At 47.8% G+C, this 136,653-nt stretch overlaps 2 protein-coding genes and 1 long non-coding RNA gene across 7 annotated transcripts in view; 1 reads left to right on the top strand and 2 right to left on the bottom strand.

Moving 5' to 3' along the window:
- Nucleotides 1-15,006: 15,006 nt before the first annotated feature.
- LOC100495827 (alpha-2-macroglobulin) lies at nucleotides 15,007-67,109 on the bottom strand. The gene is made up of 37 exons (XM_018090079.2): nucleotides 66,860-67,109; nucleotides 65,469-65,652; nucleotides 63,024-63,183; nucleotides 62,309-62,361; nucleotides 59,856-59,876; nucleotides 58,160-58,313; nucleotides 57,993-58,077; nucleotides 52,142-52,265; nucleotides 50,881-50,995; nucleotides 49,519-49,628; nucleotides 49,268-49,429; nucleotides 47,386-47,619; nucleotides 46,756-46,822; nucleotides 46,385-46,539; nucleotides 46,153-46,293; nucleotides 45,360-45,473; nucleotides 44,198-44,318; nucleotides 42,218-42,304; nucleotides 41,779-41,899; nucleotides 40,703-40,928; nucleotides 39,770-39,896; nucleotides 36,032-36,153; nucleotides 34,253-34,313; nucleotides 33,337-33,420; nucleotides 32,884-33,060; nucleotides 29,669-29,750; nucleotides 28,043-28,202; nucleotides 27,882-27,959; nucleotides 27,425-27,587; nucleotides 25,414-25,622; nucleotides 24,031-24,240; nucleotides 23,360-23,484; nucleotides 21,911-22,001; nucleotides 17,230-17,298; nucleotides 17,031-17,133; nucleotides 15,596-15,637; nucleotides 15,007-15,141 (listed from the first exon to the last, which is right to left on the bottom strand). The coding sequence occupies exons 1-37, from the start codon at nucleotides 66,928-66,930 to the stop codon at nucleotides 15,122-15,124; spliced, it is 4,428 nt and encodes a 1,475-aa protein (XP_017945568.2). The 5' UTR covers nucleotides 66,931-67,109; the 3' UTR covers nucleotides 15,007-15,121.
- Nucleotides 67,110-75,748: 8,639 nt separating this feature from the next.
- On the top strand, nucleotides 75,749-102,636 carry LOC100495497. Of its 3 annotated transcripts, none has more exons than XR_001170169.2 (4): nucleotides 75,749-75,857; nucleotides 76,220-76,307; nucleotides 102,269-102,355; nucleotides 102,513-102,636. It is a non-coding gene; the product is annotated as an uncharacterized LOC100495497 (long non-coding RNA). The 3 variants fall into 3 exon arrangements; XR_001923520.2 differs by lacking the exon at nucleotides 75,749-75,857 and adding an exon at nucleotides 75,915-75,938; XR_001923519.2 differs by lacking the exon at nucleotides 75,749-75,857 and adding an exon at nucleotides 76,002-76,025.
- Nucleotides 102,637-122,393: 19,757 nt separating this feature from the next.
- xpnpep1 (X-prolyl aminopeptidase (aminopeptidase P) 1, soluble) overlaps nucleotides 122,394-136,653 on the bottom strand; it is a 21,861-nt gene continuing 7,601 nt past the window's right edge. For all 3 annotated transcript variants that reach the window (XM_031904836.1, XM_031904835.1, NM_001127157.1), the window contains 12 exon segments: nucleotides 135,301-135,511; nucleotides 135,114-135,203; nucleotides 132,225-132,275; nucleotides 131,839-131,897; nucleotides 129,886-129,963; nucleotides 128,653-128,724; nucleotides 127,593-127,653; nucleotides 126,746-126,815; nucleotides 126,495-126,668; nucleotides 125,202-125,278; nucleotides 122,939-123,037; nucleotides 122,394-122,847 (listed from right to left, as the gene is read on the bottom strand). In XM_031904836.1, coding sequence (XP_031760696.1) covers nucleotides 122,719-122,847; nucleotides 122,939-123,037; nucleotides 125,202-125,278; nucleotides 126,495-126,668; nucleotides 126,746-126,815; nucleotides 127,593-127,653; nucleotides 128,653-128,724; nucleotides 129,886-129,963; nucleotides 131,839-131,897; nucleotides 132,225-132,275; nucleotides 135,114-135,203; nucleotides 135,301-135,511 — 1,171 coding nt within the window. In that variant the 3' untranslated portion in view covers nucleotides 122,394-122,718.

The following is a 136,653-nucleotide window of genomic DNA, read 5'->3' as shown; positions in this document are numbered from 1 at the left end:
TCTCCATCTTGTCCTACTGTCTCCATCTTGCCCTACTGTCTCCATCTTGTCCTACTGTCTCCATCTTGTCCTACTGTCTCCATCTTGTCCTACTGTCTCCATCTTGCCCTACTGTCTCCATCTTGCCCTACTGTCTCCATCTTGCCCTACTGTCTCCATCTTGTCCTACTGTCTCCATCTTGCCCTACTGTCTCCATCTTGTCCTACTGTCTCCATCTTGTCCTACTGTCTCCATCTTGTCCTACTGTCTCCATCTTGCCCTACTGTCTCCATCTTGTACTGTCTCCATCTTGCCCTACTGTCTCCATCTTGTCCTACTGTCTCCATCTTGTCCTACTGTCTCCATCTTGTCCTACTGTCTCCATCTTGCCCTACTGTCTCCATCTTGCCCTACTGTCTCCATCTTGCCCTAACTGTCTCCATCTTGTCTACTGTCTCCATCTTGCCCTACTGTCTCTATCTTGCCCTACTGTCTCCATCTTGCCCTACTGTCTCCATCTTGTCCTACTGTCTCCATCTTGCCCTACTGTCTCCATCTTGCCTACTGTCTCCATCTTGCCCTACTGTCTCTATCTTGTCCTACTGTCTCTATCTTGCCCTACTGTCTCTATCTGCCCTACTGTCTCCATCTTGCCCTACTGTCTCCATCTTGCCCTACTTTCTCCATCTTGCCCTACTGTCTCCATCTTGCCCTACTGTCTCCATCTTGTCCTACTGTCTCCATCTTGCCCTACTGTCACCATCTTGTCCTACTGTCTCCATCTTGTCCTACTGTCTCCATCTTGTCCTACTGTCTCCATCTTGCCTACTGTCTCCATCTTGTCCTACTGTCTCCATCTTGCCCTACTGTCTCCATCTTGCCCTACTGACTCCATCTTGCCCTGCTCCTGCTTTATCTTAGTCTCATTTGCTCTCATCACCATCTTGCCCTTCTTGCTGCCTTTGCCTCTCCTGAGTGTCTCCATCTTTCCCTACGACTTCCATCTTGCCCTACTGACTCCATCTTGCCCTACTCTCTCCATCTTGTCCTACTGTCTCCATCTTGTCCTAACTACTTGCCTACTTTCTCCATCTTGCCCTACTGTCACCATCTTGCCCTACTGTCACCATCTTGCCCTACTGTCACCATCTTGTCCTACTGTCTCCATCTTGCCCTACTGTCACCATCTTGTCCTACTGTCTCCATCTTGTCCTCTCCATCTTCCCTACTGTCTCCATCTTGTCCCTACTGTCTCCATCTTGCCCTACTGTCTCCATCTTGTCCTACTGTCTCCATCTTGCCCTACTGTCTCCATCTTGCCCTACTCTCTCCATCTTGCCCTACTGACTCCATCTTGCCCTCTGACTCCATCTTGCCCTACTGAACTCCATGGTTGTCCTACTGTCTCCATCTTGTCCTACTGTCTCCATCTTGCCCTACTGTCCCCATCTTGCCCTACTGTCTCCATTTTGTCCTACTGACTCCATCTTGCCCTACTGTCACCATCTTGTCCTACTGTCTCCATCTTGTCCTACTGTCTCCATCTTGCCCTACTGTCTCCATCTCTATCTTGTCCTACTGTCTCTATCTTGCCCTACTGTCTCTATCTTGTCCTACTGTCTCCATCTTGCCCTACTGACTCCATCTTGCCCTCTGCTTATCTTAGTCTCTATTGCTCTTCAATCACCATCTTGCCCTACTGTCACCATCTTGCCCTACTGTCACCATCTTGTCCTACTGTCTCCATCTTGCCCTACTGTCACCATCTTGTCCTACTGTCCCCATCTTGTCCTACTGTCTCCATCTTGCCCTACTGTCTCCATCTTGCCCTACTGACTCCATCTTGCCCTGCTTATCTTAGTCTTCATTTGCTCTCATCACCATCTTGCCCTCTTGCTGCCTTTGCCTCTCCTGAGTGTCTCCATCTTGCCCTACTGACTCCATCTTGCCCTACTGACTCCATCTTGCCCTACTCTCTCCATCTTGTCCTACTGTCTCCATCTTGTCCTATAGTCTCCATCTTGCCCTACTGTCTCCATCTTGCCCTACTGTCTCCATCTTGCCCTACTGTCTCCATCTTGCCCTACTGTCTCCATCTTGCCCTACTCTCTCCATCTTGCCCTACTGTCTCCATCTTGTCCTACTGTCTCTATCTTGCCCTACTGTCTCCATCTTGCCTACTGTCTCCATCTTGCCCTACTCTCTCCATCTTGCCCTACTCTCTCCATCTTGCCCTACTGTCCCGCCATCTTGCCCTACTGTCCCATCTTGCCCTACTGTCTCCATCTTGCCCTACTGTCTCCATCTTGCCATACTGTCTCCATCTTGCCCTACTGTCTCCATCTTGCCCTACTGTCTCCATCTTGCCCTACTGTCTCCATCTTGTCCTACTGTCTCTATCTTGTCCTACTGTCTCTATCTTGCCCTACTGTCTCTATCTTGTCCTACTGTCTCCATCTTGCCCTGCTTATCTTAGTCTTCATTTGCTCTCATCACCATCTTGCCCTCTTGCTGCCTTTGCCTCTCCTGAGTGTCTCCATCTTGCCCTACTGTCTCTATCTTGCCCTACTGTCTCCATCTTGTCCTACTGTCTCCATTTTGTCCTACTGTCTCCACCTTGCCCTACTGTCTCCATCTTGTCCTACTGACTCCATCTTGCCTTACTGTCACCATCTTGTCCTACTGTCTCCATCTTGTCCTACTGTCTCCATCTTGCCCTACTTTCTCCATCTTGCCCTACTGTCTCCATCTTGCCCTACTGTCACCATCTTGCCCTACTGTACCATCTTGTCCTACTGTCTCCATCTTGCCCTACTGTCACCATCTTGTCCTACTGTCCCCATCTTGTCCTACTGTCTCCATCTTGCCCTACTGTCTCCATCTTGTCCTACTGTCTCCATCTTGCCCTACTGACTCCATCTTGCCCTGCTTATCTTAGTCTTCATTTGCTCTCATCACCATCTTGCCCTCTTGCTGCCTTTGCCTCTCCTGAGTGTCTCCATCTTGCCCTACTGACTCCATCTTGCCCTACTGACTCCATCTTTGCCCTACTCTCTCCATCTTGCCTACTGTCTCCATCTTTGTCTAGTCTCCATCTTGCCCTACTGTCTCTAATCTTGCCCTACTGTCTCCATCTTGCCCTACTGTCTCCATCTTGCCCTACTCTCTCCATCTTGCCCTACTCTCTCCATCTTGCCCTACTGTCCCCATCTTGCCCTACTGTCCCCATCTTGCCCTTCTGTCTCCATCTTGCCCTACTGTCTCCATCTTGCCCTACTGTCTCCATCTTGCCCTACTGTCTCCATCTTGCCCTACTGTCTCCATCTTGTCCTACTGTCCCCATCTTGCCCTACTGTCTCCATCATTGCCCCTATTAGTAGCCCCAGCCCAGGAGGCAACAGGACTCTCTGCTCATTATGTTTCCTTGATTTGATCTTTATGATGACGTTTCAGGCAGAGGGGGGGGGCTCAGCTTTGCTCCCCATGTGAGGGTGGGATATGGGGGGGCAGAGGGCATGGGGCACCCCTGAGGGGCAGTTACAGCTGAGCTCCCAGAGTTATCAGGGAAGAGAGAGACTTGCTGTCGGCCCCAGAGTTGCCCCCCCTATTAGCCCCGGGGGGGGGTTGGTTCAGTAAATAATGTCAGGACATGACCCCATTCTCTCCGACACTGGCAGAGGGGCAGATACTCCCCCCCGGGGCAATATCTCAGTGGGGCTAATGTTTCTGTGTGCCGGTGATTTAGTTCTCTCATTAGCCGGGTTCGGGCCGGTTCCGTCTCCCCAGGACTCGGGATATGGAGCTCGTTAAAATACATTTTTGTGATTAAACATTGAAGGGCTAATTGGCTCCTAAGATTGGAATCGGGGGGATTTATTTCATTCACAAACGGGTTTTATCTGTGATTATTCCCATTCATTCCGCTGCCACGGAAACCATTTACCCCGAGCAACAGCGGCGCCGAGATTGGATCTGCCAGAACCTTCCCTCATCCATTTACTGCCTTCTGCCGGGGGATCGGGCTTTCAGCTCCCATCACTCATTGCCTAATAGGGGGGCTATGGGCGTATGCTGCATGCTGCAATGCATTCAAAGGAGCCATGCGCGGGGGGGGGGCTAAGGGCGTAGGCTGCATGCTGCAATGCATTCAAAGGAGTCATGCGTGGGGGGCTAAGGGCATAGGCTGCATGCTGCAATGCATTCAAAGGAGTCATGTGTGGGGGGCTAAGGGCGTAGGCTGCATGCTGTAATGCATTCAAAGGAGCCATGCGCGGGGGGGGGGGCTAAGGGCGTAGGCTGCATGCTGCAATGCATTCAAAGGAGTCATGTGTGGGGGGCTAAGGGCGTAGGCTGCATGCTGTAATGCATTCAAAGGAGCCATGTAGGGGGGGGCTAAGGGCGTATGCTGTATGCTGCAATGCATTCAAAGGAGCCATGCGGGGTGGAAAGGGGGCAACCTACATTGGTTTCATATACTGCCCTGTCACATGTATGGGATATATAATATGTATATAATAATAATAATAAACAGATTATTGCCCTGTCCCGGGGCAACCCAAGGCCCAATGGTGGTTCCATTAATACTTCAGAGCAATTTAGCAGTTTATCTGCCCGAGTTTGGGGCCCCCAATCAGTCCCTGGCCGACGGTAATCCAGGTGTTGATCGGGAGGTTTGATTTCCCTGTCGGGATAGGGACTACAATGTGACCCACCGGAGATACAGTCGGACCCACCGAAGATACAGTCGGACCCACCGAAGATACAGTCGGACCCACCGAAGATACAGTAGGACCCACCGGAGATACAGCAGGACCCACCGGAGATACAGCAGGACCCACCGAAGATACAGTAGGACCCACCAGAGATACAGTAGGACCCACCGAAGATACAGTAGGACCCACCGGAGATACAGTAGGACCCACCGGAGATACAGCAGGACCCACCGGAGATACAGTAGGACCCACTGGAGATACAGCAGGACCCACCGGAGATACAGTAGGACCCACTGGAGATACAGCAGGACCCACCAGGATACAGTAGGACCCACCGGAGATACAGTAGAACCCACCAGGATACAGAAGGACCCACCGGAGATACAGCAGGACCCACCAGAGATACAGCAGGACCCACCGGAGATACAGCAGGACCCACCGGAGATACAGTAGGACCCACCGGAGATACAGTAGGACCCACAGAGATACAGTCGGACCCACCGGAGATACAGTAGGACCCACCGGAGATACAGTAGGACCCACCGGAGATACAGTAGGACCCACAGAGATACAGTCGGACCCACCGGAGATACAGTAGGACCCACCGGAGATACAGTAGGACCCACCGGAGATACAGTCGGACCCACCGGAGATACAGTAGGACCCACCGGACCCACCAGAGATACAGTAGGACCCACTGGAGATACGGCATCATTACTATAGAAAAGTGGGCCCCCTCGTGTATCTCTCGAGGTCCTGCGAGGGCCCCTTGTGGTCTGTAGGAGAAGCACAGTTTATACTAATTGCCCAATTCCATCAAAGTAAGAAACAATGTGCGACGTTGTGTAGAGATTTGGGGGAAATATATGAAAAACCTCATTTTCTGGTCTCTGCAGCACAAGCCTTCTGCCTCGGGGGCCTGTGATTGGTTTAGATAGGAGAATGGGGGGGGGGGCAGGTTCCCACTGAATAATACAGAGAATCAAATGTATTCGTTTCCCGTCCTTCACATGACAAGGGGGTTAACCCATTGGTGCCCAGTGCCATGCAAAGAACAAGGAAATATCCAGTTCCAGCCACACAGTCTGTATGGGGGGGTACTGGGACCTGAATGGGACAGAACCAGTGAATAAAGACAGTAATTGCTAGCCCCCAGGACAAGGGGAAGAGCTGAAACCTTTAGTGCAACTCCCAGAGAGACCACTGAAGGGTAATGGGAAATGGAATTAAAGGGGAACTATACCCGGATTAAAGGAACAGTCATGGGAAACATGTTTGTTACAAATCCATCAGTTAATAAAGCTGCATTGTAATCTGTTTGTCCCATGGGGCTAGCCATATTCTTCATTTCCCAGGGTGCCACAGCCATGTGACCTGTGCTCTGATAAACTTCAGTCTCACTTTACTGCTGCGCTGCAAGTTGGAGTGATATCCCCCCCTCACCCCCAGCAGCCGATCAGCAGAACAATGGGAGGGGAGCAAGATAGCAGCTCCCAGTAGGTATCAGAATAGCACTCAATAGTAAGAAATCCAAGTCCGGCTTGGGACTCCTCCAGTTACATGGGAGTAGGAGAAACAATAGGTTAGCTGAAAGCAGTTCTAATGTGTAGCGCTGGCTGAAAGCTCAGATTCAGATTCAGTATTTCATTACTGCCCCCCCCCTTATATATTTATATATAGTGACCCCCCCTTAACTGCCCCTTCCCCAGTGTAACCAATCCCAACTGGGCCAGCCTTTTCCCATAACTGAGCCCATTCCCTTTATCAGCTTAGTCGCTCTTCCCTGTACTTTCTCTATTTCATTACTGCCCCCCCTTATATATTTATATATAGTGACCCCCCCTTAACTGCCCCCCCCCCCCCCCCCAGTGTAACCAATCCCAACTGGGCCAGCCTTTCCCCATAACTGAGCCCATTCCCTTTATCAGCTTAGTCGCTCTTCCCTGTACTTTCTCTATTTCATTACTGCCCCCCCCTTATATATTTATATATAGTGACCCCCCCTTAACTGCCCCTTCCCCAGTGTAACCAATCCCAACTGGGCCAGCCTTTTCCCATAACTGAGCCCATTCCCTTTATCAGCTTAGTCGCTCTTCCCTGTACTTTCTCTATTTCATTACTGCCCCCCCTTATATATTTATATATAGTGACCCCCCCTTAACTGCCCCCCCCCCCCCCAGTGTAACCAATCCCAACTGGGCCAGCCTTTCCCCATAACTGAGCCCATTCCCTTTATCAGCTTAGTCGCTCTTCCCTGTACTTTCTCTATTTCATTACTGCCCCCCCTTATATATTTATATATAGTGACCCCCCCTTAACTGCCCCCCCCCCAGTGTAACCAATCCCAACTGGGCCAGCCTTTCCCCATAACTGAGCCCATTCCCTTTATCAGCTTAGTCGCTCTTCCCTGTACTTTCTCTATTTCATTACTGCCCCCCCTTATATATTTATATATAGTGACCCCCCCCTTAACTGCCCCCCCCAGTGTAACCAATCCCAACTGGGCCAGCCTTTCCCCATAACTGAGCCCATTCCCTTTATCAGCTTAGTCGCTCTTCCCTGTACTTTCTCTATTTCATTACTGCCCCCCCTTATATATTTATATATAGTGACCCCCCTTAACTGCCCCCCCCCCCAGTGTAACCAATCCCAACTGGGCCAGCCTTTCCCCATAACTGAGCCCATTCCCTTTATCAGATTAGTCGCTCTTCCCTGTACTTTCTCTATTTCATTACTGCCCCCCTTATATATTTATATATAGTGACCCCCCTTAACTGCCCCTTCCCCAGTGTAACCAATCCCAACTGGGCCAGCCTTTCCCCATAACTGAGCCCATTCCCTTTATCAGCTTAGTCGCTCTTCCCTGTACTTTCTCTATTTCATTACTGCCCCCCCTTATATATTTATATATAGTGACCCCCCCCCTTAACTGCCCCCCCCCCCCCCAGTGTAACCAATCCCAACTGGGCCAGCCTTTCCCCATAACTGAGCCCATTCCCTTTATCAGCTTAGTCGCTCTTCCCTGTACTTTCCCCCCTATTTGCTAATTGGGCCCCGGGGCCCAGACCTGCTCAGATACTGGGGGGGGCAGTTGTTTCTCTCTATAGTAGTTGAAAGTATCTCGGTGCTGCTGGGAGACATCAAAGCCCAACCTTTAGAATTCTGCCCCAGTGAAGCTCAGTAAAGCCCCCCCCCCGCAGTGTTGGGGCGCTAAAGCACAATGAGAGTTGGGGGGCAGCGGCTGCTGAGTGTCGGGGGCCTTTCTGCCTTTGATGTGGGTTCTGCAGTCAGTTCTGGAATCCCAGTCCCTATTGGGGGGCACAGTGGCCGAGCTGCTGTCAGTCTGATGTAACAAGCGGCCGACCCCCCAATATCAGGGGCCCCTGTGCCGGGGGCGGAATCTCTGTATGAAAAGACCTTTAACATCCCAACGTGTTCTTTGCTTTTAACGTATAAAAAAACCATGTTAACCCTCGCAATGCTGATAGCGCTGAGCTTCTATCTTGGTTTTCATAATGGCAAATACCATATGGACTTGTAATAACCTGAAATAATTAACTCAATGCTTGCTGGTTCCAGTGAAGTTACCACTACGCACCTAAGGGGTAATAGGGCAGATGCCTTTACACCCCAAGAAGTGGGGTCTCCAAGCCAAAAATCTCTCTACAGAGGGGCACGTGTATAAACAAACCCCTCCCTTCTCCCAGTGGCAGGTTATCAGATAAGGAGGAGTTCATTGTACACTGGGGGCAAACACTTGGGCTTGTGGCAACCTGCAGGGATCGGCTATTGGCCATAAGCCCCTTTCTCATTTCCTTTCAGAGCGGTAAGGGTTAATCAGCGGTAATTAAGTCGCCAGTGAGTTAGAGGCCTAAATGCCGGGTCAGTTCTTCGTCCGGTTCCTAAATCAGTAACAAAACCAAATCAATCAATGGGCAATTAATTTACAGATGAATCAATGGGAGTCGCTTTCCCGCCGCCAATTAAGAGCCGACACTCTATGAATCCCAATTCCAATTAATGCTCCTAACGAGACTCCGTGTAACGACTGAATCATCGATTCCCCCTGTTGGACTTAATCAAATGACTCCCCCACGTCTTGTGCCCCTCCCCCCATAGCCCCCCGTGCCCTTTGCTTCTTATTTCTCTAATGGGAAAGGGGGGGCCCCGGACTTTTCCACAGTCAGTTTATGACTTTCCCACTACTGCCCCCCACTGTCTGACTACTGCCCCTCCACTGTCTGACTACTGCCCCCCCACTGTCTGACTACTGCGCCCCCCCGCCGTCCCACTACTGTCCCCCCTCTGTCTGACTACTGCCCCCCCCGCCGTCCCACTACTGTCCCCCCTCTGTCTGACTACTGCCCCCCCCGCCGTCCCACTACTGCCCCCCACTGTCTGACTACTGCCCTCCACTGTCCCACTACTGTCCCCCCTCTGTCTGACTACTGCCCCCCCCGCCGTCCCACTACTGCCCCCCCACTGTCTGACTACTGCGCCCCCCCCACCGTCCCACTACTGCCTCCCCCACTGACTACTGCGCCTCCACTGTCCCATTACTGCCCCCCCACTGTCTGACTACTGCCCCTCCACTGTCCCACTACTGCCCCCCACTGTCTGACTACTGCACCCCCCCCGCCGTCCCACTACTGTCCCCCCACTGTCTGACTACTCACTTCTCTTTCTCCCCATTAACTCTTTCATTGCGCCCCCGGAGGTGCCTCTCTGCCCCTGCATCACCCTCTGCCCAATTGGATCCTGGCGTCACGGCCAATAAAACTCCAACATTAATACCGAGATGCTCTGAACTCCGCCCCCCCCCCCGTCCAATTTATATGGAAATGGTACCAACCGGCGACTCAATATTTATATTATTTCCCCTGATTTTACGGCTTCTTCTTGCGCCGAGAAACGCCCCCCCCCCGACTGCAGCCATTTCCCTTTGTCTTTCTTACTGTTATCATCTCCGCTGATTATGTTACAAATTATGGCACAGTGTAACCCCCATATCCTATACACACAGTAACTGTATAATATATAGGTGTAACCCCCATATCCTATACACACAGTAACTGTATAATATATAGGCACAGTGTAACCCCATATCCTATACACACAGTAACTGTATAATATATAGGCAACAGTGTAAACCCCCATATCCTATACACACAGTAACTGTATAATATATAGGCACAGTGTAACCCCCATATCCTATACACACAGTAACTGTATAATATATAGGCACAGTGTAACCCCCATATCCTATACACACAGTAACTGTATAATATATAGGCACAGTGTAACCCCCATATCCTATACACACAGTAACTGTATAATATATAGGCACAGTGTAACCCCCATATCCTATACACACAGTAACTGTATAATATATAGGCACAGCGTAACCCCCATATCCTATACACACAGTAACTGTATAATATATAGGCACAGCGTAACCCCATATCCTATACACACAGTAACTGTATAATATATAGGCACAGCGTAACCCCCATATCCTATACACACAGTAACTGTATAATATATAGGCACAGTGTAACCCCCATATCCTATACACACAGTAACTGTATAATATATAGGCACAGTTGTAACCCCCATATCCTATACACACAGTAACTGTATAATATATAGGCGTAACCCCCATATCCTATACACACAGTAACTGTATAATATATAGGCACAGTGTAACCCCCATATCCTATACACACAGTAACTGTATAATATATAGGTGTAACCCCCATATCCTATACACACAGTAACTGTATAATATATAGGCACAGTGTAACCCCCATATCCTATACACACAGTAACTGTATAATATATAGGCACAGTGTAACCCCCATATCCTATACACACAGTAACTGTATAATATATAGGCGTAACCACCATATCCTATACACACAGTAACTGTATAATATATAGGCACAGTGTAACCCCCATATCCTATACACACAGTAACTGTATAATATATAGGCGTAACCCCCATATCCTATACACACAGTAACTGTATAATATATAGGTGTAACCCCCATATCCTATACACACAGTAACTGTATAATATATAGCACAGTTGTAACCCCATATCCTATACACACAGTAACTGTATAATATATAGGCACAGTGTAACCCCCATATCCTATTACACACAGTAACTGTATAATATATAGGCACAGTGTAACCCCATATCCTATACACACAGTAACTGTATAATATATAGGCGTACCCCATATCCTATACACACAGTAACTGTATAATATATAGGTGTAACCCCCATATCCTATACACATAGTAACTGTATAATATATAGGCGTAACCCCCATACCCTATACACACAGTAACTGTATAATATATAGGCACGGTGTAACCCCCATATCCTATACACACAGTAACTGTATAATATATAGGCACGGTGTAACCCCCATATCCTATACACACAGTAACTGTATAATATATAGGCACGGTGTAACCCCCATATCCTATACACACAGTAACTGTATAATATATAGGCAACGGTGTAAACCCCCATATCCTATACACACAGTAACTGTATAATATATAGGTGGTAACCCCCATATCCTATACACACAGTAACTGTATAATATATAGGCACAGTGTAACCCCCATATCCTATACACACAGTAACTGTATAATATATAGGCACAGTGTAAACCCCCATATCCTATACACACAGTAACTGTATAATATATAGGCACAGTGTAACCCCCATATCCTATACCACACAGTAACTGTTATAAATATATAGGCACAGTGTAACCCCCATATCCTATACACACAGTAACTGTATAATATATAGGCAGTGTAACCCCCATATCTATACACACAGTAACTGTATAATATATAGGCACAGTGTAACCCCATATCCTATACACACAGTAACTGTATAATATATAGGCACAGTGTAACCCCCATATCCTATACACACAGTAACTGTATAATATATAGGCGTAACCCCCATATCCTATACACAACAGTAACTGTATAATATATAGGTGTAACCCCCATATCCTATACACACAGTAACTGTATAATATATAGGCACGGTGTAACCCCCATATCCTATACACACAGTAACTGTATAATATATAGGTGTAACCCCCATATCCTATACACACAGTAACTGTATAATATATAGGCACAGTGTAACCCCCATATCCTATACACACAGTAACTGTATAATATATAGGCACAGTGTAACCCCCATATCCTATACACACAGTAACTGTATAATATATAGGCGTAACCCCCATATCCTATACACACAGTAACTGTATAATATATAGGTGTAACCCCCATATCCTATACACACAGTAACTGTATAATATATAGGCACGGTGTAACCCCCATATCCTATACACACAGTAACTGTATAATATATAGGTGTAACCCCATATCCTATACACACAGTAACTGTATAATATATAGGCACAGTGTAACCCCCATATCCTATACACACAGTAACTGTATAATATATAGGCACAGTGTAACCCCCATATCCTATACACACAGTAACTGTATAATATATAGGCACAGTGTAACCCCCATATCCTATACACACAGTAACTGTATAATATATAGGTGTAACCCCCATATCCTATACACACAGTAACTGTATAATATATAGGCACAGTGTAACCCCCATATCCTATACACACAGTAACTGTATAATATATAGGCACAGTGTAACCCCCATATCCTATACACACAGTAACTGTATAATATATAGGTGTAACCCCCATATCCTATACACACAGTAACTGTATAATATATAGGCACAGTGTAACCCCCATATCCTATACACACAGTAACTGTATAATATATAGGCACGGTGTAACCCCCATATCCTATACACACAGTAACTGTATAATATATAGGCACAGTGTAACCCCCATATCCTATACACACAGTAACTGTATAATATATAGGTGTAACCCCCATATCCTATACACACAGTAACTGTATAATATATAGGCACAGTGTAACCCCCATATCCTATACACACAGTAACTGTATAATATATAGGCACAGTGTAACCCCCATACCCTATACACACAGTAACTGTATAATATATAGGTGTAACCCCCATATCCTATACACACAGTAACTGTATAATATATAGGCACAGTGTGTTAAAGTTAAGGAAAGAGTAACCAGTCTGTATGGGGGTAACAGCCAGTTCTATGTTTGGGTACGGGGTAAGTAAGCAGGATGTACCTACCCCATAGGCAGATGATTCTTTATTAGGAACAAAAAGCATTTGCTACAAGGGGCCACACTCTCCCACTCATTGGCTGACAGAGGGAACGAAGGGGCCCGAAGAGGCGCAAATCTCAAGAAATTGTTCTGTTTTAGGGGCACTTGGATTAGAGATCCAGCTCTGCTCATTGGCTCATTCCGACCCCCGGCTGACTTGGTACAATCCAGATACACAGGTATAAAGGCTGAGAGGGATATGGCCGGTGCAATGCTGCCCCCTTGTGGTTTAATGGCAAACTGACCTGTTGTTATCAATGAATTTCTCAATAGAACCAGTTATAAACAGCAACTCCTCTCAGGCCGGACTTGTACCCCAATTCCTCAGGCAGTGAGGGGGTCGGTGGGTAACACACCCTTAGGCAGGGAGACCCCTGGGTACAGCAGGTCCCTTAACATTCTGACTTTAGCTGCCGCCGACTCTCAACTTTGATTCTTTCTCCGGACTTTTACATTTGCCAAAGTAATTCAATTTTTTTCAACCAAATCCCCTGCGGCCTCACCATTCAGCCCATTGCAGTGAGTGTGAGTGTGAGTGTGAGTGCGCCTGTGTATGCTACTGTATGTGCAGTTTTGGTCCCACTCGTTACAATATACTGCCATCATTAACTCGGCTCCAGCCTTCTCCCCCTCCTTTACTGTAATCCCCTAGGTGCTATTCCCAGTGCACTCCCACAGCCCGCAGCCAATTAGATCCTCGGCTGGTGGATCCCAGTCCCTGGTCTAAATTAGCGTCTAATTAAATGATGGAACTCAGATAGATCTTGTGCAGGATTAGTGTGTGAGGGGCGCACTAGGGCCCCCGCTGTTGGACCCAGATCTTGTGTCATTATCAGACTCTCTAAGGGGACCTTTTTAATCGCCCCAACGCCCCCAGTGCCCCCTACCATTCATACCTCAGCACCTACAGTCCCCAGGCTGAGATCAGTAACCCCTGACTGAGATAGGAAAGAAGCCAATACTGCAAACATATATAGGGGACCAACCCAGTGTAACCTATAGATGGACCAGGAACACATCACTGTTTGCGTCATGTATAATCTGTAGCGATGAGCGAATCTGTTCCGTTTCGCTTCGCCGGAAAATTCGCAAATCTTTCAAAATATCCGTGAAACGGCGAAAAATTCGGAAAACGGCGAAAATGTTGCGCGACAAAAAAAATTGTCGCCCGTGGCTATTATTTTGTCGCGCGGCTATTGTTTCGTCGCCCGTGGCTATTATTTTGTCGCGCGGCTATTGTTTCGTCGCCCGCAGCAAATATTTTGTCGCTTGCGGCTATTATTTCATCACCCGCGGCTATTATTTCATCACCCGCGGCTATTATATCGTCGCGCGGCTATTGTTTCGTCGCCCGCGGCTATTATTTTGTCACACGGCTATTGTTTCGTCGCCCGCGGCTATTATTTCGTCGCGCGGCTATTGTTTCGTCGCCCGCGGCTATTATTTCGTCGCCTGCAGCTATTATTTAGTCGCCTGCAGCTATTATTTCGTCGCCCGCAGCTATTATTTCGTCACCGGCAGCTATTATTTCGTCGCCTGCGGTTATTATTTCGTCACCTGCAGCTATTATTTCGTCGCCCGCAGCTATTATTTCGTCGCCTGCGGTTATTATTTTGTCGCTTGCGGCTATTATTTCGTCGCCCGCAGCTATTATTTCGTCACCGGCAGCTATTATTTCGTCGCCTGCGGTTATTATTTCGTCACCTGCAGCTATTATTTCGTCGCCCGCAGCTATTATTTCGTCGCCTGCGGTTATTATTTCGTCACCTGCAGCTATTATTTCGTCGCCCGCAGCTATTATTTCGTTGCGCGGCTATTCTTTTGACGCTCGTGACCATTCTTTTTTGACGCCGGCGACAATTTTTGGACATGTGGCGAATTTGACTGCGGCGAATTTTTTCATCCGTTTCGCAAAACAATCCGCCAATGGCGAAACGCGGAAATTCACCGCAAATCCATGCCTAATAATCACTAATAATCTGTACCATTCTACCCAACATCAGAAAGAACGGAAAAAAGACAATGTTAAAGAATGTTCCAACACTTATTTTATTGTGAAATATCTCTGCGCTGGTTTGGGTTTGGCTGTAGAAACCGGTTATGGATCTCTGGTATAGGGAGGCGCATCTACTCCTTATCTTCAGTTGCCGGGCTCTTCATCTTGGAAACACAATGCAGGTCAATGTCATTAATAAAAAAGAACCCAACAGTATTCATTTAGCAACAAAGTCTTTCCTAGTCTAGGAGCTAGTGACGTGTGGGTATATCTGATACCAGAACTTAACCCATGGGTTGGGGGGATTTGAGTAAGAAAATGGGATTGCTGGTGTGGGGGGGGTGGCAAGTCCAGCTTTTTCCAGCAGGTCCCGCCCCCATGTTGATGATGTCAGTGGAAAGCCTCTACCCTTCCGTGACATCATCAGGGATTCTGGAACGCTACATGGTTAACCTCACGAGATCCAACTTTGACTGTGGGATCAGGTGACAAGATTTTTTTAGTAAATGAAATTTGGCCCAAATGGGCCGATATCATGGAATAGCCAAGAGGGGCGCTGAGCTGTTGGGGGGTACGTATGAAGCATGTATGTGTATCGGATCAGTACCGGGTTCTTACCAGAGCTGCAGGGGGAGTTGTACTCGGTAACTGCATGTTCCGCTGGAAGCAGAATAAGAACAGAGCAGGGATTAGTTTAGCCCCCAGTCCCCCAGTCACGCCCAATGGGTAATATAGTGAGAAATGAGTACATGGTTAGTGTTGTAGTTATACTCCTACAATCCTCCTAAAACTCTAATATCTACAGTTAGAATATAGTTAAGGTTTACGTTGATCAGGGTCAGGCTATAATTATAGTAAGCCACCCATTCTGATTCATTATCAGCCTTTAGCGCAACAATGTCAGGTCTTGGGCAAGTGATCCAGTGGCAAAAGGCCTTGGGTCGATCCTCAGCGCCAATGCGAATCCCTTTCGACCCATAATGCTTCCTGTCATGTGACGCTGGTTTGGGATGTGGAAATGCCAACCGTTTGCATGAAAAAACAAAGTATGGGAGCTAAATATTAAGTTACTCTGCCCATTATTTTATAAATGGCCTATTGTAAGCAACTTTTCGATTGGTCTTCATTATTTATTTTTTATAGGTTTTGAACTATTTCCCTTCTTCGTCTAACTCTTTGCAGCTTTCAGATGGGGGTCACTGAAGACCAGTTGCAAATTGTCTCAAAATATGACCCTCTACATCAGGGACCCCCAACCAGTAGCTTGGGGGGCAACATGTTGCTCACTAACCCCTTTGATGTTGGCCTCACAGCAGGTCTTCATTCTTGTATTTCTAACTGGGAGGAAAGTTTTGGAGGCATAAAGGCCATGGGTTCTACCAAACAGAGCCCCCTGTAGTCTGCCAATCCACATAGAGGCTACAAAATAACCAATTACAGCCTTTTTTTGGTCACCTCCACCTTCTCCACCTTCTTACAGTATACTTAAATGTTGCTTGTAGGTTAAAAAGGTTGGGGACCCCTGCTCTACATCATACTGAAAGTTAACTCAAAGGCGAATAAACCCTTTAATGGTCAGAAATATATCAGGCCAACTATGTGGGCTCTTTCTCTAGGGAGTGTGTGTTCTGTTGGGGAGTACGTTTTGCTTCTGTGCCCTGAAGTTCGCCCCCAAGGAAGTCATTTTATTGAGGAAACATATTGTGCCGAAAAATTTGTGAATTGGCTATTCTTATGTCAGCCACGACTATTCTTTTGACGTGGGCGACAATTTTTGGACACGCAGCAAATTTTTCCGCGGCTATTTTTTTCATGAAACAATCCGCCAATGGCGAAACACGGAAATTCGGCGCAAATCTATGCCTGGCGAAACATTTCGCCCATCACTAATGAGCAACTTAATCACTTCAATCTTTTTTATATGGAGTAAACATTTTGTAAACGTATCTACTTAAAACAATGTCCATTTTTAAAAAAAATGCAGGAAAGATATTATTTAGCCCAAAATGGCTCAAGTCACACTGGATTTTCTACCTAAAGAGAAGCCCCTTACCTGGCTCATAATAATCATAGACCTTGACCATGGCCGGCTTTAGGTTCTTCACCTCAATGTCTTGTTCCACCGTGAATGAGAGATGAACTGGATCATGTCCTAACTAGTATGGGAGAGAGAGAGAAACCTCAGAGCCCAGTTCTATCTTCTCTACAAATATAATGAAAGATGCTGAGAAATCAGAGACTCAAGTTCCCACCTCATTCAGGTATAAAGCCAGAACATCATTTTGGGTCTCACTGTGCTTTATCGTATTGCTGCTCACTAGCTGTGAAAAAGAAAACCAAACCTGAGATCAAAGTCCAAAACACATACAAAAGTTTCCCCAAACATATCTGGCTCTCAGTCCATACAAAGCGCTATTCTGCCTGGGATCCATAGCAACAGTATCTAGCAGGGCTGTGGAGTCGGAGTTGAGGAGTCGGAGTCGGAGGCAATTTTGGGTACCTGGAGTCGGAGTTGGCAAAAAATGAACCGACTCCGACTCCTACTAAATTTAAATGGGAATAAAAATAAATAAATAAAGCAAGTTTAAATGTCCCAATTCACAAACAGTCATAATTAATTACTTCTCTGCTATAAGAATAAAGCCCAATGCGCGCAGTGCAACGAACACGTTGAGCGACCATGAAGCTTTGCACTGACTGTATGTATAAAATACATTAGCATATTAAAAACAGAGGAGTCGGAGTCGGAAGTATCAGAAACTGAGGAGTCGGAGTCGTGGAGTCGGAGTCGGAAGTATCAGAAACTGAGGAGTCGGAAGTATCAGAAACTGAGGAGTCGGAAGTATCAGAAACTGAGGAGTCGGAAGTATCAGAAACTGAGGAGTCGGAGTCGGAAGTATCAGAAACTGAGGAGTCGGAGTCGGACGAGGTCGGAAGTATCAGAAACTGAGGAGTCGGAAGTATCAGAAACTGAGGGAGTCGGAAGTATCAGAAACTGAGGAGTCGGAGTCGGAAGTATCAGAAACTGAGGAGTCGGAGTCGGAAGTATCAGAAACTGAGGAGTCGGAAGTCAGCTCATCAGAAACTGAGGAGTCGGAGTCGGAAGTATCAGAAACTGAGGAGTCGGAGTCGCGGAAGTATCAGAAACTGAGGAGTCGGAGTCGGAAGTATCAGAAACTGAGGAGTCGGAAGTATCAGAAACTGAGGAGTCGGAAGTATCAGAAACTGAGGAGTCGGAGTCGGAAGTATCAGAAACTGAGGAGTCGGAGTCGTGGAGTCAGAAGTATCAGAAACTGAGGAGTCGGAGTCGGAAGTATCAGAAACTGAGGAGTCGGAGTCGGAAGTATCAGAAACTGAGGAGTCGGAGTCGGAAGTATCAGAAACTGAGGAGTCGGAGTCGGAAGTATCAGAAACTGAGGAGTCGGAGTCGGAAGTATCAGAAACTGAGGAGTCGGAGTATCAGAAACTGAGGAGTCGGAGTCGGAAGTATCAGAAACTGAGGAGTCGGAGTCGGAAGTATCAGAAACTGAGGAGTCGGAGTTGAAGTATCAGAAAATGAGAGTAGTCGGAAGAAACTGAGGAGTCGGAGTCGGAAGTATCAGAAACTGAGGAGTCGGAGTCGGAAGTATCAGAAACTGAGGAGTCGGAGTCGGAAGTATCAGAAACTGAGGAGTCGGAGTCGGAAGTATCAGAAACTGAGGAGTCGGAGTCGGAAGTATCAGAAACTGAGGAGTCGGAGTCGGAAGTATCAGAAACTGAGGAGTCGGAAGTATCAGAAACTGAGGAGTCGGAGTCGGAAGTATCAGAAACTGAGGAGTCGGAGTCGGAAGTATCAGAAACTGAGGAGTCGGAGTCGTAGAGTCGGAAGTATCAGAAACTGAGGAGTCGGAGTCGGAAGTATCAGAAACTGAGGAGTCGGAGTCGGAAGTATCAGAAACTGAGGAGTCGGAAGTATCAGAAACTGAGGAGTCGGAGTCGGAAGTATCAGAAACTGAGGAGTCGGAGTCGAGTATCAGAAACTGAGGAGTCGGAGTCGGAAGTATCAGAAACTGAGGAGTCGGAGTCAGAAGTATCAGAAACTGAGGAGTCGGAGTCGGAAGTATCAGAAACTGAGGAGTCGGAAGTATCAGAAACTGAGGAGTCGGAGTTGTGGAGTCAGAAGTATCAGAAACTGAGGAGTCGGAGTCGGAAGTATCAGAAACTGAGGAGTCGGAGTCGGAAGTATCAGAAACTGAGGAGTCGGAGTCGGAAGTATCAGAAACTGAGGAGTCGGCAGTCGGAAGTATCAGAAACTGAGGAGTCGGAGTCGGAAGTATCAGAAACAGAGGAGTCGGAGTTGTGGAGTCGGAGTCGGAAGTATCAGAAACTGAGGAGTCGGAGTCGGAAGTATCAGAAACTGAGGAGTCGGAAGTATCAGAAACTGAGGAGTCGGAGTCGGAAGTATCAGAAACTGAGGAGTCGGAGTTGTGGAGTCGGAAGTATCAGAAACTGAGGAGTCGGAGTCGTGGAGTCGGAAGTATCAGAAACTGAGGAGTCGGAGTCGGAAGTATCAGAAACTGAGGAGTCGGAAGTATCAGAAACTGAGGAGTCGGAAGTATCAGAAACTGAGGAGTCGGAGTCGGAAGTATCAGAAACTGAGGAGTCGGAGTCGGAAGTATCAGAAAACTGAGGAGTCGGAGTCGGAAAGTATCAGAAACTGAGGAGTCAGAAGTATCAGAAACTGAGGAGTCGGAAGTATCAGAAACTGAGGAGTCGGAGTCGGAAGTATCAGAAACAGAGGAGTCGGAGTTGTGGAGTCAGAAGTATCAGAAATTGAGGAGTCGGAGTCGGAAGTATCAGAAACTGAGGAGTCGGAGTTGGAAGTATCAGAAACTGAGGAGTCGGAGTCGGAAGTATCAGAAACTGAGGAGTCGGAGTCGTAGAGTCGGAAGTATCAGAAACTGAGGAGTCGGAGTCGGAAGTATCAGAAACTGAGGAGTCGGAGTCGGAAGTATCAGAAACTGAGGAGTCGGAGTCGGAGTCGGAAGTATCAGAAACTGAGGAGTCGGAGTCGGAAGTCGGAAGTATCAGAAACTGAGGAGTCGGAGTCGGAGTATCAGAAACTGAAGGAGTCGGAGTCGGAAGTATCAGAAACTGAGGAGTCGGAGTCGGGAAGGAAGTGAGGAGTCGAGTCGGAGTCGGAAGTATCAGAAACTGAGGAGTCGGAGTCGGAAGTATCAGAAACTGAGGAGTCGGAGTCGGAAGTATCAGAAAACTGAGGAGTCGGAGTCGGAAGTATCAGAAACTGAGGAGTCGGAGTCGTAAGAAACTCGGAAGTATCAGAAACTGAGGAGTCGGAGTCGTAGAGTCGGAAGTATCAGAAACTGAGGAGTCGGAGTCGGAAGTATCAGAAACTGAGGAGTCGGAGTCGGAAGTATCAGAAACTGAGGAGTCGGAGTTGGAAGTATCAGAAACTGAGGAGTCGGAGTCGGAAGTATCAGAAACTGAGGAGTCGGAGTCGGAAGTACAGAAACTGAGGAGTCGGAGTCGGAAGTATCAGAAACTGAGGAGTCGGAGTCGGAAGTATCAGAAACTGAGGAGTCGGAGTCGGAAGTATCAGAAACTGAGGAGTCGGAGTCGGAAGTATCAGAAACTGAGGAGTCGGAGTCGGAAGTATCAGAAACTGAGGAGTCGGAGTCGGAAGTATCAGAAACTGAGGAGTCGGAGTCGGAAGTATCAGAAACTGAGGAGTCGGAGTCGGAAGTATCAGAAACTGAGGAGTCGGAGTCGGAAGTATCAGAAACTGAGGAGTCGGAGTCGGAAGTATCAGAAACTGAGGAGTCGGAGTCGGAAGTATCAGAAACTGAGGAGTCGGAGTCGGAAGTATCAGAAACTGAGGAGTCGGAGTCGGAAGTATCAGAAACTGAGGGGAGTCGGAAGTATCAGAAACTGAGGAGTCGGAGTCGGAAGTATCAGAAACTGAGGAGTCGGAGTCGGAAGTATCAGAAACTGAGGAGTCGGAGTCGGAAGTATCAGAAACTGAGGAGTCGGAGTCGGAAGTATCAGAAACTGAGGAGTCGGAGTCGGAAGTATCAGAAACTGAGGAGTCGGAGTCGGAAGTATCAGAAACTGAGGAGTCGGAGTCGGAAGTATCAGAAACTGAGGAGTCGGAGTCGGAAGTATCAGAAACTGAGGAGTCGGAGTGGGAGAATTTATCTACCGACTCCACAGCCCTGGTATCTAGGCTGCAGCACCCCCTCAATCACTTGGGATTCTTTCTCCTCCTCTAACCCACTCGGCCTCCTCTCTTAGGAATTTAATTTGGCTGTTAGCTACTGAGCATGCTCAGTTCCTCTTAACTCAGGTTACCAGACACGCCCTCCAGTCTAGCAGCCAATAAAGAGAGGGCAATGCTGCTTCCCATACAAACTCTGCTCTAGCTGTGCACTCCTCCTTTCCTGAGCTCAGTTTAACCATTTCAGGGCACAATCCAAGTGGGACTTTTAATCAAAGTAAGTTCTGCCTGTGTAAGCCTGCATTTTTCATTACATGAACTTTACATCACTGATGATGTCAAAGAGAAAATGGCCGCTGGGTGAAAGCTGCTATTTATTCACAGAAAAATGTGATGGTGCTGGCGAACGGAGGGGATATATGCAGTACAAATGGTGGGGTTTGGGTGGGGGATATGGGCCCAACTTATATACATGGTAGGAAAATGTAGGGTTTACATGTCCTTTAATGATGTCATTTGTATCACATAATATGATAGAATATTAGACGTTCCATGGCTCATATCATGCCATGGGGACTAATATCCTTATATTATACAATCATTCTCAGTATTCCTGGTAATTCACTGCAGCTACTTTCAAAGCTGGCACTCCTGGACCCCATTGTTGAGTGTCAGTTATTATCTATAAACCCGCGTTCTACAGAATATTTACTACTTACCTGATGCGTTGTGCTCCGCACTGGGAAAAAGCCTGAGAGCATCTTGACCTCAACCAGAGCCAAGTTGGATTCCCCCCGAGACCCTGTGTATCTGCAGGAAGAGAAGCACAGAAGAGTCAGTGGCTGTGGGACTCTGCCCAAGGGAAGGGACTGTAGGGGAATATACAGTCGATGCAGACTTCATTCCTAGGAATACACCCCCAGAGAAAACTATCTTGGGCAGTCTGAGGTTTCTTGACATGTTTCTTGATTGTGTCAATAAGTAGTGATGAGCGAATCTATCCCGTTTCACTTCACTTGAAAATTCGCAAATCTACAAAAGATGGCGAAAAATTTGCAAAACGGCTATTCTTTTGTCGCACGGTTATTCTTTTGTCGCCTACGGCTATTCTTTTGTCGCCTGCGGCTATTCTTTTGTCACCCACGGCTATTCTTTTGTCGCGCGGTTATTCTTTTGTCGCCTGCGGCTATTCTTTTGTCACCCACGGCTATTCTTTTGTCGCGCGTTTATTCTTTTGTTGCCTGCAGCTATTCTTTTGTCGCCTGCGGCTATTCTTTTGTCACCCACGGCTATTCTTTTGTCGCCTGCAGCTATTCTTTTGTCACCCACAGCTATTCTTTTGTCGCCCAAGGCTATTTTTTTGTCACGTGGCTATTCTTTTGTCGCCTGCAGTTATTCTTTTGTCACCCACGGCTATTCGTTTGTCACGCGGCTATTCTTTTGACACCCGCAACTATTCTTTTGACACCCGCGACTATTCTTTTGACACCCTAGACTATTCTTTTCTCGGCCGCAGCTATTCTTTTGACGCCCGCGACTATTCTTTTCTCGCCCACAGCTATTCTTTTGTTGTGCAGCTATTTTTTTGTCGGCCGCAGCTATTCTTTTGTCGAGTGGCTATTATTTTGTCGCCCGCGGCTATTTTTTTGTCGGCCGCGGCTAATCTTTTGTCAACCGCGGCTATTCTTTTGACGCGTGGCTATTGTTTTGTTGGCCACGGCTATTCTTTTGTCGCCCGTGGCTATTCTTTTGTCGCCCGTGGCTATTCTTTTGTCGCCCGCGACTATTCTTTTTACGCAGGTGACAATTTTCAGACATGCTGCGAATTTTTCTGCTGCAAATTTTTTCATCCATTTCGCGAAACAATCCGCCAATGGCAAAACGCGGAAATTTGCCATGAATCCATGCCTGGCGAAACATTTCGCCCATCACTATTAATATGCAATGTAAGAAGAATTAGATCACAGGGTGTGTATGTGTCTAATTACACCAGCTGTGCAGCAGTATATCATGTCGCATATGTATCTTACTGGAAAAGTAGAGGCAAAGAGTCAGTAGTTGCCCATAAGTCAGACAATAAGAGAAGAGGAGACAATGCGTGAGCTTCTGTATTAGAGCAGTAGAGAGACACAATGGGGGAATATATTGGAATAAAAGAGAATACTCACTGAATGTAAATGTCTATGCGCATCTGTTTCATTGGCTCCTGGGGACATTGCTTTGGTTGGGTCTCCACTCGTACTGAGAAGGTGGCATTACTTCTAGGTGGGGGAATGTTGTATCTCAGGACAGTCTGTGGGATGAGAACAAGGGATTGACAGACCCAGATGGTGAATCTAGCATGTAAGGAGGTGTAAGTAGTTAGACTATACTTAGTTAGGCCACTAATCGGCACCAACTAATATGGTTTGCTTGCAGGGAGAAAGTCCCTGGCAGGAGCATGTAAAAGCTCCTGAAAACTGAGCCACCCGTACCTCACTAGGGTAGACAAAGCGGCAGAAGGCGATAACTAGATCGTTCTAGGAACAAGAGCTAGACGTGTTAGCTAGTAAGGACACCAGGAGTGGTTGGAGTAGAGCTCCAGTGGTGATTGTTCACCAGATAGGGATTGAGAGGAAATTCTGTGTGTGTGTGTGGTTGGTTTACTCCAGTCTGTCCTGTTCTGCATGTTGAGAAACTTGAAATAAAGTTAGTTTTGGTTCAACACATCATGGTCGTGTGGTCATGACTATTGTTCTCAGCAAAGGCCTATACTGGTCCCAGGGGCAAAAGGTGGCAGTCCCGGGTACCAACTTTACAAGCAGATTGAGGAAGAGTAAGAGAGTGAGTGTCCCCTCACCTGTACATAGACACAGCCGCTCCCAGTGGCTGACAGAGAGTACTCCCCAGGGATATCTGGCAGTGAGGCTTTCTGTAGCAGGAGCCGGTTAGTCTGATCCACATGGAACTGTTGATGGAACCCAATCTTGGAAGTGACTGTGACATCTCCCTTGTCAGTGAATGTGGCCTCGGCATACTTAGCAAGGGCCTGTAGCGCTACAACCGTGTCCTGTGAGATGAAGGAGAAGGGAATAGCAAGCTCACATATATCCAGATACATCACAATAGAGTTTTCAGACGCTAAACTTCGAGCTTTTCTAATTAAATTGCATCTCAAATTGAATCTTGCCCATGAGTTTTCACATGATAAATCTTTCTCTCACTGAACTGCATCTGGCCCATATTTTGAACATTACTAAAAGAAATGCCAAACATCGGTAGTTAGACTTTTTGTGAACTGTAATAATGGATCCCCCTCATATCTACATGTTCTAGGCTTTGGCAAAGTAGCTCCTGGCTCAAGAGGAGGCCATAGACCCTCTGACTTATTAGAAAGAGAAGCCAGATGGGTCTTCTATTTAGACATTAGAGAAGCTAATGGTTTAAATTTAGAATTTGACATATCATCTTATGTATAATACATGTAGCTATGGGTGTCATAATATAGCTTTTTGTATACTTAGATATCCACCTATAAATAAGTATGAGATTGTAATGCGATGCCCCCCCTGTATGACTGGACTACGTTCCATTACATATAGCAAGGTGAACTCATTGGATTTAGCCTATGATTCCGTGCCCTTTGGAGGTATAAAATGCGTCAGGCTACTAATATGATTCCATAACATCAAAACAGGGTTATCCCAGCATTTAGGCAATGAATGTAGAATTCTTACCCTTTGTTTAGGTGGGTCCGGGTGCTCATGCCCCAGACCTTCAGCTTAGGGAGCCATCATGGAGAAAATCACAAGGAAAGTAGTTGTTGGCAGGCACTCCGATAGTAAAAAATATAGTTTATTTAATCCATATAAAAAACAAAGAGAAGCTTTACGCGTTTCGTACCAATAGGGTACTTAATCATAGGCTAGATTTCATTTACAACAAACGCAGTATTTAAAGGCAAAGTAGCCAATAGGATTAAATAAACTATATTTTTTACTTTTTTGGGGTTATCGGAATGCCAACAACTACTTTCCTTGTGATTTTCTACTAATATGTATGTAAATGAAAATGAACTCTTTTAAAGTGAACAACTGCTTCAAATCTTCTACCTCTGGGGGTCAGGAATAGTGCCAGCCTAATAATTACCACTGGTTTTATTTGCCACCCTTGCTGGAGGTCCAGGGCACTATCACAGTCCCTACAATACTTGACTCCCTTATATTGTCTTCCTTCCAGTTACCTGAGTAGAGTAGAACCCCCCATATGGATTTTGCTGCTTGCTCAGCCAGTTGACTATCTCAGAAGCTTTTCTCTGGTCCTTCTTAGTTTGTGAGGGAAGAGCCAGCAGCACATAGGAGGCTAACTCCACCTCGGCCGAGGGAGTGCGGTGCCAGGATGAGAGGTTGAAGGCCTCGGAGGCAGGTATCTGCTCCCAGTGTAACTGTCCATCTAGGGATACAAAGAATAATGATTGTTTCTTTACTGCTATTAACATCAATTGTTATTTCTGTGTCCACTTCATAGAGTGGAGGGAACATCAAAAGGCCCCAAAATAGCATTCTTTCCAGTGGATAAAGGAGTGAGAGTGATCTGTTTGAGTGACACGGGGAGTCGTCTGAACCAGAAGTCTAGATACATCGTTACAGTGCATAACTAGTTAGTTTTGGTGGTTAGTACAATTTTAAATGTAAAAGAAGAAAAATGCTTGATAAAAAATGAATAATGACTAAACTATGAAATATAATAAGAATAGTCAAATAGGCACTTTGTGCTCACAGTTTCATCACCTTATCCCACCAGTGACTGAAATACAGACCATATTATCCATCTGTTATATCTTGTCCCTGACTATGCCCTGGGAATATCATTCAGTTGTTAAACCTATTCTCTGTAACATAGTGATTGCTTTCCAAGTTCTTCTATGATGTGGAACTGTTGTCCTCTATTTATGTGTTTAGTGGCCAAATTAATGTAGAACAATAATGTCATACAAAGAGTTGAATGGAAAGCTTGGGCAAGCCAGGGGGCCATAATATTTCCTTGGAAGGACACGTTCAGCCCTCGGACCTCTAGCTGGACAGACATGACCTAACTAATTACAGCCAGAAGGTGGAAAACAAAGTTATACTAGCAAAAAAGTTCTTTGCTTCCAAGACAGTGAAACTTTGGGAGCAGAGAAAGAGAGCACTTTGGGAGCAGAGGAAGAGAGCACTTTGGGAGCAGAGGAAGAGAGCACTTTGGGAGCAGAGGAAGAGCGCACTTTGGGAGCAGAGGAAGAGCGCACTTTGGGAGCAGAGGAAGAGAGCACTTTGGGAGCAGAGGAAGAGAGCACTTTGGGAGCAGAGGAAGAGCGCACGTTGGGAGCAGAGGAAGAGCGCACTTTGGGAGCAGAGGAAGAGAGCACTTTGGGAGCAGAGGAAGAGAGCACTTTGGGAGCAGAGGAAGAGCGCACGTTGGGAGCAGAGGAAGAGAGCACTTTGGGAGCAGAGGAAGAGAGCACTTTGGGAGCAGAGGAAGAGAGCACGTTGGGAGCAGAGGAAGAGAGCACTTTGGGAGCAGAGGAAGAGAGCACTTTGGGAGCAGAGGAAGAGAGCACTTGGGAGCAGAGGAAGAGCGCCACTTGGGAGCAGAGGAAGAGAGCACTTTTGGAGCAGAGGAAGAGCGCACTTTGGGAGCAGAGGAAGAGAGCACTTTGGGAGCAGAGGAAGAGAGCGCTTTGGGAGCAGAGGAAGAGCGCGCTTTGGGAGCAGAGGAAGAGCGCACTTTGGGAGCAGAGGAAGAGCGCACTTTGGGAGCAGAGGAAGAGAGCACTTTGGGAGCAGAGGAAGAGAGCACTTTGGGAGCAGAGGAAGAGAGCACTTTGGGAGCAGAGGAAGAGAGCACTTTGGGAGCAGAGGAAGAGAGCACTTTGGGAGCAGAGGAAGAGCGCACTTTGGGAGCAGAGGAAGAGCGCACTTTGGGAGCAGAGGAAGAGAGCACTTTGGGAGCAGAGGAAGAGAGCACTTTGGGAGCAGAGGAAGAGAGCACTTTGGGAGCAGAGGAAGAGAGCACTTTGGGAGCAGAGGAAGAGAGCACTTTGGGAGCAGAGGAAGAGAGCACTTTGGGAGCAGAGGAAGAGAGCACTTTGGGAGCAGAGGAAGAGCGCGCTTTGGGAGTAGAGGAAGAGCGCACTTCCCCAGTTGGACCTGCACCCAACCATAACATGGAGGAACATGTGCAATAAGATAACATACGTACACTCAATCCCATACCTTTCCTTATGGCCTTCTCCTCCAGTTTAGCCAGCAGCATCTCCCTGAGTTTATTATCTCCGCTCAGAGTGAAGGTGTAGGCCAGTAGAGCCTGGGTGTAGGCACTGCTCACGTTCTCGGCAGCCTCCCTGAGACAGTACAGAGCGTGACTAAGTAGAGTGTCCTACAGAAAGAGACAGGGTCAAAGAGATTCTGATTAATGCTTTTAAAGTTGTAACTGAATTGTAAGCAGTGTTTATGTTACAGTGTCCTATTTCCTAGATAATTCATTCATGTTGGCAGTGACTTGGCCAATAGGGCAGTGGGGCAGCTTCTCAGCCTGTAGTTCTTTGGTTTGTATATTATATTAGTATATTAATAACACCCCGGCTATGGAGTCACTACACATTTATCCCTACAGTGATGAGCTCCTGTCATTATTAGCACATTCATACTTACACAACACCATTGTGCTCACCGTTTTCGGCAGACCGGCGTCCATTAGAGCTATGGTGATGTAAGCAGAGAGTGATAGTTCATCATCATGCATTCCCCCCTATAGGACAAAAAGTGATTATCTAAGTTCTTCTGCTGAGGGAATGTCTCATTAGGGTCACAGGAGCTAATAATGTACCATACCTTCAGAGCATTATTGAAGCGTTTTCCCACCCTTCGGAAATAGTTGCCTGTTTTTCTTTTATAATACGATAGCCACGAGACAGATTGGCCAATGTGAGCTTCATCTATGGAGATGTAGGGACGAGCCTTGTTGTACGACTTTGTTACATACGCAGTCAGCCTACACGGGGGGGAGAGAACTCAGGTACCAGCTCTGCTCTCCGGTGCTCAAACGGGGATATGATTGGCTTACAGAGGGTCCCGAAAACGGCAACTAAGCTGGTAAAGGGTATGGGCTCAGTTATGGGGAAAGGCTGGCCCAGTTGGGATTGGTTACACTGGGGAAGGGGCAGTTAAGGGGGGGGCACTATATATAAATATATAAGGGGGGGCAGTAATGAAATAGAGAAAGTACAGGGAAGAGCGACTAAGCTGATAAAGGGAATGGGCTCAGTTATGGGAAAGGCTGGCCCAGTTGGGATTGGTTACACTGGGGAAGGGGCAGTTAAGGGGGGTCACTATATATAAATATATAAGGGGGGGCAGTAATGAAATAGAGAAAGTACAGGGAAGAGCGACTAAGCTGATAAAGGGAATGGGCTCAGTTATGGGGAAAGGCTGGCCCAGTTGGGATTGGTTACACTGGGGGGCGGGGGCAGTTAAGGGGGGGTCACTATATATAAATATATAAGGGGGGGCAGTAATGAATAGAGAAAGTACAGGGAAGAGCGACTAAGCTGATAAAGGGAATGGGCTCAGTTATGGGGAAAGGCTGGCCCAGTTGGGATTGGTTACACTGGGGGAAGGGGCAGTTAAGGGGGGGTCACTATATATAAATATATAAGGGGGGGCAGTAATGAAATAGAGAAAGTACAGGGAAGAGCGACTAAGCTGATAAAGGGAATGGGCTCAGTAATGGGGAAAGGCTGGCCCAGTTGGGATTGGTTACACTGCGGGGGGCAGTTAAGGGGGGGGGTCACTATATATAAATATATAAGGGGGGGCAGTAATGAAATAGAGAAAGTACAGGGAAGAGCGACTAAGCTGATAAAGGGAATGGGCTCAGTTATGGGGAAAGGCTGGCCCAGTTGGGATTGGTTACACTGGGGGGGGGGGCAGTTAAGGGGGGGGGGTCACTATATATAAATATATAAGGGGGGCAGTAATGAAATAGAGAAAGTACAGGGAAGAGCGACTAAGCTGATAAAGGGAATGGGCTCAGTTATGGGGAAAGGCTGGCCCAGTTGGGATTGGTTACACTGGGGGGGGGGCAGTTAAGGGGGGGGGGTCACTATATATAAATATATAAGGGGGGGGGGCAGTAATGAAATAGAGAAAGTACAGGGAAGAGCGACTAAGCTGATAAAGGGAATGGGCTCAGTTATGGGGAAAGGCTGGCCCAGTTGGGATTGGTTACACTGGGGGGGGCAGTATCCCCTCTTGTTCAATGTAAGTGCATCAAATAGGGCTTGTGCTGAATATACATTTTGTCTACTGTTTTAATCACGAGGTAGAATTTCCAGGTCACCTGTTTAAAAGCCAATATTCCATTGGTTGCTGTGGGTTACTACTCCTGGGCAAACTTAGTGCCTTTTGTTATATATAGGGGTAAAATCCCTCACAAATAATTATACGGTAATTACTCACCATGAGTTTCCCTTTGGGTTCCGTGACCTAAATAGAATGTAGGATCCATCATAATGTTTGTATGTCAGTTGTATTTGGTACCCTGCAGAAGAGGACACAATATCAAACATCCCATAATACACATCTATATTATAGCGACTGAACCAGTACCTCATCTTCTAAAAATTAGATCCTATGAGCTCAAAGGACAAAGAAAATCAAATTTACTGGGTGAGTCGCCCCCTGCTTGGGTTTGTACATGCACAGTAGGGTGGTCAATGTGTTATGCACCCATTCAAGGTGGCAGTAGTTCAAGGGTTCCCCTGTGTCAATACTTGTGCTCCGTTGGGAGGTGGCACTGAGTGCAACTATATAGAAGTGCAAAGAGCGGATTAAGACCCTGTAGCAATAACCATTTTTCATGCTACCACAACTGCAGTTTAGTGAATAAATGAACCCTAAGGTGTTGCCCAATCAACGGCCAGAGTGCCGGCCTTTTCAGGGTGCACTTGTGAGGCCCCCAATTCCTCGCACATTGCTGGCTTAAACTCACCGTTGTGTTTGACATGTAACAGAGATATCCATGGGATCAAGGCAACTTAAGAAAACACAGTAAGAGCAACCATCATGCTGGTATCTGTATCTTAGTTGCATTTAGCTAATAAAGTACTATGCGGAATAATAACACACATGCATGGATCTACTCCCATTAGTTATGATATGAAGCATATTTCCTCCCATTAAAGGCTTGATCAATGGGCAGTCCTAGAAGGTATGAAGCATAGTTCCTAGATCTCTATTGTATCTCTAACACCGGCCACTGGTGTGTTTGTATGTGAGCGTTAAGCCTTGATGAAGGAAATATCAGAGGTGGAGGTTTGTGGGCTTAGTAGTTCATAAAGTTTGAAGTCATTTTGCATCGTAGAGTCATGGAAAACATGAGAAATTGGATCTACTTGGGTTTGTGGCTTCCCCAGGTGCAGTCGGACCTTCCCTATTGGGTTTCCCTTGTCTAAGATATGGTTCATCTGGAGTTTACATTCTATGAGCCATTTCGAGAAATAGTTCACATTTAGACCTGTTGGGAAAGTGTGGATGTTGATAAGGGGCAACAGTGGGGAAGGGGGTGTTTGAGTTTGAATTTAAGGCAAGATTTATCCCAGATGAACAAGGAGGTCCTAAAATCAAAAGTGTCTGTGGGCTTGGTCTATCCACGGTAAGTGCAGAGGGTATGAGTATGTGGATTGCTGTGCCCGTGTTTTTTACTCCTCATTCATTCTATTAAGGACAGAAGCTTGATAATAAGTATAACAGTTGGGCAAATTAATAATTGGCCAGTCTGGGTCATCTTTTGTCATTTGGATCCCAAGATAAGTTCGAGAATCTGAGGCCCACTTTTATGGGAAATTGTCGGTTAGTCTGATAGTAAAAGTTCTAGAGTGAGAAGGAATAGGGTAGGGACACCCCGGGCTTGTACCACTGAGTAATGAGAAGTAATCAAACATTACGGTGGCACAGGAGACTGGGTTGGTAGAGAAGATCCACATTAACAGATCAAGCACTCAAGGCAGGTAAACATATATGTCCAGTTAACTCTGTTGAAAGCTTTTTCTATGACGGTTGAGAGAAGCATGAAATTAACGATCTCTTTTTTTTGACCCAAAACAGTTTGCCAGGAGTTTCATGTCTGTATTGATTAAGGGTATTGGGTGGTAGATTATGCACAACATCTGTGGGCACAGCTCATAAATTGGTAGTCATTTAATTGAGCTGTCTGAGGTGAAATTGGCCGGCCCCCTCTCCTGTGTGGGCGCGCACTTATCAACGCACTTATGAATGCACATGGGGGTTACTGGGCCACTGAAGGGGGGTGATGCGGTGCGCACTAGGCAGGTGCCTCTTCTGCCTACCCCTAGTTCTGGCCCTGGTAGTCAGGTAATTAATGCAATGTGGAAACCGAGTCTCTCTGCAGATAATATTTGGTCTGGTTGGTGTAGGAAGAAGGCAGCAACTTGGTTGGTAATGTCCCTATCTGTCATGGTTTTAGTCTGCCAGTTAACATAAAGGCCCATGGAATAGTCCTTGTATATTCTCCAGGGGAAATAGAATTATAGAAATGTGGGATAAGAATATCTAGGAAACATAAGTTAGCATAGTGGAAATTTGGTCTTAAGGACGACGTGTTTTTAAAGAGGGTTAGTTAGCTGTGTAATGGGCAGAAGATGCAGAGAGATCCTCGTCGTGTTGAACTCAGTGGGTGACAGGGAGGAAGGGTGGGAGAACAAGAAAGAGGAGTAAGGATTATAACTTCTCATGTCTTGAGGGTAGAAAGAAGAGGCTCCAGTTCAGTTTTTTAAGAATGGCTCCTCCTTCCCTCTTGTAGATCCACTCGTGGTGTACCTAGGTGCTCAAAGAAGGTTGGGGCTTCCATGGTTCTCATAGAGCATATGTCTTGCCATTTTTAAAGGCTAGTAGGGCGAGTGGAAAAGCCCATTTATACGAGATGGGCAGCCTCAAGTTTAACAGCTTTGCTCTCACAAGCTTGACGGAAGATCTGCTCTTTGGTATCAAAACTATGAAATCAGCAGAGAACGTTTCATGGCCTGTCGGTTCTGCCTCCCACTACTCTATGCAAGTGATCAGTGATAACTGGAATAGTCTTGTCTTGCTCTAGAGTTGACTTTTTTTGCTGGAGCTCAAGGTCTCTTTTGGGTTGCCATGTATGTGTAGATTATTCCTGCATCTCCTATTTTCTATGTCTTCTAGTAGATGCCGTAGGGTGTACATGTGGTACACCTGTTTAGTTATTCTAGAAACAATCTAGATCTAGCAAGCCCTTTTTATATCTTCTAGGGCGGTGACTGGCCAACAGTTTGCCGAGATCAGACTTTTGCCGGAGGGCTGCGATGAGCGAGAGAATGTTGGCCACAGATGGGAGAGGGACATTTGTCAAAATAACAAATGCCCTTTATACTTGATATCCATCTATTTACCAATGAAACAATCACTCATGTCCACTTTCCTTGGAAGGGAATTTCCTAATCTGATTGGCTTTACAGTAAAGAGCTTTGATATGGGTGAAATCTCCTTGCCTCAGCAAATGCCCTTTTCAGGGGTACTTTATCTGTATATATTTCCTTTAGTCATATTATAGTAGTAAATGGTTACTCAGTTTTATAAAAACCAAGGAACAAAAATAAAGCCTTTCAACAAAAACTGAAATTAGAACATCTCACCATTCGTAAGCAATCTTTTGGCTTTGCTTTGGATCTCAGGGCTCAGTTGGTGAGTGTTTTCCAGATACTGTAGAATGTAGATACTGGGGGCAAAAAGAATCATTTTCTGCTCTCCATTTCCAAATGGCATGGCCAGTAGACGGTCCAGGTTCTGCATGGCTGTTCCCATCAAGTCTCCTGCAGAAAATAATGTAGAATGGAGCAGAGATGTGGAAATACACTTGAGTGTATATATTTATATCAATATCTAAAACCCTATTGAAATCTCTAAAGACAGGGGGCATTTCCGTATCCACATATCAATTCCCTTTGCCTTTAAAAGTTGATCCCCAGGCACAGACAGTGCCCAAGGGAAGTTACGCCAACTAAATACGAGAGTCTAAATATTTGCCAGTGCTTTAAGTGCCTGTAGACTTTTAGACTTAAGAAGAAATAAAACAAGGTTCTCCTTACCCAGCACTGTTATATAAGCTCTCTCCGAACCCTTCAGAATATTTTCAGGAACTTTCAGGGATATCTCCTCTTTTTTAGAATGGGCTAGAACAGAAGAAAACAGAACTCTCAAGTCTACACAATGCGCTGCTTATATGTGGTTCAGTTTGGCACATCAAAAGTCCTGAACATGACTTTGCCTTGAGTACTTGGGGATGATGGTCGAAAACAAGCTAATGGAAAGACAGACATTGACCACTCTTAATGTATTTGATTAAGGCTTGTTTGGATATTGGACAGGTTGGAAAATCTAACTGGCCCAGTTGGCAATGGATGCAGTCTAGGGTATGAGGCGTTGGGCTTAAGTCACCATTGGGTATGGCTTATGATTTTGCCTGGTTTGGCTCAACAATTGGATGGTCAGATCAGGTTAGTATTTAATCATCTGGCAAGAGAATCCTGTTTTTGGTTGACAGTTTAGTTTATTGTTCTACAAAAAAATTATATTCCAAGTTTCTGCTCGAGACTTTACATTTAAGTACATTTTCTTATGAAAATTTCAATTTCAGAATTAAATCTATTTAGGCTCAAGAATGAAAGTTGCTAAGCACAATAGCGACGCCTTGAAGGTATATACAAAAGTCAACGTAAAAGAAACTGTTCAATATTATATGGTTTGCCCTCTGAAACAGTCAAATGGTACAAAGTTGTGAGGTTTGAAAGAGACCTGGGCAAATTTCTGTTTGCAGGACGGTCAGAATGAACGCCTCCCACCTACCCAGTTGCCCCGCATACTCAGATGGTGGAGTGGTTTGACTGAATTTGACTGAGCTGCCATGCCAAATCTGCCCATGTATAGACAAGTAAACTTGAAGAAAAGTCAATTCAACAGGTTGTTAAGATATTTCTAACCCTCCGTAGCCCAACCACATCTTACCTTTTGCATTTTGTCTGCAGATCAGAGAGTTGTGAGACTTTTCTACTAGAATTCCCCCTGGCTGATATAAATCAGATGAAGGCATTAGCAATGAATAAAATGACCCCACGTCTATTATAATCTACACATACACTATTCTATCATCTGTCTGTCTGTCTGTCTAGCGTTGCCTATTTGGATCTATCCATTTCTTAAAAATAATCCTCTTTGCTGCTGCTAAAATAAGATTGAAATAATTTATGGAGTAGGAAATGTTCCCAAATTTAGGTTGAAGTAGGCGAGACACTTGCGTTGAGTCTTCTGAGAAATTTAATAAAGCGGATTTTGGCGTCAGGTTGTATTTAGAGTTAGACCAACCTTTTATGTGGTTGTAGCCACTTTAAATGGAGGGTTTGGTGGTGCTGCAACCACGTGAGAATATGTTGTATCTTTCTGCAGAATAACTGCTCAAATACAATTATACCAGTGGGTGATGGGAGCACTCCAAGGCTAAATATAATATGGTTTCTATGGAAGTGCTGCTGATCTGGCAAACACTGGAACCAGGCAGGAAGGTGCCAGCCTAGGAAAATGATGACCAGTGATAAATAGTTAGGCCACCGTATGGGGTGTTCTTTAATGCTTTAATGTAGTGTAGGGATCCCCAGATTTGGGCCTCTTAGGTGGGTTCACATTTAGACACCTAAAGGTGGTCCTAGATATATCCCTGCAGTTCAGACAGCAGCCACTGGGGGGGGTGTTGGGATATAAAAGGGGATGACTCCCATGTTCAGCAGGGTTTTAGTCCTGAAACCACCCCTTTGTGAAGAGGAGTTCTAGCTTAGGAGTTTCTATAATAGGTCTCTCTAGGAGTGACATGTAGGCAATTAAGTTAGAAAGGGCAGACATAGCCCCTCCAGGAGTGATAAAGGGGTTAAGACCCCCCATCAATCCATCAGCTGGAGATCAGGGCCCACAGTGTCTAGTCAGGTGGAGTAAACCACTGCTAGAGGGAGATTCCTAATCAGAGGGTGCTCAGGCGAGAGTACCGGGGTGAGTCCTTGTGGTGGGTCAGCCTGGCGAGAGTACCGGGGAGAGCCATAAGAGAGGGTCTTCTGGCGAGAGTACCGGGGGAGCACCTAGATAGGATCACTTGGCGGAAGTACCATGGGTAACCCAACAGGGGAGAGGTTCTCTAAGAGGGAGTAAAGGAGACGGTGCCCTGATGAATGTATTCCACTCCTGGAGAGGTCTGCCCTGAATAAAGAGATCCATCTGGTTCACTATACCCACGTGTGTCTGACTCTTTCCTACCAAGGGATCCCCTGCTGGCTGGTAAGCAAATACCCCAAGGGAGGGCAAGGTACCGGGAGTTGCAGGGAGTCCCTGACCAAGGATTACAGTACAGTATCAAGTTCCCAGGGAGGGGAGTTATAGTTTCACCTATACCTACCCTGGGTGGAGGCAGGCCATTAAGTAAAGTAACACCAGTTCCCCCAAGTAAGCGGGGGGCTCGGGGCTCCTGTTAGCGCCAACAGCACAGCGAGTAGCAGCACTGTCACTAAAGTGGGCTACACTTCTATGGTGACTTTGCAATTCTATGATTTACTGTATATCTCAATATAAACATGGTTTGTGAGGATGTGCACTGATCAGTGTGTTAGTATCACTTTCAACACATGCTACTAAGCTGAGTAATAGAAAGTCCAATACAATTTGGACCACTGCCTACCAAGAAGCCAGAGATTATTTAGCGGGGGCTGAACCCCATTTGGTGATGAGGGTTCCCCTGAGACGTACCTGCACCAGCAGTGGCTTAGTCACAGTGTTGGAGTGACCCTCCTTGGGCACAATAGGGATCTCATTATTGCACATGTCCTGAGTGTTCAGAGCCTCCGTCCTCACCGTGACGTTCACCTCTCCTGGGGGGTGGGACAGACACACGAGCAGTTACATAGTGCTATGGTACTTAGTACATATTTGACTTAGAATCCGAGTTTCATTAGTTACATCTGTATGTTGCCAAGGTGGTGGTAGCTCCAGGGTCCCTCAGATTGAATAGACTTGAGCTCCATTCATAAGAAAAGGCAGAATAAAGGTGTTGGTTACCATGAGAAGGGCAGGAGGATGCTTGGACTCAAATATGTATCCAAATGACTGCGCCAGTAATGAGCCCCGAGTTTCACGCCTGCCTGTTTGGTGGCAGCACAATAAATCTACTTCAGTCTCAGGCCTAGAGCATCAAGTCCTCCAATGATCCTGGTGAATTTCACTGGCTTTGTATCTTCGCATTTACAAAAGACATTTTGTATCTATCTATAATCTGTAATCCAGTCGCATATGGGAGGCATGTACTTGTGTGTAGTTTTTCTACACGTGTGAGAGCTCCTGAGCCATGTCTCACCCAAGTTGGAGGCTTTAAGGTTCTATATATGTGTGTGTGTGAGAGCCCCTGAGCCATATCTCACCCAAGTTGGAGGCTTTAAGGTTCTATATATGTGTGTGTGAGCCCCTGAGCCATGTCTCACCCAAGTTGGAGGCTTTAAGATTCTATATATGTGTGTGTGAGAACCCCTGAGCCATATCTCACCCAGGTTGGAGGCTTTAAGGTTCTATATATGTGTGTGTGAGAACCCCTGAGCCATATCTCACCCAAGTTGGAGGCTTTAAGGTTCTATATATGTGTGTGTGAGCCCCTGAGCCATATCTCACCCAAGTTGGAGGCTTTAAGGTTCTATATATGTGTGTGTGTGAGCCCCTGAGCCATATCTCGCCCAAGTTGGAGGCTTTAAGGTTCTATATATGTGTGTGTGAGAACCCCTGAGCCATATCTCACCCAGGTTGGAGGCTTTAAGGTTCTATATATGTGTGTGTGAGCCCCTGAGCCATATCTCGCCCAAGTTGGAGGCTTAAGGTTCTATATATGTGTGTGTGAGCCCCTGAGCCATATCTCGCCCAAGTTGGAGGCTTTAAGGTTCTATATATGTGTGTGTGAGAACCCCTGAGCCATATCTCACCCAGGTTGGAGGCTTTAAGGTTCTATATATGTGTGTGTGAGCCCCTGAGCCATATCTCGCCCAAGTTGGAGGCTTTAAGGTTCTATATATGTGTGTGTGAGCCCCTGAGCCATATCTCACCCAAGTTGGAGGCTTTAAGGTTCAATATATATGTGTGTGTGAGCCCCTGAGCCATATCTCGCCCAAGTTGGAGGCTTTAAGGTTCTATATATATGTGTGTGAGTCCCTGAGCCATATCTCACCCAAGTTGGAGGCTTTAAGGTTCTATATATATGTGTGTGAGTCCCTGAGCCATATCTCACCCAAGTTGGAGGCTTTAAGGTTCTATATATATGTGTGTGTGAGAGCCCCTGAGCCATGTCTCACCCAAGTTGGAGGCTTTAAGATTCTATATATGTGTGTGTGAGAACCCCTGAGCCATATCTCACCCAGGTTGGAGGCTTTAAGGTTCTATATATGTGTGTGTGAGAACCCCTGAGCCATATCTCACCCAAGTTGGAGGCTTTAAGGTTCTATATATGTGTGTGTGAGCCCCTGAGCCATATCTCGCCCAAGTTGGAGGCTTTAAGGTTCTATATATGTGTGTGTGTGAGCCCCTGAGCCATATCTCGCCCAAGTTGGAGGCTTTAAGGTTCTATATATGTGTGTGTGAGAACCCCTGAGCCATATCTCACCCAAGTTGGAGGCTTTAAAGGAGACATATCCTATAAAAATTAACAATGTACCAGGGAATTATACTCCCCTAGATATAGAAGGATTGTGCTAAAAAAGTTGTGTATTGGACTGATTTATTGAGAAATTTGCACAAAACCCCACTAGCCCCGCCCATCTGTTCCACTTCCTGCTGGCTGAATTCTCTGGATGAGCTGGGGAGCCGGCGGCCCTCCGTACCCTGCACTGTAGGATAGGAACCAATCAGCAGCTAGGCTGACCTGATAGGGAACTGAAGCCTGTCTGTGCTTGTGTGACTGCAGGGCTGTGATTGGCTCTCCCCCTCCTACTGTGCTTCTGGCAGGGACCGTTAGGACACGCCCACCCCTCATTTGAAACACAGACAGCCAAATGATGGGAGCTCCAATAAAGGGGCCATTGTTACAGATAGGATTAATGTTTAGCCCAAAGGGAAACCAGCACCGGATATTATTCATAATTGCCTACAAAACTAGGGTTTTCCCATTTATCCAATATGTCTCCTTTAAGGTTCTATATATGTGTGTGTGAGAACCCCTGAGCCATATCTCACCCAGGTTGGAGGCTTTAAGGTTCTATATATGTGTGTGTGAGCCCCTGAGCCATATCTCGCCCAAGTTGGAGGCTTTAAGGTTCTATATATGTGTGTGTGAGCCCCTGAGCCATATCTCACCCAAGTTGGAGGCTTTAAGGTTCAATATATATGTGTGTGTGAGCCCCTGAGCCATATCTCGCCCAAGTTGGAGGCTTTAAGGTTCTATATATATGTGTGTGAGTCCCTGAGCCATATCTCACCCAAGTTGGAGGCTTTAAGGTTCTATATATATGTGTGTGAGTCCCTGAGCCATATCTCACCCAAGTTGGAGGCTTTAAGGTTCTATATATATGTGTGTGAGAGCCCCTGAGCCATATCTCACCCAGGTTGGAGGCTTTAAGGTTCTATATATATGTGTGTGTGAGCCCCTGAGCCATATCTCACCCAGGTTGGAGGCTTTAAGGTTCTATATATGTGTGTGTGAGCCCCTGAGCCATATCTCACCCAGGTTGGAGGCTTTAAGGTTCTATATATGTGTGTGAGAGCCCCTGAGCCATATCTCACCCAGGTTGGAGGCTTTAAGGTTCTATATATGTGTGTGAGAGCCCCTGAGCCATATCTCACCCAAGTTGGAGTCTTTAAGGTTCTATATATGTGTGTGTGAGAGCTCCTGAGCCATATCTCACCCAGGTTGGAGGCTTTAAGGTTCTATATGTGTGTGTGAGAGCTCCTGAGCCATATCTCACCCAGGTTGGAGGCTTTAAGGTTCTATATATGTGTGTGAGAGCCCCAGAGCCATATCTCACCCAGGTTGGAGGCTTTAAGGTTCTATATATATGTGTGAGAGCCCCTGAGCCATATCTCACCCAGGTTGGAGGCTTTAAGGTTCTATATATGTGTGTGAGAGCCCCTGAGCCATATCTCACCCAGGTTGGAGGCTTTAAGGTTCTATATATATGTGTGAGAGCCCCTGAGCCATATCTCACCCAGGTTGGAGGCTTTAAGGTTCTATATATATGTGTGTGTGAGAGCCCCTGAGCCATATCTCACCCAGGTTGGAGGCTTTAAGGTTCTATATATGTGTGTGTGAGAGCCCCTGAGCCATATCTCACCCAGGTTGGAAGCTTTAAGGTTCTATATATGTGTGTGTGAGCCCCAGAGCCATATCTCACCCAGGTTGGAGGCTTTAAGGTTCTATATATGTGTGTGTGAGAGCCCCTGAGCCATACCTCACCCAGGTTGGAGGCTTTAAGGTTCTATATATGTGTGTGTGAGAGCCCCTGAGCCATATCTCACCCAGGTTGGAGGCTTTAAGGTTCCAGTAGAAGGTCTTGCGTTCCTCTGCACAGAGACAGCTGCTATACTGACAGTCAGCACATGGTTCCAGCTCTAACTCTTGTGAAGGCAGCAGGGTGGTCTGAACCTGTTATTGAAAGGAAGAGATCAGCTGAAATTTCCAGGCAAATAATGTCTGTTTAGCAGCAGGTACTTTATCCACTTTGTGTACAATACAAACTAAAATTCTTACTTTATTGTCTACTGTGAAAAATCATTGTGTGTTTCATTCAATTTCTTTAAGTAGATTGCCCTTGCATTTGGCAGTGCCCCATACCCATTTCTTTAACTTGCCCATCATTCAGGATGGATTAGCTCCATCTGCCAATCATGCTCTCTGCCAATCATGCCGGAATTGTTATCTGGAGCAAGGTACAGAGCACAGGTATTCCCTCAGCAGAAGGGCTCATGTATGGACACTAACAACTATACTCTTGTGACCCTTTATGTTCTTGTACTTCTGCCCTGGGGAACAGTAAGGCTACAAAGGGAATCACCAGCAGAAAGGCCTATGCATCCTGCAGGCAACTTGGCATGATTTCAGAAAACCAAAGCGAAGCGCAGGCCTTTCTGTCGATTATTCCCTTTGTTGCCGGTGGAAAGGTATTTGGGAGAGATTAGTCACATATCTATCACAGATGACTAAATCTCTCCGTCAGACATGAACCTAAATGCTCTCCATCATCTTCTGTATCAGATTAGTGATTAAAGTCATTGGAGGTGCCTAACAAAGTGGTGCCACCAAAAGACTTTAGATTCTTTGTTCTTTCAAAATAATGGCAAACAGAAAGAAAAGAAGTTCTAAAGAGAAAAATCCAATTTATACAACTTGTTTTGGGTCAATTAGGGGGATAGGCATGGACATCATTAAGTAAAAAGAAAAATATCAGTCACCTTTATACAGTGCTTGAGGTATTTAAACACAGAGGCCTTGAGAGAGAATGACTCCCCTCGCACCACAGAGTACGGCAGAGTGAGCTCCACAAAGAAGGGCGGGAAGGCTCGAAGGGAGGTTGGTGGGGAGATGCCAAACCCACTGGGTCCCATACAGAAAGCTCCTGCATTCCACTCGGTGATGGTGTCTGGGGCTGAGCCATGGACCTCGGCTCTACCCGACTCACTGAGAAATGACAAAAAAATCAGTGAAAAACAATCAAATATGTTTTTTATGTACCTCCTATAGTCCTGTGGGACTCTGCCCTAAGGGCAGGCCCGGATTTGTGGAGAGGCCACAAAGGCCCGGGCCTAGGGTGGCAGAAGTTTAGGGGCGGCATGCCGCCCCGCCGCAAGAAAAATTTTAAATTTGGCTCCCATATGGAGCAGTCCGGACCTCTCCCCACTGCTCCGTATGGGAGTTTAAAGTAGCGCATGCGCACTCGCGGGGAGTTATCGCGCGTTTGCGCATGCACACTGGGGGGCGCGTTTGCGCATGCGCATGGGTGGAGGGGGGGGGGGGCGACAAACAGGGGCGGCCTCGGGGCGCCCAGAACAGAAATCCGGCCCTGCCTAAGGGGATCCTATTCAGGACCAGTAGTTGAGGAGACTATACAAACAACATGAAATTGCCTTACAGATTCCTTTATCTGTCAAGGAACAAGAAGATATTAGACCTCCAATGGTCAATACAAGGGGAGGAGGAACATTGAGAAGCAAATGGAGAGCACAATGTTCAAACGTAACCTGACAGCCCTCCAGATTAGTGGAACATCTAACCCACACTCCTGATAAATATTTCTGCAGGCGTGGAATTGCAGCGAATTTCCGCTTGATTATTTAACAAAACGGGCACCAAAACTCGCTGTGGAAAAATTCATTTGTAACTGGACAGGGAGGTTGTCCTTAACTTTTGCTCATATTGAGTAAATGGAGCCAAATTATCTTTTTCATTAATAACTGACTTCAGTTTTGTTTCCCACACTTACTGTCTATCAGCTTTTGGTCATGGATTTATCTGCTCCCCGGACACTTACCCCACGGCCGCTAGCTCCCAGATCCAGGTCTCTGGCAAAGACACCGGGATTATTTCAGCAGCTCCTTTAGTGATTTCATCTTTGTCTCGGAAATTGTTTGGTATTGAAATTACTGAAAGATCTAGAAAAACAAAATCAATAATATTTTTGTGATTGTATAGATTGTTTTCTTAGTTGCCTACTCAAGACTGAGATACAAGCTACTGGCCTCCATTGATACCTCCTGACATTTCCTCCTCGACCCTTTTAGTGCCAGAGTCATAACAAATTACTTTGCAATATCAATTATTCCAAAAATATGTAAAGCAAAAAGCAGGGCCCTTGGGGCACTTCCATGCTACCCCTACTTATCTGACACCTAACAGCCATTCTCCAAGCTGGGGTTCATTGTTAGAGCAAATATCTTTAGAACGGGAGAGCCATTTAAACAGTACATTACCTTCTACTCTACTTAATCTTGGTGTAGGTTCAATATGGGTGGGTATTTCAAGTATCCGGTCTGGATTGACGCCGAATAGTTCGAACACTGAAAATGAGAAAGAACATCCGCTTTTTTGGTAACAAGTTGCAATTTGAGGTTAACGTTGTGTTGAAACAATGAAAGCACTATCAAGGTGTAAAAGTTAGAGTGTTTATAGACCTATCGGTTGCCACAACTATTGGAAATAGCTCTAGTAGGGTCCATTGAGACCAATGGTCAGGGCATCACTTCATCCCCCAGCTGTTACAGAATATCCCTTAGCTGCCTAGTGATTCGAAACAAAGTGGTGGCCAATGACAACCTTCTAGAGCTGGGGTCCCCATCCTTTTATACCCCTGAACCACATTCAAATGGAAAAAGTGTTGGGGAGCAACACAAGTGTGAAAATAGTTGCTGGGGTGCCAAATAAGAGCAATGATGGGCCCCTATGTACACTGACAGCCTACAGGAGGCAGTACATCTGGTTTATATGCAACCAAAACTTGCCTCCAAGACAGGAATTCAAAAACAAGCACCTGTTTGAGGCCACTGGGAGCCACATCTAAGTTCCAATAAGCAACATGCTGCCCCTAATCTCTAGTATAAGTAAATCTAAAGCAGCTGGACTATACTAGATATACCATGAACTGGATGAATGAAAATCTTCCTAGTCATGTTGCTCCTAAGATACTTGCTGGGGATCCCTGTTCTAGAGGAAACCCTTCCAATGGGTATAATACAGCAAACAAAGACCAGGAGGCCCAAGAGCAGTTCTGACCTCCATTACTGTGGCTTTTAGGGTGTCGAATTTCTCATCTGGGAGTCTAATAGGATGGGACCCTCAGCTGAAAGGGTTATATGGAAAGCCTGAAAACACCGGGCAACTGTTAGCAGAACGTAGGCCAAGGAAAAAAAAAGAAATGAATCAAGGTAGCACAGGGTGGCATTATTGCCCGATTCCACCCATTTGGAGAAGAAAACAGAAAAAGAGATGGAGCTGCCTAATTAGGAGACATGCGTGAAATAGAAATTGCCCTCACATTGGCAACCAATGGGTTAAAGCAATCCCTATGCACCAGAAAGAGTCATACAGAGAGATACAGAGTCTAAGGGGCTTATACCAATCCACGAACGTCCGAAAAGCGTCCGAATGCGTTTTTTTCGTAATGATCGGTACTTTTTCGCGAATTGTTGCGACTTTTTGAGCTCTCAATACGAAAGTTGTGACAATTCGCGAAAGTTATAATGGCAATGAAAAAGTCGCGACAATTCTCGAAAGTCATAATGGCAATGAAAAAGTCGCGACAATTCACGAAATTTGTAATGGCTATGAAAAAGTCGTGACAATTCGCACAAGTCGTACCGGTTACGAAAAAATTGCAACAATTTACGCGAAAGTCGTAACGGCAACGAAAAAAACGCAAAAAATACGAAAAAGTCGCAAAATGTTCGTTTTCCAATCCGAATTTTTCTGATTCGGATTCGTGGATTAGTAAATCAGCCCCTTAGGCTGAATTGTCGCGGCTTTTTCATAGCATTATGACTTGCGTGAATTGTCGCGACTTTTTCATAGCCATTACAAATTCCGTGAATTGTCGCCACTTTTTCACAGCATTATGACTTTCGGGAATTGTCGCGACTTTTTCATAGCCATTACGACTTTCGCAAATTGTCGCGACTTTCTCGTATTGAGCGCTCGAAAAAGTCGCAAAATACCGATCATTACGAAAAAAACGCATTCGGACGCTTTTCGGATGTTCGGGGATTAGTAAATGTTCCCCTAACTATTGCCCTGTACTAAGTGCACCCAAATGGACTCTGAAGGCAAGTTCTGCCTACACAGACCCCTGTAACTTCCCAGACCTAGGCCTGCTGGGTATTGGCCATATCTTTCCTGGGCTTAACTAGCCATATCAATGAGAAGTGCATTATGTGGCAATGCTCACAATAAGGTCTTACCTGCTTTCGTATGTTTAATTACTATTTCACGGGGAATGTACATCATTTCTTCTAAATCCTCTTCCCAGCACTTCGAGGGCCTCTTATTGTAGGCGTTGGTGACAATTTTTAGGCGCATATCCTAGAATTAAAAGCATAATGTAATAGGAAATCTATAACACACCGTATAAGAAAGTTCTGGCATACGGGGCTGTCCTTGTGTTGTTAGTAGCAATGGGCGAAATCATTCGGCAGGCATGGATTCACGGCGAAATTCTGCGCTTCCCCATTGGTGGATTTTTTTCAGGGAACGGGCAACAAAAATTGTAGTTTTTCGGACGCGAGCATCAATAAAATGGTCACGCACTTCAAAACAATGACACGTGCAACTATTTTTTTTTCACGCGACATTTTCGCCATTTCACAAAGTTTACGGTGAAGCGAATTGGGACAGATTTGCTCATCACTAGTGTGTATAAAGTCTAAAGCTGCCGATATGGGTCCCTTAGACCAACTAGGCAGCTAACCGGCCCTTGTATGGGCACTACCGGCGGGCCTGCCCGACCCATATCTGGCCTGAAATCGGCCAGATCTCGATCGGGCAGGTTAAAAAATCTAGTCGGATCGGGGATCACATCAGCTCGTTGATGTGGTCCCCGGACCGACTTTGCCTATACCCGTTGTGATAATTCGATCGTTTGGCCCCAGGACCAAACGATCGAATTAGCCTGGATTCTCCTGATATCGCCCACCCGTAGGTGGGGATATTGAGAGAAGATCCGCTCGCTTGGCGACATCACCAACCGAGTGAATCTGAAGGTGTATGGGGACCTTAAGGGTTTCACCTTCCTGATTCTTCCTTGGTCACTCTTGTTGTGCTAAGGGCCTTGTTTCTTGTAAAAGTATTGAGCTAGTGGGCGGTGCTCTCATTTTCTCTTTTAGATGTTTCAATAAAAACATTGAAAGAAAAGATTTCCACTTTTTGGGAGTGTTGCCTGGGGTGGGCGTGACATGAAGGAGCAGTCCAAGGTTCATATAATTCGTCCCCGGAGGCCGGGGATGTCTATAGCTAAGGAAGGTACATAACTATGTCAATCACTAAGGAGACCAGAAGATACCAATAAGATATATAGCCTTGTATTTTTTTTTTTATTACAGTTGGACCCACGGCTTAGTTTAATACCTTAAATAGGCTGTAGACATCAATGTGATATTTTTGATTTAATGGACAATTGTCATCAGCATCTTTGATCCGATAATCATGTGTTCCAGTAAAGTAGGGGAAGAGCTTGTGAATCTGAAAAAATAAAGAGCATATGTGGATGGTCAGCAATAAAGAAAGAGGATATATGCCTCCTGATGCATCATGGGCCAGAGGTGCTGCGATGCTATGATTGGTTGGAGGGTTCACACTGATCCTCCGCTCAGTTGCAACCATGCAACATCATGTTTCTAAAGTGTCTGTAACTTTAAAGGGCCAGTGATACCAAAACCTGAACATGATCCAAAATAATTATAGGTATTTATGTAAAAAGTGTATTTTTTTTTATGACTATGAAGATTTTCATTCATCCAGGTCATGGTACATCTAGTATAAATAAATCTAAAGTAACTGGACTTGTTTGGTAATCATTGAAGATGTTTCACTACTCATCCGAGCAGCTTCTTTAGTTCAACTGACTGGTATGGAAACCATATAATTCGTCCCCGGATGCCGGGGATGTCTATAGCTAAGGAAGGTACATAACTATGTCAAGGAACGTCTTCAATGATTTCTTAACAAGTCCAGTTGCTTTAGATTTATTTATACTAGATGTATTTTTTTTAGCTACTAAAGAAAAATGGGTTGTTTTACTGAAAGGAAAACTATACCCCCAAACAATAAAAATATTTTGCATCAATCAGCTCATGTGTAAAACTCTGCTTCATCTAAATAAACCATTTTCATATGAGATGGATATGATAATGGCTCCTACCTTATCAGCCGTCACATCCACCTCAGGTTCAACAGTCTTATCCACCACTCTCAGGCCACACAGGGACCCGGCGGCTGCCTGGACTTGTAGGGAAACATCAGCTCCTGGTAGAACTTCATCTGGGGAGAACCCAACTGATACCTGGGCAAACAGAGATACGTGTTGATTGGGGAGAGCTAAGGTGTTACAGATGCAGGTACCGGGAGGCCATGGGAACATCTGTACAACTTACTTTGTTCTTGAAGCAGCTTTGTAGTTTGAATGTTGCAGAATCGGCCACTAATTCCCCATTAGGAAGGAAAATGAAGACGAGAGCGCGGAGAGTCGGAGAGACATCGGCACTGAGTGTGAGTTTGATGGAAACCTCACCCCTCAGCTCTGAAGATCCTACACAGTAACAAGGGGAAAGGGGATCATTCAGGCACTAAGTTATAAATAAAGAAGTGCAGAGGGGCAGAACAGGCCCTGAGGGGTAGAGTAGCAGGGCAGGTAGGAGCCAACTTATAGCCAATGTATTATCTAAAGGAGTAAGTTGCTGATATGGTGAGGCTGAGTAGGAGGCAGATTTCTCAGAAAAGTTTATGGGATCTTCGAGAGTCTCACCTCCTCCTTCACTAGTAATGGGCACTTCCACTGATCCCGAGTCCTTTATAGAGTCTTTAGAAATAATCTGTAGAAAAGGTAAAAAAGCTCTAAGGTCCAACCTTTAGGAGATGTCCAGCTAAGGAGGGGGCGGCAGACTAGTTATTAGCCCTCTATATAAACACTTGAAACTGGCTAATTTCAGTAATATTGACATCATTATATTATCAGCCCAACCAAGACTTTAGGGGTCATTTACCAAACAGCAGAATAAAGTGAGCAGTGGACAAAAAAACATGGCAATGGGCCATATACTTTGTGTGTAGCTTCTCATACGCGATTGCTTATTGATATCATTGCAGCAAGAGCTAGCACTCAGTTGGTCACTGCTGGTTACTACTGTCCAAGCAAGTGCCATTAAGAACCATTAGATGATCCAGACTGGTTCTGACCAGCGAGTACTCACGGAAACAAATGTAGGAGAGCTTTCATGTGTCTTAGATTTAGGACCATCGACTCAAAAATGTATCATTTTTATTGTAACTAGAAATAAAACCCAGCACGTGAAAGCTCCGCAGGCCAAACTCTGATTTGGGGGGCACATGTAAGACCCCAGAATGTGTATGATGAAAGATTAGCAGAGCCCATTACCAGGTAGTGCAGCTCCATGTGCTTGGCCTCCATCCCCAGGGCAGAGTTTGGGATAATATATTCCACTCGGACATCCCGTTGCCCCTCACACGGGAGCGCCCCCTGCTGGGAGTGCAGTTTCAGGAAACTCTTGCTGAGGGATTCAAAGGGTTTGAGTTCCAGAGAGTCTTTCCCAAAAACAGGTACAATGAGCCCGGAATACATATCAACAGTGTTTACTGTTTGTGGACTCGCCTACAAAAAAAAGAATAATGTGCATTTAATGGTTACGAATGTTTATTGGAAATAGCTATTTATTTGTTGGATTGGGGTATTCAGGGCTGATAAACTGGGCCACAAAGGAGTCAGGATTTTAAAGAAAAGAACATGAGGAAACGTTGCATGACACATTACTCTGTCCCGCCCACAATCCTGCTAAAACACCACCCCCTTTGTGGCATGTCCAGCCCATTTTCAGGGTTACCGCTAAAATCATCTGAGAAGTATTTGTTATTCGGAAACCTGTTATCCAGAAAACTCTGGCTTGGCAGTCATAGTAAGGGGGTGAGCAGTCTTAGGTGCATGCTGGGTAGGGATGGGTTGGCAGTCATAGTAAGGGGGTGAGCAGCCTTAGGTGTATGCTGGGTGGGGATGGGTTGGCAGTCATAGTAAGGGGGTGAGCAGCCTTAGGTGTATGCTGGGTGGGGATGGGTTGGCAGTCATAGTAAGGGGGTGAGCAGCCTTAGGTGTATGCTGGGTGGGGATGGGTTGGCAGTCATAGTAAGGGGGTGAGCAGCCTTAGGTGCATGCTGGGTAGGGATGGGTTTGGCAGTCATAGTAAGGGGGTGAGCAGCCTTAGGTGCATGCTGGGTAGGGATGGGTTGGCAGTCATAGTAAGGGGGTGAGCAGCCTTAGGTGTATGCTGGGTGGGGATGGGTTGGCAGTCATAGTAAGGGGGTGAGCAGCCTTAGGTGTATGCTGGGTGGGGATGGGTTGGCAGTCATAGTAAGGGGGTGAGCAGCCTTAGGTGCATGCTGGGTGGGGATGGGTTGGCAGTCATAGTAAGGGGGTGAGCAGCCTTAGGTGCATGCTGGGTGGGGATGGGTTTGCAGTCATAGTAAGGGGGTGAGCAGCCTTAGGTGTATGCTGGGTGGGGATGGGTTGGCAGTCATAGCAAGGGGGTGAGCAGCCTTAGGTGTATGCTGGGTGGGGATGGGTTGGCAGTCATAGCAAGGGGGTGAGCAGCCTTAGGTGTATGCTGGGTGGGGATGGGTTGGCAGTCATACTAAGGTGGTGAGCAGTGAGCAGGAAAAGTGGTAGGTGGGGCACAGACACATGAAGGTGGTAGTTGGTGAGTGCCATAAAATCACATAAAGTTTGTGGGTGGTGAGTAGTGAGCACTCATAGGAAGGTGATAGATGCCTAGCTTGAGGGATCTCTGCTAATAAAAGAAAATAATGATTGGTCTTGTGTAGGGGTGGTGGCACTTGCCTTGTTTATATGTGGGTGTGGTTGGATAGATACTTACATACCATCCAACTCTACCTATACAGGGGTTGGAAGATTACTATAATAGGCATGTTTCCGCCATCATCTCCCCTCAATCCCCATCACAATGTGTTCAGTGTCGACAAAAGGAACTGTTCTTTCTCTCATGTCCATGAAGTGTATCATTATCTCAACATCTCCTCATTTCTAAACTCCATCCCTCCCAGTCTAAAATGGTAAATATGGGCCACACACAATGCAGGGTCCAGGAAAGTTGCTCCATGGTACTCATTAGTGAATTCCATAAGGCAAAGGACTTCAAAATTAAAGAAGAACAAAAAAAAAATAAAGTTTCAAGCATCAAACTGATATCCCACTACTAGTTGTAGCGCAACACCATTTGGAGCCCCCCTACCGTAAGGCGCAGCTTTCCCTCCCATGCGCTTGTGTTGTCCAACCTGAAGGAAACAAGTCCATTCTCATCCGATACCAAGTTCTCCGTTATATTCATAGGGTTGATGGTTAGGGAGACTATTTCGTTTGGAAGGGGATCATCATTGCCGTCTCCCACCTTTATCTGCTCAGTAACAGAGAAGGACATGGTGTGAGAAACAATCTCAATGGTGGGACATTGACTAATAGGGGTATTAGCAAGTAAGATCTTACAGCCCCTCTGTATGGGATCCCCGGCTTGTAAGTAACGTCTCCATCCAGGAATCGGCAGCTTTTAAGCTTGTGTGAAATGGTGGTTCCACCTCTTCCAGAATATTTCATCCCTATAAGAAGGGCAGATGTGCAGGGAAAGCTGGGACTCCGTCCAATCAAACCTGCTTGTCTTACCCAAGGGAAACTTTCTATCTGAAGCAGTCGTTCTCCATTTTAACTACTGATACAGACAGACTTGCACCTCACACACTGCAGGAAGCACAACTATTCCCAGTATGTGGGCTATTCAACACCTCGGGTGGAAATGGAAGATTAGATTATGCTTCAGTTTCATACAGGTTAAGCTTAGTTGTTCAACTATACCTCCATGTTTAGTGGAACGGCAGGTAGAGTAGGGTAGGCAAGTATCTTCTATTCTTACTATACCTTCTATCCCACAGCCCCAGTCCCTTCCCAGAGGCTATTATCCCCCCACTGCTACTATAGGCACCATCTCTCCCTACTATACCTGCTATCCCACAGCCCCAGTCCCTTCCCAGAGGCTATTATCCCCCCACTGCTACTATAGGCACCATCTCTCCCTACTATACCTGCTATCCCACAGCCCCAGTCCCTTCCCAGAGGCTATTATCCCCCCACTGCTACTATAGGCACCATCTCTCCCTACTATACCTGCTATCCCACAGCCCCAGTCCCTTCCCAGAGGCTATTATCCCCCCACTGCTACTATAGGCACCATCTCTCCCTACTATACCTGCTATCCCACAGCCCCAGTCCCTTCCCAGAGGCTATTATCCCACTGCTACTATAGGCACCATCTCTCCCTACTATACCTGCTATCCCACAGCCCCAGTCCCTTCCCAGAGGCTATTATCCCCCCACTGCTACTATAGGCACCATCTCTCCCTACTATACCTGCTATCCCACAGCCCCAGTCCCTTCCCAGAGGCTATTATCCCACTGCTACTATAGGCACCATCTCTCCCTACTATACCTGCTATCCCACAGCCCCAGTCCCTTCCCAGAGGCTATTATCCCCCCACTGCTACTATAGGCACCATCTCTCCCTACTATACCTGCTATCCCACAGCCCCAGTCCCTTCCCAGAGGCTATTATCCCCCCACTGCTACTATAGGCACCATCTCTCCCTACTATACCTGCTATCCCACAGCCCCAGTCCCTTCCCAGAGGCTATTATCCCACTGCTACTATAGGCACCATCTCTCCCTACTATACCTGCTATCCCACAGCCCCAGTCCCTTCCCAGAGGCTATTATCCCCCCCTACTGATACAATGGGGCAGTTACCACTGATGTACCCCTCATTAAGACAGACAAAGACACATTCAGCACAATCCTTACCTGTCCCTTCCCCTGTAATCGTTGCTACTCCCTCTAGATACATTTCATGAGTGTTGTAGGCAATTCTAAAGGTATCAGACTTTACTTGTAATATGGAACACCCAGCATGTCCCAACTAAAGAAGACACAAAGAATTAAGGATGTATGTTCTTTTAAAGGGTCAATTCAGTCTTAAAGAAAACAGATACACTATCAACATAGTAATGTAGTAAATTCTAACCGTTGTTTTCTAAATGAGTATAGCTAACTGCCAGCTGATCCAGAGGAAGGCCAGAAACCCCATGGGAAGCCTCTCCAGCTCAGAGGGGGGGGGCGAAAGTGTTTTTGAAAAAATATCTTTTCATTAAGTCACGTCTTGTAGTCATTAGTCGATACTTAATACATATCACAGCATCTGGTGGGGGGGTTTCCGCAAAGACAAATTCAAGACAAATGATTTACGGGGAGCCTACATTTAGGCCCACCAAGACCAGGGCCAACCATGATTTTCCAGTCATCCAACAAGCCACTATCTTACTGCAGCCTATTTTTATATAATATTTTTTTATAATATATTTATTGGAATAACCATTGAACAAAACATCTCCCAGAAATGTAATATTTAACCTTGTGTTAAAGGGGTTGGCCACCTGAAAGTTAACATTTAGATATTCTGAGACAATCTGCAACTGGTCTTCTGGTCTTTTTTTATTATTTGTGGTTTTTGAATTATTTAGCTTGGAATTTCAGCACCTATGTGGTTGCAACCTCTGGTAAAGTGCAGCCTGGGGCAAGATTCCTACATTCCCTTATGGCTAAATGGCACTGCCAGGGAATAATGGTTTGTGCCATTTGGTTGAAGATACACGGCTGGCAGTAAGTATAGGGATCTTCTGCACCTTGCAGCCAATAGTGATGCCTAACAAGGGGGCATCTAATGGAAGGCCACGTGCTTGTGAGCAATTAGATTGCCCTATGTGAAGGATCATTAATCCACATTAGGGTGTCATTGCTTATTATAAAACCAGTACGGGGAAAGAAGAAATGGGGGCATTTACAGGTCCCTCATAAGTTCTTGACAGCCCATACAAGTTGAAAGGTGATTGTGATTGGGTTCATATATTGAGTGTGATAAGTTCAGATCAACAGTTCCCACTGCTTATGGTTTGTATGCTATTAGGTTGGCTCCTAAGGTATTTTTGGCTACTCTAAAGCTCTGGGCTCTGACCTTCAGCCCTTACTTCATGTAGTTACCACTTCCAGTCCGACACAGTTGTCTCACCTTTCCACTGAAATCAACACACAGGTCTGTAAAATTTTGAAAATGTCCCGACCAGTAGAGTAAAAAGGCCCTGCGGCACACCATAGCCTGATATGTTCCTTGCACGGCTTGGCCATATGGGTACCTGTATGTACAAATACAATAATACAGTGGAGCAGAAACTTGGATATTTTATGACATAAGATACGGAGCTGGCATAGATGGAGCATTATGTTTCTATTTGGTACAGCCTTTTGCTTGAGCGGTAGTATGGTATGTAGCAAATGGGATACAGCCACGAAGCAGTCATGGTATGTAGCAAATGGGATACAGCTCAGCCACAAAGCAGTCCCTAAAACTGCACAACATTGGTTCTACTTGTCTGGTCTGGGAACCTGCAAACTGTACAACAATGGGAATGAGTGAAACATACTGGGACAGGGCTTCTTTGTCCTGGCAAAGAGGCAGCGATTGGCCAAACCAAGAACACAATGAGCACTAAGGAACCTACTTTTGCCCTTCCATTCGGGGTCTAAGTAAATGAACCCCTCCTGTCTCTATTAACAGCTTCTATCAACATTATTGGATTTGCAGTGAATTTTTGGACGTGCGGCGAATTATTCCGCGGCGAATTTTTTCATGCGTTTCGCAAAACAATCCGCCAATAGCAAAACGCATGAAAAAATTCGCCACGCAAAAATTCACCGCACGTCCAAAAATTTACACAGGCGTCAAAAAATAATAGTCGCGGGCAACAATTTTTTTGCCCGCACAACATTTTTGCCGTTTCGTGGATCTTTCGAAAGATTTGCTAATTTTTAAACAGAACACATTTGCTCATCACTAGTGGCTACTATTTATATGCTACTATTTATATGCACTATTTATATGCTACCATTTATATGCTACTATTTATATGCTACTATTTATATGCACTATTTATATGCTACCATTTATATGCTACTATTTATATACTACTATTTATATGCTACTATTTATATGCTACTATTTATATGCTACCATTTATATGCTACTATTTATATGCACTATTTATATGCTACTATTTATATGCTACCATTTATATGCTACTATTTATATGATACTATTTATATGCTACCATTTATATGCTACTATTTATATGCTACCATTTATATGCTACTATTTATATGCTACTATTTATATGCTACTATTTATATGCTACCATTTATATGCTACCATTTATATGCTACCATTTATATGCTACTATTTATATGCTACTATTTATATGCTACCATTTATATGCTACCATTTATATGATACTATTTATATGCTACCATTTATATGCTACTATTTATATGCTACTATTTATATGCTACTATTTATATGCTACCATTTATATGCTACTATTTATATGCTACTATTTATATGCTACCATTTATATGCTACTATTTATATGCTACTATTTATATGCTACCATTTATATGCTACTGTTTATATGCTACCATTTATATGCTACTGTTTATATGCTACTATTTATATGCTACCATTTATATGCTACTATTTATATGCTACTTGTGACATAACAAACTGTATAAGTTGGATGAAACTATTAGATATTTCTGTTTATGCTGAAATGTACCCCCTGCCCCCTCCTACCTGTTATAGCAAATGCATTGTGTAGGTTAATCTCATCTAGGTGTGTATTGTGTGTAGCCAGCCGGCTCTGTCTGGCCCTCCCCATGTAATTGCCCCTATTGTGAGGGCACACAGAGCCAGACCCCATAGTGACACAATACACATAGTTACCCCTTGTGAGAGCAGTGCTCTGTCTAGTAAATGCAAAAGACTGAACTGGGCATGCTCCCTAGGTGGCTTCCCATAGGCCCAGTGGGATTAGCTATGATTGGCCCCCCTGGAAGCTGCCTTTGGGTTGGCAGAAGGAGCCAAATCCTGTTTTGGTTTTACGACAGGGGCTGCTCCCTTTCTGGCTACAAAGGTGGCTGCCAAGAGTTCCAAGGAGCCTTTTGTCTGGGGTGTAACCTTAGCTACGGCAGGACCCCCTCCCCTGTGTTCCCCTGGAATCTACCTTAGCTGGGGCAAGAAGATTCCCCCCAACTGTGTGTATTTCCCTATTCCCTAAGGAACAAGAGTGCAGGCTGGCTACCACCTACTGGCTTATGGGAACCTGCTGATGGCTACTTGCCATTTCTCCAATAAACGCCTCATCCTGTGATACCAACTGTTTGCTCTTTGGGTCCTGCCCTATGTCTGGGAACTCACGGCCCTGAGGTTGTGACACTACTATTTATATGCTACCATTTATATGCTACTATTTATATGCTACTATTTATATGCTACCATTTATATGCTACTATTTATATGCACTATTTATATGCTACTATTTATATGCTACTATTTATATACACTATTTAAACACGAGCGTTATTTAGCGCATGTACCGGCAAATACCGCATTGAAATAGTCATCGCGAGTTAACTAACGCATGTGATATTGCGCGTAAAATAGAGCAAATATGCTTATAGTGAATCATGCGAAAAGTTGCGAAAAATTAAGACGCGATAAAAATTTTACCGCACGCTATAAATAGCGCACGTTATTTCGCACTTTAGTGAATTGGCCCCTCTGTCTCCTCTATAAACACCTTCTCTCATCAACGTACCCTTCATTGAGCCAGATTGAATTTAGTGAGAAAAAGTTATCTCATGGTTTATCACGTGGAAACTCATGGACGAGATTCCAGCTCCAGTTTTTTCCCACAGACTTCAATTGAGTTTTTACGTGATAAACTTTGAGATAAGTTTCACTGAACTGAATTGCATCGCAAATGGAATCTCGTCAATGAGTTTTCACGCGATAAACCTTTTTCTCACTGAATAGAATCTGGCCCATTGTCCGTTCCAATAAATATTTTATCTCCAAATCACCTTCCCTAATCTCACCATCTTTCCGCTGCATTACCTACTAAGGGGCACATTTACTAAGCAATTTTGAGAAAAAGTTTTCTGATATTGTCTCTCTAGTTTTTCAGAAAAACCTCTCATTATTTGTGATTTATTAATGTCTTTTCAAAAAGAAATTTGGCAGGTTTGATCTGTCGAATATCTTTGAGTCCTATAAAGGCTTAGAATAGTAGAGGAATAGAAAAGTTTCAAGGGGAAGTTAATCCCATCATTGTTTTCTATTTCACACAGTTTCAAGGGGAAGTTAATCCCATCATTGTTTTCTATTTCACACAGTTTCAAGGGGAAGTTAATCCCATCATTGTTTTCTATTTCACACAGTTTCAAGGGGAAGTTAATCCCTCATTGTTTTCTATTTCACACAGTTTCAAGGGGAAGTTAATCCCATCATTGTTTTCTATTTCCCCCAGTTTCAAGGGGAAGTTAATCCCATCATTGTTTTCTATTTCACACAGTTTCAAGGGGAAATTAATCCCATCATTGTTTTCTATTTCACCCAGTTTCAAGGGGAAATTAATCCCATCATTGTTTTCTATTTCACACAGTTTCAAGGGGAAATGAATTCCCTCATTGTTTTCTATTTCACCCAGTTTCAAGGGAAAATTAATCCCTTCATTGTTTTCTATTTCACCCAGTTTCAAGGGGAAATTAATCCCCTCAATGTTTTCTATTTCACCCAGTTTCAAGGGGAAATTAATCCCCTCATTGTTTTCTATTTCACCCAGTTTCAAGGGGAAATTAATCCCATCATTGTTTTCTATTTCACACAGTTTCAAGGGGAAATTAATCCCCTCATTGTTTTCTATTTCACCCAGTTTCAAGGGGAAATTAATCCCCTCATTGTTTTCTATTTCACCCAGTTTCAAGGGGAAATTAATCCCCTCATTGGTTTCTATTTCACACAGTTTCAAGGGGAAATTAATCCCATCATTGGTTTCTATTTCACACAGTTTCAAGGGGAAATTAATCCCCTCATTGTTTTCTATTTCACACAGTTTCAAGGGGAAATGAATCCCCTCATTGTTTTCTATTTCACACAGTTTCAAGGGAAAATTAATCCCATCATTGTTTTCTATTTCTCCCAGTTTCAAGGGGAAATGAATTCCCTCATTGTTTTCTATTTCTCCCAGTTTCAAGGGAAAATGAATCCCCTCATTGTTTTCTATTTCACCCAGTTTCAAGGGGAAATGAATTCCCTCATTGTTTTCTATTTCTCCCAGTTTCAAGGGGAAATTAATCCCATAATTGGTTTCTATTTCACACAGTTTCAAGAGGAAATGAATTCCCTCATTGTTTTCTATTTCACCCAGTTTCAAGAGGAAATGAATCCCCTCATTGTTTTCTATTTCACCCAGTTTCAATGGGAAATGAATTCCCTCATTGTTTTCTATTTCACCCAGTTTCAATGGGAAATGAATTCCCTCATTGTTTTCTATTTCACCCAGTTTCAATGGGAAATGAATTCCCTCATTGTTTTCTATTTCACCCAGTTTCAAGGGGAAATGAATTCCCTCATTGTTTTCTATTTCACCCAGTTTCAAGGGGAAATGAATTCCCTCATTGTTTTCTATTTCACCCAGTTTCAAGGGGAAATGAATTCCCTCATTGTTTTCTATTTCACCCAGTTTTCAAGGGAAATGAATTCCCTCATGTTTCTATTCACCCAGTTTCAAGGGGAAATTGATTCCCTCATTTTTCTATTTCACCCAGTTTCTCCCTCATGTTTTCTATTTCACCCAGTTTCAAGGGGAAATTAATCCCTCATTGTTTTCTATTTCACCCAGTTTCAATGGGAAATGAATTCCCTCATTGTTTTCTATTTCACACAGTTTCAATGGGAAATGAATCCCCTCATTGTTTTCTATTTCTCCCAGTTTCAAGGGGAAATTAATCCCATAATTGGTTTCTATTTCACACAGTTTCAAGAGGAAATGAATCCCCTCATTGTTTTCTATTTCTCCCAGTTTCAAGGGGAAGTTAATCCCATCATTGGTTTCTATTTCACACAGTTTCAAGGGGAAATTAATCCCATAATTGGTTTCTATTTCACACAGTTTCAAGGGAAAAATAATCCCTTCATTGTTTTCTATTTCACCAAGTTTCAAGGGGAAATTAATCCCCTCATTGGTTTCTATTTCACCAAGTTTCAAGGGGAAATTGATCCCATCATTGGTTTCTATTTCACACAGTTTCAAGGGAAAATTAATCATCTTATTGTTTTCTATTTCACCCAGTTTCAAGGGGAAATTAATCCCATCATTGGTTTCTATTTCACCCAGTTTCAAAGGAAAATTAATCCCCTCATTGTTTTCTATTTCACCCAGTTTCAAGGGGAAGTTAATCCCATAATTGGTTTCTATTTCACCCAGTTTCAAGGGGAAACATATTTCACATATTTTCAAAGGAATGTTAATCCCTGCATTTTTTTTTATATCATACATTTTCAAGGGGAAGTTAACCCCCTCATTGTGTTCTATTTCACAAAGTTTCACGTGAAACTTTAACACATTATTGTTTTCCAAGAATGAGTGCCTAAAATGGTTGCTGGACCATTTCCTGTTTGGGAAAATTCGTAATTTTCTCATGTAATCTCGAAATTTTCATACAAATGATTCAAGCATTACAGTGACAATTTACAAATACAGCAATGATTGAGTTTAATTTGAATTTATACCATGTCGAGTTTATGCAACTTTCAAGGCTAGTTCCTTTCATATTCATTCTTTCCTCTGAACAAAACTACTATACAACTATGTGGTACTAGAGATAAATGTTCAATCCCCCAGCCAATAAATTTTGTGGATTTGGGGAAATACTGTACATGATAAAGCCTTTGCTGGAAAAGGGTGAAAGTAAAATAGCAGAGGACTTTAGCTATGAACTCAATGCAGAGATAATGCACAAATACTGACCTGCCACATATTTGAAGCTGGAATTGTTCACTGTTAGAAAAAACAGCCTTGGGGAACTGAAAGACGACCTCAAATGTGGGAAGGGCTGTCAAAATTACATAAACAAATGTGTGAAATAATAACAATGAAATGATATTTGGTATGAGGAAAGGCAAACACTCTCTCACCGTATCCTGCCACACTAAAGTGGTGCTCAATGCCCCCAACATTAATGGAATATTGACCAAACAAAGGCGTAGGGGACAGCGGCAACGAGAGCTCAGCGATTCCCTGTTTGAGAGTCACATTCAGCCACTGGGCAATACGTTTCCACTCTGGATTCTAAAGGACAGAGAACATTATATTTAAGGGATATTGTAATATAAATGGTTCAAATTTTGCATCTAGACTAGTAGCCCACAGCAAGTACTGAGCAGGTGAAATGTAATGGTCACCAATGTAAAAGTAAACATTTGATTGGTTGTTTGGTGTTACTAGACATGGAGCAATTTCCCTAAATCATTTTTCAATAGATCTATGCATCTTTCTGACGTGATCCCAAGTTCAGTGTTGTAAAGGAATACTATTACTAACAGGAGACTTTCTAATACTAGAATAGGAGGATGGGGAGTCTTTCAGGCAAGAGGCAGTTGGGGACCAAGAGGGAGAAAAACAGGACCTAGACAAGGAGAAGAGGGTGAAGATCTGGAGCCGACATACAAAAGAGAGGCGCTTTCCCTTTACTTACAAAGATAGAATCATTGTGAAGCCACCATACCACATCAAGGGAATCCCTAAATGTCATGCTATTTATATTTTTCATAGACTGGTATCTCCCTTCATGGTGTTTCCTGACCAAGGTATTGATCTTACAGGTTGATCTTCCCCTGTTTCAGTTTTTATAGGGAAGGGGTCTCCAAGACCAACATCCATTTTTAAAGACATAATACCGGTGTTAAAGGGATGGATGCCGGGAATACCAGAAGTTCTGAAACAGGACAGAGCTGGGGAAGACATAGACTAGGAGGCCAAAGTGGCCACAAGAACAGATGAAGAATAAGACACAATGGACACAATGGATTTGGAAAAGAAGAGCAGGTTAAGCAGGGATAGCAAGGTGAGAGCCAGGAGGAGCAAAAGCCATGGACAGCCTTTAGTGCTCAGGAAACCAGAAGAGAATAATAGTTTACTGAAACTGAGCTAGCCAGACCAGAACCTGCCGAGTCCACTCAAGATAAAAACCAGGATTGTGCAGTCTCACATGCAAGAGGTGAGGGGTATAGGTGGGTAAAGGGAATGAATTGAGAAGCTGTTGGTAACTGGGGACATGATTTCTTGGTATCCAACAGGGTCCCCAGAATTTATTTTCCGCAGGACCCACAGGTGATTAGTTACATCACTTATCAACTTAAACCTTACAGGAACACCAAGTTTAACCCAAACTAAATCAGATATGAACCCTGGAGCTTCTGACCTAAAGCCTATGTTGTTTTCCTTGGTGGTGGACTAAATAATAGGATGTCTAACATATGTTAAAGTGCAGTTTGCAGCAACACATCCAGCTTAGTGGCTCTTACTTGGACCCCCGACAATAATGGTCACTCAGCCACTCCCTATACCTACCTACATTCCTGAAACATGTTGGGAAACTCTTCAAATCCATGCCCTGTTACACACAACCCATGCCACTCCCAATGCCAAACCACACCTACATTTTAGTAAGACCAACCCCTTTAACGCAAGTCATTCAGGTCTGTCACACAAAATATAGGGGTGACTGGTGTGACTTACACCTTGTAAAACACTGAGGGAAGAACTGAAGTAAGAAATCTAGACCCCAAATCTGTGATAAACATTGAATCTACACTTTTGTAAATCACTTACCTGTATATAAATGACTGGGAACTGTAAGACACAGAGAGAAGCAAGGCATTAATAGGATATTCCCACTGTCCCAGTATGATGTAATATGGCACCTGTTACTCACAGTAGCCAATCAGCAGTTAGCTGTTAGCAGACCGGTGCAGGTACAAAGAATCTATTGGTTATTTTGGCTTATAGGGATAAAGGAAACCTTCTTTTGTTTCTTCACAGCCATAACTCTGAAGGTGAATCCTCTCCCAGCAGATTAGAATGAGGAGCCTGCTACTTCATTAAGATGTTTTGATCATGTATTTTCAATCAAAATGATTGGATTTTAAACCCCATTCATCTCATCAGTTAGACAAGCTTTACTGAAATGTACAAAGTACCCTTTTTGGTGAGGAACTTCTTCCTTATGGTTATATACCAACTGGCCCTATACTGTATGTAGGGTTCCAGCTATAAATACCAACTGGCCCTATACTGTATGTAGGGTTCCAGCTATAAATACCAACTGGCCCTATACTGTATGTAGGGTTCCAGCTATAAATACCAACTGGCCCTATACTGTATGTAGGGTCCAGCTATAAATACCAAACTGGCCCTATACTGTATGTAGGGTTCCAGCTATAAATACCAACTGCCCTATACTGTATGTAGGGTTCCAGCTATTAAATACCAACTGGCCCTATACTGTATGTAGGGTTCCAGCTATAAATACCAACTGGCCCTATACTGTATGTAGGGTTCCAGCTAATAAATACCAACTGGCCCTATACTGTATGTAGGTTCCAGCTATAAATACCAACTGGCCCTATACTGTATGTAGGGTTCCAGCTATAAATACCAACTGGCCCTATACTGTATGTAGGGTTCCAGCATAATAAAAATACCAACTGGCCCTATACTGGTATGTAGGGTTCTCCAGCCTATAATACCAATGGCCTGATACTGCTATGTAGGGTTTCCAGCTAATAAATACCAACTGGCCCTATACTGTATGGTAGGGTTCCAGCTATAAATAACAACTGGCCCTATACTGTATGTAGGGGTGCTTCCAGCTATAAATACCAACTGGGCCCTATACTGTATGTAGGGTTCCAAGCTAATAAATACCAACTGGCCCTATACTGTATGTAGGGTTCCAGCTATAAATACCAACTGGCCCTATACTGTATGTTAGGGTTCCAGCTATAAATACCAACTGGCCCTATACTGTATGTAGGGTTCCAGCTATAAATACAACTGGCCCTATACTGTATGTAGGGTTCCAGCTATAAATACCAACTGGCCCTATACTGTATGTAGGGTTCCAGCTATAAATACCAACTGGCCCTATACTGTATGTAGGGTTCCAGCTATAAATACCAACTGGCCCTATACTGTATGTAGGGTTCCAGCTATAAATACCAACTGGCCCTATACTGTATGTAGGGTTCCAGCTATAAATACCAACTGGCCCTATACTGTATGTAGGGTTCCAGCTATAAATACCAACTGGCCCTATACTGTATGTAGGGTTCCAGCTATAAATACCAACTGGCCCTATACTGTATGTAGGGTTCCAGCTATAAATACCAACTGGCCCTATACTGTATGTAGGGTTCCAGCTATAAATACCCAGGTGTTGGGTTCCTTGCTTTTATTGTGACAGGTGGAAAACTAGCCAGTAAGTAGGAATATTAAACTCAATACCCCATAGGAATCCCTGGTTGAAATATAGTGGACTTGTTCAAAGTTCAAAGGGAGTGGGGAGATAAGAAATTGACCAACAAGAGTATCATGGCTGTTACTACAGAGACCACTAATGTGGGAATGTCCCTTACAAGAGGTTGGCCAATATTGGAGATCATTTTTTTTCATTTGCAGGAAGAAGACATTTTGAGTGTGATACATTTTATTGGCCAACTGATTTGTGTAGCATTTTCTCCTTACTATAGGTCTCATTAGCAGGAGGGTTACTGGGTTTGCCTACTTGGTTTGAGACAATAGCCCATATTATTATCCTAGCAAATCATCAGGCTTCACTAAAGTTTAACAAAGAAGTGGAGATGAAATGTTGCTCATTATTTTTTCAGGTTCTGTACAATGCCAAGGAACCCATAGCCCTTTAGCAATGGAGATCTGCACCTCCCAAGATGCCCCCAGTGGCCCCCCATCTTTTTTTCTGCTGATTCCCAGCACATGCTCATGCTGCTGTCACTTACCTGCACTTAGGGACTGACTTAAAGACCCTCATTCTCTTCTTAATAACTTACAGAGCCCCCTAAGCTTAGCTTCTCAGCAGCTGCCCAGAGACCACTGAGCATGTGCGGTGTCACTGACAATCCAAGATGGGGAGCTCCTGTGACAATTCACTAAGTCTTTAGGTTGCTGCTGTTAGGTAAGCTTATCAAATATAGTCATTCTTAATGTATTTTTTAGGGTTTGTTCTCCTTCCAAGTTGTCTTAATTCCTGTTCATTCTCCACTTACCTGAGTTTCTTCCGGTTGTAGATTTTCTTTAAGAGAAACAACTCGTATTTGTACTGTGGAGAGAAAGAATTCATGTCACACAATCAACTTTGCACGACTCCATGGGAATAACACCAGTATAGCAACGTCTGTGGCTTCTTGGGGAGGGGTGGTGGGCTATTGGGAAAGCGGGCGGGCCTATGGCTGACATCATTGTATGTTCAATCCACATGTCCCTCCCCCGAGGAGCATATAAGCAGAAAAGCAATAATTTACTCAGCAGCAGAAAATACTGTACTTCCCAGGGATATGCCAAACTATCTTATTTGTGAATCTGCTGTTCCTATTCCAAAACAGATTGAACTGTAGAGTAACATCATGTAATATCATTTGATGATATAGTTCAACTAGTCTATATATAAACCAAATAAAGAATGGCATCAATAACAACCAAACAAGCAAAAAATCTTTGGAGGGGCCCAGTAGAGCAGCTATAGGGGCAGTTCACCCTTCGGTTTGGCCTCCCCCATGCTTCCCCCTGTGGGGTCTGTTAAACCACTGATTCATGGATTTTATAAATGTCTTGGTCAGTCCATGTTTCATTGCAGGCCAGGCAAGCAGGCAATTACTACAGCAACTGGAGTTAGAATCTTCGAATGGTTCTGTTAGGCTGAATTTAATTATATGTTGAGTTCATCTCCATCCAGTAGGAATGAACATATCCAATTAAAAATACCTGTGTCCCCTGGTTTATATAAAGCTTTGTCCGTCTGAATGAAAGTGCTGGTTCTTCTCTTCCTCACTAGAACTTTGCTGCTGTTGGTTACGGTCTCCCCTGCGTTTTCAATGAGAATTTCCATGGTGGCCACTTCATCCCATTCAGAGGGTGGAGGCACCTGAATAGAAGATAATACCCATCACCTCTAGGGGGAATTATCAAAATAAATGATTTCTCTTTTTTTTAAAGGTTCTGGTTGCAGTCAGTTACTGTCTATTGCTGAAGAACTTCTTTATTGCTTTGTGGGTACAGTTGGGGGCAGATTTATGACTGCTCAAGCTTAATTGTTAAAGTGTTTGGGGGTACAGTTGGGGGCAAGACTTTCAGCTTGAGCAAGTCCACCACTGGCACTAACCCTATTAGCACTCTCCACCTGGGTAAAAGGTTTCCACAATAATCTCTACTCCCTGTTCCTGGGTTACTCTCTTACTTATGGCCAGGAAGTAGGGACAGGTTGTGTCTGAGCTGGAGAAACTGCTTTTCCATTGTGTTCATCTCTATGAGCAATTTAAATGAAGCTGAAGCAATGCCTCACATTGTCCACAGACATGTAATATCCCAACCCACATGATTCACCTTGATGTGTATTTCCAAATATTTTACTATCAATCAGTCACAACAAAGGGTGAAGGGAAGGTGGTGTTTTCTGGGAATCTAATTATCTACATTGCAAGGACCATACACGGGCAGCTTCAGTTTCTCTGTTTGCCCTGACTTGCTGCAGAAATAACAAAAAAGTACCTGTAGATTTTCCAATAGACAAAGTGTATGTTCAGTACAAGTCCTATTCATTGCACTTATTGTACAATGTACAAGGGTCTCATAGAAAAAGTTCCCTCTGAACAGTAATGAACTCTTCTATTCATGGGCCTAGGAATGCCAGGGCTAAGTACCCCTTAGCTCAGGGGTCCCCAACCTTTTTTTGCACCACGGACCGGTTTCAAGCAAGACAATTTTTCCAAGGAACGGGGTCGGGGACTCCCACCTAAGTGGTGACATTCCCTGCTGCTTAGCATTGAACTTTAAGCACTTTGGTCCTTGTCGCTATCAGTAGAAAGCTGTCATGGCTGTGTAACCGTTGGGGAGCTGGGATCACAGGTAATTGGAACCAGAGGTGTCCTGGTTCAGCTCAGTCCATGGCCTGGTGGTTGGGGACCCCTGCCTTAGCTGACTGCACTGACATAAAGACAAGATACCAGCAGGGGAAGAAGTTGTTTCTCAGTAGGATTTCACCTGAAATCTGAATTCAGACTCTGTAAACCAAGATTTCAGTGCAAGGACATGTAGAATGTTGTCTCATGATGTCATTGGAAATCGACTCCCCATATATACATTCCATTTAATGATTAGCTAGGTGACTTCATCCCTGCTTATGTAGACCCAAAGAGTGAAGCAAGACTTAGTTAAACATAGTTGAACAGCTAACATACTAGGTTTGGCAGGGTTCTTGTGAAGATCCAGGGCAGGATGGAAACTAGAGAAGGGTCACTGAAGAAGAAACCTACTGTATTAAGGCCATAAATCTGTTATTATCTTTATTTCTCTGGTTACTGAAGAGAAAGTCCAAGTCCTACATTGAAGCAGAAGCTAGGGCTTACTGAGTCGACTCAATTTGATGAAAAATGTATCTACTAATTAAATTCAAGATTTAATGGTTTAGTGGGTTAAAACACAAGACTATTTCACATTGAATGGATTCTAGGCCAATATTGGGAAGACTCAGTTCATTGGAAGGACAATTATGCCTGGAAGGGTGGAAGACAAAAAAGGTGACCTGGAAAAATAAAGATGGATTCAATCACAAGAATCCTGGGAGTTGGGCGCAGTTAGTGCTACGGGTGCCATTCTGGCCCAGCCTGGGAATTGGGCGCAGTTGGAGCTACGGGTGCCATTCTGACCCAGCCTGGGAGTTGGGCGCAGTTGGTGCTACAGGTGCCATTCTGGCCCAGCCTGGGAATTGGATGCAGTTGGTGCTACGGGTGCCATTCTGGCCCAGCCTGGGAATTGGATGCAGTTGGTGCTACGGGTGCCATTCTGGCCCAGCCTGGGAATTGGATGCAGTTGGTGCTACAGGTGCCATTCTGGCCCAGCCTGGGAATTGGATGCAGTTGGTGCTACGGGTGCCATTCTGGCCCAGCCTGGGAATTGGATGCAGTTGGTGCTACGGGTGCCATTCTGGCCCAGCCTGGGAATTGGATGCAGTTGGTGCTACCGGTGCCATTCTGGCCCAGCCTGGAAATTGGATGCAGTTGGTGTTACGGGTGCCTAGACTGAGACATTATGGGGGCTACTTAATTACCCATTTTAATCCAAAACATTATTTGGGTGGTTTCATCCTAAACTTTTCACTATCCATATAACTAGAGTATATCACTGTTTGGGTGCTGTGGGGATGATGGGTACCTCGAATGTAACACAGCTGAAGAACAATTTTTGTTGGAGGATCTTCTCTATCACAGTTAAGTTCTGTTTGGCCATGTTCAAGGTAACCTGTATCCGGCTGTCTCTCTCCGCTCCACTGAGGTGCACACAGACTTGTTCAGAATGGGGGGCGACCAACTCCGAGGGGAAGATGACAGCATAATGCCTGTTGGGGTAAATCATTTATTGTCAGTTAGATTGTACTACAGCAGGGGATGGTAATTATCTGGTTACTACTAGTGATTTATTTATTTAGTCAGAATGACCAGTCTGATACGTAAACCAGGAGAGCCCCATGGCATTGGGATAACGTCTCTTGTGTCCTTTGGCCTCTAATAAAGTTGCACAATCCTGGTGAGACCACCCAGAGTGTATAGTGAGGGTCTCCACAGTAAGGGCTTCTACCCAACTTCAATAAAATCCAGTGAGTGTAAATGGCAATACCATATGAGTGTGCATCCTATATTGATTACTGGTTTCATTCACATTATTGTGTCTTTACTCACAGACATAGTGAAATAATGAAAGAAATAGGTTGGGATCTATATTTTTTGTTAATCAGTTGCATCTATTCCCAGTGTCGGCCTGGAACCCCAGGAGCCCTCCAGAAAACCTTAGACCATGGGTCCATTCTCCAAACTATGTTCCCTCCACACCTCACTCAACCATTTTATTTTACTATCATATATCTTAATGATCTTAATGATATACTGTCTTATACATACTATGATCTATTCTTCTATCTATTTAGTTTCTTTGTTCCCATAGAGAACTAGGGAATGCCCTTGTCATAGGCCAAATTGTTAGAAGCAGGGAGCCCACTGGGAGTTTTCCTGGTATCCCGTTGGGCCAGCCCAACACTGTCTATTCCTGTGGGTAAAAACCCTCAAGGATCAATGGAACCAACTCATACACAGTGGCGTAACTAAGAAGACAGACCCTGCAGCAGCATAGGGACCTGGTGACACAAGGGGCCAAGTAAGGACCCATGATCCCTGCTATCTCTTAGGGCAGGGTCCCTTTTCAGGCCCCCTTCTACTTGCGATCTCTGTTCCTGCTGCTGGCCAAAGCCAACTATCCTCCCCTTCCACCTGTCTTTTACATCTAGCACTGGAGCAAGGGGTGGAGGGGTAACTGGGGGCCCACAGGTAAGAGTATGGGGGCAGCCTGTGAGTGAGGGTTCAGGAGGGGGCAGGTGGCAGATGCTACGCCATGTGCTGAAACCCGGTCAAACAAGAAGTGGGTGTTTACCCTTATGCATAATCTAGATTAGCTTCTGACTAGACCCCCACTCACTGCTTTGACCAAACCAATGGGGCTGAGCAGACACAACAAACATGCGTTTTCAATATCAGCTCTACACAAATACTCACAGCTTTGCCTCCAATGTCCCAGAGAGCTGCAGTAGGACCAGCCCCAAGCCCAGGAACCTGAGCAGCACCATGTTGTGTGTCCTCAGTCTGTCTGTCTGTCTGTGCCGGGGGACTCAGTGCTGAAACAACAACCTTTCAGTCTAATGCTAAAACCTTTTCCCAAACCAGAGGATCAAAAGAAGTAAAATCCCTTGTATTAATTGCTGCTAACGTCCAGTCTGGCACTGTTAGAAGACACCATAAATGACCCTTCTGCATAAAGGCAAATGCTCGGTAATGATCTACACCCTTATTTATAGGGGATCTAAGCCCACCCACAGCCCAACTAGTTTCACATTCACTCTCAGACTTGGCCACTGACCAGGGAATGGCAAATATTTGTTCTACTGATCAACCCAAGGTCTGTGCCAGGGGGTTATGAGTAGTAGTTATGTCAGAGTAAACACAGTGAGTATCTATGAAACTCCAGTTGGTCAAAACAAAAAGCAGCGGGAAGTACAGATAAGGAATCTCAACATCAGCAGAATATACAGGAGCGCAGAAGGAAAATAAAACTGTTGAGATACGGAGACACTATGGATAGGAACTTGTGGTCTTCTAGATAGTGTTAAATAGATCATTTTCACGAAAACAAGGCAAAGGGCAAAAAAAGTCTATTAGTTTCAACCTCTGGTGTCTATATGAAACCTGCCTAACTGCTAGTGATCTGAAGGAGGGCAAACAAGCCCCATCTGAAGCCTCTAATTTGCTGTAGAGGGGAAAAATTCCTTCCTGACCCCAAGATGTCAATCGGACCAGTCCCTGGGGCAACTTCAAATCTCCCATATCACTGTATTCTCTCACTTGCTAAATACCCATCCAACTCCTTCTTGAAGCTACAGATGCAGCCAGTAAGTTTTTACATGTTGTCCCACCATGGCCAGACACCATTTTTGAGTGTTAAATCCTGCCTCTAGGTGGTGCTAGAATGCAAAGACTTGCCAGCAAAACATCATAGACCATGTGCTACCTGGTGATGATTTTTGTTAATTGGAAGAGACATACTGCAACAACATGGTAAATGAACATTCCTGCATCTGTACCTTATGTATGTGTATGAGTATCAGTCTCCTGAAAATCTGTGCCCCATATAATACAGCTCAATACCCTGTTTGCCCCTGCTGCCTGGCATTGCCCGATACAGCCAAGTTTATTATCTACAAGGACTCCAAGCTCCTTCTCCATTATGGATTTGCCTAGTGCAGTCCCATTAAGGGTCTTTATTAAGACCAACAGACTTTAGCTTAGAAAGCAGTCGTTTGGGGGGAACTCTATAAAAACCCTTTGGCAAAATCCATATAGATCCCAACTACTGCCCCCCCACTGTCCAGCTTCTTACTAACCTATTCATAAAAAGCAAACAAATTGGTCTGACATGATCTGTCCTTCATAAAGCCATGCTGATTCCTACCCATAATGCCATTCTCCATAGGTACTATAACAGATGAAAATCAGAAATAGAGGCGTGGCTAAACCTAAACTAAGCTCTCTTACTACCCAAGGGTGTAAACCATCTGGCCCTTGATAGAATGTCCATATCAGGTGGGTCTTGAAACTTTGACTCTACTGTATACACTGAAGAAAATAACTGGTTTAACACATTTGCCTTTTCTGTATCGACTATAACCACTTTATTCCCATTAATTAATTAATGGGGCCACACTCCCAACCTACATTTTTTTACTATACTTAAAAACTTTCTTGTGGTTAGTATTAGCTTCTGCCACAATCCGCTCCTTATTTTCTATCTTTGCCTTCCTGATTAGTGATGGGCAAAATGTTTCACCAGGCATGGATTTGCAGCGAATTTCCGTGTTTCGCCATTGGCAGATTGTTTCACGAAACGGGTGAAAAAATTTGCCACGGAAAAATTTGATGCGCGAATTGCTGCAAGAATAGTCGCGGGTGTCAAAAGAATAGTCGAGCGTCCAAAAATTCTCACAAGAATAGTTGCGCATCAAAATTGTCGCAAGAATAGTCGCGGGCGTCAAAAGAATAGTTGTGCGTCCAAAAATTGTCACAAAAATAGTCGCACGTCCAAAAATTGTCACAAGAATAGTCGTGCGTCAAAAGAATAGTCGTGAATCCAAAAATTGTCACAAAAATAGTTGCGCGTCAAAAGAATAGTTGTGCGTCCAAAAATTTTGCAAGAATAGTCGTGCATCCAACAATTGTCACAAGAATAGTCGCGCGTCAAAAGAAGAAAATGTTTCACCAGGCATGGATTTGCAGCGAATTTCCGTGTTTCGCCATTGGCAGATTGTTTCATGAAACGGGTGAAAAAATTTGCCACGGAAAAATTCAATGCGCGTCCAAAAATTGTTGCAAGAATAGTCGCGGGTGTCAAAAGAATAGTCGAGCGTCCAAAAATTTCTCTAGAATAGTCGTGTGTCCAAAAATTCTCACAAGAATAGTTGCGCATCAAAATTGTCGCAAGAATAGTCGCGGGCGTCAAAAGAATAGTCGTGCGTCCAAAAATTGTCACAAAAATAGTCGCACGTCCAAAAATTGTCACAAGAATAGTCGTGCGTCAAAATTGTCGCAAGAATAGTCGTGCGCCAAAATTGTCACAAGAATAGTCGCGGGCGGCAAAAGAATAGTCGCGCGTCCAAAAATTGTCACAAGAATAGTTGCGCATCAAAATTGTTGCAAGAATAGTCGCGGGCGTCAAAAGAATAGTCGTGCGTCCAAAAATTGTCATAAAAATAGTCGCACGTCCAAAAATTGTCACAAGAATAGTCGTGCGTCAAAATTGTCGCAAGAATAGTTGTGCGCCAAAATTGTCACAAGAATAGTCGCGGGCGGCAAAAGAATAGTCGCGCGTCCAAAAATTGTCACAAGAATAGTTGCGCATCAAAATTGTCGCAAGAATAGTCGCGCATCAAAAGAATAGTTGTGCTTCCAAAAATTTCTCAAGAATAGTCGTGTGTCCAAAAATTCTCACAAGAATAGTTGTGCATCAAAATTGTTGCAAGAATAGTCGCGGGCGTCAAAAGAACAGTCGCGCGTCCAAAAATTGTCACAAGAATAGTTGCGCGTCAAAAGAATAGTTGTGCGTCCAAAAATTTTGCGAGAATAGTCGCGCATCCAAAAATTGTCACAAGAATAGTCGCGCGTCAAAATAATAGCTGCGGGTGACAATTTTTTTTGCCGCACGACATTTTCGCCGTTTCGCAGATCTTTTGAAAGATTCGCGAATTTTTCGGCAACGCGAAACGGAACAGATTCGCTCATCACTATTTCTGGTTCTCTGTTTCTATATGCTCCCTGCCTCCATAGAGCTTCTGTCTAATCTGCCTGTTCCCAAGAGCTTCCCCTTTATTTAAGGCTTAGTATGATATAGGGATGCACCGAACCCCTGAACCCTTTGATAAGGGATTTGGCCGAATTCCGAACCGCCTCCGAATACAAATCAAATGAAATGCCTTTTATTGTCACGTTATCACGTTATCACGTTACACTGATACAGTACATGTGAAATTGTTATGTGCAAGCTACACAAGCAATAGTGCTATACAATTATAAGAATATATGTGCATATGAGTAATACAGTAGTATTAATATTGAGCTAGTATTAAAAAATACTTAGTGACTATAAGTGACCGTGTAATGTCTATGAGACCTATTGGTCAGTGTTCAGCAGTCTGATGGCCTGATGATAGAAGCTGTCCCTCAGCCTGCTGGTTCGGGACCGGATACTTCCATACCTCCTGCCTGACGGGAGCAGTTTAAATAAGTTGTTACTGGGATGACTGGAGTCTTTGCTGATCCTCCTGGCTTTCCTCCGGCACCGCTTCCTGTAGATGTCATGGAGAGAGGGAAGCTCACCTCCGATTATTCTCTCGGCACACCACTCTCTGCAGAGCTTTGCGGTTGTAGACGGTGCTGTTGCCGTACCAGGTGGTGATGGATCCAGTGAAGATGCTCTCGATGGCACAGCGGTAGAAGGACCTAAGGGTGCGGGGGCTCATGCCAAATCTCTTCAGTCTCCTGAGAAAGAAGAGTCGCTGCTGCGCCTTCTTCACTGTTTTGTCATCTGCGATGTGAACTCCCAGGAAACGGAAGCTGTTCACTCTCTCCACAGCAGCACCGTTGATGATGATGGGGGAATGTGCACCTCTGGAAGTCCACTATCAGCTCTTTGGTTTTTCCGACATTGAGGGAGAGATGATTCTCCTGACAATGTGTCAGGGCATTGACCTCCTCCCTGTATGCCGTCACTGTTGGTGATGAGACCCACCACTGTTGTGTCGTCCGCAAACTTCACAACGATGTTGGAGCTGCTAGTGGCCATGCAGTCATATGTGTAAAGTGAGTACAGTAGAGGGCTCAGTACACACCCCTGTGGAGCACCAGTGTTCATTATGACGGAGGATGAGGTGACGCTGCCCAGTCTGACCATCTGGCGTCTGTCGGACAGGAAGTTGAGGATCCGGCTGCAGAGAGAGTTGCTCAATCCTAGATCTTGTAGTTTCCTGTCCAGTTTCGAGGGAACGATGGTATTGAATGCAGAGCTATAATCTATAATTCTCACATAGGTATCCTTCTTCTCCAGGTGGGTGAGGGCCGTATGTAGGGTCAGGGCCATGGCGCCATCAGTGGACCTGTTGTGGCGGTATGCAATTTGTAGAGGGTCCAGTGAGTCCGGCAGCGCACAGCAGATGAAGTTCCTGAGCAAAGCATTTGCTTACGATGGGGGTCAGCGCTACTGCTCGCCAGTCAGGGATTTGATGGTGGAATACGCTAATTAGGATGCGGAAGGGTTAAATTTCCCACTTCATGTTCATGCGGAGACATTTAACCCTTCCAAATCCTAAAGGTCCCCATACACGGGCCGACTATAGCTGCAGATATGGGTCCCTTAGACTGATTCGGCAGCTAATCGGCCCGTGTATGGGCAGAACAGAGCGGCCTGGCCAACCGATATCAGGCCTGAAATTGGCCAGATCTCGATCAGGTAGGTTAGAAAATCCAGTTGGATCGGGGACCGCATCGGCTCATTGATGCGGTCCCCGAACCGACTGCCCCAGGGCCAAACGATCGGATTATTTTTTTTTTTAAGTGCCTTGCTACCCGATATCACCCACCCGTAGGTGGGGATATCGGATGAAGATCCCCTCGCTTGGCGACATCGCCAAGCGAGCGGATCTTATAGTGTATGGGTAACTTTATTAGCGTATCCCAATTCAGATTCCATTCAGCCAGGACTGTAGATTCGGCCAAATCTGAACCCTGCCGGCCAAATCCTGGCTGAATACTGAACTGAATCCTGAACTCGGTGCATCCCCAGTATGGTGTAGGGCAGGGGGGCCAGTAGGGCAGGGGGGCCCCAACCTTTCTTACTCGGGAGCCACAGTCAGAAGGAAAAAGACTTGGGGGCAACACAAGCCCATAAAGGTTCATGAAGGAGCCAAATAAGGGCTGTGATTGGCTATTAGGGGCCTCTATGCAGCCTATCAGCTTACAGGGGCTTTATTTGGTAGGAAATCTTGTTTTTATTCAACCAAAACTTGCCCCCAAGTCAGGAATTCAAAAATTCCTGGGGGCACTGGGAGCAACATCCAAGGGGTTTGGGAGCAACATGTTACCCCAGAGCTACTGGTTGGGGGTCACTGGTGTAGAGTGTGATACTCTGAGACTATTTGCAATTTTTTTATTACTTGTGTTTTTTAATAACTATAGGCCTTATTTATTATCAGCAAGTCCTGTTACATTTATTAAAGGGGTTATTCACCTTCCTATTAACCCTTACTGTGACACAGGCATTGATATTCTGGGACAATTAGCAATTCGTTTTCATTTTTTAATTTTCGTGGTTTTTCTGTCATTTGGCTTTTTGTTCAGCAGCTCTCTAGTTTGGAATTGCAGCCGCTATATGGTTGCTATGGACTTGTTTACCTTAGCAACCAGGCTGTGCGTTAAATGAGACACTGGAATGTGAACAGGAGAGGGACTGAATAGAAAGATAAGGAAACATAATTAACAACAAAATTATAGACTCACAGAGCTTTTCCATTTCATCATTTTAAAACTAGAAAAAATAAATAATTAAGACCAATTGCAAACTTGCTAGGAATAAGATATTCTAGAACATACTAACAGTTAATTTTTTTAATTTGCCTACCCACCCATTTGCTTACCCACATCCCCTCAGGGGCCCCTACCTGCCCATTGGCTTACCCACACCCCCTCAGGGGCCCCTACCCGCCCATTGGCTTACCCACACCCCCTCAGGGGCCCTTACCCGCCCATTGGCTTACCCACACCCCCTCAGGGGCCCTTACTCGCCCATTGGCTTACCCACACCCCCTCAGGGGCCCCTACCCACCCATTGGCTTACCCACCCCCCCTCAGGGGCCCCTACCCGCCCATTTGCTTACCCACACCCCCTCAGGGCCCCTACCGGCCCATTGGCTTACCCACATCCCCTCAGGGCCCCTACCTGCCCATTGGCTTACCCACACCCCCTCAGGGGCCCCTACCGGCCCATTTGCTTACCCACACCCCCTCAGGGGCCCCTACCGGCCCATTTGCTTACCCACACCCGCTCAGGGGCCCCTACCCGCCCATTTGCTTACCCACACCCCCTCAGGGGCCCCTACCAGCTCATTTGTTTCCCCACACCCCCTCAGGGGCCCCTACCCGCCCATTTGCTTCCCCACACCCCCTCAGGGGCCCCTACCCACCCATTTGCTTCCCCACACCCCCTCAGGGGCCCCTACCCGCCCATTGGCTTACCCACACCCCCTCAGTGGCCCCTACCTGCCCATTTGCTTACCCACACCCCCTCAGGGGCCCCTACCTGCCCATTTGCTTACCCACACCCCCTCAGGGGCCCCTACCTGCCCATTTGCTTACCTACACCCCCTCAGGGGCCCCTACCTGCCCATTTGCTTACCCACACCCCCTCAGGGGCCCCTACCGGCCCATTTGCTTCCCCACACCCCCTCAGTGGCCCCTACCTGCCCATTTGCTTACCCACACCCCCTCAGGGGCCCCTACCTGCCCATTTGCTTACCCACACCCCCTCAGGGGCCCCTACCTGCCCATTTGCTTACCCACACCCCCTCAGGGGCCCCTACCTGCCCATTTGCTTACCCACATCCTCTCAGGGGCCCCTACCTGCCCATTTGCTTACCCACACCCCCTCAGGGGCCCCTACCCGCCCATTTGCTTACCCACACCCCCCTCAGGGGCCCCTACCTGCCCATTTGCTTACCCACCCCCCCTCAGTGGCCCCTACCTGCCCATTTGCTTACCCACCCCCCCTCAGGGGCCCCTACCGGCCCATTTGCTTCCCCACACCCCCTCAGGGGCCCCTACCTGCCCATTTCCTTACCCACATCCCCTCAGGGGCCCCTACCCGCCCATTTGCTTCCCCACACCTCCTCAGGGGCCCCTACCTGCCCATTTCCTTACCCACATGGGTAAGCAAATGGGCGGGTAGGGGCCCCTGATGGGGTGTGGGGGCCCCTGGAATAGCCGCAGTCTGACCCTGCCAGAGTTATAATCCCCCTACACTTATTCATCCAGATCCCTTAATGCCTGTGTCCCAGTTTGTGTATTGGCTACTGAGGGACAATCACTAAATTCACCATCGCGAGCAACAAAATTCCCCGAAAATGTCTTTCCCTTTGTACCAATGTAATCGCCGCAGGTAAGTTACACACAGCAATTTGGCTTCACTGTGGGGTCACGTTTCCTTCATACATAGATTTTGCCATAAACAATGATGTTTAGTAAACGAATGTTTTTTAGTAAAAAAAATCTCAAACGCGATTATCACATTGCGATATTTTTTGCATGGAAATAGTAACAGCTTCTAATTCACAAACATTTCTAAGCTTTCAAAGCATAAGATACAGGTATCTGCCCCCTTATCCGGAAACCCATTATCCAGAAATTTCCGAATTATGGAAAGGCCATCTTCCATAGACTCCATTTTAATTAAATAATTCACATTTTTAAAAATAATTTCCCTTTTCTCTGTAATAATAAAACAGTACCCGTACTTGATCCCAACTAAGATATAATTACCCCTTATTGGGGGCAGAACAGCCCTATTGGGTTTATTTAATGGTTAAATGATTCCCTTTTCTCTGTAATAATAAAACAGTACCTGTACTTGATCCCAACTAAGATATAATTACCCCTTATTGGGGCAGAACAGCCCTATTGGGTTTATTTAATGGTTAAATGATTCCCTTTTCTCTGTAATAATAAAACAGTACCTGTACTTGATCCCAACTAAGATATAATTACCCCTTATTGGGGCAGAACAGCCCTATTGGGTTTATTTCATGGTTAAATGATTCCCTTTTCTCTGTAATAATAAAACAGTACCTGTACTTGATCCCAACTAAGATATAATTACCCCTTATTGGGGCAGAACAGCCCTATTGGGTTTATTTAATGGTTAAATGATTCCCTTTTCTCTGTAATAATAAAACAGTACCTGTACTTGATCCCAACTAAGATATAATTACCCCTTATTGGGGCAGAACAGCCCTATTGGGTTTATTTCATGGTTAAATGATTCCCTTTTCTCTGTAATAATAAAACAGTACCTGTACTTGATCCCAACTAAGATATAATTACCCCTTATTGGGGCAGAACAGCCCTATTGGGTTTATTTAATGGTTAAATGATTCCCTTTTCTCTGTAATAATAAAACAGTACCTGTACTTGATCCCAACTAAGATATAATTACCCCTTATTGGGGCAGAACAGCCCTATTGGGTTTATTTCATGGTTAAATGATTCCCTTTTCTCTGTAATAATAAAACAGTACCTGTACTTGATATCTATTTATTTCATTATTTGGGTGGACTTCTCCTTTAACCTTTTGTTTGTCTCCTCAGTGCTCTCTGCTGCCCCCAAGTGGCCGGTATCTCCCCTATAAATACCCGCTCAGAGGGGCAGGCCGGCCTTTATAAAATGGCTTCTCTCAGAGCAACTGGTAAGAACCCAGAGCTTGAAATTGTTTCTTTTATGTTCTTTTTATATTATGTTTGATTCAAATACAGATCTGTTTGTACAGGTATTTCATACACAGCCCATGTGAATTACAGGGCTCTCTGATACAATGAATGCCATGTGCAAACAACTCTAGCACAGGCTTCAGGCAGTGAGTAGGCCTCAGTTTGTATCAGTAACTCAGGGCAGGGGGGTTCATTGAGCCTCACACTGAGCATGTCAGACTGATACACAATCATTGTTGGGTTTGAATCCGGTTTCTGCCTAGTGAAGTTACTCAGCAGGAATTAAAAGAAATATTCTTACTGTGGGCTGAGTATAACATTTTATTATTTTCCCCTTAAGGTTTCCTTTTGGTGAAAGGCCCAGAAATACATGGATACAAAGAGAAATAAAGAGCAAAGGATCTGAGATTCTCTGTTCACTGAAACAGGTGAGGTTTATATATAAACTGCCTCCTACTATAAAATGTATATATAAATATAAATGTATCATATGGTCTTTATATAGTTCAGCTGGTTTAGTTCATGCCTGGCTAATGCAGTCTTTGCACTGATTAAAGTGCTACAGGCGGGGGGGTACATGGGAGTGCCAGTGTGGGGGTACAAGGGGGTGCCAGTGTGCTACAGGCGGGGGTACATGGGGGTGCCAGTGTGCTACAGGCGGGGGTACATGGGGTGCCAGTGTGCTACAGGCGGGGGTACATGAGGGTGCCAGTGTGGGGGTACAAGGGGGTGCCAGTGTGCTACAGGCGGGGGTACATGGGGGTGCCAGTGTGCTACAGGCAGGGGTACATGTGGGGGTACAAGGGGGTGCCAGTGTGCCCTGGGAGCCAGGGGGCCTGGGGGGGACACTTCTCTGAAAGAGAATCCATGTTGCGAGCAGTACAGCTGCTAGAGGTGGGGGCTGCTCCATCGGTGGGAGTTGCTCTGTAAGGGCCCTGCAGGGCAGCTCTCTTGAAGTTGTGGCTCTGGCTTTGATGACCCGCTGTGCCAATTCCAGTGAAGGGAACCCCCCTATGGAACTTCTGAATGGTTGTGTCCTCTTTAGAACCCCTGGCTCCCAGGGCACACTGGGAACTTGTTGTGCAGTCCCGTCTGTATCACTTTAAATATTGTCCTTATGACTGAAATATTGGCATGTAAAGGTATAAACAATTTCATCATACTGTCCTAGGCACATGTGGGCCATATGTCCTCTTTATATTATTGGCTTCATGCTGATAAATGTGTATTCCTGCACTTAATTCAAAAGGAATACAGGGCCATATGCCCACTATAGGAATACAGGGCCATATGCCCACTATAGGAATACAGGGCCCTATGCCCACTATAGGAATACAGGGCCATATGCCCACTATAGAAATACAGGGCCATATGCCCTCTATAGGAATACAGGGCCCTATGCCCTCTATAGGAATACAGGGCCCTATGCCCACTATAGGAATACAGGGCCATATGCCCACTATAGAAATACAGGGCCCTATGCCCACTATAGAAATACAGGGCCCTATGCCCACTATAGGAATACAGGGCCCTATGCCCACTATAGGAATACAGGGCCCTATGCCCACTATAGAAATACAGGGCCCTATGCCCTCTATAGGAATACAGGGCCCTATGCCCACTATAGGAATACAGGGCCCTATGCCCACTATAGGAATACAGGGCCCTATGCCCTCTATAGGAATACAGGGCCCTATGCCCACTATAGGAATACAGGGCCCTATGCCCACTATAGGAATACAGGGCCATATGCCCTCTTTATATTATTGGCTTCATGCTGATAAATGTGTATTCCTGCACTTAGTTCAATGGGATACAGGGCCATATGCCCACTATAGGAATACAGGGCCCTATGCCCACTATAGGAATACAGGGCCCTATGCCCACTATAGGAATACAGGGCCATATGCCCACTATAGGAATACAGGGCCCTATGCCCACTATAGGAATACAGGGCCCTATGCCCACTATAGGAATACAGGGCCCTATGCCCACTATAGGAATACAGGGCCCTATGCCCACTATAGGAATACAGGGCCCTATGCCCTCTTTATATTATTGGCTTTATGCTGATAAATGTGTATTCCTGCCCTTAATTTTAAAGAAATACAGGGCCATATGCCCATTATAGGAATACAGGGCCATATGCCCTCTATAGGAATGCAGGGCCCTATGCCCTCTATAGGAATACAGGGCCTTATGCCCATTATAGGAATACAGGGCCATATGCCCTCTATAGGAATACAGGGCCTTATGCCCTCTATAGGAATACAGGGCCATATGCCCTCTTTATATTATAGGCTTCATGCTGATAAATGTGTATTTCTGCCCTTAATTCAAAAGGAATACAGGGCCCTATGCCCACTATAGGAATACAGGGCCATATACCCTCTATAGGAATACAGGGCCATATGCCCTCTATAGATATACAGGGCCATATACCCTCTATAGAAATACAGGGCCATATGCCCTCTATAGGAATACAGGGCCATATACCCTCTATAGAAATACAGGGCCATATGCCCTCTTTATATTATAGGCTTCATGCTGATAAATGTGTATTCCTGCCCTTAATTTAAAAGGAATACTGGGCCATATGCCCTCTATAGGAATACAGGGCCCTATGCCCCTTTAATGCTGCCCCTATGAATCCTGGGAGTTCCTGGGGCTGGCACTTATCAGTAAGAGCCCAAGTTGGGGGGCAGTTTGGCTGCTAGAGGGGGGGCTGCTCCGGCTGGGATTGATGGGCTGCAAGGCGCCTGCAGTTCTTCTTTCACTGAAGTTGTAGCTCTCGCTTTGAAAAAGCCATTTTATTTCTAATGAAAGGTTAATAACTCTTGGTACTTGGCTTAATGCAGAATCAGTGTGTATTCCCATCTTTCCTTCCAGTGGGATACAGGGCCATATGCCCTTTTATACTGCCCCCCTTTAATATGCTTGGACTCGTGCCAGTAAATGTGTATTCCTGCCCTGTCTTTAACTGGAATATGTGAGCCATATGCCCCCCTTTATATTATTGTCTTCATGCTGGTAAATGTGTATTCCTGCACATAATTCAAAAGGAATACAGGGCCCTATGCCCACTATAGGAATACAGGGCCCTATGCCCACTATAGGAATACAGGGCCCTATGCCCACTATAGGAATACAGGGCCCTATGCCCTCTATAGGAATACAGGGCCCTATGCCCACTATAGGAATACAGGGCCCTATGCCCACTATAGGAATACAGGGCCCTATGCCCACTATAGGAATACAGGGCCCTATGCCCACTATAGGAATACAGGGCCCTATGCCCACTATAGGAATACAGGGCCCTATGCCCACTATAGGAATACAGGGCCCTATGCCCACTATAGAAATACAGGGCCCTATGCCCTCTATAGGAATACAGGGCCCTATGCCCACTATAGGAATACAGGGCCCTATGCCCACTATAGGAATACAGGGCCCTATGCCCACTATAGGAATACAGGGCCCTATGCCCACTATAGGAATACAGGGCCCTATGCCCTCTATAGGAATACAGGGCCCTATGCCCACTTTATATTATTGGCTTCATGCTGATAAATGTGTATTCCTGCACTTAATTCAATGGGATACAGGGCCATATGCCCTCTATAGAAATACAGGGCCATATGCCCACTATAGAAATACAGGGCCATATGCCCTCTTTATATTATTGGCTGTATGCTGATAAATGTGTATTCCTGCACTTAATTCTAAAGAAATACAGGGCCCTATGCCCATTATAGGAATACAGGGCCATATGCCCACTATAGGAATACAGGGCCATATGCCCACTATAGGAATACAGGGCCATATGCCCTCTTTATATTATTGGCTTTATGCTGATAAATGTGTATTCCTGCCCTTAATTCTAAAGAAATACAGGGCCCTATGCCCATTATAGGAATACAGGGCCATATGCCCACTATAGGAATACAGGGCCATTTGCCCACTATAGGAATACAGGGCCATATGCCCTCTTTATATTATTGGCTTCATGCTGATAAATGTGTATTCCTACCTTAATTCAAAGGAATACAGGGCCATATGCCCTCTTTATATTATTGGCTTCATGCTGATAAATGTGTATTCCTACCCTTAATTCAAAAGGAATACAGGGCCATATGCCCACTATAGAAATACAGGGCCATATGCCCACTATAGAAATACAGGGCCATATGCCCACTATAGGAATACAGGGCCATATGCCCTCTATAGGAATACAGGGCCATATGCCCACTATAGAAATACAGGGCCATATGCCCACTATAGGAATACAGGGCCATATGCCCACTATAGGAATACAGGGCCATATGCCCACTATAGAAATACAGGGCCCTATGCCCACTATAGGAATACAGGGCCATATGCCCACTATAGGAATACAGGGTCATATGCCCACTATAGGAATACAGGGCCATATGCCCTCTATAGGAATACAGGGCCAAATGCCCTCTTTATATTATTGGCTTCATGCTGATAAATGTGTATTCCTGCACTTAATTTTAAAGGAATACAGGGCCATATGCCCTCTATAGGAATACAGGGCCATATGCCCTCTTTATATTATTGGCTTCATGCTGATAAATGTGTATTCCTACCTTAATTCAAAAGTAATACAGGGCCATATGCCCACTATAGAAATACAGGGCCCTATGCCCACTATAGGAATACAGGGCCATTTGCCCACTATAGGAATACAGGGTCATATGCCCTCTTTATATTATTGGCTTCATGCTGATAAATGTGTATTCCTATCTTAATTCAAAAGGAATACAGGGCCCTATGCCCACTATAGGAATACAGGGCCATATGCCCACTATAGGAATACAGGGCCATATGCCCTCTATAGGAATACAGGGCCAAATGCCCACTTTATATTATTGGCTTCATGCTGATAAATGTGTATTCCTGCACTTAATTCAAAGGAATACAGGGCCCTATGCCCTCTACTGGAATACAGGGCCATATGCCCTCTATAGGAATACAGGGCCATATGCCCACTATAGGAATACAGGGCCATATGCCCACTATAGAAATACAGGGCCATATGCCCACTATAGAAATACAGGGCCATATGCCCACTATAGAAATACAGGGCCATATGCCCACTATAGAAATACAGGGCCATATGCCCTCTTTATATTATTGGCTTCATGCTAATAAATGTGTATTCCTGCACTTAATTCAAAAGGAATACAGGGCCATATGCCAACTATAGGAATACAGGGCCATATGCCCACTATAGAAATACAGGGCCATATACCCACTATAGAAATACAGGGCCAAATGCCCTCTTTATATTATTGGCTTCATGCTGATAAATGTGTATTCCTGCACTTAATTCAAAAGGAATACAGGGCTATATGCCCACTATAGGAATACAGGGCCATATGCCCTCTACTGGAATACAGGGCCATATGCCCACTATAGAAATACAGGGCCATATACCCACTATAGAAATATAGGGCCAAATGCCCTCTTTATATTATTGGCTTCATGCTAATAAATGTGTATTCCTGCCCTTAATTCAAAAGGAATACAGGGCCATATGCCCACTATAGAAATACAGGGCCATATGCCCTCTTTATATTATTGGCTTCATGCTGATAAATGTGTATTCCTGCCCTTAATTCAAAAGGAATACAGGGCCCTATGCCCTCTATAGGAATACAGGGCCATATGCCCACTATAGAAATACAGGGCCATATGCCCACTATAGGAATACAGGGCCCTATGCCCACTATAGGAATACAGGGCCATATGCCCTCTTTATATTATTGGCTTCATGCTGATAAATGTGTATTCCTGCACTTAATTCAAAGGAATACAGGGCCCTATGCCCTCTACTGGAATACAGGGCCATATGCCCTCTATAGAAATACAGGGCCATATGCCCACTATAGAAATACAGGGCCCTATGCCCTCTTTATATTATTGGCTTCATGCTGATAAATGTGTATTCCTGCACTTAATTCAAAGGACTACAGGGCCCTATGCCCTCTACTGGAATACAGGGCCATATGCCCTCTATAGAAACACAGGGCCCTATGCCCTCTTTATATTATTGGCTTCATGCTAATAAATGTGTATTCCTGCCCTTAATTCAATGGGATACAGGGCCATATGCCCACTATAGAAATACAGGGCCATATGCCCACTATAGAAATACAGGGCCATATGCCCACTATAGAAATACAGGGCCATATGCCCACTATAGAAATACAGGGCCCTATGCCCACTATAGGAATACAGGGCCCTATGCCCTCTATAGGAATACAGGGCCCTATGCCCTCTATAGGAATACAGGGCCCTATGCCCTCTATAGGAATACTGGGCCCTATGCCCTCTATAGGAATACAGGGCCCTATGCCCTCTATAGGAACACAGGGCCCTATGCCCTCTATAGGAATACAGGGCCCTATGCCCTCTATAGGAACACAGGGCCCTATGCCCTCTATAGGAATACAGGGCCCTATGCCCTCTATAGGAATACAGGGCCCTATGCCCTCTATAGGAATACAGGGCCATATGCCCCTTTAATGCGGCCCCTATGAATCCTGGGAGTTCCTGGGGCTGGCACTTATCAGTAAGAGCCCAAGTTGGGGGGCAGTTTGGCTGCTAGAGGGGGGGCTGCTCCGGCTGGGATTGATGGGCTGCAAGGCGCCTGCAGTTCTTCTTTCACTGAAGTTGTAGCTCTCGCTTTGAAACAGCCATTTTATTTCTAATGAAAGGTTAATAACTCTTGGTACTTGGCTTAATGCAGAATCAGTGTGTATTCCCATCTTTCCTTCCAGTGGGATACAGGGCCATATGCCCTTTTATACTGCCCCCCTTTAATATGCTTGGACTCGTGCCAGTAAATGTGTATTCCTGCCCTGTCTTTAACTGGAATATGTGGGCCATATGCCCCCCTTTATATTCTTGGCTTCATGCTTGTAAATGTGTATTCCTGCACTTAATTCAAAAGGAATACAGGGCCCTATGCCCACTATAGGAATACAGGGCCCTATGCCCACTATAGGAATACAGGGCCATATGCCCACTATAGGAATACAGGGCCCTATGCCCACTATAGGAATACAGGGCCATATGCCCACTATAGGAATACAGGGCCCTATGCCCACTATAGGAATACAGGGCCCTATGCCCACTATAGGAATACAGGGCCCTATTCCCTCTATAGGAATACTGGGCCCTATGCCCTCTATAGGAATACAGGGCCCTATGCCCACTTTATATTATTGGCTTCATGCTGATAAATGTGTATTCCTGCCCTTAATTCTAAAGAAATACAGGGCCCTATGCCCATTATAGGAATACAGGGCCATATGCCCACTATAGGAATACAGGGCCATATGCCCACTATAGGAATACAGGGCCATATGCCCTCTTTATATTATTGGCTTTATGCTGATAAATGTGTATTCCTGCCCTTAATTCTAAAGAAATACAGGGCCATATGCCCACTATAGGAATACAGGGCCATATGCCCTCTATAGGAATACATATATTATATTGGCTTTATGCTGATAAATGTGTATTCCTACCTTAATTCAAAGGAATACAGGGCTATATGCCCTCTTTATATTATTGGCTTTATACTGATAAATGTGTATTCCTGCAATTAATTCAAAAGGAATACAGGGCCATATGACCTCTATAGAAATACAGGGCCATATGCCCTCTTTATATTATTGGCTTCATGCTGATAAATGTGTATTCCTGCACTTAATTCAAAGGAATATAGGGCTATATGCCCTCTACTGGAATACAGGGCAATATGCCCACTATAGGAATACAGGGCCTTATGCCCTCTATAGAAATACAGGGCCCTATGCCCTCTATAGAAATACAGGGCCATATGCCCTCTTTATATTATTGGCTTTATGCTGATAAATGTGTATTCCTGCCCTTAATTCTAAAGAAATACAGGGCCATATGCCCACTATAGGAATTTATCAGGGCGCCTATATCAGTGCCCCTAATAATGGACATATACTTTAATATTTTATTATTTGGCTTTAACATGCTGAATAAAAGATATTAGTAGTAATGGTCCTCCCATAATCACTAACGAGGGCAATATGCCCTGTAGTTTACTATTTCGAAAAGGATAATAACAGGCTTATAGAGTAGCACTCTCTTTAATCTTACATTAGTGGAGTCCTTTTATTCACACCTGAAATAGAAACATCGAATATGTATATTACCTGCTAATTTTACTGTTATTCATACTATATGGAGTATTGAGGTCATAGGAGCCTATATGACCTTTATGGCACGAAATACTCAGTATAGTTCCTATATAGGAGTGAGGGCACCAATGCCAGGTGGTCACATATTTGCTTTTCTTTCCTAATCGTTTATAATTTATATGGCAAGGGGCTATGGGCCGAGAGATGGCATGCTCGATAAAATTTTAAAGTATTCAACGTCGCAAACTTTAATAGGCCTCAATTAGTGATAATAAGAGGAGACCGAGTGCTAATGGCTCGCCCACTACTGTAATTTTCTTAGGGGCATAAGGCGTACTATTTGTCGTATTAACGAGGGGCCCGCTATGCATAACCGGCGGTATAAGTGCCACTATCCTGTATTCCCCCCGTATAGTGGATCATAGAGAGATGAGCTAGAAAGTGCACTAATCAGGCCATATGCGCGCTGCGACTATAGAAATACAGGGCCATATGCAGGACACTAAGGAATTAACACGGGCCCATAGTGCATTGGAGGTCTATTTACCAGTAGAGGGGAACATATAGCCCACTAGGGCCATAATGTACCTCATCCTTTATAGTATAATTGAATTAAGCATGCAGGGCCATGCAAAGAATGCACACACTCTTTTTTATATTATCAGCATTAGGCCCAATAATTTATGGACTTCTGCTGATAAATGTGAATTGTCCTAGGCCCTTAAGTTCAATAAAGGTAATGAGCCTAGTAAAGTGGCTCTTTATGAAAGGCCCACTATAGGAATATCAATCAAAAGGGCCGCAAATGCCCTCATTCTTATATTCTTGTGCTTCATGCGCTGATAAATGTGTTTCCTGCTCCTTTACCAATTCAACATTTTTAGGGAGGAAAGTATTCTAAGGTTGGCCATCAAAGGAGACCTCACAACACTTTAATAGGAATTACGAGGGGGCCCATATGCCCAACTAATAAGGGAACTACACAGGGCCATATGCACATACTATAGGAATTAGAGGACGATGATGCCCGGAACCTAATATATAGCCGCGATTAGTTACAGAGGCCTACTATTGTCTCGCACATTTAAAATAGAGAATACAGGGCCATGAATGGCTACGATATACTAGACAAATACAGGGCCATTATGCCTTACTCCTTTATAAGCAATTATTGGAAACTTGCTACTGCAACTTAGAAATAAAATGTGGTATTTACCTACCCTTAGCAGAATGTTCTAGGGAGACTTGTCAAAAGGAAATACCAGGGGCCATATGTATGCCCACATTAGTGATCGGGCCATCCCCTTAGCGATAACAGGGCCCTATTCCCTCTATAGGCATACAGGGCCATGCCCTCACTTCTATCTTCTTGGCTTCTGCTGATAATGTGTATCTCCTGCCTTAATTCAAAGGAATACAGGGCCACATATGCCCTATAGGATACAGGGCCATATGCCAGACGGCCATTATGCATGTTCTAATTACTGGTAATCATATAGTTGGCAATCTTGGCCGTTAATTTGCCTCTTTCAAGAATTAAGGGAGGAAATAACCAGCTAATATGGAAATTACCAGGAGGCATATCCCTATTATTTTATATTGTGTGCCTATCATGCTGTATAAATGGCTCGTATTCTGCACTCTCAAGTCTGTATTCTCCTAATAAGGAATAGGGGCATAGGGCCTATTGGGGCCTCCTCAACTAGGATACCAGGGCATATGCCCTCACGTTATAGAATATTAACCCAGTGGCCATAAAATGCCCCTAGTAGGGCATAGGAATATCAGAGAGGTGGCCCTCAGCTCATTATCTCGCCCTACATACGTATAAGTTGACAGGGCGCATAGTGCCCACTAGGAAGACTACAGCGCGTGCTACTCTTCTTATATGCACCACGGAATTATTAAGAGAGGCGAGGAAATCAGGCGCCATCATGTCACCCTTATTCCAGCGGAATATGAAAGGCCAATAATGGAGTATTATATGCCCACTATAGGATACAGGGCCCTATGCCCACTATAGTATACAGGGCGCATATGCCCTCTTTATTTATTGGCTTCGATGGCTGAAAAATTGTATTCCTGCACTTAAATTTCAAAGGAATACAGGGCCCTATGCCCTCTATAGAAATACAGGGCCAATATGCGCCACTATAGGAATACAGGGCCATATGCCCACTATAGAAAACAGGGCCAATATGCCCACTAGTTAGGGCAAGAGAATAGCAGGGCGCAGTGGGATGCCCACCCTATGAGTGAATACTCATAGGGGACCCGGATACATGCACGGCAATATAGCCCCCGAAGATATACAAGGGCCATATGCCCTTATAGGATACAGGGCCATATGTCCCACTCCTATATAAGAAATACGAGAGGGCGCATATAGCCCACTTGGCCCGTGGAATTACATGGGCACCTTATAAGTCGGCACCTTATGCCACGACTGGCATAGATAAAATACTTGTTCAGGAGCTTCACTATATGGCCCACTAGTGAGCATAGGGGAGATACCAGCGGCTATGCCTGGACTTATAGGAAATTTACCAGGCTAATAAGTGCCGAGTACTGACCTCTTTATATGTGATTCCGGCTTCATGCCTGATGAGTAATCGCCTGTATTTCCTGCCCTTATATTTACAAAAGGAATTAGCGGGGCCACTATGACCTAAAGGGCCTCCCATGGAGAATATATCCAGTATAGAGCATATGGTCCCAGAGCTATGTAGGGACTCTAGCAGGAGCCCTATGCCCACACTTAATAGAATACGGAGCGGCCATGCCTCCATCTTTTATATTATTGGCTTCATGCTGATACACACCTGTGATATGTCCGGTGCCGCCCTATAGTTCGAAAGCCAGGAATACAGAAGAGGCGCTAGTATACCTACTATAGATAATACCTATAGGGGCCTATATAATGGAGCCTACTATATGTAATAGTCTCTTGGCTTCAATGTCTGATGAAATGTGTATTCTCTGCACTTTAATTGAATAGAGGTAGCATGACGAGAGTAGCACATTTATGCACCAGTACCTATGGAAGGATAAGCCCAGAGGAGATCATTAGCCAACTGCGGTGGCTCATAATTAGTGCTCACCCATTTGGCTTATATTCATCCTGCTGAGTTATAAGACAGGAAAAGCTGATAAAGTACCTACCTATCTTTGCACATCGTTCAATTCAAAGAATATAGTCAGGTGCCATTAATCTGCCCAGCTAATGAGCGAATAACAGGGCCATATCCCATTCTTATAGTGAATACAGGGTCCAAATGCCGCTCTTATTGATAGTTCTTGAGTCTTCATGCTGTATAAATAGTGTATTCTGCACTTTATTCAGAAGTGATTATTATCGGCCTTATATGTCACTATAGAGTACGTCAGGGACCTATCCCCGCTCTATAGGAATACACTAGGTGCCAATATGCCCCTCCTTTATATTCTTTTTGCTTCAATGCGTGATAAATGTGTATTTCTGCCCTTAATTCAAAAAGGAATACAGGCCATATGCCCTCTATAGGAATAAGGGCCATATGCCCACTATAGAAATAACAGGGCCATATGCCCACTATAGAAATACAGGGCCAATATGCCCTATACGGAAACAGGCCCTATGCCCACTATAGGAAATATCAGGGCCTTATCCTCTTTATATTATTGGATTCATGCTGATAAATGTGTATTCCTGCACTTAATTCAAAGAATACAAGGGCCCTATGACCTCTATAGAAATACAGGGCCATATGCCCACTATAGGAATACAGGGCCATATGCCCACTATAGGAATTAACAGGGCCTATGCCCACTATAGGAATACAGGGCCCTATGCCCACTATAGGAATACAGGGCCCTATGCCACTATAGGAATACAGGGCCATTGCCCTCTTTATATTATTGGCTTCAATGCTGATAAATGTGTATTTCCAATGCACTTACATTCAAAGGATAACAGGGCCCTATTGCGCCTCCTATAGGATACAGGGCCATATGCCCACTATAGGATATACGGGCCATATCCACTATAGAGATATCAGGGCCCTATGCCCACTATAGGAATACCAGGGCCCTATGCCACATAGAATACAGGGCCTCTATGCCACTATAGGAATACAAGGGCAGTAATGCCTACTATTAGAGAATACAGGCCATATGCCTCACTATAGGAAATATCAGTTGGCCCTAGTGAGCCTCAACTGGACCCTAAAGGAATACAGGGCCTACGCCACTATATAGGGTAATACAGGGGCCTATCATGCTTCTTTTAGATTAGTTGGACTTCATGCTGATTAAAATGTGTTCTGCACCTTAAATTCAAAGGAATACAGGGCCCTAATGCCCTGCTACTGAATACAGGGCGAATGCTTACGCTCTGATAGAAATACACGGGCCATATGCCCACTAGTAGAGAGCTCATACAGGCCTATGCCCCTCTTTATAATTATTGGCTTCATGCCTGAATAAATCGCTGTATTCCTGCACTTAAATTCAGATTAGTATCTGGCCACTATGCTCCTCCTACTGGACATAATACAGGGCCATAATGCCCTCTGATAGAACACAGGGCCGGTCTATTGCCCTCCTTATATTATTGGCTTCATGCTATAAATGTGTAAATTCCTGCCGCTTAATTCAATGGTAAAGGCCGTAATGGGCATAAGGTTAGCAGGGCCCCATTTAATTGCCCTCTCTAGGAAAACTACTCATAAGGGCAGGCATATGCCCACTATAGAGAAATACAGGCCATATGCCCCACTATAGAATAATCAGGGCCATAGCCCACTAGAATACGGATAGCACATAGAATACAGGGCCCTATGCCCACTATAGGAATACAGGGCCCTATGCCCTCTATATGGAATACAGGGCCCTATGCCCTCTTATAGGAATACTGGGCCCTATGCCTCTATAGGAATCAGGGCCTATGCCCTCTAATAGGAACACAGGGCCCTATGCCCTCTATAGGAATACAGGGCCCTATGCCCTCTATAGAACACAGGGCCCTATGCCCTCTATAGGATACAGGGCCCTATGCCTCTAGGGATACAGGCCCTATGCCTTATAGGAATACAGGCCATATGCCCCTTTAATGCGCCCCTATGAATCCTGGGAGTTCTGGGCTGGCACTTATCAGTAAGAGCCCAAGTTGGGGGGCAGTTTGGCTGCTAGAGGGGGCTGCTCCGGCTGGATTGATGGGCTGCAAGGCCGCCTGCAGTTCTTCTTTCACTGAAGTTGTAGCTCCTCGCTTTGAAACAGCCATTTTAATTCTAATGAAAGGTTAATAATAACTCTTGGTACTTGGCTTAATGCAGAATCAGTGTGTATTCCATCTTTCCTTCCATGGGATACAGGCCATATGCCCTTTTTATACTGCCCCCCTTTAATATGCTTGGACTCGTGCCAGTAAATGTGTATTCCCGCCCTGTCTTTTAACTGGAAATGTGGGCCATATGCCCCCTTATATTCTTGGCTTCATGCTGATGTGTATTCCTGCATTTAATTCAAAGGAATACAGGGCCCTATGCCACTATAGGATACAGCAGGGCCCTATGCCCACTATAGGAATACAGGGCCCTAGCCCACTATAGGAAATAACAGGGCCCTATGCCCACTATAGGAATACAGGGCCCTATGCCCACTATAGGAATAACAGGCCCTATGCCCACTTATAGGAAATACAGGGCCTATGCCCACTATAGAATACAGGGCCTATGCCCACTATAGGAATACAGGGCCCTATGCCACTATGGAATAAGGGCCCTATGCCATAGGAATACAGGGCCCTATGCCCACTATAGGAATACAGGGCCCTATGCCCACTATAGGAATACAGGGCCCTATGCCCTCTTTATATTATTGGCTTCATGGCTGATAAATGTGTATTCCTGCACTTAATTCAAAGGACTACAGGCCTATGCCCATTATGAATAACAGGGCCATATTCCCCTCTATAGGAATACAGGGCCATATGCCCACTATAGAAATACAGGGCCATATGCCCTTCTTATATTATTGGCTTCATGCTGATAAATGTGTATTCCTGCACTTAATTCAAAGGATACTAGGGCCATATGCCCATTATAGGAATACAGGGCCATATGCCCCTAATAGGAATACAGGGCCATATGCCCACTATAGAAATAACGGGCCAAATGCCCTCTTTATATTATTGGCTTCATGCTGATTAAATGTGTATTCCTGCACTTAATTCAAAGGAATACAGGGGCCAATGCCCTTATAATTGTAATACTACAGGGTCCATATACGCCCTCTGTTCTTATAGATATATTGGCTTCATGGTCTCATAAATGTGTTATTCTTCCTCTCTGCAATCTTAATCATAAGGTAATGTAATTTCTGCATACTCTCTAGATCAGGGCCATTATATGCCCACTATAGAATACAGCCATTACTGCCCACTAGGAAGGCTATGCCTAATATAGAAACGGGCATATCAGAATCTAGGATTATGCACTATGGAATACAGCTATGTTCTATAGGATAAGTCAGGGCCCTATGCACTATGTAATCTAGCAACATATGCCCCTCTGATTATTGATTAAGGGTACGTGATCATCTATCAGCAATGAAGCCAATGCTCAATACAGAGGGCATATGCCACTACAAAAGGGCATGCCACTATAGAACGGCCATATGCCTTAGATCGCTATGCCCTATAGAAATGGGGCCCAATGCGTCTGCCTAAGAATAGTCAGAGGAACCCCATTATGCATCATTTAATTAAAGGCATTTGCTGCCTGATCAAGTGGATTGGCCCTGTAATTCATAGGAACGGCCATAATGACCCTTGTATATGGAATGACAGAGGCTCCTAGGCGCCCTACTGATATTGGCCAGCTATAGAAGTTTGTGATCAGGTGCCGTACTTAAAATTAAGGAGATATGCCATATGCCCTTATCTAGGAGAGGCTACGTATTGGAGTCGGGCATAACGACTCTGTCTCATCTATGTGTAGAAAGCATGAACAGGGCTCCATATGCCCACTATAGAATGCAATCGGGCTCATATGCCTTCTATAAATGAAATACAGGGCCATATGCCCGCATACATAAGGCCATAGCACATAATACAGGCCTACCATACGGGCCCTAATGCCCTCTATAGGAATACAGGGCCATATGCCCTCTATAGGGAGATACCAGGGCCATATGCCCTCTATACTGGAATAAGGGCCATATGCCCACTATACGAGGTAAATAACATGGGCCATATGGTCGCCGTTATAGAAATAGCAGGGCCCATTATGCCGCATGATGAGAAATGACCAGGGGCCACTTATGCCCCTATAGGAATACAAGGCGCTCATATCCAGCTCACTATGAGAATACAGGGCAATATGCCCCTTATAATGCTCATGCTTGATATGAGAGGGCCCTTATTCTCTATAGGAATACTAGGCCATATGCCCTCTATAGGAGAATACAGGGCCCATATGCCCCTCTTATAGTACGCCTATGATGCTATAGAATGGGCCTGATTCAATAGATACGGGCCGCTTATGCCTCTATAGGAATTCAAAGTTGCATATTCTGCTCAAGAATAGGCCATATGACCCTCTATATTGGAAATACAGGGCGCCATAGCTTATAGGAATACAGCCATGATCCCACTATAGAAATACAGGGCCCCATATGCCCAATTCTATTAAATATACAGGTGCCTCAATGTATAGCCTCTTACTCATATTGGACGAATTATCAGGGCCATATGCCCACTATAGATAATTAAGCCAATGCAAATTGGCCCTATGTTCCCTCTATAAGGAATACAGGGCATAGTCCTCTATAGGAATACAGGGCCATATGCCCCTCTATAGGAATACAGGGCCATATGCCCACTATAGAAATATCAGGGCCATATGCCACATATAAGGAATCAGGCCATATGCCTCTTAATAGAAATACAGGGCCATATGCCCACTATAGAAATACAGGGCCTATGCCCTATAGGAATACAGGGCCATATGCCCCTATAGAAATACAGGGCCATATGCCCACTATAAGAAATACCAGGGCCTTCCTTATACAAATGGCTTCCTCTGATAGGAATAACAGGGCCATATTCCCTCTATAGGAATACAGGCCATATGCCTCTTTAGGAATAACAGGGCCATTATGCCCACTATAGGACACTACACTAATGAATACAGGGCCTATGCCCTCTATAGGAAACCAGGGCCATATGCCTCTATAGGAATACAGGGCCTATATGCCCATCTATAAGGAATACAGGGCCATATGCCCTTTAATCTCCATCGTCATAGGAATACAGGGCAGTAATGCCCCTCGTATAGGCAAATACAGGGAGCCCATATAGTACCGCATCATCCACTATGAAATACAGGCGCCCATCTTATGGCATACGCCTATGCCTATAGGTACGCCATATCTCTATAGGGACAGGCATATGCCCAACTTATAGAAATACAGGGCCAAATGCCCTCTTTATATTATTGGCTTCATTGCTGATAAATGTGTATTCCGTGCACCTTAATTCAAAAGAATACAGGGCTATATGCCCCTATAAGAACAGCCTACTATAGGAATACAGGGCCATATGCCCACTGATAGGCATAGCACTATAAACGGCAGGGCCATATACCCACTATAGAAATACAGGGCCAAATGCCCTCGTGCTTCAATATTAACTGGTGGCTTTTTCATGACTTTAATTTTAAATGTTGTAACTTCTGCCTTAGGAAATTAAGCAGGCATCCTATCACATCACCATAAATAAGATATCTGTATTCCTATAGTGGCATATGGCCCTGTATTCCTATAGTGGCTTATGGCCCTGTATTCCTATAATGGCATAGGGCCCTGTATTTCTTTAGAATTAAGTGCAGGAATACACATTTAATCAGCATACACGCAATAATATAAAGAGGCATATGGCCTGTATTTCTATAGGTGGCATATGGCCTGTTTTCTATAGAGGGATATGGCCCTGTATCCCATTGAATTAAGTGCAGAATACACATTTATGCAGCATGAAGGCCAATATATAAGTGGGCATTAAGGGCCTGTTTCCTATAGGGGCATGGGCCTGTTTTCTATTGAGGCATAGGGCTGTATTCTAATGGCATAAGGGCCCTGTTTCCTATAGTGGGCATTTAAGGGCCCTGTATTCCTATAGTGGGCATAGGCCCTGTATTCCTATAGAGGTCATTAGGGCGTTTCTATAGTGGGCATAGGCCCTGTATCTATAGTGGGCATAGGGCCTGTATTCCTATAGTTGGATGGCTTATTCTATAGTGGATAGGCCTGTATTCCTATGTGGGATAGGCCCTGTTTCCTATAGTGGCATAGGGCCCTGTATTCCTATAGTGGCGTAGGGCCTGTATTCCTATAGAGGCATAGGGCCCTGTATTCATAGTGATTAGCCCTTATTCCAATGTGGCACTAGGCCCTGTATAGTGGCCTACGTGGATAGGCGTACTTCCAGTTGGTATCTTGCTACTCAGGACACCATACATTAGGCTTGGTCAGATCCATTAAAGGGGGCAGTATACATATCTGGCACTTGGTAAGATATAAGGGGATAAAGATGGCGTCATGAAGACAGTTACAAGTAAGATATTATTCATTAGAAATAAAATGGCTTTTTCAAAGCGAGAGCTACACTTCAGTGAAAGAGAACTGCAGGCGCCTTGCAGCCATCAATCCCAGCCGGAGCAGCCCCCCTCTAGCAGCCAACTGCCCAACTTGGGTCTACTGATAAGTGCAGCCCAGGAAATCCCAGGCATTCATAGGGCAGCATTAAAGGGATAGGGCCTGTATTCCTATAGAGGGCATGGGCCCTGTATTCCGTATAGTGGGCATAGGCCAGTATTCCTTTAAATTAAGGGCAGGAATACACATTTTATCAGCATGAAGCCTATAATATAGAGGCTGGCCTGTATTTCTATAAGGGTATATGGCCCTGTATTCCTATAGAGGGCATATGGCCCTGTATTTATAGAGGGTATTGGCCCTGTATATCCTATAGGGCATATGGCCCTGTATTCCTATAGAGGGTATATTGGCCCATGTCTTCCTATAGGCATAAGGGCTGTACCTTTTGAATTAAGGCAATACATTTCAGCATGAAGCTCTATAATTAAAGAGGGCCATATGGCCCTGTATCCATAGAGGCTAAGGCCTGTATTCCTATAGAGGGCATATTGTATTCTATAATGGGCATAAGCCCTGTATTCTACCCCTTATAGAGGGCATAGGGCCCTGCATTCCTATACGAGGCATATGGCCCTGTATCCTATAATGGGCATATGGCCCTGTATTCTTTAAAATTAAGGGCAGGAATAACAATTTTATACATAAAGCCATAATATAAAGAGGGCAAGTGAGAATATGATAGGCCCTGTATTCCTATAGTGGGTCATAGTGCTAGCTATCCATAGTGGGCATAGCCTGTATTCCTATAGTGGGCATTAGGGCCCTGTATTCCTATAGTGGGCTGGCCCTGTATTCCTATAGTGGGCATAGGCCCTGTATTCCTATAGTGGGCATAGGGCCCTGTTTCCTATAGTGGGCATATGGCCATGTATCATCCATTGAACTAAGTGCAGGAATACACTTTACACATGAAGCCAATAATATAATAGATATGATGCCTGTTTCATATAGTGGGCATGGGCCTGTTTCCTTATGGCATAGGGCCCTGTATTCTATAGTGGGCATATGGGCCTGTATTCCTAGAGTGGCATTGGGCCCTGTATTCCTATAAGTGGGCATAGGGCCTGTATTCTATAAGGGCATAGGCCGTATTTCTATAGGGAAGGGCCCTGTATTCTATAGTGGGCCATAGGGCCTGTATTCCTATAGTGGGCATAGGGCCCTGTATTCCTATAGTGGGCATAGGGCCCTGTATTTTATAGTGGGCATATGGCCTTTCTATAGTGGGCATAGGCCCTGTATTCCTATAGAGGATGGCCCTGTATTCCTATAGAGGGCATTAGGCCTGTATTTCTATAGTGGGCATATGGCTGTATCCTATAGTGGGCAAGGGCCCTGTATTCCTATAGTGGGCATATGGCCCTGTTATTCCTATAGTGGGCATATGGCCCTGTATTCCTTTTGAATTAAGTGCAGGAATACACATTTATCAGATGACATTCAAAAGGAATACAGGGCCATATGCCCTCTATAGAAATACAGGGCCATATGCCCACAATAGGAATACAGGGCCCTATGCCCACTATAGAAATACAGGGCCATATGCCCACTATAGAAATACAGGGCCATATGCCCTCTTTATATTATTGGCTTCATGCTGATAAATGTGTATTCCTGCCCTTAATTCAAAAGGAATACAGGGCCCTATGCCCTCTATAGGAATACTGGGCCCTATGCCCTCTATAGGAATACAGGGCCCTATTCCCTCTATAGGAACACAGGGCCCTATGCCCTCTATAGGAATACAGGGCCCTATTCCCTCTATAGGAACACAGGGCCCTATGCCCTCTATAGGAATACAGGGCCCTATGCCCTCTATAAGAATACTGGGCCCTATGCCCTCTATAGGAATACAGGGCCCTATTCCCTCTATAGGAATACAGGGCCATATGCCCCTTTAATGCGGCCCCTATGAATCCTGGGAGTTCCTGGGGCTGGCACTTATCAGTAAGAGCCCAAGTTGGGGGGCAGTTTGGCTGCTAGAGGGGGGGCTGCTCCGGCTGGGATTGATGGGCTGCAAGGCGCCTGCAGTTCTTCTTTCACTGAAGTTGTAGCTCTCACTTTGAAACAGCCATTTTATTTCTAATGAAAGGTTAATAACTCTTGGTACTTGGCTTAATGCAGAATCAGTGTGTATTCCCATCTTTCCTTCCAGTGGGATACAGGGCCATATGCCCTTTTATACTGCCCCCCTTTAATATGCTTGGACTCGTGCCAGTAAATGTGTATTCCTGCCCTGTCTTTAACTGGAATATGTGGGCCATATGCCCCCCTTTATATTCTTGGCTTCATGCTGATGTGTATTCCTGCACTTAATTCAAAGGAATACAGGGCCCTATGCCCACTATAGGAATACAGGGCCCTATGCCCACTATAGGAATACAGGGCCCTATGCCCACTATAGGAATACAGGGCCCTATGCCCACTATAGGAATACAGGGCCCTATGCCCACTATAGGAATACAGGGCCCTATGCCCACTATAGGAATACAGGGCCCTATGCCCACTATAGGAATACAGGGCCCTATGCCCACTATAGGAATACAGGGCCCTATGCCCACTATAGGAATACAGGGCCCTATGCCCTCTTTATATTATTGGCTTCATGCTGATAAATGTGTATTCCTGCACTTAATTCAAAGGACTACAGGGCCCTATGCCCATTATAGGAATACAGGGCCATATGCCCTCTATAGGAATACAGGGCCATATGCCCACTATAGAAATACAGGGCCAAATGCCCTCTTTATATTATTGGCTTCATGCTGATAAATGTGTATTCCTGCACTTAATTCAAAGGAATACTGGGCCATATGCCCTCTATAGGAATACAGGGCCATATGCCCACTATAGAAATACAGGGCCATATGCCCACTATAGGAATACAGGGCCATATGCCCTCTATAGAAATACAGGGCCATATGCCCACTATAGAAATACAGGGCCCTATGCCCTCTATAGGAATACAGGGCCATATGCCCTCTATAGGAATACAGGGCCATATGCCCTCTATAGGAATACAGGGCCATATGCCCACTATACAAATACAGGGCCATATGCCCACTATAGAAATACAGGGCCATATGCCCACTATAGAAATACAGGGCCATATGCCCACTATAGAAATACAGGGCCATATGCCCACTATAGAAATACAGGGCCATATGCCCACTATAGAAATACAGGGCCATATGCCCTCTTTATATTATTGGCTTCATGCTGATAAATGTGAATTCCTGCCCTTAATTCAAAAGGAATACTGGGCCATATGCCCTCTATAGGAATACAGGGCCATATGCCCTCTATAGGAATACAGGGCCATATGCCCTCTATAGGAATACAGGGCCATATGCCCACTATAGGAATACAGGGCCATATGCCCACTATAGGAATACAGGGCCATATGCCCACTATAGGAATACAGGGCCATATGCCCACTATAGGAATACAGGGCCATATGCCCTCTATAGGAATACAGGGCCCTATGCCCTCTATAGGAATACAGGGCCATATGCCCTCTATAGGAATACAGGGCCATATGCCCACTATAGAAATACAGGGCCATATGCCCACTATAGAAATACAGGGCCCTATGCCCTCTATAGGAATACAGGGCCCTATGCCCTCTATAGGAATACAGGGCCATATGCCCTCTATAGGAATACAGGACCATATGCCCACTATAGAAATACAGGGCCAAATGCCCTCTTTATATTATTGGCTTCATGCTGATAAATGTGTATTCCTGCACTTAATTCAAAAGGAATACAGGGCTATATGCCCACTATAGGAATACAGGGCCATATGCCCACTATAGAAATACAGGGCCATATACCCACTATAGAAATACAGGGCCAAATGCCCTCTTTATATTATTGGCTTCATGCTAATAAATGTGTATTCCTGCCCTTAATTCAAAAGGAATACAGGGCCATATGCCCTCTATAGAAATACAGGGCCATATGCCCACAATAGGAATACAGGGCCCTATGCCCACTATAGAAATACAGGGCCATATGCCCACTATAGAAATACAGGGCCATATGCCCTCTTTATATTATTGGCTTCATGCTGATAAATGTGTATTCCTGCACTTAATTCAAAAGGAATACAGGGCCATATGCCCTCTATAGGAATACAGGGCCCTATGCCCTCTATAGGAATACAGGTCCCTATGCCCTCTATAGGAATACAGGGCCCTATGCCCTCTATAGGAATACTGGGCCCTATGCCCTCTATAGGAATACAGGGCCCTATGCCCCTTTAATGCTGCCCCTATGAATCCTGGGAGTTCCTGGGGCTGGCACTTATCAGTAAGAGCCCAAGTTGGGGGGCAGTTTGGCTGCTAGAGGGGGGGCTGCTCCGGCTGGGATTGATGGGCTGCAAGGCGCCTGCAGTTCTTCTTTCACTGAAGTTGTAGCTCTCGCTTTGAAACAGCCATTTTAATTCTAATGAAAGATTAATAACTCTTGGTACTTGGCTTAATGCAGAATCAGTGTGTATTCCCATCTTTCCTTCCAGTGGGATACAGGGCCATATGCCCTTTTATACTGCCCCCCTTTAATATGCTTGGACTCGTGCCAGTAAATGTGTATTCCTACCCTGTCTTTAACTGGAATATGTGGGCCATATGCCCCCCTTTATATTCTTGGCTTCATGCTGATAAATGTGTATTCCTGCACTTAATTCAAAGGAATACAGGGCCCTATGCCCACTATAGGAATACAGGGCCCTATGCCCACTATAGGAATACAGGGCCCTATGCCCACTATAGGAATACAGGGCCCTATGCCCACTATAGGAATACAGGGCCCTATGCCCACTATAGGAATACAGGGCCATATGCCCTCTATAGGAATACAGGGCCCTATGCCCACTATAGGAATACAGGGCCCTATGCCCACTATAGGAATACAGGGCCCTATGCCCACTATAGAATACAGGGCCATATGCCCACTTTATATTATTGGCTTCATGCTGATAAATGTGTATTCCTGCCCTTAATTCAAAAGAAATACAGGGCCCTATGCCCACTATAGGAATACAGGGCCCTATGCCCACTATAGAATACAGGGCCATATGCCCACTTTATATTATTGGCTTCATGCTGATAAATGTGTATTCCTGCCCTTAATTCAAAAGAAATACAGGGTCATATGCCCACTATAGGAATACAGGGCCCTATGCCCAATATAGGAATACAGGGCCATATGCCCACTATAGGAATACAGGGCCCTATGCCCACTATAGGAATACAGGGCCCTATTCCCTCTATAGGAATACTGGGCCCTATGCCCTCTATAGGAATACAGGGCCCTATGCCCCACTATAGGAATACAGGGGCCCTATGCCCACTATAGGAATACAGGGGCCCTATGCCCACTATTAGGATACAGGGCCCTATGCCCACTATAGGAATACAGGGCCCTATGCCCACTATAGGAATACTGGGCCCTATGCCCTCTATAGGAATACAGGGCCCTATGCCCACTTTATATTATTGGCTTCATGCTGATAAATGTGTATTCCTGCACTTAATTCAATGGGATACAGGGCCATATGCCCTCTATAGAAATACAGGGCCATATGCCCTCTTTATATTATTGGCTTTATGCTGATAAATGTGTATTCCTGCCCTTAATTCTAAAGAAATACAGGGCCCTATGCCCATTATAAGGAATACAGGGCCATATGCCCACTATAGGAATACAGGGCCATATGCCCACTATAGGAATACAGGGCCATATGCCCTCTTATATTATTTGGCTTCATGCTGATAAATGTGTATTCCTGCCCTTAATTCTAAAGAAATACAGGGCCCTATGCCCATTATAGGAATACAGGGCCATATGCCCACTATAGGAATACATATATTATTATGTGGGCTTTATGCTGATAAATGTGTATTCCTACCTTAATTCAAAGGAATACAGGGCGCTATGCCCACTATAGAAATACAGGGCCATATGCCCTCTTTATATTATTGGCTTTATACTGATAAATGTGTATTCCTGCAATTAATTCAAAAGGAATACAGGGCCATATGACCTCTATAGAAATACAGGGCCATATGCCCTCTTTATATTATTGGCTTCATGCTGATAAATGTGTATTCCTGCACTTAATTCAATAGGATAAAGGGCTATATGCCCACTACAGAAATACAGGGCCATATGCCCACTATAGGAATACAGGGCCCTATGCCCACTATAGAAATACAGGGCCATATGCCCACTATAGGAATACAGGGCCATATGCCCACTATAGGAATACAGGGCCCTATGCCCACTATAGGAATACAGGGCCATATGCCCACTATAGAAATACAGGGCCATATGCCCACTATAGGAATACAGGGCCATATGCCCACTATAGGAATACAGGGCCATATGCCCACTATAGAAATACAGGGCCATATGCCTACTATAGGAATACAGGGCCATATGCCCACTATAGAAATACAGGGCCATATGCCCTCTTTATATTATTGGCTTCATGCTGATAAATGTGTATTCCTGCCCTTAATTCAAAAGGAATACAGGGCCATATGCCCACTATAGGAATACAGGGCCCTATGCCCACTATAGGAATACAGGGCCCTATGCCCACTATAGGAATACAGGGCCCTATGCCCACTATAGAAATACAGGGCCCTATGCCCACTATAGGAATACAGGGCCCTATGCCCACTATAGGAATACAGGGCCATATGCCCTCTTTATATTATTGGCTTCATGCTGATAAATGTGTATTCCTGCACTTAATTCAAAGGACTACAGGGCCCTATGCCCATTATAGGAATACAGGGCCATATGCCCACTATAGAAATACAGGGCCCTATGCCCTCTATAGGAATACAGGGCCATATGCCCTCTATAGGAATACAGGGCCATATGCCCTCTATAGAAATACAGGGCCCTATGCCCTCTATAGGAATACAGGGCCATATGCCCTCTATAGGAATACAGGGCCATATGCCCACTATAGAAATACAGGGCCATATGCCCACTATAGAAATACAGGGCCATATGCCCACTATAGAAATACAGGGCCATATGCCCACTATAGAAATACAGGGCCATATGCCCTCTATAGGAATACAGGGCCATATGCCCACTATAGAAATACAGGGCCATATGCCCACTATAGAAATACAGGGCCAAATGCCCACTATAGGAATACAGGGCCATATGCCCTCTATAGGAATACAGGGCCATATGCCCTCTTTATATTATTGGCTTCATGCTGATAAATGTGTATTCCTGCACTTAATTCAAAAGGAATACAGGGCTATATGCCCACTATAGGAATACAGGGCCATATGCCCTCTACTGGAATACAGGGCCATATGCCCACTATAGAAATACAGGGCCAAATGCCCTCTTTATATTATTGGCTTCATGCTAATAAATGTGTATTCCTGCACTTAATTCAAAAGGAATACAGGGCCATATGCCCACTATAGGAATACAGGGCCCTATGCCCACAATAGGAATACAGGGCCCTATGCCCACTATAGAAATACAGGGCCATATGCCCACTATAGAAATACAGGGCCATATGCCCTCTTTATATTATTGGCTTCATGCTGATAAATGTGTATTCCTGCCCTTAATTCAAAAGGAATACAGGGCCATATGCCCTCTATAGGAATACTGGGCCATATGCCCACTATAGGAATACAGGGCCCTATGCCTTCTATAGGAATACTGGGCCCTATGCCCTCTATAGGAATACAGGGCCCTATTCCCTCTATTGGAATACAGGGCCATATGCCCTCTATAGGAATACTGGGCCCTATGCCCTCTATAGGAAAACTGGGCCCTATGCCCTCTATAGGAATACTGGGCCCTATGCCCTCTATAGGAATACTGGGCCCTATGCCCTCTATAGGAATACTGGGCCCTATGCCCTCTATAGGAATACTGGGCCCTATGCCCTCTATAGGAATACTGGGCCCTATGCCCTCTATAGGAATACTGGGCCCTATGCCCTCTATAGGAATACTGGGCCCTATGCCCTCTATAGGAATACAGGGCCCTATGCCCTCTATAGGAATACAGGGCCATATGCCCTCTATAGGAATACTGGGCCCTATGCCCTCTATAGGAATACTGGGCCCTATGCCCTCTATAGGAATACTGGGCCCTATGCCCACTATAGGAATACAGGGTCATATGCCCACTATAGGAATACAGGGCCCTATGCCCACAATAGGAATACAGGGCCCTATGCCCTCTTTATTTTTATTACCTCTTTATATACTTTGGTTTCAGTGCTTATCTTGGTTGTACAAATGTAATTTTTAGTTGCCTTTGTCTGCAATGTTTATTATAGATTATATAAATAACTGCTTTTTATAAACCACAATTTAATTTATAAAGATTTCATATGTGTTTACATGATACTATGGCACATAGGGGAGGGGATTACCCCCCATTCCTTCCCTTTATCTTCCATTTATGTTTCCCTTCTGTGTTTTTCAGATGCCTCGGCCGGTGACTCCCCATAAAGGAGAGTGAGAGGACGGAGACGGGGGGCGGCACAGTTATGGGGGGAGCTCGCTGGGTGAGGTTGGTATCTGTGCCAGTCTCTCCCCCATTCCCCTAATGTTAAACACCGTAACGACCAGTTGCGGGACGGTAGGGGGCGACGGTGGGGGGCGACGGTGGGGGCTTGTTCTATAGAACTTTGCCGGCTCACTGATGTTTCCATTGGTTTCTCGTGCAGATCCTACTAAGGCCCCTTCCAATCACAATGAAGGATTCTCTGTCTAAATTGTATTTCTGCAAATTGTAATGTTGTTAGAACTGTGTGTTTTGGAAATTTTGTATTAAACCTTTTTACAATCTTTCTTTGCTTCTAAAGGTTCATTAAGGAGCTTCAGGGAATGGCATTGTATGTATATGTATATCTATAGTTATAAAGTGCTACTTATGTACCCAGCGCTGTACAGTACAATAGGTTAATACAAACAGGGGGTTAATAAGATAAAAATAGATAAATACAAAGTATAACAAATACAATTGCAATAAGTTAAGAGTCAAAGACAGAGGATTGGAGGTCCCTGCCCCGTAGAGCTTACAATCTATATATGCATTGTCACTGGTTCATTCATTTACACCAGTGAGCCCCAACCAGTAGCTCAGGGGTAACATGTTGCCCCCCAACCCCTTGGATGTTGCTCTCAGTGCCCCCAAACCAGGGAGTTATTTTTGAATTCCTGACTTGGGGGCAAGTTTTGGTTGAATAAAAACAAGATTTCCTACCAAATAAAGCCCCTGTAAGCTGATAGGGTGCATAGAGGCCCCTAATAGCCAATCACAGCCCTTATTTGGCTCCTCCATGAACCTTTATGGGCTTGTGTTGCTCCCCAAGTCTTTTTCCATCTGACTGTGGCTCCCGAGTAGGAAAGGTTGGGGATCCCTGATTTACACAATTAAACACACTGACAAAATAAGAAGGATCCGCTCACTGCTGATTTGTTTGAGTTCTCTGAGCTAAAGGCTCAATGCCAATGGTGAAATATAATGGAGATGGGGGGCATTTGTAACTGGAGAGGGGTAACTGGGTTACTTTTACCATAGGGTGCTGGTTATAATTTGGTTATAATTTGGTCATAGCCAAGGTATATTATCATGGCCTGTAGTCATCGGATATTCCCAGTGTAAAAACGATAGAATCCGCTAGAAGCTTTCAGACATGGGATATTAAGATCCTTCCTATGTTTGTCTTTTGCCTCCCAGTCGCAACTGTAAATACAACCGGGCAGGGTTTATAAGACTGTAGGGATCCCCCAAAATTGACCCCCCAGGAGGGTTCCCATTTAGACAGGTACTAGAGGGGGGCCTCATGGGATTTGGACACCTAAAGGTGGTCCTAGTTTTTGTGTGAAAAAGGGAGTTTCCATGTAGTTCAGGCAGTGGCCACTGGGTGGTGTGTTAGAATATAGAAAGGGAAGGTTTCCTGGTTCAGCAGGTCTTTCTGCCTGGGACCCCCTCTGGACAAAGGAGAATAACAGGCCTGTGTTCAGATAGCAGTTGGGAGAGATCACTCTAGGAGTGAGAGGTAGGTTATTTAGTACGGGCAGTCATTTGCCCCAACAGGAAACAGTGGGATTAAGACCCCCCCCCCCCCCAGCACTACATCGCTGGCGTCAGGGTGTATAGTGTGCATTTTAGGAGATTCCTAATCCACTGGGTGCTCGGGCGTGAGTACGGGGGTGGTCACAAAGGGGTGTCTGCTTGGCGGGAGTACCAGGGAGAGCCCTAGAGTGTCTTCTGGCATGAGTACCGGGGGGGAACCCCAAAGGAGGATCACTTGGCGGGAGTACCAGGGATAGCCCTAGAGTGTTTTCTGGCATGAGTACCGGGGGGAACCCCAAAGGAGGATCACTTGGCGGGAGTACCAGGGATAGCCCTAGAGTGTTTTCTGGCATGAGTACCGGGGGGAACCCCAAAGGAGGATCACTTGGCGGGAGTACCAGGGATAGCCCTAGAGTGTCTTCTGGCGTGAGTACCGGGGGGAACCCCAAAGGAGGATCACTTGGCGGGAGTACCAGGGATAGCCCTAGAGTGTCTTCTGGCATGAGATTCCCGGGGGGAACCCCAAAGGAGGATCACTTGGCGGGAGTACCAGGGATAGCCCTAGAGTGTCTTCTGGCATGAGTACCGGGGGGAACCCCAAAGGAGGATCACTTGGCGGGAGTACCAGGGATAGCCCTAGAGTGTCTTCTGGCGAGATTACCGGTGGGAACCCCAAAGGAGGATCACTTGGCGGGAGTACCGTGAGTAGCCCCAGGGAGAGAGAGTCTCCAAAGGGAAGTGTAACCTGACATATAATTGTGCTCCTGTGTAACCTGTCTGCAAGTAATAAACTACATTCTACTGGTTCATTCCAGTGTCCCGGTCTCTTCATACCAAGGAGCATCCGCACTGCCCGGTAAGCCGTTACCCCAAGGGAGGGGCAAGGTACCGGGAATTGCAGGGAGTCCCTCACCCAAGAATACAGCACAGTAATGAGTTTCCCAGGGAGGGGAGTTACAGTTCAATCTGTCCCTGGCCGGGGGGGAGGCGCGACATTAAGCAAAGTAACACCTGTTCCCCCAAGTTAGCGGGGTCTGGGGGCTCCTGTTAGCGCAAAACGTAGCAGCACTGTCCCTAAAGTGGCTACGAGCCCAATGTATAAAGCCTATGGGCAATCCTGCTGCCACTTGTCCAACTCACTGCCGCCCAACAGAAGGAATGGGACCCATTAAAGCGCTAAATAGGGATCGTAACACCGGCGTTTGGAGCAAATTGCATTTTGTGTTTAAAAGTATTTTGGCCTTTTGTCTGCGGAAACCGTTCCCAAAACCGATTAACTTTCTGCAAGAAACCCCCCCCCCCCCCAACCCCAAGTGCCATTACTGATCGTTACTCCATTTCTGTCGGCCGAGGGGCCCAAACATTCAGACTTTAGTCTCTTTCTGACGAACGTTCAGGTATCGGATGTTTAAATGCGACGGAATGTAACGTTCAGACTGATATTGTAGGATAAACTCTAACCAATGGGAGGAGGATCTGAACCTGAAATACTCGGCAGAGACCAATCGTATGAAAGTGACTCCCATTGTGCCCCCCCCCCCAGGATATTGGGATTAAGAACAGAATGTGCCGGAAGGTTTAGATGAAGGACTAACGGACAATGGCAGATTCTTTATCACTGATGTTTCTGGATCCATTTCAGCTTTATTCTATAATAATCCCAATACAGGATGGGGGGGTGAAGCTGTTACTGACCCAGATACAGGTTTTTATTACATTATTATGAAATGAGAGACTTTATTGCTATTAATAACCCTTAACCCTTAACCCAATCCATTGAACCCAACAGCCCAACCCCATTCCCAGACCCAGTAGATCCGCCGGAGCTGAGTATTAATATTCCCAATGCTGAGCAGCCACCGGGTCGGGCAATGGAGTTTCTCCAGTTCTGGTACCGACTCTCTCACCATTGTGTCTCCATTTGCCAATTTGCTGGAAAATCCTACTTACAAAAAGTTCCTACCCCCCCCCGTGCTCTCCTATTGGCTGCTCCTGGGTACCCCTCGCCCCGCCCCGGCACAGACTCACACTCAGTCATTTACTCAACATTTAGCTCAACGGCCCCTGGGAGAAAAGCCTAACGAGGGCAGAGCTTTGCTTTAATCCAGAAATCCCAGGTAGAAGGTTGGTCATTTCAGTCCTTGGGCGCCCAACAACTGGACCCGGTGATTGTGATCCTATTACCCGGCAATTAATGTGTTAATGAGCAGCTTTACTTTTACACGGAACGTTCACTAATAACTGGTTGTAACTCTGTCCCATTGGCAATAGGAGAAGAGGCTCGTTAGTGATAGAGGCTCGTTAGTGATAGAGGCTCGTTAGTGATAGAGGCTCGTTAGTGATACAGAGGCTGAAGGCCAGTATCTGGGCTAAGAAAACTTTGCTCCGAAAATGTTTTGGGACCCAGAACATTTCTAATATTGGGCCCAATAAACAGGCAGAGCCGTATATATATATATATATATATATATATATATATATATATAATGCCCTTAAGGAGGTTCTGACAAATTCAGTTTCAATATCCAGGTACGAAACACATTGTAATGGAAAAAGTGTTGGGGAGCAATACAGGTATGAAATAGGCTCCTGGGGTGCCAATAAGAGCTGTGATTGGCTACTTAATAGCCCCTATGGGGACTGGCAGCCTACGGGGCGATCCGTTTGGCTTTATACTGGGTTTAAAGCTAAAACTTGCCCCAAACAAGAAATTCAAAAAGAAGCCCCAGCTCTGAGGCCCCTGAGAGCAACACCCAAGGGGTTGGGGAGTAACATGTCCCCCCCGAGCTGCTGGTTGGGGGTCAGTGAGTAAGCCTGTGTGCCCCCCAGTACATATATGATGGGGTTGGGGAGCAACATGCCCCCCCTGAGCCGCTGGTTGGGGGTCAGTGAGTAAACCTGTGTGCCCCCCAGTACATATATGATGGGGTTGGGGAGTAACATGTCCCCCCCGAGCTGCTGGTTGGGGTCAGTGAGCTAAGCCTGCTGTGCCCCCACAGTACATATATGATGGGGTTGCGGGAGCCAACATGCCCCCCCTGAGCGCGTGGGGGTCAGTGGGAGTAGTAAACCTGTGTGCCCCCCAGTACTATATTGATGGGGATTGGAAGTAACATGTCCCCCCCGAGCTGCTGGTTGCGGGGTCAGTGAGTTAAAGCCTGTGCTGCCCCAGTACATATATGATGGGAGGTATGGGTAAGCAACATGCCCCCCCTGAGCGCTGAGTATGGGGGTCAGTGAGTAATCATGTGTGCCCCCAGTACATATATGTAGGAGGGTTTGGGAGTAACATGTCCCCCCCCTTGAGCGCTGGTTGGGGGTCAGTGAGTAAACCTGTGTGCCCCCCAGTACATATATGATGGGGTTGGGGAGTAACATGTCCCCCCCGAGCTGCTGGTTGGGGGTCAGTGAGTAAGCCTGTGTGCCCCCCAGTACATATATGATGGGGTTGGGGAGCAACATGCCCCCTGAGCCGCTGGTTTGCGGGGGTCAGTGAGTAAAACCTTGTGTGCCCCCCAGTACATATATGATGGGGTTGGGGAGTAACATGTCCCCCCCGAGCTGCTGGTTGGGGGTCAGTGAGTAAGCCTGTGTGCCCCCCAGTACATATATGATGGGGTTGGGGAGCAACATGCCCCCCCTGAGCCGCTGGTTGGGGGTCAGTGAGTAATCCTGCTGGTGCCCCAGTAACATAATATGATTGGGAGTTGAGGGAGTAACATGTCCCCCCCTGAGCCGCCTTTGGGTTGGGGTCAGTGAGTAAACCTGTGTGCCCCCCAGTACATATATGATGGGGTGCCGGGAGCAGCATGTCCCCCCCGCAGCTGCTGCGTTGGGCGGTCAGTGAGTAAAGCCTGTGTGCCCCCAGTACATATATGATGGGGTGGGGAGGTAACATGTCCCCCCCTGAGCCGCTGGTTGGGGGTCAGTGAGTAAACCTGTGTGCCCCCCAGTACATATATGATGGGGTTGGGGAGCAGCATGTCCCCCCCGAGCTGCTGGTTGGGGGTCAGTGAGTAAGCCTGTGTGCCCCCCAGTACATATATGATGGGGTTGGGGAGCAGCATGTCCCCCCCGGGCCGCTGGTTGGGGGTCAGTGAGTAAGGCTGTGTGCCCCCCCAGTATATATATGATGGGGTTGATGCAGCTGTTGCTAAAGGCTGGGCACGAGGGGGGCACCCAATACATTTATACATCAGTCTGGCACCATAACGAGCGGCCGGCAAAGTAACCTGCGCCGGGATCAGCCGCGTCCGTGTTACGGGAAAGCACAGGCCGCCATGATGATTCCATACGGTCTGGGGCTCCCACCGACTGAGATTCCCCCCTTCGCTGAGCAGTGATTGGACTGGAACCAGATGGGATAAAGGAACCAAGACCCGGGCGCGGGGGTAACAATGGCGCCTGTGGGAAATGCCCGATCCCCCTGATCCCCCTGAGGGTAACCGGGCGCTATCTCCTCACTGTACTAATCTGTATGTATGGGAAATATCTGTAACGTCATAATATCATGTCTGTCATCTGTATCCCAAGTGTCAGCTCTCACATCCGATAGGAAAAACCGAGTGTTAGGGATAGGGTTAGGGTTAGGGATAGGGTTAGGGATAGGGTTAGGGTTAGGGTTAGGGTTAGGGTTAGGGTTAGGGTTAGGGTTAGGGATAGGGTAGGCGAGGGTTGGGTTAGGGTTAGGGTTAGGTTAGGGATAGGGATAGCCGGTTAGGGTTAGGGTTAGGGTTAGGGATAGGGTTTAGTGGTTAGGGTTAGGGTTCAGGGTTTTTGGGTTTAGGGATAGGGTTAGGGATAGGGATAGCGGTTAGGGTTAGGGTTAGGGATAGGGATAGGGCGATAGGGTTTAGGGGTCTAGGGTTTAGGGTTTAGGGTTAGGGATAGGGTTAGGGTTAAGGGTTAGGGTTAGGGTAGGGTTAGGGATAGGGATAGGTTTTAGGCGATTAGGGTTAGGGATAGGGTTAGGGATAGGGGTTAGGATAGGATAGGGTAGGGTTAGGGATAGGCGTTAGGGATAGGGTTAGGGTTAGGGATTAGGGTAGGGTTTAGGGTTTAGGGGTTAGGTATAGGTTATAGGGTTAGGGTTAGGAAGGTTAGGATAGGGTTAGGATAGGGATAGGGATAGGGAAAGGCGTTAGGGATAGGGTTAGCCGGTAGGTTATAGGGATAGGGATTAGGGTTAGATAGGGTTAGGGATAGGCTGTTGGGATAGGGTAGGGGATGGGTTAGGGATAGGGATAGGGATAGGGATAGGGATAGGGTTAGGGAATAGGGTTAGGGCTAGGGTTAGGGCTAGGGCTTAGGGCTTAGGGTTTACGGGTTTATAGGCGTTTAGGGTTAGGGTTAGGGATAGGGTTAGGGATAGGATAGGGTAGGGCTAGGGTTAGGGGCTAGGGTTGAGGGAGTAGGGTTAGGGATAGGCGTTAGGGATTAGGGTTAGGGATAGGATAGGCGCTTAGGCGATAGGCGTTAGGGTTTAGGGGTTAGGGCTAGGGTTAGGGTTAGGGTTAGGGTTAGGGATTAGGGTTAGGGTTTAGGGTTAGCGGTTAGGGTTAGGGCTAGGTTAGGGTTAGGCGTTTTAGGGTTTAGGGATAGCGTTAGGGATATGGGTTTAGGGTTAGGGTTAGGGCTAGGGTTAGGGTTAAGGGATAGGGTTATGGGTTAGGGCTAGGCGTTAGGCGGGCGAGCGCGGTTACGCGCTAGGGTTAGGGATAGGGTTAGGGATAGGGTTAGGGATGATAGGGTAGGGATAGGGATAGGGTTAGGATAGGGTTAGGGTTAGGGCTAGGGTTAGGGTTAGGCGTTAGGGTTAGGGATAGGTTAGGGTTAGGGTAGGGTTAGGGACAGGTTTAGGGTAGGTTAGGGATAGGGGTTTAGGGATTAGGCGTTAGGGATAGGGTTAGGGCTTAGGGATAGGATAGGGTTAGGGATAGGCGTTAGGGGCTAGGCGGGTTAGGGATTAGGGATAGGTAGGGTTAGGGATAGGTTTCAGCGGCTAGGGTTAGGGATAGGGATAGGGAATAGGGTTAGGGTTAGCGGTTATGGGATAGGGATAGGGTTAGGGATAGGGATAGGGCTAGGGTTAGTGGCTAGGCTGTTAGGGCTAGGGTTAAGGGTTAGGGTAGGGTTAGGGTTAGGTGATAGGGTTAGGATAGGGATAGGGATAGGGGATTAGGGTTTAGGGCTAGGGTTAGGGCTAGGGTTAGGTGGCTAGGGTTAGGGCTAGGGTTAGGGCTAGGGTTAGGATAGGGTTAGGGGATAGGTAGGGATAGGGATAGGGTTAGGGATAGGGTTAGGGTTAGCGGCTAGGGTAGGGTTAGGGATAGGGTTAGGGGTTAGTAGGTGCTAGGGTTTAGGGTTAGGAAGGGTTAGGGATAGGGTAGGATTAGGGTTAGGGCTAGGATAGGGATAGCCGTTAGGCGATTAGGGTTTTAGGGCTAGGGTAGCGGAAGGGATAGGATAGGCGTTTAGGGTTAGGGCGATAGGCGTTAGGGCTTAGTTAGGTATTAGGGTTAGGGATAGGTTAGGGTTTAGATAGGGTTAGGGATAGGGATAGGGTTAGGGATGGGTTAGGGATAGGGTTAGGGATAGGGTTTAGGGAAGGGTTTTAGGCTAGGGGTTAGGGCTAGGGTTAGGGATAGGGTTAGGGATAAGGGATAGCGGATAGGGTTTAGGGATAGGGTTAGGGATAGGGTTAGGGCTAGGGTTAGCGGTTAGGGGATAGGGATAGGGATAGGGTTAGGTAGGCGTTTGGGATAGGGTTTAGGGGAATAAGGGGTTTAGGGGGGGGTTAGGGGGTTTTAAGGGGGAATAGGGGGTTTTAAGGGGGAATAGCGGTTAGGGCTTAGGGTTAGAGGGATAGGGTTAGGGTTAGGATAGGGGATAGGGTTAGGGATAGGGTTAGGCGGTTAGGGATAGCGGATAGGGTTAGGGATAGGGTTAGGGTTTAGGCGATAGGGTTAGGGTTAGGGGATAGGTAATAGGGTTAGGGATAGGGTTAGGGTTTAGGGATAGGATAGGGGTTAGGGATAGGTTAGGTTAGGATAGGGATAGGGTAGGGATAGGGTTAGGGTTAGGGATAGGGTTAGGGTTAGGGATAGGGATAGGGTTAGGGATAGGTGTTAGGGTTAGGAGCATAGGGATAGGGTAGGGATAGTTAGGGTTAGGGGATAGGGTTAGGCGTTAGGGTTAGGGGTTAGGGTTAGGGTTAGGGAAGGGTTAGGGTTAGGGTAGGGTTAGGGTAGGATAGGGAATTAGGGTTAGGGTTAGGGATAGGGTTTAGAGTTTAGGGATAGCGCGTTAGGGATAGGGTTAGGGATAGGGTTAGGGATTGAGATGTTTAGGATAGGATAGGGTTAGGGATAGGGTTAGGTGGCTGGGTTAGGGCTAGGCGTTAGGGCTAGGGTTAGGGTAGGGTTAGGGTTAGGGTTAGGGTTAGGGATAGGGGTTAGGGTTAGGGTAGGATAAGGGTTTAGGGCTAGGGTAGGGAGGGCTAGGTTAGGGCTAGGGTTAGGGATAGGGTTAGGGCAATTAGGCGTTTAGGGAATAGGGTTAGGGATTAGCGATAGGGTTAGGGATAGGGTTAGGGTTTAGGGGTTAGGTTAGGGCTAGGGTTAGGGTTAGGGATAGGAGGGTTAGAGATAGGGTTAGGGATAGGGTTAGGCGTTAGGATAGGTATCGTTAGGGATAGGGTTAGGATTAGGGCTAGGGCTAGGGATAGGGATAGGGTTAGGGTTAGGGTAGGGATTAGGGTTAGGGCTAGGGGGTTAGGGATAGGAGATAGGGATAGGGTTAGCGGATAGGATAGGTTAGGGATTAGGGTTAGGGATAAGGGTTAGGTTAGGGATAGGGTTAGGGTTAGGGGTTAGCGAGTTAGGGGATATTAGCGTTTAGGGTTAGGGATAGGGTTAGGTATGGTTAGGTTAGGGATAGGGATAGGGTTAGGGATAGGGATAGGGTTAGGATAGGGTTAGGGATAGGGTTAGGGGATAGGGTTAGGGATGGGGTTAGGGATGGGTTAGGGATAGGGATAGGGATAAGGGATAGGTTGATAGGGTTAGGGATAGGGTTAGGGATAGCGCGTTAGGGCTAGGTTAGGGCTAGGCGTTTAGGGCTAGGGTTGCGGATAGGCGTTAGGGTTAGGGATAGGGTTAAGGCATAGGGATTAGGCGGTTTAGGGCTAGGGTTAGGCTAGGGTTTAGGGCTAGCGGTTAGGGATAGGGATTTAGGGTTAGGGATAGCGTTAGGGATAGGAGTTAGGCTAGCGGTTAGGGTTAGGGATAGGGATAGGGTTAGGATAGGTTAGGGTTAGGGTTAGGGATAGGGCTTAGGGATAGGGTTAGGGATAGGGTTATGGATAGGGTTAGGGATAGGGATAGCGGATAGCGGTTATGGGATAGGGTTAGGGCTAGGGTTAGGGATAGGGGGATTAGGGATAGGGATAGGGTTTAGGATTTAGGGTTAGCGGCAATAGGGTTAGGGCTAGGTTAGGGATAGGGATGGGATTTAGGGTTAGGGTTAGGGTTAGGGATAGGGATATGGGTTAGGGATAGGGTTAGGATAGGGATAGGGTTAGGGATTAGGGTTAGGGCTAGGGTAGGGCTAGGGTTAGGGCTAGGTTAGGGGATAGGGATAGGTAGATTAGGGTAGGGATTAGGGTTAGGGCTAGGGTTAGGGATTAGGGATAGGGTTAGGGTTAGGGTTTAAGGGTTAGGGATAGGGTTGGGTTAGGGATAGGGTTAGGGATAGGGTTAGGGATAGGGTTAGGGATAGGTTTAAGGGATAGGGATAGGGGTTAGGGAATAAGGGTTAGGGATAGGGTTAGGGTTAGGGAAGGGATAGGGTTAGGGTAGGGTTAAGGGATAGGGTTTAGGGTTAGGGATAGGGTTTAGGGATAGGGTTAGGGTATAGGGATGGGTTAGGGTTAGGGTTAGGGATAGGGTTAGGGTTAGGGATAGGGTTAGGGTAAGGGATAGGGATAGGGTTAGGATAGGGGATAGGGTTAGGGATAGGGTTTAGGGATGGCCTTTTAGGGATAGGGTTAGGGATAAGGGTTAGGGATAGGGATAGGGATAGGGATAGGGGGATAGGGATAGGGTTAGGGATAGGGTTAGGATAGGGTTAGGGCTAGGGTTAGGGCTAGGGTTAGGGTAAGGGTTAGGGTTAGGGTTAGGGTTAGGGTTAGGGTTAGGGATAGGGTTAGGGATAGGGTTAGGGATATGGGTACGGGATAGGGTTAGGGATAGGGTTAGGGATAGGAATAGGGTTAGGGATAGGGTTACGGGTTAGGGCTAGGGTTAGGGTTAGGGATAGGGAATAGGGTTAGGGATAGGGTTAGGGAAGGGTTAGGGTTAGGGTAGGGTTAGGGATAGGGTTAGGGATAGGGTTACGGTAGGGATAGGGATAGGGTTAGGTGATAGGGTTAGGGCTAGGGTAGGGAGGGGATAGGGATAGGGTTAGGGTTTAGGGATAGGGTTAGGGATAGGGTTAGGGCAGGGTTAGGGATTTAGGGATAGGGAATAGGGATGGTTAGGGATTAGGGTTAGGGATAGGGTTAGGGATAGGGTTAAGGGTTAGGGATAGGGATAGGGATAGGGATAGGGATAGGGATAGGGTTAGGGATAGGTTAGGGATAGGGTTTAGGGTTTAGGGTTAGGGATAGGGGATAGGGTTATGGGATAGGGGTTAGGGATAGGGTTAGGGATAGGGTTAGGGTTAGGGATAGGGATAGGGATAGGGATAAGGGATCGGGTTAGGGAATACGGGATAGGGATAGGGGTAGGGGATAGGGTTAGGGATAGGGTTAGGGTTAGGGGTAGGGTTAGGGATAAGGGATAGAAGTTGGGTTAGGGTTAGGGATAGGGATAAGGGATAGGGGTAGGGTAGGGGTAGGGGTAGGGGTAGGGATAGGGATAGGGATAGGGTTAGGGTTAGGGGTAGGGGTAGTAGGGGTTAGGGTAGGGTTTAGGGATAGGGTTAGGGATAGGGGTAGGGGTAGGGGTAGGGGTAGGGTTTAGGGGGTAGGGTTAGGGTTAGGGTTAAGGGATAGGGTTTACGGGATAGGGTATAGGGTTAGGGTTTAGGGTTAGGGTTAGGGTTAGGGGTAGGGATAGGGATAGGGTTATGGGGTTAGGGTTAGGGTTAGGGGTAGGGATAGGGATAGGGATAGGGTTAGGGTTAGGGATAGGGTTAGGGATAGGGTTTAGGGATTAGGGTTTAGGGTTAGGGGTAGGGATAGGGATAGGATAGGGTTAGGGTTAGGGAGGGATAGGATAGGTAGGGGTAGGGGGTAGGGTTAGGGTTAGGGTAGGGATAGGGATAGGGGATAGGGGTGGGGTAGGGGTAGGGGTAGGGGTAGGGAGCTAGGGATAGGGTTAGGGTTAGGGATAGGGTTAGGGTTTAGGGATAGGGTTTAGGGATTAGGGTTAGGGTTAGGGATTAGGGATAGGGTTAGGGATGGGGTTAGGGATAGGGTTAGGGATGGATAGGGTTAGGGGTAGGTTAGGGTTAAGGGGTAGGGATAGGGATAGGGGTAGGGGTAGGGGTAGGGATAGGGGTAGGGAAGGATAGGGTTAGGGTTAGGGATAGGGATGGGTTAGGGTTAGGGATAGGGATAGGGATAGGGATAGGGATAGGGATAGGGATAGGGTTAGGATAGGGTTATGGGAAGGGTTAAGGGCTAGGGTTAGGGCTAGGGATAGGGATAGGGTTAGTGTTAGGGTTAGGGTTAGGGTTAGGGATAGGGTTAGGGCTAGGGTTAGGGCCTAGGGTTAGGGGCTAGGGTTAGGGCTAGGGTTAGGGATAGGGTTTAGGGATAGGGTTAGGGATAGGGATAGGGATAGGGTTACGGGATAGGTTAGGGATAGGGTTAGGGTTAGGGATAGGAATAGGGATAGGGATAGGGTTAGGATAGGGATATGGGTTAGGGGACATAGGGATAGGGATAGGGTTAGGGATAAGGGATAGGGTTAGGGATAGGGTTAGGGATAGGGTTAGGGATAGGGTTAGGGTTAGGGTTAGGGCTTAGGGTTTAGGGTTAGGGATTAGGTTAGGGATAGGGTTAGGGATAGGGTTAGGGTTAGGATAGGTTAGGGATAGGGTTTAGGGATAGGATAGGGTTAGGGTGGTTAGGGAATAGGGTTTAGGCGCTAGGGTTAGGGTTAGGGATATGGGATAGGGTTAGGGAATTATGGGTTAGGGTTAGGGTTAGGGATAGGGTTAGGGATAGGGTTAGGGTTAGGGATAGGGATAGGGTTAGGGATTAGGGTTAGGGATAGGGTTAGGGTTTTAGGGTTAGGGATAGGGTTAGGGTTTTAGGGTTAGGGCTAGGGGATAGGGTTAGGGATAGGTTAGGGCTAGGGTTAGGATAGGGTTAGGGATTAGGGTTAGGGTTAGGGATAGGTTAGGGATAGGGTTAGGGATAGGGATAGGGTTAAGGTGAGGGTTAGGGATAGGGATAGGGTTAGGGTTAGGGTTAAGGTGAGGGTTAGGGATAGGGTTAAGTTAGGGATAGGGTTAGGGAATTAGGTAGGGATAGGGTTAGGGATAGGGAGGGATAGGGTAGGGATAGGGTTGGGATAGGGTTCGGGATAGGGGTTAGGGATAGGGATAGGGTTAGGGAGGGTTAGGGTAGGGTTAGGGAATAAGGGATAGGGTTAGGGATAGGGTTTAGGGATAGGGTTAGGGATAGGTAGGGTTAGGGAGAGGGTTAGGGATAGGGATAGGTTTAGGGATAGGTTGGTTAGGTTAGGGATAGGGTTTGGGTAGGGATAGGGTTAGGGATAGGGATAGGGATAGGGATAGGGTTAGGGATAGGGTTAGGGTTAGGGATAGGGTTAGGGATAGGGATAGGGGTTAGGGATAGGGTTAGGGTTAGGGTTAGGGATAGGTTATAGGGTTAGGGATAGGGTTAGGGATAGGGTTAGGGTTAGGGATAGGGATAGGGATAGGGATAGGGTTTAGGGATAGGGATAGGGATAGGGGTTAAGGGATAGGGTTAGGGATAGGGTTAGGGTTAGGGTTAGGGGTAGTTAGGGATAGGGATAGGGATAGGGATAGGGTTAGGGTTAGGGTTAGGGATAGGGTTAGGGATAGGGTTAGGGATAGGGATAGGGGTTAGGGATAGGGTTAGGGATAGGGTTAGGGATAGGGTTAGGGATAGGGTTAGGGTTAGGGTTAGGGATAGGGATAGGGATAGGGATAGGGGTAGGGGTAGGGGTAGGGATAGGGATATGGGTTAGGGTTAGGGATAGGGGTAGGGGTAGGGGTAGGGGTAGGGTTAGGGATAGGGTTAGGGATAGGGGTAGGGGTAGGGGTAGGGGGTAGGGGTAGGGATAGGGATAGGGTTAGGGTTAGGGTTAGGGTTAGGGATTAGGGATAGGGTTAGGGTTAGGGTTAGGGTTAGGTTAGGGGTAGGGATAGGATAGGGATAGGGTTAGGGTTAGGATAGGGTTAGGTTAGGGTTAGGGTTAGGGGTAAGGGATAGGGTTAGGGTTAGGGATAGGGATAGGGATAGGGTTAGGGGTAGGGTTAGGATTAGGGATGGGGTAGGGATAGGGTTAGGGGTAGGGATAGGGTTAGGGTTAGGGTTAGGGATAGGGTTAGGGGTAGGGTTAGGATTAGGGATGGGGTTAGGGATAGGGTTAGGGTTAGGGATAGGGTTAGGGATAGGGATAGGGTTAGGGGTAGGGATAGGGATAGGGATAGGGTTAGGGTTAGGGTTAGGGTTAGGGGATAGGGTTAGGATTAGGGGATGGGGTTAGGGTTAGGGATAGGGTTAGGGTTAGGGTTAGGCGTTAGATTAGGGGTAGGGTTAGGGATAGGGTTAGGATTAGGGATAGGGGATAGGGGATAGGGATAGGGGTTAGGGTTAGGATTAGGGGTAGGGTTAGGATTAGGGATAGGATAGGGTTAGGGGATAGGGATAGGGTTAGGGTTAGGGATAGCGTTAGGGATAGGTTATGGATAGGGTTAGGGATAGGGTTAGGGATAGGGTTAGGGTTAGGGATAGGGTTAGGGATAGGGTTAGGGATAGGGTTAGGGATAGGGATAGGGTTAAGGTTAGGGTTAGGGATAGGGATAGGGATAGGGTTAGGGATATGGATAGGGTTAAGGTTAGGGTTAGGGTTAGGGATAGGGATAGGGTTAGGGTTAGGGATAGGGATAGGGTTAGGGATAAGGTTAGGGTTAGGGATAGGGTTATGGATAGGGTTAGGGTTAGGGTTAGGGTTAGGGTTAGGGGGAGCTCCAACCATTGTCGGTGCTCCCTCTCCCGAACGCTCCTCCCCTGATGGGTCAAATTTACGTGCTTGGGGGAGGACGTCGGGTGGGGGGCCCTGTGAGGGGGGTTAGGGGGGCTCCTGTGGGGGGGGGTTAGGGGACACGCCCGGCTGGGGGAACCTGCAAGGCCTCTGGGACGGGAGCCCCGGTGGGCAGTTCATCCCCCAGTCCGACCCTGATGAGAATCCTGCAGAACCTTTGGGCTGAAGCCGCCATAGAGGCAACATAGGAACCTGTCCCACAAGAGAAGGGGTTTAGAGAGAGAACCTGCTCCTTTCAGTAGAAAAGCCCAAAACTCCGGCAGTTTCTGTAGAACTTTTTTGGTTTTGGACCTCACACGGAATGATTGTCGGTTGGAGTCGCTTTAAGACCTTACACAACATGGGTGCCATCCCATTTTATACATCAGCACACTGCCACCTAGTGGTTGCTGGTAGAACTACAGGGAAACTCCCTATCACACATAAACAGCTAGGAGCTCCCTTAGGTATCTCTTCTGTTTTTCCCCATTATTCCCCCTATCCACTGTCTCTTTTCATTTCTCTCTCTCTAAAGCAACATTACGAGGGGAATGACTTATTAGCAGTACTGCCCCCCCCCCCCGTTGGCTTCAGTATTTATCCCTGAGTAATATCCCTGAGTAATAACCTTATTATGGAATAGCGTTTCTTTGGGTTTAACACACAGCAAGGCTCACCTTCCAGAAATACATAAATCACCCTTTGTTGTTTGTGTTTGGGGGGTTCACGTAATGCTGAATCCATGCTGGGGTTTAACATTGGGCACAGGGATAGTTCCACATGCTGTTGGGACGTTATGATTAATATCCAGTATAAATAAACCTAAAGCAACTGGACTTGCTATTCCTTGTAAGTACTGCCTATTCCGTGAGATGCTACTACCTGCCTATTCCGTGAGATGCCACTACCTGCCTATTCCGTGAGATGCCACTACCTGCCTGAGATGCCACTACCTGCCTATTCCGTGAGATGCCACTACCTGCCTATTCCGTGAGATGCCACTACCTGCCTATTCCGTGAGATGCACTACCTGCCTATTCCGTGAGATGCCACTACCTGCCTATTCCGTGAGATGCCACTACCTGCCTATTCCGTGAGATGCCACTACCTGCCTATTCCGTGAGATGCCACTACCTGCCTATTCCGTGAGCTGCCACTACCTGCCTATTCCGTGAGATGCCACTACCTGCCTATTCCGTGAGATGCTACTACCTGCCTATTCCGTGAGATGCCACTACCTGCCTATTCCGTGAGCTGCCACTACCTGCCTATTCCGTGAGATGCTACTACCTACCTATTCCGTGAGATGCTACTACCTGCCTATTCCGTGAGATGCTACTACCTGCCTATTCCGTGAGATGCTACTACCTGCCTATTCCGTGAGATGCTACTACCTACCTACTACCTGCCTATTCCGTGAGATGCTACTACCTGCCTATTCCGTGAGATGCTACTACCTACCTATTCCGTGAGATGCTACTACCTACCTATTCCGTGAGATGCTACTACCTACCTATTCCGTGAGATGCTACTACCTACACATACCTACCCGGCCTCCATACCAAGCGAGGGCTCACCCCTGAGGGGTACAGTCTCATCCGGGGTAAAATACGGTGTAGCTTGGGGTAATAGAAGGGTTAATTTGCTATAGGCTTACACTACCATGACTGGATGAATGGAAATCCCCATAGTGATGTTCTGATTCAGTTCCCATGTTGGTTCAGATCCCCCCCCCCAGTTACCAATCCCAACAGGTTCAGCCTGGAGAAGACTTTCTTTCATGTATGTGATGCTCACAGGGCACCATTGTATCCATGGAGCAGACCATCTGTATCTTCATTAATTACATTGCGGGTACTTAATTAGTTACAATGCTCTGGAGTCTGTTTAGTCCCATATTGTTTCTTTATGTATTGAATCCACAATTGTACCCTATAGACTGCCCCCTGGGGGTAAATGAACCTGGTCCTGTCCTGCCCTGGGCCGCAGGGACACTGGGAAAAATCCCCGGCTCTAGTGGGCCCCAGACCCGACCCCCTGCCCGACTGCTCCTCCCCTGATGGATTAAATGTAGGTGCTCAGGGGAGGACGTCAGGTGGGGGGCCCTGTGGGGGGGTTAGGGGGGCCCCTGCGGGGGGAGGCACCTGTAGGGCCCCTGGGGCAGGAGCCTCGCTGAGCCCTTTACCCCCCAGTCCGACCCTGGGCCTGCCATTGGCTATACAGAAGATGATTAAGACTGGGCCCAGCCCACCCCAGAACCTCACATCTGACTGATTGTATATTGTACATAATTACATAGTAGTTTGGGTTGAAAAAGACCCTTCTATCCATAAACTTAAACCTTTTGTAACGTCTACTGTATCTGATCCACAAGGAGGAGAACAGTCTGGAACCAGATCCACTTTCCCTCAGGCCCCTTATTGTTACCTTCCATAGAGAGGCCATTGCTCCCGTCATTATACGGCACAGGAATCAGACATGGGGCAGGGCCACCATCAGGGGGGTACAGGGGGGGGCAGGGCCGCCATCAGGGGGTAGCAGGGGGGGCAGGGCCCGCCATCAGGGGGTACAGGGGGGGGCAGGGCCACCATCAGGGGTACAGGGGGGGGCAGGGCCGCCATCAGGGGGGTACAGGGGGGGGGGCAGGGCAGCCATCAGGGGGGCAGAGGGGGGGGGGCAGGGCCGCCATCAGGGGGCCAGGGGGGGCAGGGCCGCCATCAGGGGGGCACAGGGGGGGGGCAGGGCCCGCATCAGGGGGCACAGGGGGGGGGCAGGGCCACCATCAGGGGGGCACAGGGGGGGGGGCAGGGCCACCATCAGGGGGGCACAGGGGGGGGGCAGGGCCCGCCATCAGGGGGGCACAGGGGGGGCAGGGCCGCCAATCAGGGGGGCACAGGGGGGGGCAGGGCCGCCATCAGGGGGGCACAGGGGGGGGGGCAGGGCCCGCCATCAGGGGGGCACAGGGGGGGGCAGGGCCGCCATCAGGGGGGCACAGGGGGGGGCAGGGCCGCCATCAGGGGGGCACAGGGGGGGGCAGCGCTATTCTTACTTACTGATCAGTGCGATTAAACCACTTGTTTGTACGTTCTCTCTCCGGCTATAATGTAAGTGTGGGGCAAATGGTACAGTCTGGGCTCCTGTCTGTTTAATGTAATGTGTAGCCGCCTGAATCCCTGTTCCCCCAAGGTAATTGCCCCTGCTGTGAGGGCAAATAAAGCTGGACCCTCTGTATCCCAATACGCATAGTTGGCCCCAAGCCCCCCTGTAAGGGCTGTGCCCTGTCTGGATCCTGCATACAGACTAACTGGGCATGCTCACTAAATGGCACCTCATTGGCCCAGTGGTATGAGCTGTGATTGGCCCCTCTGGAAGCTGCCTTTGGGTTGGCAGAAGGGATCAAACCCTGTTCTGCATTTACAACAGAGGCTTCTCCCTTTCTGGCTGCCAAGAGTTCCAATTTGTTAGTCTTTATTATACACAAGGAAGATCCCAGAGACTGCCCGGCTGTACCCATCACAGCTGTACCCAGTGGCTGGAAGTAGCAGTGCCCTGGCGCCCCCCCGCAGGTAGAACCGCTAAGTGCAGGCTGGCTACCATAGGAACTCTGACAAACTGGCAATGCTGAAGATACAATAAAGAGCCTCATTGTGTAAAGGAATTGTGTGTGTGAGTCCGACCCTATGTCCGTGTCCTTCGCGCAGTAAGGGAGACCTCTGCGTACAGCAGGGCCCTGAACTCTCTGTGCTCTGTCCAAGGGTCTATAAGTTCCCTCCCCTCCCCGCCGGCCGGTCTGTGCGTTCCCTCCCCTCCCCGCCGGCCGGCCTGTGCGTTCCCTCCCCTCGCCGGCCGGTCTGTGCGTTCCCTCCCCTCCCCGCCGGCCGGTCTGTGCGTTCCTCCTCCCCGCCGGCCGGTCTGTGCGTTCCCCCTCCCCGCCGCCGGTCTGTGCGTTCCCTCCCCTCCCCGGCCCGGTCTGTGCGTCCCCCCGCGGCCGGCCTGTGCGTTCCCTCCCTCCCCGCCGGCCGGCCTGTGCGTTCCCTCCCCTCCCCGCCGGCCGGCCTGTGCGTTCCCTCCCCTCCCCGCCGGCCGGCCTGTGCGTTCCCTCCTCCCCGCCGGCCGGCCTGTGCGTTCCCTCCCCTCCCCGCCGGCCGGCCTGTGCGTTCCCTCCCCTCCCCGCCGGCCGGCCTGTGCGTTCCCTCCCTCCCCCCGGCCGGCCTGTGGTTCCTCCCTCCCCGCGGCCGGCTGTGCGTTCCCTCCCCTCCCCGCGGGCGGTCTGTGCGTCCCCTCCCCCGCCGGCCGGTCTGTGCGTCCCCTCCCCGCCGGCCGGCCTGTACGTTCCCTCCCCTCCCCGCCGGCCGACCTGTGCGTTCCCTCCCCTCCCCGCCGGCCGGTCTGTGCGTCCCCTCCCCGCCAGCCGGCCTGTACGTTCCTCCCTCCCCTCCTCCCTCCCGCCGGCCGTCTGTACGTTCCCCCTCCCTCCGCCGCCCCGGTCTGTGCGTTCCGTCCCTCCCCGCCGGCCGGTCTGTGCGTTCCCTCCTCCCCGCCGCCCGGTCTGTGCGTTCCCTCCCTCCCCCGCGGTCTGTGCGTTCCCTCCCCTCCCCGCCGGCCGGTCTGTGCGTTCCCTCCCCTCCCCTCCCCCCCGGTCTGTGCGTTCCCTCCCCTCCCCGCCGGCGGGCCTGTAAGTTCCCTCCCCTCCCCGCCGGGGGGCCTGTAAGTTCCCTCCCCTCCCGCCGGCCGGTCTGTGCGTTCCCTCCCCTCCCCGCCGCCCGGTCTGTACGTTCCCTCCCTGCCGGCCGGCCTATAAGTTCCCTCCCCTCTCTGGGATAACGAAGCCCATTGGGAAGATAAGAGCGGTTGTGCCGCCAGGGTTCCCCAGAAGACAAATGAAGGGGGCTGCCTGGGCTCCATGGATACGGTTACCAAGCAATACAAATCTGACAGTTTCCCCAGTGATTTAGCTTCTTTGGTCCCTTTTTTTCTCCCTCCCTATTGGGTCACTTGGCAAATCCCCTTGGTGCCACATGAAGGACCAGGGATCTAGAACCCCAAATGCACCCACCGACATTTTCTTTACCTGGACTGGACCAAGGCATATGGGGGGGGGGGGTGCTGCCTACAGACAGCTGATTAACCCTTTGGTTAACGCAGTAGGAAAACATCTAACACTGAAGCAGCCGGGGGGAGTGGCCTATCCATAAGGGTAAATAACACAAAACCACAAACAATAAGAAATAAAGACCAACTGCAATTTCTCAGCGCCACAGTACACGTTAATTTGAGGTGCAGTTTCCCCTTAATCACAGTGGGGAGGGAAGTCCGGCTGCCAGGCTGTGGGGCAGAACTCTGATAGGGGCAAATGGTTCCTATAAAGACAATGGGCAGGTACCAAATGGTGAAGAGACTTAATATTAGGGCCCAACTGGCCGGGGTCGCGCCGCTGCCTGCAATGCAGATTGTTTGTCCGTGGGAAAGTCCGTTCTCAGTGGCACGAGGGATGTGGCGCCGCCCGTCTGGGCCTGGGAGCTGCCATGTGTACAGAACTCACATTTACTAGTTGGCTTTGCTAATGGGCTGCGTTTCCCTGAGCAGCCACTGGAGGGCATTGTGGCGCCCCTGTTTCTCCAGCTCCGCTCCCACCACTTCTCTGCACTGTCTGTGGTACTCGTTCAGCCAATCAACCTGCAACCAGCGAGAAGCATTAATGTAGAGGTGGGGGGGGGGGGGGGGGTACGGAGTAATTGCCCCCCATCCCCCCGGCTGCCCCACTTACCTCCGTTTGTGTCAGGAGCTGAACGTTGATCATTTTGGTCTGAATGGGAAGCAGTGTGATTGGCTGGAAGGTCAGGCTCCCCCGGTCCCGGAAATTGTACTGGAATATAAAAGCAATAAACTCAGAGATACAGGGAACTGCCTCCCAGCAGGGGCGGTGGGACTAATACAGTAAGGGGGGTAGGTACAGGGAACGGCCTCCCAGCAGGGGCGGTGGGACTAATACAGTAAGGGGGGTAGGTACAGGGAACTGCCTCCCAGCAGGGGGCGCTGGGACTAATACAGTAAGGGGGGTAGGTACAGGGAACTCCTCCCAGCAGGGGCGGTGGGACGAATACAGTAAGGGGGTAGTACAGGGATGCCTCCCAGCAGGGGCGGTGGGACTAATACAGTAAGGGGGGTAGGTACAGGGAAACCTGCCTCCCCAGCAGGGGCGGTGGGACGATACAGTAAGGGGGGTAGGTACGGGAAGCGGCCTCCAGCAGGGCGGTGGGACGAATACAGTAAGGGGGGTAGGTACAGGGAACTGCCTCCCAGCAGCGGGCGGTGGGACTAATACAGTAAGGGGGGTAGGTACAGGGAAGGCTTCCCAGCAGGGCGTGGGACTAATACAGTAAGGGGGGTAGGTACAGGACTGCCTCCACAGGGGCAGTGGGACTAATACAGTAAGGGGGGTAGGTACAGGGAACTGCCTCCAGCAGGGGCGTGGGACTAATACAGTAAGGGGGGTAGGTACAGGGAAGGGCCCTCCAGCAGGGCGGTGGGACTAATACAGTAAGGGGGGTAGGTACAGGGAACTGCCTCCCAGCAGGGGCGCTGGGACTAATACAGTAAGGGGGGTAGGTACAGGGAACTGCCTCCCAGCAGGGGCGGTGGGACGAATACAGTAAGGGGGGTAGGTACAGGGAACAGCCTCCCAGCAGGGGCGGTGGGACTAATACAGTAAGGGGGGTAGGTACAGGGGAACTGCTTCCCAGCAGGGGCGGTGGGACGAATACAGTAAGGGGGGTAGGTACAGGGAAGGGCCTCCCAGCAGGGGCGGTGGGACGAATACAGTAAGGGGTAGGTACAGGGAACTGCCTCCCAGCAGGGGCTGCGGACTAATACAGTAAGGGGGGTAGGTAACAGGAAGGGCTTCCCAGCAGGGGCGGTGGGACTAATACAGTAAGGGGGGTAGGTACAGGGAACTGCCTCCCAGCAGGGCAGTCGGGACTAATACAGTAAGGGGGGTAGGTACAGGGAAGGGCCTCCCAGCAGGGGCGGTGGGACTAATACAGTAAGGGGGGTAGGTACAGGGAAGGGCTTCCCAGCAGGGGCGGTGGGACTAATACAGTAAGGGGGGTAGGTACAGGGAACTGCCTCCCAGCAGGGGCGGTGGGACTAATACAGTAAGGGGGGTAGGTACAGGGAAGGGCTTCCCAGCAGGGGCGGTGGGACTAATACAGTAGGGGGTAGTACAGGGAACTGGCTTCCAGCAAGGGGCGGTGGACGAATACAGTTAAGGGGTAGGTACAGGGAACTGCCTCCCAGCAGGGGCGGTTGGATGGGACTAATACAGTAAGGGGGGTAGGTACAGGGAAGGGCTTCCCAGCAGGGGCGGTGGGACAATACAGTAAGGGGGGTAGGTACAGGGAACTGCCTCCCAGCAGGGGCGGTGGGACTAATACAGTAAGGGGGGTAGGTACAGGGAAGGGCTTCCCAGCAGGGGCGGTGGGACGAATACAGTAAGGGGGGTAGGTACAGGGACTGCCTCCAGCAGGGGCGGTGGGACTAATACAGTAAGGGGGGTAGGTACAGGAAGGGCCTTCCCAGCAGGGGCGGTGGGACTAATACAGTAAGGGGGGTAGGTACGGGGAACTGCTTCCCAGCAGGGGCAGTGGGACTAATACAGTAAGGGGGGTAGGTACAGGGAACAGCCTCCCAGCAGGGGCGGTGGGACTAATACAGTAAGGGGGGTAGGTACAGGGAACTGCCCAGCAGGGGCGGTGGGACTAATACAGTAAGGGGGGTAGGTAAAGGGAACTGCCTCCCAGCAGGGGCGGTGGGACTAATACAGTAAGGGGTAGGTACAGGGACAGCCTCCCAGCAGGGGTGGTGGGACTAATACAGTAAGGGGGTAGGTACAGGGAAGGGCCTCCCAGCAGGGGCGGTGGGACTAATACAGTAAGGGGGGTAGGTACAGGGAACTGCCTCCCAGCAGGGGCGGTAGGACCCATCTCTGTTCTACTTTCTCATCACTTCCCAGAAATCCCAGAGCTTCTCACCTTGGTCTTAGCCGGAACCACCAGAACCAGGTTCTCGATCCTTATGCCAAACGCCCCATCTTCATAATACCCGGGCTCTGCGCACAGAACATCATTAGATTCCCCATGTCCCCCCCCGTGCTACAATGGTCTGGCCCAGACTCTGCTATTGGCTCATTGTGGGTGCCAGGGGGGGGGGCAGGTGTGTGGGAGTTTGGGTGCCGGGGGGGCAGGGTGTGTGGGAGTTTGGGTGCCGGGCAGGTGTGTGGGAGTTTGGGTGCCGGGGGGCAGGTGTGTGGGAGTTTTGGGTGCCGGGTAGGGGGCAGGTGTGTGGGAGTTTGGGTGCCCGGGGGGGCAGGTGTGTGAGGTGCCGGGGGGGCAGGTGTGTGGGTGCCGGGGGGCAGCGTTGTGTGGGAGTTTGGGTGCCGGGGGGGGCAGGTGTGTGGGAGTTTGGGTGCCGGGGGGGGGCAGGTTTGTGGAGTTTGGTGCCGGGGGGGGCAGGTGTGTGGGAGTTTGGGTGCCGGGTGGGGGGGGCAGGTGTGTGGGAGTTTGGGTGCCGGCCGGGGCAGGTGTGTGGGAGTTGGTTGCGGGGGGGCAGGTGTTGTGGGAGTTTGGGTGCCGGGGGGGGCAGGTGTGTGGGTGCCGGGGGGCAGGTGTGTGGGAGTTTGGGTGCCGGGGGGACAGGTGTGTGGGTGCCGGTGGGGCAGGTGTGTGGGAGTTTGGGTGCCGGGGGGGCAGGTGTGTGGGTGCCGGGGGCAGGTGTGTGGGAGTTTGGGTTGCAGGGGGGCAGGTGTGTGGGAGTTTGGGTGCCGGGGGGGGCAGGTGTGTGGGAGTTTGGGTGCCGGGGGGGGAGTGATGTGGGAGTTTGGGCGGGGGGGGCAGGTGTGTGGGAGTTTGGGTGCCGGGGGGGGGCAGGTGGGTGGGAGTTTGGGTGCCGGGGGGGCAGGTGTGTGGGAGTTTGGGTGCCGGGGAGGGGGCAGGTGTGTGGGAGTTTGGGTGCCGGGGGGGGGCAGGTGGGTGGGAGTTTGGGTGCCGGGGGGGGGCAGGTGAGGTGGAGTTTGGGTGCCGTGGGGGGGCAGGTGTGTGGGAGTTTGGGTGCCGGGGGGGGCAGGTGTGTGGGAGTTTGGGTGCCGGGGGGCAGTAACAGGTGTGTGGGAGTTTGGGTGCCGGGGGGGGGGCAGGTGTGTGGGACGTTTGGTGCCAACCACAGGGGCAGGTGTGTGGGAGTTTGGGTGCCGGGGGGCAGGTGTGTGGGTGCCGGGGGGGGCTCAGGGCAGTGCCACAGTACAATAACCCCCGGTGCCCCCATCTCACCATCAGACAGGATCATTCCCGCCGCTAAGGGTTCGTCTGCAAACGTCTTGTAGCTGATGCCACACGGCCCCTCGTGAACGTTCAGGAAGGAACCAACTCCGTGTCCGGTTCCGTGCAAATAGTCCAGTCCGTTGTGCCACAGCGCCGCGCGGGCAAAGGAGTCCAGGAGGTGCCCTGCAGGGGGGACACAGGGGTGATTAACTAATACCCCGGGGGGGGGCAATGGGAGGACGGGGGGGCAACACACAAACCTTTGGTTCCGGTGGGGAACACGGCGGAACTGACAGCGATGTGCCCCTGTAACACGTACGTGAAGCATTCCTGGGGGGGGAGCAGAGAGAGTTAAATTGGGGGGGGCAGGAACCCTAAACCTGAACCGCACATCACTAGCGCCAAGCCCCTCCCACACCATAACCTGATTGGCTAAGAATAAAGTGATTTGCTCTGCAGAGTGTGGTACCCCCCCCGTACTAAGGCAATGCTCCTGGGGGGGCCCCCCGTACTAAGGCAATGCTCCTGGGGGGCCCCCCGTACTAAGGCAATGCTCCTGGGGGGGCACCCCCGTACTAAGGCAATGCTCCTGGGGGGGCACCCCCGTACTAAGGCAATGCTCCTGGGGGGGCCCCCGTACTAAGGCAATGCTCCTGGGGGGGCACCCCGTACTAAGCAATGCTCCTGGGGGGCCCCCGTACTAAGGCCATGCTCCTGGGGGGCACCCCCGTACTAAGGCAATGCTCCTGGGGTGGGCCCCCCGTACTAAGGCAATGCTCCTGGGGGGGCACCCCCGTACTAAGGCAATGCTCCTGGGGGGCCCCCGTACTAAGGCAATGCTCCTGGGGGGGCACCCCCGTTTATAAGCAATGCTCCTGGGGGGCACCCCCGTACTAAGGCAATGCTCCTGGGGGGGCACCCCCGTACTAAGGCAATGCTCCTGGGGGGGCACCCCCGTACTAAGGCAATGCTCCTGGGGGGGCACCCCCGTACTAAGGCAATGCTCCTGGGGGGGCACCCCCGTACTAAGGCAATGCTCCTGGGGGGGCACCCCCGTACTAAGGCAGCGCAGGAGGGAGGATCAGTATGGCAGCTCCTGGGACTTACCTTTTCATACTCAGTGGGGGTCCCAAAGTGCACAGTCCTGGTAACATCGGTGGTCCCGTCCCTTCAGCAAGGAGAGTTGGGTTAGGTTACACGGGCAGATCCCACCCCCTAGGTTACACGGGCAGATCCCAGCCCCTAGGTTACACGGGCAGATCCCACCCCCTAGGTTACACGGGCAGATCCCACCCCCTAGGTTACACGGGCAGATCCCACCCCCTAGGTTACACGGGCAGATCCCACCCCCTAGGTTACACGGGGCAGATCCCACCCTAGGTTACACGGGCAGATCCCACCCCCTAGGTTACACGGGCAGATCCCAGCCCCTAGGTTACACGGGCAGATCCCAGCCCTAGGTTACACGGGCAGATCCCACCCCCTAGGTTACACGGGCAGATCCCACCCCCTAGGTTACACGGGCAGATCCCACCCCCTAGGTTACACGGGCAGATCCCACCCCTAGGTTACACGGCAGATCCCACCCCCTAGTTACACGGGCAGATCCCACCCCTAGGTTACACGGGCAGATCCCACCCCCTAGGTTACACGGCAGATCCCACCCCCCTAGGTTACACGGGCAGATCCCACCCCCTAGGTTACACGGGCAGATCCCAGCCCTAGTACACGGGCAGATCCCAGCCCCTAGGTTACACGGGGCAGATCCCAGCCCCTAGGTTACACGGGCAGATCCCACCCCCTAGGTTACACGGGCAGATCCACCCCTAGGTTACACAGGGCAGATCCCACCCCCTAGGTTACACGGGCAGATCCACCCCCTAGGTTACCGGGGCAGATCCCACCCCCTAGGTTACACGGGCAGATCCCAGCCCCTAGGTTACACGGGCAGATCCCAGCCCTAGGTTACACGGGCAGATCCACCCCCTAGGTTACACGGGCAGATCCACCCCTAGGTTACACGGGCAGATCCACCCCCTAGGTTACACGGGCAGATCCCACCCCCTAGGTTACACGGGCAGATCCCACCCCCTAGGTTACACGGGCAGATCCCACCCCCTAGGTTACACGGGCAGATCCCATATAGGGATTACAGGGGATCTCTTACTTGTATTGGGCTCCGGAATCCAAGAGGAAAATCTCATTGACTGAGAGCGGCCGGTTGTTTTCAGGGACAGGTCTGGCATGAAAGGAATCAATTCAGAATTTGGGGGGTGGGTGGGGGGGGGTACAGGCAAGAGAAAGGTTTGGGGGGCGTGAGTGGATGTTGGGGGGCGTGTGGGGATGTTTGGGGGCGTGTGGGGATGTTGGGGGGCGTTGGGGGATGTTGGGGGGCGTGTGGGGATGTTGGGGGGCGTGTGGGGATGTGGGGGGCGTGTGGGGGATGTTGGGGTGGCGTGTGGGGATGTTGGGGGCGTGTGGGGATGTTGGGGGCGTGTGGGGATGTTTGGGGGCGCGTGGGGATGTTGGGGGGCGCGTGCATGTGGATGTTGGGGGCTGCGTGTGGATGTTGGGGGGCGCGTGTGGATGTTGGGGGGCGCTGTTGTGGATTGTTGGGGGGCGCGTGTGGATGTTGGGGGCGCGTGTGGATGTTGGGGGCCGGTGTGTGGATGTTGGGGGGCGCGTGTGGATGTTGGGGGGCGCGTGTGGATGTTGGGGGCGCGTGTGGATGTGGGGGCGCGTGTGGATGTGGGGGCGCGTGTGGATGTTTGGGGGGCGCGTGTGGATGTTGGGGGGCGCGTGTGGATGTTGGGGGGCGCGTGTGGATGTTGGGGGCGCGTGTGGATGTTGGGGGGCGCGTGTGGATGTTGGGGGGCGCTGTGGATGTTGGGGGGCGCGTGTGGATGTTGGGGGGCGCGTGTGGATGTTGGGGGCACGTGGGATGTGGGGGCGGGTGTGTGGATTGGGGGGCGTGTGTGGGATGTGGGGGGCGCGTGTGGATTGTGGGGGGGCGCGTGTGGATGTTGGGGGGCGCGTGTGGATGTGGGGGGCGTGTGTGGATGTTGGGGGGCGTGTGTGGATGTTGGGGGCGCGTGTGGATGTGGGGGGCGCGGCGTCGTGGATGTTTGGGGGCGCGTGTGGATGTTGGGGGGCGTGTGTGGATGTTGGGGGGCGTGTGTGGATGTTGGGGGGCGTGTGTGGATGTTTGGGGGCGTGTGTGGATGTTGGCTGGGGGCGTGTGTGGATGTTGGGGGGCGTGTGTGGATGTTGGGGGGCGCGTGTGGATGTTGGGGGCGTGATGTGGATGTTGGGGGGCGCGTGTGGATGGTTGGGGGGCGTGTGTGGATGTTGGGGGCGTGTGTGGATGTTGGGGGGCGTGTGTGGATGTTGGGGGGCTTACTTGTAATGAATGATGGCGGCGTTGGGGCCGGAGCTGGAAATGGTGGCGAAACTGAGCTCCACAAAATCCTCTTGTTGCCTGGAGACAGAAAGAGAGGAAATGGGGCTTATTCACTGAATCAACCCCCCCTCACCCCCCGCTGTACCCCCCCCCCCAGCACTGACTGCCAGTTATACCCAGATCTGTCACCCATCATATCCTTACTCACCTGCCAAGGCAACCCTAGGGGCAAATACACCATATTACCCTGGTCTGTACCCCCCCATATCAGCCCAGATACATATTACCCTGTGCCCCCCCAAGCCCAGATACATATTACCCTGTGCCCCCCCAGCCCAGATACATATTACCCTGTGCCCCCCCAGCCCAGATACATATTACCCTGTGCCCCCCCCAGCCAGATACATATTACCCTGTGCCCCCCCAGCCCAGATACATATTACCCTGTGGCCCCCCAGCCCAGATACATATTACCCTGTGCCCCCCCAGCCCAGATACATATTACCCTGTGCCCCCCCAGCCCAGATACATATTACCCTGTGCCCCCCCAGCCCAGATACATATTACCCTGTGCCCCCCAGCCCAGATACATATTACCCTGTACCCCCCCATATCAGCCCAGATAACATTATTACCCTGTGCCCCCCAGCCCAGATACATATTACCCTGTACCCCCCATATCAGCCCAGATACATATTACCCTGTGCCCCCAGCCCAGATACATATTACCCTGTGCCCCCCCAGCCCAGATACATATACCCTGTGCCCCCCCAGCCCAGATACATATTACCCTGTGCCCCCCCCAGCCAGATACATATTAACCCTGTGCCCCCCAGCCCAGATACATATTACCCTGTGCCCCCCAGCCCAGATACATATTACCCTGTGCCCCCCAGCCCAGATACATATTACCCTGTGCCCCCCAGCCCAGATACATATTACCCTGTGCCCCCCAGCCCAGATACATATTACCCTGTGCCCCCCCAGCCCAGATACATATTACCCTGTGCCCCCCCAGCCCAGATACATATTACCCTGTGGCCCCCCAGCCCAGATACATATTACCCTGTGGCCCCCCAGCCCAGATACATATTACCCTGTGCCCCCCCAGCCCAGATACATATTACCCTGTGCCCCCCAGCCCAGATACATATACCCTGTGCCCCCCAGCCCAATACATATTACCCTGTGCCCCCCCAGCCCAGATACATATTACCCTGTGCCCCCCAGCCCAGATACATATTACCCTGTGCCCCCCCAGCCCAGATACATATTACCCTGTGCCCCCCCAGCCCAGATACATATTACCCTGTGCCCCCCCAGCCCAGATACATATTACCCTGTGCCCCCCCAGCCCAGATACATATTACCCTGGCCCCCCCCAGCCCAGATTACATATTACCCTGTGCCCCCCAGCCCAGATACATATTACCCTGTGCCCCCCCAGCCCAGATACATATTACCCTGTGCCCCCCCAGCCCAGATACATATTACCCTGGCCCCCCCAGCCAGATACATATTACCCTGTGCCCCCCCAGCCCAGATACATATTACCCTGTGCCCCCCAGCCCAGATACATATTTACCCTGTGCCCCCCCAGCCCAGATACATATTACCCTGTGCCCCCCCCAGCCCAGATACATATTTACCTGTGCCCCCCAGCCCAGATACATATTACCCTGTGCCCCCCCAGCCAGATACATATTACCCTGTGCCCCCCCCAAGCCAGATACATATTACCCTGTGCCCCCCCAGCCCAGATACATATTTACCCTGTTTGCCCCCCCAGCCCAGATACATATTACCCTGTGCCCCCCCAGCCAGATACATATTACCCTGTGCCCCCCCAGCCCAGATACATATTACCCTGTGCCCCCCCAGCCCAGATACATATTACCCTGTGCCCCCCCAGCCCAGATACATATTACCCAGTGCCCCCCCCATAAGTCTCACCGGCGGAATTCCTCAGCCTTGTCGGAAGCAGAGATTTCCGTGACCGTTCCCTTCGGGATCTGTGGGAAAGAATAAGGCTCATAAAATCCTTATCCAGTCGCAGCGCAGGAATCGGGGCTAAAGGGGCCCCCAGTACAGTGTATATACTCAGTAACCTCTAGGGGGAGGTGCTGTTCCAATGGGCGGTACTGGGGGGGCGGGGCACTGTGGGTCCCATGACACAGAACCAGTAATACTGTAAGTACATCAGGAGATAAGAGGGGGAGGTACAGAGCAGGGTGCATTCTGATTGGCTGCTGAAACGGCACCAATCACATTATCTTTCTGGGGCTTCTACATTTTATGAACCAGACCAATCCGGATTTGGGAGGAACAGCCCCACCTACCTCCTTTTCCAGCCAATGAAACAGCTCACAGAGGGCCACGGCATCTTTCACCTGCAGTGAGGGGAGGAGTTAGAATGACACACAGCATGGCAGCTCCCACCCACTGGTATAAATGGGCCCCCACTGGGGGGCTATACAGGGGCCAATGGGTACAATATGGGGCCCCACGGGGGGGCTATACAGGGGCCAATGGGTACAATATGGGGCCCCACTAGGGGGCTATACAGGGGCCAATGGGTACAATATGGGGCCCCACGGGGGGGCTATACAGGGGCCAATGGGTACAATATGGGGCCCCACTAGGGGGCTATACAGGGGCCAATGGGTACAATATGGGGCCCCACGGGGGGGCTATACAGGGGCCAATGGGTACAATATGGGGCCCCACGGGGGGCTAATACAGGGGCCAATGGGTACAATATGGGGCCCCACGGGGGGCTATACAGGTGCCAATGGGTACAATATGGGCCCCAACGGGGGGGCTATACAGGGGCCAATGGGTACAATATGGGGGCCCCACTAGGGGGCTATACAGGGGCCAATGGGTACAATATGGGGCCCCACTGGGGGGTTGATTACAGGGCAATGGGTACAATATGGGGCCCCATGGGGGGTTATACAGGGGCCAATGGGTACAATATGGGGCCCCACGGGGGGCTATACAGGGGCCAATGGGTACAATATGGGGCCCATGGGGGGCTATACAGGGGCCAATGGGTACAATATGGGGCCCCACGGGGGGGCTATACAGGGGCCAATGGGTACAATATGGGGCCCCACGGGGGATTATACAGGGGCCAATGGGTACAATATGGGGCCCCTACGGGGGGCTATACAGGGGCCAATGGGTACAATATGGGGCCCCACGGGGGTTATACAGGGGCCAATGGGTACAATATGGGCCCCACTAGAGGGCTATACAGGGGCCAATGGGTACAATATGGGGCCCCACGGGGGGTTATACAGGGGCCAATGGGTACAATATGGGGCCCCACTAGAGGGCTATACAGGGGCCAATGGGTACAATATGGGGCCCCATAGAGGGCTATACAGGGGCAATGGGTACAATATGGGGCCCCACGGGGGGCTATACAGGGCCAATGGGTACAATATGGGGCCCCACGGGGGGCTATACAGGGGCCAATGGGTACAATATGGGGCCCCACGCGGGGGGCTATACAGGGGCCAATGGGTACAATATGGGGCCCCACGGGGGGTTATACAGGGGCCCAATGGGTACAATATGGACCCCACGGGGGTTTTATACAGGGGCCAATGGGTACAATATGGGCCCCACGGGGGGGGCTATACAGGGGCAAATGGGTACAATATGGGGCCCCACGGGGGGGCTATACAGGGGCAAATGGATACAATATGGGGCCCCACGGGGGGGCTATACAGGGGCCAATGGGTACAATATGGGGCCCCACGGGAGGGCTATACAGGGGCCAATGGGTACAATATGGGGCCCCACGGGGGGCTATACAGGGGCCAATGGGTACAATATGGCCCCACGGGGGAGCTATACAGGGGCCAATGGGTACAATATGGGGGCCCCACAGGGCCAAATGGTACAATATGGGGCCCCACGGGATGGGCTATACAGGGGCCAATGGTACAAAATATGGGGCCCCACGGGGGGGCTATACAGGGGCCAATGGGTACAATATGGGCCCCACGGGGGGCTATACAGGGGCCAATGGGTACAATATGGGGCCCCATGGGGCTATACAGGGCCAATGGGTACAATATGGGGCCCACGGGGGGCTATACAGGGGCCAATGGTACAATATGGGGCCCCACGGGGGGGCTATTACAGGGGCCAATGGGTACAATATGGGCCCCATGGGGGGCTATACAGGGGCCAATGGGATTACAATAGGGGCCCCACGGGGGGGCTATACAGGGGCCAATGGGTACAATATGGGGCCCCACGGGGGGGCTATACAGGGGCCAATGGGTACAATATGGGGCCCCATGGGGGGCTATACAGGGGCCAATGGGTACAATATGGGGCCCCACGGGGGGGCTATACAGGGGCCAATGGGTACATATGGGGCCCACGGGGGGGCTATACAGGGCCAATGGTACAATATGGGGCCCCATGGGGGCTATACAGGGGCCAATGGGTACAATATGGGGGGCCCCACGGGGGGGCTATACAGGGCCAATGGGTACAATATGGGGCCCCACGGGGGGGCTATACAGGGGCCAATGGGTACAATATGGGGCCCCATGGGGGGCTATACAGGGGCCAATGGGTACAATATGGGGCCCTACGGGGGGGCTATACAGGGGCCAATGGGTACAATATGGGGCCCCACGGGGGGGCTATACAGGGGCCAATGGGTACAATATGGGGCCCCACGGGGGGGCAATACAGGGGCCAATGGGTACAATTATGGGGCCCCACGGGGGGCAATACAGGCCAATGGGTACAATATGGGGCCCCACGGGGGGCTATACAGGGGCCAATGGGTACAATATGGGCCCACGGGGGGGCAATACAGGGGCCAATGGGTACAATATGGGGCCCCATGGGGGGGCTATACAGGAGCCAATGGGTACAATATGGGGCCCCACGGGGGGGCTATACAGGGGCCAATGGGTACAATATGGGGCCCCACGGGGGGGCAATACAGGGGCCAATGGGTACAATATGGGGCCCCACGGGGGGCTATACAGGGGCCAATGGGTACAATATGGGGCCCCACGGGGGGCTATACAGGGGCCAATGGGTACAATATGGGGCCCACGGGGGGGCTATACAGGGGCCAATGGGTACAATATGGGGCCCCACTGGGGGGCTATACAGGGGCCAATGGGTACAATATGGGGCCCCACGGGGGGCTACACAGGGGCCAATGGGTACAATAGGCTCATACTCACGTGGGCCCTTCTCATTCCCTCCGTCTCCACCGGGTTCTTCACGGCTTTGGCCAGACAAATGGGGCTGTACTGGGACAGGAGCCGGTGCGCCTGGGGAAGGGCCCAACAAACTGGGGGTGACACACAGCTCAACCCCCAAACTGCCCCCCATAACCCCCCCATTAGGGCAAGTGTTCCCCCCAGGTACCTTGGGAATTGCCTCCGTCAGGGCATAACTGGCCTTGTCACTGATCCACACTTTCTCTTTGGCAGCGAGTCCGGTGCAGATACCCCGCAGGGAGGGCAATATGGACTCATAGGGCTCCAACTGCACCGCAAACTCAGGGGGGGGCGAGGCATCGAGTAGGAGGTGTTCCCTAAGGGCCCGATCCGCCAGGCGCTCCCCACTGATAAACAGCCTGTGATTGGTGGAACCAACATGGGAGGTTATGGACTCATTCCTGTACCCTGACTGCCCTTACAGTAAGGAACCCCTTCCTATGCTGATGGTGAGATCCCCTTTCCCCCCCACCCCCAATGTATCACTCATTCCCCCTCTCTGGGTAGGGAACCCCATAACCTGACTGCCCTTACAGTAAGGAGCCCCTTCCTATGCTGATGGTTAGATCCCCTTTCCCCCCCACCCCCAATGTATCACTCATTCCCCCTCTCTTGGTAGGGAATCCCATAACCTGACTGCCCTTACAGTAAGGAACCCCTTCCTATGCTGATGGTGAGATCCCCTTTTCCTCGCCCACCCCCAATGTATCACTCATTCCCCCTCTCTGGGTAGGGAACACCCATAAACCTGACTGTCCTTACAGTAAGGAACCCCTTCCTATGCTGATGGTGAGATCCCCTTTCCTCCCCACCCCCAATGTATCACTCATTCCCCCTCTCTGGGTAGGGAACCCATAACCTGACTGCCCTTACAGTAAGGAACCCCTTCTTATGCTGATGGTGAGATCCCCTTTCCTCCCATCCCCAATGTATCACTCATTCCCACTCTCTTGGTAGGGAATCAACCTGACTGCCCTTAGTAAGGAAATTTTTCCTATGCTGATGGTGAGATCCCCTTCCACCCCCCACCCACCCCAAGTGTATCACTCATTCCCCCTCTCTGCGTAGGGAACCCCATAACCTGACGCCCTTACAGAAGGAACCCTTTCCTATGCTGATGGGGAGATCCCTTTCCTCCCCGAGCCCCAATGTATCACTCATTCCCCCCTCTCCTGGGTGGGAACCCCATAACCCTGACTGCCCTTACAGTAAGGAACCCCTTCTTATGCTGATGGTGAGATCCCCTTTCCTCCCCACCCCCAAATGTATCACCCTCATTCCCCCTCTCTTGGTTAGGGAATCCCATAACCTTGACTGCCCTTACAGTAAGGCCCTTTTCCTATGCTGTGGTGAGATTCCCCTTTCCCCCCACCCCCAATGTATCACTCATTCCCCCTCTGCTGGGTAGGGAACCCCATAACCCTGACCTGCCCCTTACAGTAAGGAACCCTTCCTATGCTGATGGGGAGATACCCTTCCTCCCCACCCCCAATGTATCACT

The sequence above is a fragment of the Xenopus tropicalis genome, chromosome 7, assembly GCF_000004195.4.
Source record: "Xenopus tropicalis strain Nigerian chromosome 7, UCB_Xtro_10.0, whole genome shotgun sequence".
In the NCBI taxonomy this organism is placed as follows: Eukaryota; Metazoa; Chordata; class Amphibia; order Anura; family Pipidae; genus Xenopus; species Xenopus tropicalis.
Note: the sequence above shows the minus strand (reverse complement) of the source record. Positions and strands in the feature narration are given on the sequence as shown.

Bases quoted from the DNA above. Each gene is read 5' to 3' on its own strand.
- LOC100495827 (XM_018090079.2), bottom strand. From the start codon at position 66,930: ATGGTGCTGCTCAGGTTCCTGGGCTTGGGGCTGGTCCTACTGCAGCTC. The intron at 59,877-62,308 runs GTAAGTGGAGAA...TGTGTCTTACAG, and splicing joins TACAACCGGAAGAAACTCAG to TTCCCAGTCATTTATATACA. The intron at 49,430-49,518 runs GTAAGATCTTAC...GTTACTGAGCAG, and splicing joins GGATCCCATACAGAGGGGCT to ATAAAGGTGGGAGACGGCAA.